Source organism: Rhinoraja longicauda, chromosome 9, assembly GCF_053455715.1.
Source record: "Rhinoraja longicauda isolate Sanriku21f chromosome 9, sRhiLon1.1, whole genome shotgun sequence".
In the NCBI taxonomy this organism is placed as follows: domain Eukaryota; kingdom Metazoa; phylum Chordata; class Chondrichthyes; order Rajiformes; family Arhynchobatidae; genus Rhinoraja; species Rhinoraja longicauda.
In genome coordinates, this window is record NC_135961.1 from 29,908,369 (window position 1) to 30,052,547 (window position 144,179).

At 44.1% G+C, this 144,179-nt stretch overlaps 1 protein-coding gene across 1 annotated transcript; it reads right to left on the reverse strand.

The window, feature by feature from the left end:
• Positions 1 to 37,992: 37,992 nt before the first annotated feature.
• Positions 37,993 to 86,263, reverse strand: LOC144596949 (potassium channel subfamily K member 12-like). Its single transcript, XM_078405848.1, has 3 exons — positions 85,924 to 86,263; positions 40,795 to 41,940; positions 37,993 to 38,115 (listed from the first exon to the last, which is right to left on the reverse strand). Exons 1-2 carry the CDS (start codon positions 86,261 to 86,263, stop codon positions 41,042 to 41,044), a joined length of 1,239 nt encoding a protein of 412 aa, XP_078261974.1. The 3' UTR covers positions 37,993 to 38,115; positions 40,795 to 41,041.
• Between the last annotated feature and the right edge of the window lie 57,916 nt (positions 86,264 to 144,179).

Below are 144,179 nucleotides of genomic sequence, written 5' to 3' on the forward strand. Positions count from 1 at the left end.
ACGGAGGGTTGCCGGGTTCGCGGAAGAGGTTTGGGCCCAACGGGTCCACCCCCGGCTAGTAGCTTTTAAATTTATCATGTCATTAAGTTAATCTTTGATAGTTGGTGAGCATCAAGGCACATCTTCAGGTTATGCTATCTTGAACAAGCTGTTGTCTCACTGCACATGTATTAAAATGTGGAGTTAGGAGATGACATGCCAGTGGAAGTATCAGCTTGGTTAGCTCTCTACATTCAGAAGTACACTGAGCAACGCTGAAGTCCAGCCTAATGATTAGTCAAGACAGCAGATGAGAGGAATTGACATGGAATGGAGTGTAAAACAGATTCTGATGAATTGAAGTTGGAAATGGTGCAGAAGAAATTTACCAGAATGTTACCTGGGCTTGCAGGCTTGAATTATAGGGAGAGTTTTGGTAGGGTGGAACTTTGTAATGTGGAGCGTAGGAAGCTAAGGGGTAACTTTATTGAGGTGTACAAGATCTTGAGGGGCATGGGTAAAGTGAGTGCTCTCAGTCTTTTTCCAGGGTAAAGTAGAGAGCATAGGCTGAGTGAGAAGCGAGATATTTCAAAGGAACCTCAGGAAACGTTTTCACTCATGGTAATCTATACCTGCCGCCTGACCTGCTGAATTACTCCAGCACTTTGTGTCTAGCTTTGGTGGAATTAACCGTTTGTTTTAAAATAAGGAACTAGGGCAATTGGTGAGACTAAGAGCTGATAAGTCGCAAGCATCTGACCCAGAAGTTTGACAGAGGTGATTACAGAGATGGTGAACTATTACACATTTGGAGAATGAAATTGGTGCACCCAAGTATCAGGGATCAGTTTAATCTTCTACATCTCAGATAGTCAAAGGAAGCACAATTACAAGTGTGGGTTTTGGCAAGGAGATTTAAATGACTCCTTGTAAAGTGTACACAGGACACAGATATAGTTCAGGCTAAGTGCAAAGTAATACATTTTTGATGAGAAACAACAAATAAGAATAAATAAATTCCTTTGCTTGGAGAATTGTTGATTTAAATCTATGATTGTGGAAGGAGGTTAAGAGACATTTCCTTATATGGAGGGTTGTTGGGAAATGAGATATCTTGCCAAAGGTAATGTTTTGGCTGGAGACCATTGTATCATATAAATATTAATATTAATAACTAAATCAGTTGAAGATACGTGCAAGCAGATTGGACTGTTTTGAGAATTCTGCAGTAAAATGTTGACAGAAATGTAATGGGCGAAATGCTTTCTGTACTTTAAAAAGAACAGAAAAATAAGTGCTGGAGAAGGCCATTTGGCCCTTTGAGCCAGCACTGCCATTCAATTGATCATGGCTGATAATCTAAAATCAGTACCCCGTTCGTGCTTTTTCCCCATATCCGTTGATTCCTTTAGCCCTAAGAGCTAAATCTAACTCTTGAAAACATCCAGTGAATTGGCTTCCACTGCCTTCTGTTCTTGCCACCAAAGTGGACAATCTCACATTTATCCACATTATACTGCATCTGCCCACTCACCTAACCTGTCCAAGTCACCCTGCAGCCTCATAGCATCCTCATCGCAGCTCACGCTGCCACCCAGCTTTGTGTCATCCGCAAACCTGGAGATGTCACATTTAATTCCCTCGTCTAAATCGTTAATATATATTGTAAATAACTGGGGTCCCAGCATCGAGCCTTGCGGCACCCCACTAGTCACTGCCTGCCATTCGAATTCCAACTCTTTGCTTTCTTGTCTGCCAACCAGTTCTCTATCCATGTCAAACCCTACCCCCGATACCATGTGCTCTAATTTTGCACACTAATCTCTTGTGTGGGACCTTGTCAAAATCTTTTTGAAAGACCAGATACACCACATCCACTGGCTCACCCTTATCCATTCTACTTGTTACATCCTCAAAAAATTTCAGAAGATTAGTCAAGCATGATTTCCCCTTCATGAATCCATGCTGACTTTGACCGATCCTATCACTGTGTAGGAGCCATTTATGCGAAAAATGAAAAGACACAATTAGTTACTGATCTGAATGCACAGCTGCAAGCAGCTAAATCCAGAATAGCAGAACTAGATCAAGTTAGTACCACAAAGTCTCAACAATGGAAGATTGAAGAATTGCGAAATAAATTTGTACGCCAATGTATATAATGCATGTTGTTTTGTTTTTTGATGAATATTAAGCTTTTATAGCTCCTTTGATATCTATTAGTAGTGCTTCATTACATACGCAGAACAATTAGGGGCCGGTATGTAGGAGCCATTTATGCTTAGTTCAATTACTGCCATTGTGTTATGGCTATATTTTAATATTTCTAGTTTATGTCTTTTTTGCATGCTTATGGGTGTGACTTAATACGTAACGGGGAGTGTCTAGGTGGGAGGAGGCTAGCGTGTCGACAGAGGATGTGGGTCAGTTTAGGCTTGGAGGATGGTGAGCATACAGTTCTTTACCACGCGCTCGTACCATACGCTTGTATCAGCTATATTTGTAAGAACCGCACGGTAATAACTGCAAGAATTCTGAGATATTGTTTGAAGAAGAAACAGTTGATAAAGTACGGAAAGTGATGAATTACTCATTGATTTGTGCTACTTTAATAAAACCAATTAATTACAAAAGGACGTTTGAAGATTCGTTTTGTCATATCAGGGTGCGACGTGTGCGTAAGCTATACCTACATTTCATCCCCGAGTAGTAATGGCTATCAAAGTGGAACTTTGAGATGGTATATAAACTGCCATTACACACTGTTTTCCAAATGCGCTGCTATAACATCTTTACAATCGGCTCAAGTATTTTCTCCACTACCGATGTAAAGCTAACTGGTCTATAATTCCCTGTTTTCTCTCTCCCTCCTTTCTTAAAAAGTGGGGTTAACATTGGCTACCATCCAGTCCACAGGAACTGATCCAGAGTAGAGAGAACATTGGAAAATGATCACCAATGCATCCACGATTTCTAGGGCCACCTCCTTGAGTACCATCAGGCCCTGGGGATTTATCTGCCTTCAGTTCCAACAGTTTACCTTCGACCATTTCCTGACTAATGTGGATTCCTTTCAGTTTCTCCCTCCCACTAGATCCTCGGTCCCATAGTATTTCTGTGAGATTGTGTTCCTTAATTGTTCTTTAATAAACAGAGGAGTTTCAATGTCAGGGATCTTTACCTAGACATCTAAAGGGTATGTGCTCAAAATATTAGAGGTTCAGCCTGCAGAGGTTAGGCTGAAAATATAGTAAGTTACTTATCAAGGCAGTGGGAGCACAGTTCTCAAAATCTGATTGCAGTACATCAAAGATATGCATATGTAAATGAGTGTGCATTAATATTGATCTCAGCATTAAAAGGAATAAACTGAGGAAAGATTAAACATTATGAACTTTAGCATGATAGCAAGAAGTATTATTGGATTAGATTAGGCAAAACCAGATTATTTCAATATGACTCAAAATATGTGAATTTAAATGAGCTAAAAGGAAGGAAGAGTATGCAGTCAAAGATTAGTGAAAATGAACATAGAAGTATAGTTTTTTTAGTCATATTAAAAGATTATCATATTAATAAAAGGCCAACTATTTAATTATGTGCAAAATTCTGAAAGAATTTAATACAATTATTGACTAAAGACAATTTCTGATGGTTAAATATGAGTTTTATGTGTAATTTGAAGGCATGTCCATGACTGTTAATGTGACTTCAAATAAAATATTGCTATTATGTTAGCAATCATTTAAATGACAATCAGATAATAAAAATAATTGAATACTTCATGATCACCAGTTTGTTATCAATAAAAGTACATTTTGGAATGTGGCATAAAATTGAGGAATCAAAATGATTGCAAACATCCTCTAACTAAACCTGTAAGAAGAAAGGTCAGCTGGCATTTTCATCGATTCCTTACCTCAGAACAGTAAAGCACGCTATGCTTTATGCTGCATTTGTTTTTGCTGAACACCAGAGGGCAACGGTGAATCCAAATACAATCACAAAGTATTTCCCCAATCGATTCCAACAGTTATGTGGTCACCTCCCACTGTGGCACTTGAAAGAATGTCTCTGACGTGTGGGAGCGTGAGGAACGGCAAAAAAAAACTTTCCTCTTCTGCACCTCAAACTTAGCACCGTACAGTGGATATAGAGTAATCTCAAGGTCTGAGCATTCAGAAATAATTTAGTACCAGACTGCACAATGTAAATGAATAAATAAATGAATGAATGATACTTTATTATCACATGTGACATGTTACAGTGAGATTCTTTGTTTGGCATACATGCATGCAAAGAGTAGCCACATATAGGGTGCCGACAAAGTTGCAAAGCATTCCGTTTAGTCCTAAATGGTCCCCCGACTGCCCCGACGTGGCAACTCCAACAGCCTGACCGCGGGAGAAGACGGCAGGGGAAGAAAAAAGACATTCTGGCCTTCCATCACAGTGAGGAGGTGACTGGAGGAGACTCACTGTGATGGATGTTTCTTCTGTTTGGTGTTGGTTTATGATTGTATGTGTTATTGCATTTTTATTGATTATTCTTATTGGTCTTATTGTTGAACTGCGGGTATTTTTTCATTTCACTGCACATTTATGTGTATGTGACAAATAAATTGACTATTGACTTTGTTCCAGATGGTCCCCCCACACTGGTTCTCCCTTTGTTCCCGATGGCCCCCAAGCTGGTCCCTCCTTTTTTCCAGACGGTCCACCCCCCGCTGGTTCCTCCTTTGTCCTCTTGCGGTGTGTCCGGCACCCACACATACCTGTCCGACCTCTGGTGCTCAAGTGGGCCTGTCCACGACCGCCAGCCATCAACATCAACTGCCGGCCGCTTCCTCGACTGCCACCGGGTTTCTCCTAACGGCTCCCTGGCGCCAATCCCGTCCGTGGGGACCTGCCGCCCGGCTTCACTGCCCTGCCGTTACAGATTCTCCCACTGGAAGAAACACCTTTGCCATTTTCACCCCGTCGAGGCATCATGGGCCACACAAAGGTGCAGCAGTTAGTGCTGCTGCCACGCAGCTCTGGTTTCCCCCTCACACTCCTAAACACATGCTGGCAAGTTACTGAAAGGTGTTGGTTGAATAATCACTGGCAAATAACAGTGTTTAGTCAAAAGAATAGGTTAGAGGAAAATAAATAGGTTCTGAGAATTGCCATTGACTTGATGGACTGAATGGCCTTCTTCAATGTATGAGGAACTTATACGATTCAATCAAGTCCCTTCTTACCCCCTCCACCTTTAGTGGACACAGGCATAACCTATCTGCCTTTCTTCAAAAGACAACCTATCCATTCAAGGTATTAGTCTAATTGGTAGGTACTTTCGTCTATTGGTATATCAAGTTATTTGCACCATTGTAAGCAGTTTTTTTTCAAAGGATATTGTAACGTGTTTCTTGTACTGTCTCATACCATTATCTCAATGGCCCAATGCGTAAGAGTTTTGATTGCTTTATCTGTTTCTACAGAGGTGTTGAAATGAATGCATTTCCATTCTTCTCACAACATATCACGACAATTTTCAGCATAGAATGTAATTGAAATTAATTTATCAATTTGCTAGCCTGGAGAGTTTGAAGGTCAGAAATTTGATAATAGTTATCTTTCCTGACAAAATTAATTCTCAAATTTTAGGTAACTACAAAGCCCTCCCCCTCTCCTTCCCCCTAACCACTCCCTCTCCTTTCTCTCCCCCCCCCCCCCCCTTCCCTGTGCCCCATCCGGACTCGCATCTATTTCTCCCCTCCCCCTTGACTTCCATCTACATTCCTTCCTCTAGCTGCATAATTTGCAACTCTTCAATCCTTTTGTCTCACACCACCTGTCTTTTCATCTCTGGCCTTTGTGCAAACATTTGCCTATCACAAATGCCCACCACTTGTATCTACTTATTACCTGCCAGGTTTTGACCTACCCCTCCTTTCTTCCAGTTCCCCCTCTCTCCCCCTCCCCTACTGTGTAATCAATCGGAAGAAGGTTCCTAGGCAACATCTTTGAGAGCATGAATAGGCAACATTTTGGGTCGGGTCCCTTCTTCAGACTGATTGTTACTGATTGTTATTCCAGTACTGTGTATTTTTTTGTAAACCAGCACCTGCAGTTTCTTGTGTCTGAAGGGTCTCGACCGAAGATCAGTCTGAAGAAGGGTCTCGACCCGAAACGTCACCCATTCCTTCTCTCCAGAGATGCTACCTGACCTGCTGAGTTACTCCAGCATTTTGTGTCTACCTGCAGTTTCTTGTATCCATATGGAAAGGCAGTTTTGCCCAACTCATTTTTCACGGATGAAATACACAAAGCTCATATATCGCGCACACTGACCACATGTACACACGAATACAAATACATGACCCGGCCCATACCTTTTCCTTGGTTCCCCCTGGCCTCACACATCAATGCTCTCCTATGTTTCAGTCTCCCTACCTCTGCTCCTTTCTCCAAATGCCTCCCTCAGGAAGTATTAAAAAATTTGAATGAGCTGGTCAGAGGAAAATTGCACCCGTTTGCAGAAAAGGGCCAAGATCCAGAGATCCTGGGATGAACAAACATAGAATAGTACAGCAAAGGAGCAGGCCATTCAGCCCATAAAATCCACGTCATACATGATGGCAAAACAAACTATTATCTGCCTGCACATGGTCCATGTCCCTTAATTCGCTGCATATCCATGTGCCTACCCAAAAGCCTCTTTAATGCCACAACTATTTGCCTCAACCATCACCCCTGGCAGCACTGAAGCAGAGGACAGTACAGAAAGTTGTTCAATGCTGGTTGGCAGACACGGATGACATCCTACATGACTGCTTTGGGTCAGTGGACTGGTCGATATTCAGGGATTCTGACTCTTAAATAGCACTCTCAAATATTATTTTGGGAAAAAAAGCCACATTATCTACCAGGATAGACATTTTTTCTTTAGGCAATTCTTTGTGACAGAGTTTCATAATATTTGGGTATTGTGAAATAGGACCTAGATATTCAATTGCACTAAGTAGCCCAGACAAGGTCAGACTTTGGGGATTGGGTAGATACAGTGCATTCAGAAAGTATTCAGACCCCTTTACTTTTTCCACATTTTGCTACGTTACAGCCTTATTTTAAAATGGATTAAATTCTTTTTTTTTAAATCAATAATCTACACACAATACTCCATAATAAAAAAGTGAAAAAAGGTGTTTAGAAATTTTTGCAAAGTAATTAAAAAGAAATAACTGAAATATCATATTTACATAAGTATTCTGACCCTTTACTCAGTACTTTGTTGAGGCACCTTTGGCAGCGATTACAGCCTCAAGTCTTCTTGGGTATGACGCTACAAGCTTGGCACACCTATATTTGGGTAATTTCCCCCAGTCTTCTCTGCAGATCCCCTCAAGCTCTGTCAGGTTGGATGGGGAGCGTCGATGCACAGCTATTTTCAGGACCCTCCAGAGATGTTCGATCGGGTTCAAGTCTGGGCTCTGGCTGGGCCACTCAAGGACATTCACAGACTTATCACGAAGCCACTCCTGCGTTGTCTTGGCTGTGTGCTTAGGGTCATTGTCCTGTTGGAAGGTGAACCTCCGCCCCAGTCTGTCCAGAATGCTCTGGAGCAGGTTTTCATCAACAGTTCAACAGTTCAACAGAGCTTTATTTGTCATTCGGTACCAAGGTACCGAACGAAACTACATAGCAGTCACACACAAAAAAGAACACAAGACACACGACCCCAACACAAACGTCCATCACAGTGACTCCAAACACCCCCTCACTGTGATGAAGGCAACAAAACTTCCACTCTCTTCACAACGCCCACGAACAGACAGCTCGTCCCCGACCGACCCGCACAGTCCCCGCAAGGGGATGGAAGTCCCCGCGGCCAAGCCGCACCGGGCGCTGAAACGTCTCGCGGCCGAACCGGGCGATGGAAGGCCCCGCGACCGAGCCGTGTGCAGCTAAGTCCCGCGGCCGAGCCGCACCGGGCAATGTTAGGCCCCGCGGCCGAGCCGCACCGGGCGATGTTAGGCCCCGCGGCCGAGCCGCACCGGGCGATGTTAAGTCCAGCGGCCGAGCCGCACCAGCGATGTTAGGCCCCGCGGCCGAGCCGCACCGGGCGATGGAAGGCCCCGCGGCCAAGCCGCACCGGGCACTGTTAAGTCCAGCGGCCGAGCTGCGCCGGGCGATGTTAAGTCCAGCGGCCGAGCCGCACCAGCGATGTTAGGCCCCGCGGCCGAGCCGCACCGGGCGATGGAAGGCCCCGCGGCCAAGCCGCACCGGGCACTGTTAAGTCCAGTGGCCGAGCCGCGCCGGGCGATGTTAAGTCCAGCGGCCGAGCCGCACCAGCGATGTTAGGCCCCGGGGCCAAGCCGCACCGGGCACTGTTAAGACCAGCGGCCGAGCCGCACCGGGCGATGGCAGGCCCCGCGGCCGAGCCGCACCCCGTGCCGTGAGGAAGAGACCTAAAAGAGAAAGGTTTCCCCCACCCACCCCCCTCACCCACACCACCACCCCCCCCCCCTCCACACATACACAACCAAAAAAAAAAAAAAACCATCCCAACACCGACACACAACCAAAAAAAAAGGAAAAAAGACGAACAGACTGCTAGCGAGCCGCAGCCGTTAGGCGCCGCCACTTCCGCCACACCACCATTGTTGGGGAAATTACGGATCTCTTTGTACTTTGCTCCGTTCATCTTTCCCTCGATCCTGACTAGTCTCCCAGTTCCTGCCGCTGAAAAACATCCCCACAGCATGATGCTGCGACCACCATGCTTCATCGTAGGTATGGTATTGGCCAGGTGATGAATGAATGAATGAATGAATGAATAAGTTTATTGGCCAAGTATGCATATACAAGGAATGTGCCTTGGTGCTCCGCTCACAAATGGCAACACAGACATACAGTTAACAATTAAGAATAAAGCATAACCACATCAAAACAATAAGGATACAACACTACGGTCTTTCTTCAGTTGCCGCAGGAAGTACATCCTCTGCTGGGCCTTTTTGACTGTGAAGTCGATGGTGGCCCCCTGGAGATGATGGTTCCAAGGAACCTAAATGACTCCACAGATGTGACTATGGTGTTGTTGATAGTGAGTGGGGGGAGGGGGATCTCTTCAAAAGTCTATAATTAGTTCCACTGTCTTGAGAGCATTGAGCTCCAGGTTGTTGCGATGGCACCAGAACACCAGCTGTGTCACTACACCTCTGTAGGCAAATTCCTCTCCATCCTGGATCAGTCCAATCAGGGTAGTGTCATCCACAAACTTGAGGAGCTTGACAGAGGAGTCTGTGGAGGTGCAGAGAGAGTAAAGGAGAGTGGAGAGTACGCAGCCTTGCGGAGCTCCTGATGAGACGTGATGCTTGGCATTCAGGCCAAAGAGTTCAATCTTGGTTTCATCAGACCAGAGAATCTTGTTTCTTTTGGCAAACTCCAAGCGGGCTGTCATGTGCCTTTTACTGAGGAGTGGCTTCCGTCTGGCCACTTTACCATAAAGGTCTGATTGGTGGAGTGCTGCAGATATAGTTGTCCTTCTGGAAGGTTCTCCCATCTTCACAGAGGAACTCTGGAGCTCTGTCAGTGACCATCGGATTCTTGGTCACTTCCCTGACCATAGGCCCTTCTCCCCCGATTGCTCAGTTTGGCCGGGCGGCCAGCTCTATGAAGAGTCCTGGTAGTTCCAAAGTTCTTCCTTTTAAGAATGACGGAGGCCACTGTGCTCTTCTGGACCTGCAATGCTGCATAAATTGGTTTATACCCTTCCCCAGATCTGTGTCTTGACACAATCCTGTCTCGGAGGTCTACGAACAATTCCTTCGTCTTCATGGCTTGGTTTTTGCTCTGCCACGCACTGTCAACTGTGGGACCTTATATAGACAGGTATATGCCTTTCCAAATCATGTCCAATCAATTTAATTTACCACTGGTGGACTCCAATCAAGTTGTAGAAACATCTCAAGAAAAATCAATGGAAACAGGATGACCATAAGCAAAGGGTCTGAATACTTATGTAAATGTAATATCTCAGTTGTTTCTTTTTAATTTGCAAAAATTTCTAAACACCTGTTTTCACTTTTTTATTATGGGGTATTGTGTGTAGATTGATGAATTTTTTTTTTTTTAATCAATTTTAAAATAAGGCTGTAAGGTAGCAAAATGTGGAAAAAGTGAAGGGGTCTGAATACTTTCTGAATGCACTGTATGTCACCATGCAGTGCCTCAGAACTGTAGCTCTGATACCTGCCTACAATTCTTCACAATAGTAGGTGTTAATCTCATCTGAGTTGTGGACGTTTGTCCCAGCCGGAATGGGATCCCATTCCTTTAAATTCACACGGTCGAGGAGTTGAGCCTATTAAATCTTTCACTTTTCACGGCACGGTGGCGCAGGGGTAGAGTTGCTGCCTTACAGCGAATGCAGCGCCGGAGACTCAGGTTTGATCCTGACTACGGGCTCCGTCTGTACGGAGTTTGTACGTTCTCCCCGTGACCTGCGTGGGTTTTCTCTGACATCTTCGGTTTCCTCCCACACTCCAAAGACGTGCAGGTATGTAGGTTGATTGGCTGGGCAAATGTAACAAAAATTGTCCCTAGTGGGTGTAGGATAGTGTTAATGTGCGGGGATCACTGGGCGGCGCGGACTCGGTGGGCCGAAGGGCCTGTTTCCGTGCTGTATCTCTGTATCTCTAAAAAAAATCTAAAATGAAGAAGTGAATTGGTAATAAAAGAACGCACATAATTTCATCCAGAGATGGAATTGGAATAAGAGTGCATAATCAATAATAATATAAAAGTTATATAGAAAACACTATTTCCCCCAAACACTTGTAATTATATGGGACTCTCATAAAACGAAATGGAGGTTGAGACAAAACTGACATTTTTAAAAAATGGTATTGATTAATTTTGTACAGTGTGGATCGAAGGTAGTTAGACAAAATTGAGCATTTAAGCAATCGTTGTCTAAGGAAACGTGATCACAGCCTGGAGCAGATGAATTGTCTACCATTGCAGCTAAAAGTGAGTTCAAATTCCTTCATCATTTCCACCAGATGCAACAGAATCCCACCACCAGTCACTTCTCCTCCTTCCCGACTTCCACAGGGACCATTTCCTTCATCGATCCCTGGCCCGTTGATCCTCCCCACCAGCCACCTCTCCCTGATCCCTGGCCCTTTCCCCTTCAACTGCAGGAGGTGCAACACTTGTTGTTACACCTCTTCCCTCACCACCATCCAGGGACCTAAACAGCCTTTGCAAGTGAGGCAAGATTCATGAGCAGATCTTTGTCTCCTGCCTCACACAGGGTATTGATCATTATCACACCATGATCATGTATGCATAATCACTCCATCCCTCACCCTCATATTGGCCAGCCTGATCGTCTGTCAGTGTTGCTTCTGTCGGCTTACAGATTGTGACTGGAATGCAACTACTGACATCGAGTACTACAGCAGTGTAGAACAGGAGGCCAAGGGTCCACTTCAGTACTGCCTTGAGTCGGTGGACTGGAACATGTTCAGGACCACTTCATCTTGCCAGAATGAGCGTCCCTCAGCCTTCACAGGTTTCATCAATAAATGCGTTGCCGACTGAGTTTCAACAAAGACACCAAGGCTGAAGGCCCAGAGAAGAGAGGCCGAATAAGGTGATGGCTGCAACAAGCCTTCATGGCCAGCTGCAGCTTGGACTATGTAATCTGTGGGGAGGATGACAATATGGAGAGAATACAAACTTTGACTAGATTAATACAGGATTAGTGTAAATGATTGGCTAATGGTCAGCGTGGACTCGGTGGGCCAAAGGGCCTGTCCCCATGTTGTATCTATCTGTGAAAATATAATTTGGGGGTTAGAATGCACAATTAGGACTGAGATAAGGAAAAACTTTTTCAGCCAGAATTGTGAATTCTCTGCCACAGAAGGCAGTGGACAGGATCTTTTCAAGAGAGAGTTAGATAGAGCTCTTAGAGCTAACGGAATCAAGGGATATGTGGAAAAGCAGGAACGGGAGACTGATTCTGGATGATCAGCCATGATCATATTGAATAGCGGTGCTGGTTCAAAGGGCCGAATAGCCTACTCCTGCACCTATTTTCTATGTTTCTATGTTTCTCAAAATATGTAGAATTTTTTTCATGCTATAGTGTAGGCTTCTTTTTATTAACCAAGCATCTCATTTACTTCAGTGCTTTGTCTCAATATGAAATACATGTTACAGATTATTATTTTGCAATGTTAAGCAATGGGTGGATAATAATTGGGATTATTGAAGCAGCAGTGAGATTGGAGAGGGAGTACAGTAATTAACTGAAATGAATAGAATTGCAATGTGTGAATAATATGCCTTGAAATCGTTTTCAAGATTGTGTCAAAACCCTACTAATCTATTTGTGGTTCAAGGTTTGATGAGCTGCCAACCTTTTCACTACATCCATTATCCAACAAGCATTACTTTTTAAATAAGATGTTAGCTCCCATGCATTAATGAATTCTACTCCAAACAACCCGTAAAACTGCAGAGCCCAAGAAAGGCTGTATAATTGTATTTTCCATCTTGCCAGCAGTAGTTGCAACTGCTTGCTTGCTTTGAACACCTTTAAATTATTATTTTTTCCTGATTGTGACAAATGTTATTCAAATTATCAGCCTTTTTTTTTTAGGTTTCATATTTCCCTCATTTTGGTATTAAAACTGTGTATCATGACTGACAGTCTTTGCAACTGCAGTGTGGTAGGTTAGAAAGAAGGAGAGGTCAGATGGAGATGGATTAGTGCAGTGCAGTCAGATCGGGTGATAGAACATAGAACAGTATAGCACAGGAAGGGTAGTACAGTGGCGCAATGGTAAAGTTGCTGCCTTACAGCGCCACAGACCTGGGTTCAATCCTGACTATGGGTGCTGTCTGTACGGAGTTTGTACATTTTCCCGTGACTGCGTGGTTTTTCTCCGGTTTCCTCCCACATTCCAATGACGTACAGGTTTGTAGGAAAATTGGCTTTGGTAAGAATTGTAAATTGTCCCGAGAGTGTAGGATGGTGCTGGTGGACAGGGATTGCTGGTCGGCACCGACCCATTGCTCTGTATCTCTCAACTAAACAAAACAGGCACTTTGGCTCACAATGTCTGTGCCGAACATGATACCAACATATTCTAATGTTATTTGCCTGCACGTAATGGGGCAGCACAGTGGCACAGCGGTAGAGTTGCTGCCTTATAGCGCCAGACACCCGGGTTCGATCCTGACTATGGATCCTGTCTGCATGGAGTTTGTACATTCTCCCTGTGATCACGTAGTTTTTCTCTGGGAGCTCCGGTTTCCTCCCACATTCCAAAGACGTACAGGTTTGTAGGTAAATTGGCTTTGGTAAAAATTGTAAATTGTCCCCATAAAAACAGCTTTTTTTCCACGAGTAGTAGTTCTACTCAATAACCAAAGTCTGTAGTCTCTTTTTTGCTCTGGTTTATTTTCACCCACATGTTTAGACCGTAATGTTGTATCCTTATTGTTTTGATGTGTTTATGCTTTATTCTTAATTGTTAACTGTATGTTTGTGTTGTCATTTGTGAGCGGAGCACCAAGGCACATTCCTTATACATGCACATACTTGGCCAATAAACTTATTCATTCATTCATGTGTAGGATGGTACTGGTGTATGGGGATTGCTGATCGGCATGGACTCTGTGGGCCGAAGGACCTGTTTCTACTCTGTATCTCTAAACTAAACTAATTTGCCCCTTTGGCTCACAATGTCTGTGCCGAACATAATACCAAGATATTCTAATGTTATCTGCCAAAGACGTACAGATTTAAAGGTTAATTGGCTCCAGTAAAAAGTGTAAAATTGTCCATAGAGTGAAGGATAATGTTAGTGTATGGGATGATCACTGGTTGGCACAGACTTGCTGGGCTGAAGGGCCTGTTGTTATGCTGTATCTCTAAAGTCTATATCCCCCAGATCGTTCCATATACCCACCGCCCTCTGCGTGAACCTTGAAGGTTCCTATTAAATCTATTGCCTCTGAACTTAGACCTATGCCATCTACTTCTTGGTTCTCCTGCTCTGGGTAAAAAGACTCTGTGCATCTACCCTATCTATTCCCGTCATGATTTCATACTCCTCCACAAGGTCACCCCACTGCCTCCTGTGACATGATTGACTGCGCACCATGTCTAGGGTATCAAGTGCGATGAACTGTCAGAGGTTCTTTGAGGCCTCGACCAGGGTTTCAGTGGTTCATAGTCTGGCCATTCCCCTAAAGTGGAGATTGATAGGTTCGTGATTAGCAACGACGTCAAAGGTTATGGGGAGCAGGCAAGGGAATGGGGTTGAGAGGGAAAGATAGATCAGCCTTGATTGGATGACAGAAGACACGATGGGCCAAACGGCTTAATACTGCTCCTATGTCTTCTGGTCTTATGGTCCAACAAGGCCTCTTTCTCTTCTAAGAAGTCATTTTTTCATTATTGTTGGAGTTTATAAATGTTCGTTGCAGGCATGGTTGAGTCTTGTATGCGTTACATGAGTATATAAGTTCATAAATTATAGGAGCAGAATTAGGTCATTCGGCCCATCAAGTCTACACCACCATTCAATCATGGCTGATCTATCTTTCTCTCTCAACCTCATTCTCCTGCCTTCTCCCCATAACCCCTGACACCCGTACTAATCAAGAATCTGTCAATCTCCACCTTAAAAATATGCATTGACTTGCTCTCCACAGCCATCTGTGGCAATGAATTCCACAGATTCACCACCCTCTGACTAAAGGGTGATGACATACTTGATGTGGTGATTGTAGGTGACACTCAGTGTCCTCTTAACTGGAGGAGCAGCACAGATAGGTGGCTGGAGTGACTACTGGGGGTCAGGAAGAAGGCAGAAGCCCTAGCAGCTGTAACTACAACTTACTCTGATCAACTTGCACAGTGCAGTAGCTCTCCTTGGCTGGAAAAGAAATAAAGCTTTTCAAAAGCAATGCCTTCTGCATTGTCACAAATGTAAAGTCTGTACAATGGCACAGAACTCGGTAATAATCCCTTTAATGATGTTGTCCCCACCCTCTTATTTTACAATTCTGGTCCTTTATTTAGTTAGAGATACAGCATTGAAACAGGCCCTTCGGTCCACCGAGTCCGCGCTGACCAACGATCATCTGCACACTAGTTCTATGTTATCCCATTTTCACATCTAACACTATAGGGGCAATTTACAGAATCCAAATAACCTACAAAGTTGCAAGTCTTTGGAATGTGGAAGGAAACCGAAGAAAACCCATGTGGTCACAGGGAGAACGTGCAAACTCTGTACAGTCAGCACCTGTTGTCAGGATCGATCCCGGGTCTCTGGCGTTTAAGGCAGCAACTCTACCGCCACGCCAATGTGCCAGCCTATTTGTTTACAATACATATGCTCCTATCTAGTTTTAAGCTGCAGAATTCCCTCTCCAAAACTCCGTCTTCCATCTTCCTCTCAGATGTTCTTAAAACCTTCTCTTTCACCAATCTTTTTGCGACCCTTCCTTTGGCTCAGCTGTATTTTTGTCATTGAGCAACACTGTATAATGCAAGTTACTAATTATTAGCTGTTTTCTTCCCTTTGAAATAACACTAACAGGAAACTCAAACTCGCACACTGTCTTGACTATATTAGTAGGTTTAAAATTACATGAAGCTTGCAAATCTCTTTTCAAACAAGAAATAGAGGTTGTTTTTTCCCCCCAGGTGTTTTTGTTAGATGTCCTCAGCATGTTTTTTTATGAAACGGGCTATTGGGGGTGGGGGGAGGAGGGGGAGAGTGGGGGTGGAGTGGGGGTGGGGGGAGGAGAGAGGAGGGGGTGGGGGAGGAGGGGGCAGTGGGGGTGGGGAGAACAGTGGGGGTGGGGGGGAAGGGGGACAGTGGGGGGCAGGAGAGAGTGGGGGTTGGGAGGAGGGGAGATTGGGGTGGGGGAGGGGGGGAGGTGGGGCTCAGGAGAGTGGGAGGGGGGAATAGGGGTGGGGAGGGGGGGATGGGGGTGGAGGCAGGGCTGGGGGAGTGGGTTTGGGGGCAGGGGAGGGACAAGTGTGGGTGGGATAGGGGGGATGGAGTAGGTCAGTGGGTGAAGGAGGGGGGGATAAGGGGGATTAAGTGGGGGGGGGGGGTTGAGGGTTCTACACCAATACAGGAGAGGCTTTGAGTCCAGAGCTCACTCAGTGACGACACCCTCTCCCTTTCCCTGTTCCCCGTCTACGAGGAATGGGCCCAACGGGTCCACTTGGTCTAGTATGTATATATATATATAAACATAGCACAAAAAGTAAGGAAATTTGTGTTTGGTAGATTATTTCTTTGTTGTAACAATGCTTCTTGGCAATAAATCTTATACCGTTGGAAAGCCTGTTTATTTCCCTTTTAAATGGTGCCACATTTGTAAGGAACATGCATTTGTGGGATGAGCAGCAGAGCTGAGTATATGGGTTGCGCCCATGAAAAATTTGCCAAATCTTCTCTGCCAATGCCAAACAGCTTATTCTGCTGTTGCTATTGACTCTTGTTTGGAGCTTCTGGTACCCCCAGGTGCTGACAAGAATGGGATGCCATCCCACAACAGTGTGTGACCAGGCTGGTGACCAGCATGAGGAGGAGGTGCCAGGCTGTTATGGCTGTGTATGGTTCTTCCACACGCTACTGTGGCTCCTGTTTATTAAATGAATAAATTGTTAAATTGCCAATATGTCTTGTTTCTTCAGACTTCAATCATCCAATCCACCAAACAACACCGAACAAGAGTCAATGGCAGAATAAGCTGTTTGGCATTGGCAGAGAAGATTTGGCAAATTTTTCATGGGCGCAACCCATATACTCAGCTCTGCTGCTCATCCCACAAATGCATGTTCCTTACAAATGTGGCACCATTTAAAAGGGAAATAAACAGGCTTTCCAACGGTATAAGATTTATTGCCAAGAAGCATTGTTACAACAAAGAAATAATCTACCAAACACAAATTTCCTTACTTTTTGTGCTATGTTTATATATATATATGTATAAGAGATATAAAAAGAGTTTTATTCTGAAATTGCTGGGAGGGAAAGAGCATCTCACGTTTGACTTTGACATTAAAAAACATCTAAATAACCACAAATATTTCCATTGGATGTTTTATCAGAATAAAGTAATTAAGACCAACAAGAGAGATTAACATTGGCATCCAATTACATTATCATCGCCAGGTACACCACCATTAACATCCTGGAGGTCACTATTGAATAGAAACTCAACTGGACCATCCACATAAATAACATACTTGTAACAAAAACTAGGAAGAAGGGTCTCGACCCGAAACGTCACCCATTCCTTCTCTCCTGAGATGCTGCCTGACCTGCTGAGTTACTCCAGCATTTTGTGTGTAACAAAAACTAGTTATACTACAACAAATAACTCACTTTCTGACCCACTAGGCCTTTCCACCATCTTCAAGGCATAAACCAGAAGTGTGATGGAATTCTTTCCACTTACCTGAATGAGTGCAGCTCTCACAACTCTGCAGAAGCATGATACCATCCATGATAAAGTCCCTGGTTTACCGGCACTCCATCAACTATCCTAAACAGTCACCCCCCCCCCCCCCACCATTAGTGCACAATGGCTGTACTGTGTAGTTCCAGTAAAAGCTATCTGGCCACAAAAGATTGCCAGCACCTTCTAAAGCCACGAGCTCTCACTCCAGGAAGTACATGGACAACAAACATTGGCACCTGCCTGTTCCCTACTAACACGCACACCATTCTGACATGGAAATATTATACTGGCTTCCCAGCCCCAGAACTCCATTCCCGATGGCATCGTGGAAGAACTTTCACCGTTTCTAGAAGGCACGACACAGTGGTGCAGTGGTAGAGCTGCTGCCTTACTGCACCAAAGACCCGGGTTCAATTCTGACCACGGGTGCTGCCTGTACGGAGTTTGTACGTTCTCCCTGTGACCATGTGGGTTTTCTCTGGGTGCTCCGATTTCCACCCACATTCCAAAGATGTACAGGTTTGTAAGTTAATTGGTTTCTGCAAAGTGTAAATTGTCCCTCGTGTGTAAGATAGTGCTTGTGTACAGGGTAATGGCTGGTTGGTGTGGAGTCGGTGGGCTGAATGGACTATTTCCACGCTGTGTCTCTAAAGTCTAAAGTAAAAAGGGCAGCTCACCTCTAGAACAATCAGAAATGGGCAATAAATGCTGGATGTTGCCAATTCTGCCCAGATCCACAAAGTGAAAGTTAAAAATACTTTCAAAAATAAAAGGCATTTGTTTCTGTTCAGCGGTATTGTTTCAGGCTTTTGTGGTAGTCATAAAATTGTAGTATTTTTGCTTATTTAAAATGTCTTCAGACAAATCAATGTTTATTCTTTATCAATAACAATAAATTGAAATTGTCATTGGACTGAAGTCTGAAGAAGGGCTTCTGCAATTGGATCCTTGACTTCCTCATCCATAGGCCACAGTCCAAATTGGCAGAAATACTTCCTCATCCATAGGCCACAGTCTGAATTGGCAGAAATACTTCTTCCTCATTAACAATCATTACGGGAGCACCTCAAGGCTGCGTGCTCAGCCCCCTGCTCTACTCACTCTATACTCATGACTGTGTAGCTGGACACAGTGCGAACTCCATCTTCAAGTTCGCCGACGACACCACCGTTGTTGGACGAATTACAATGATGATGAGTCAGAGCATAGAAGTGGGATCGACCGATTGACCAAATGGTGCCAGCACAACAACCTGGCTCTCAATATCAGTAAAACCAATGAATTGATTGTGGACTTTGGAAGAGGAAGGATGAGGACCCACAATCCTGTTTATATCAACGGGACAATGGTGGAGTCAAAAACTTCAAATTCCTGGGCGTGCATATTTCCGAAGTTCTTTCCTGGACCCAGCACACTGATGCAATTATAAATAAAGCACATCAACGTCTCTACTTCCTGAGAAGATTAATTAGATTCGGTATGTCAAAGAGGATTCTCTTGAACGTCTACAGGTGTACAGTAGAGAGCATATTGACTGGTTGCATCACGTCCTGGTTCGGCAACTTGAACGTCCAGGAGCGGAAAAGATTGCAAAAAGTTGTGAACACTGCCCAGTCCATCACCGACTCTGACCTCCCCACCATCGAAGGGATTTATTGGAGTCGCTGCCTCAAAAAGGCAGCCAGCATCATCTGAGACCCACACCATCCTGGCCACACACTCATTTCACCCCTGCCATCGGGAAGACGGTACAGGAGCCTGAAAACTGGAACGTCCAGGTTCAGGAACAGTTTCTTCCCTACAGCCATCAGGCTATTAAACACTACAACCTCAAATAAGCTCTGATCGACAATAGACTATTATAATTATTATTGCACTACTATTGTTTGTTTTTTGAGTATGTGTGTATATATATATATATATATATATATATATATATATATACTAGACCAAGTGGACCCGTTGGGTCCATTCCTCATAAAGGGGGGGGGGGGGGCAGGGAAGGGGAGAGGGTGCGAGTGAGTGAGCCCTGGACCCAAAGCCTCTCTTGTATTGGTGTAGCACCCTCAAGCCCCTCGCACAATCCCCATTATCCCCCCTCCTCCCACCACTGACCCACTCAATACCACCTTACCCCACCCCCCCTTCCCCCCACCCTCTATCCCCCACCCCCTATCCCCCCACCCGCACTCTCTCCTCCCCCCAACTCCCTCACCTCCACTCACCCCTCTTCCCCACCCCCACTCTCCCCTGCCTCCCACTGTCCCCCATCCCCCACCCCACTCTCTCTTCCCCCCACCACCACCCCCTCCCCCCACCCACCCCTGCCCCCCACCCCCAACTATCCCCCATTCCCCCACCCCTCTTCCTCACCACCCCCACTCTTCCCTCCTCCCAAGCCCCACTCTCCCCCCACCCACACTCGCACTCTCCCCCACACCCCCTTTCCCCACCACCCCCGCTTCCCCCCACCCCCATTCTCTCCTCCCCCACTCCCTCCCCCCAATCTGCCCTCTTCCCCACATCCACTCTTCCCTGCCCCCCACTGTCCCCTCTCCCCCAAACCACTCTCTCTTCCCCCACCCCCACTATCTCCTTCCCCCACCCCCACTATCTCCTTCCCCCACCCCCTCCCCTCCCCCCCCATTCTTCCCTCTTCCCCACCTCCACTCTCCCCTGCCCCCACTGTCCCCCCTCCCCCACCCCCACTCTCTCTTCCCCCACCGCTCCCCCCCCTCTGCCCTCCTCCACCTCCACTCTCCCCTGCCCCCCACTGCCCCCCCTCCCCCACAACCTCCCCCTCACACCTCCTCCCCCCACCCCCACTCTCCCCGACCCCATACCCCCCCACCCCCTCTCCCCCGACCTCCTCCCCGTCACCCCCACTCACCCCACACTCTCCCCACCCTCCACGCCCTCCACTCTCCCCCCACCCCCTCCACTCTCCCCCCACCCCCTCCATTCTCTCTCCACTCTCTCCTCCTCCATCCCCTCCTTCCCACTCTCTCCTCCCCCCACCCTCACTCCCCTCCTACCCCCACCCTCCCCTCCAGCCACTCGGCCCCCACGCCGACTCCATTCTGTGGACCCGTTGGCGAAAGCCACTTACCGAGCGTGCAGGGAGGAGGAGGGAGCTCCGGACTACTCAAGGCGAGCGGCCTGGCCGAGCTGGGACTTCTCGAGGCGGGCGGCGGCAGCGACCCGGGGACTACTCGAGGCGGACATCGCAGCGGCTAGGATTAGGCAGAGGTGGGAGGCGGGCAGCGCTGCCCACGCCGCCGAACTGGGACTACTCAAGGCGGTCATCGCGGCGGCGGGAGGTGCGCAAAAGATGGCGAGCGTGAGGAGCAGGAGGCGGGCAGGAGGAGAGCGGCCTCCATCTTCTGCAGTCGCCGGGGGGCCGTCGGTGGCAGCGGCCGCTGAAGGAGGAGGAGAAGCTGCACGCTGCGGCTTGCGTGCGGTAATGGTGCGGGGCGCTGGGCCCGGGCGATAGCAGGAACTCGAGGATGCCGTGGGTTGAAGGGACGGAAGGGAAAGATGAGTGGACCATCAGTCCATCCATCTCCCTCCTGCTCGGAGTGTCCCCCGGGTGTGGGAGAGTGAGGAGAGCGACGGGAGAGAGGAGAGAAGCGAGGGGGGAGAGGAGAGAAGCAAAGGGAGAGAGGAGAGAAGCGAGGAGAGGGGAGCCCCTGATTGCGGGCAGACGGCTCCGCTAACGGCGTCCATCTTGTTTGTGCGAGTGAGGAGAGAGGCCGTTCTATGGTGACGTCATACGCACAGCACTTTGAAAAATGTGTTTAGAAATGAAAGTTTTAAACTTTTAAATCTCTCTACCTTAAAAAATATACGACCAATTTGAATAAAACTTGTTATAAACAGTCGCCAGGAGAGTGGTGATTAAGGTGGCGCTAAAATTGTGGCGCTATAGTTTGCCGTTTTGGCTGCAGGTCCACATGTCCACAACCAAATTTCAATTTTCAAATTATGTGTGTGCTTGTGTGTATGTGTATTTGTACGCACTGAACTTTTTTTTCTCTCTCTCGATATCATATTGTTTACAGTGTACTATGTTTACATATTCTATTGCGCTGCAACAAGTAAGAATTTCATTGTTCTATCTGGAATATATATGACAATAAAACTTGACTCTCGACTCTTGACCCAAAACGTCACCCATTCCTTCTCCCCAGAGATGCCGCCTGTCCCGCTGAGTTACTCCAGTTTTTTGTGTCTATCTTCGATTTTAACGGGCATCTGCAGTTTCTTCCTACACATCAGCGTTAGCCATGATATACCTGGTGATCCTGAATGTAACAGGCCTGACAACTGCTGCATTCAGAACAGCGCAGTTGTGGAAAGGGATTCCACTTGTATAGGGCTGCTCATTGACTTTGGAAATGTCCTAACATCTGTTACAGACACTGATATGGCCTTTGCCGATATCAAGGATGGTAAACTACCTGTAAAGCACAATTTGGTCCCCATTTTGCACACTTTGCATCAGAGGCATTTAAGAAACTTTTCGATCAGTGCTTTGGTATGCACGAAATGGAGGGATATGGATTATGTGCAGGCAGATGAGTTGGTCCTGGCATCATGTTCTGCACAGGCATTCCTTAGAGTGCAGGAGGATGTGGGGTGATCTTATAGAGGTGTATAAGATCATGAAAGAAATAGATAGGTTAAAAGCACAGTATTTTACACGGAATAGGGGAATTGAGAACCAGAGGGCATATGTTTAAGGTGAGGGGGGGAGAGATTTAACAGGAACCTGAGGGACAACCCTTTTTACACATATGGGTGTATGGAATGAGCTGCCGGAGGAGGTAGTTGAGGCAGGTACTATCACAACCTTTAAGAAACATTTAGACAAGGTGGATAGGATAGGTTTAGTGATATGGGTCACACAAAGGCAGGTGGGACGTGAGGCAAGTTGGTCGGCATGGGAAAGTTGGGTGGAAGGGCCTGTTTTCTACTGGCTCTATCTTCCTGAGCTATTATATACCAGTGTGATTCATTGCTCACAGAACAATGTAGAAAACAGTGAGAGAACCACACTATTAAAGGGCATGATTCAATTAGGATGGATTGACTTCATGCTATTGCAGTGTGTCTTTCTGCTATTCCAATAACACAATTTTGCTTTTATTTTAAGTTGATTCTCGTTATTGGAATTTTTGCTGTGCTTGTTAGAGATAGATCTGTTCATGATAGCAATGAGATATCACTGACATGAACTGGGCTTTTCTTATAATCTACAGTAGGAAGACATTGTTTATTATTAACATCTGTCATCAGTTTAGACATCATATTGTGAGTTTATTTACCGACAAAATGCTGTAAATTGCATAGTCTTAGTAGTTATCATCATCAACCTTCTGCAACAGAATATGAATCTGAGCTCATCTCTCAATGCTCTCATAGAATGAGCTGTATAGCACAGGAACAGGCCCTTCAACCCACAATACCCATACCGAACATGATGCCAAGTTAAAGTAATCTCCTCTGCCTGCACATGATCCATATCCTTCCATTCTCTTCATATCCACGTGTCTATCCAAAAGCCTCTTAAACCCTACTATTGTATTTGCTTTCATCACCACCCTTGGCAGTGTGTTAAAGGCATCCACCAATCTCTCTGCAAAACACTTGCCTCACACATCTTCTTTACACTTTGCCCCCATCACCTTAAAGCTATGCATTCTAGTTTTTGACATTTCCGCCCTTGGAGAAAGGTTCTGACTGTTTGTTCTATTGATGCCTCTCGTAATCTTATACACTTCAATCAAGTCTCCCCTCAACCTCTGATGCTCTCAAATGTTTTTCCCCATTACTTCACTCACACAGACTCATACCTGAACCAAGCAATCCAAGATTTTAAAAAATGCTTCAATTTTTTATCAATACGTGCTACATTTTTCATTAGCCATTGTCATCAGCTCTACTTTTGAAGATGAAGTGACAAAAAGGTTGCATTTATTTAATTATACTGTGAAAGCACATCCTAAACAATAGAGGAGAAAATCACCAATGGACTAGCGTGATGCTGCAACGTAAGGGAATCACACTGGCTCATGAATATTGAGAGAAACAAGCTCCAAGTTACTGAAGACTGGAATCGAAGATTTTTTCACGAATTGAAAGATTAGAAATCTCTCCCAGTGTTGAGCAGAGAGTATGGTGCATGGGTGTAACCAATCAAAGTCACAAGGGCCATGGATTTGATCGTAGACCATGTTGAGTTAGCTGGTCTTGGCCGAGTTGGTGGGACAGTACAATTGATCTCAGCAGCCCTGACAACAGAACAATGTGAACAACAGAAGCACAGTCGCGGGAGAAGATTATCAGGCAGACAGTGACAAAGATTCAATAATATGAAGAGAAAAATTGGAATGATAAGGCTTACAGTAGATTCACTAGGATTTAGAAGAATAAGAATGGATCTCATGGAAACCTATAAAATTCTTTTAGGATTAAACGGACTAGATGCAGGAAGGAGTTTCCGATGGTGGGGAGCGCAAGACCAATGGTGGGGAGTTTCTGATGGTGGGGAGCCCAAGACCAATGGTGGGGAGTTTCCAATGGTGGGGAGCGCAAGACCAATGGTGGGGAGTTTCTGATGGTGGGGAGCCCAAGACCAATGGTGGGGAGTTTCTGATGGTGGGGAGCCCAAGACCAATGGTGGGGAGTTTCTGATGGTGGGGAGCCCAAGACCAAGAATCACAATCGAATGTTCAGGTTTGAGGTGAAGGATTTTTTTTTACCCAGAGTGAAGAACCTGTGGAATTTTCTACCACAGAGCGCAGTTAAAGTCAAATCAATTAATATCTTTAAGAAGGTGTTGGATATAATTAGATGTAAATCTTACGATTTAAATTATTAAAGGATAGGGCGGCACGGTAGCGCAGCGGTAGAGTTGCTGCTTTACAGCGAATGCAGCGCCGGAGACTCAGGTTCGATCCTGACTACGGGTGCTGCACTGTAAGGAGTTTGTACGTTCTCCCCGTGACCTGCGTGGGTTTTCTCCGAGATCTTCGGTTTCCTCCCACACTCCAAAGACGTACAGGTATGTAGGTTAATTGGCTGGGTAAATGTAAAAGTTGTCCCTAGTGGGTGTAGGATAGTGTTAATGTACGGGGATCGCTGGGCGGCACGGACTTGGAGGGCCGAAAAGGGCTGTTTCCGGCTGTATATATATGATATGATATGAAAAAGAAAGCTGGAACACGATACTGAATTTGAATGATTTGCCATGCTCGAATTGAATGGCAAACAAGCTCAAAAGACCCACACCTGATTTTAGTTTTCTTTGTTCTCAAGCTTCCTTGAAGAAATGAAACAACCCCACTGGTTCATATAGTCATACAGCACAGATGCAGGCCCTTCAGCCTAGTTTTCCCATGCTGACCGAGGTGCCCAATCTACACCAGTCCCACCTGTTTGGGTTTGGAACAAATCCCTCTAAACCTTTCCTATCCGTGTACCTGTCCAAATGTCTTTTACACATTACAGTTTCTGCCTCAACAATAGACAATAGACAATAGGTGCAGGAGTAGGCCATTCGGCCCTTCGAGCCAGCACCGCCATTCAATGTGATCATGGCTGATCATTCTCAATCAGTACCCCGTTCCTGCCTTCTCCCCATACCCCCTGACTCCGCTATCCTTAAGAGCTCTATCTAGCTCTCTCTTGAATGCATTCAGAGAATTGGCCTCCACTGCCTTCTGAGGCAGAGAATTCCACAGATTCACAACTCTCTGACTGAAAAAGGTTTTTCCTCATCCCTGTTCTAAATGGCCTACCCCTTATTCTTAAACTGTGGCCCCTGGTTCTGGACTCCCCCAACATTGGGAACATGTTTCCTGCCTCTAACGTGTCCAACCCCTTAATAATCATGTTTCGATAAGATCCCCTCTCATCCTTCTAAATTCCAGTGTATACAAGCCTAGTCGCTCCAGTCTTTCAATATATGACAGGCCTGCCATTCCGGGAATTAACCTAGTAAACCTACGCTGCACGCCCTCAATAACAAGAATATCCTTCCTCAAATTTGGAGACCAAAACTGCACACAGTACTCCAGGTGCGGTCACACTAGGGCCCTATACAACTGCAGAAGGACCTCTTTGTTCCTATACTCAACTCCTCTTGTTATGAAGGCCAACATTCCATTGGCTTACTGCACTGCCTGCTGTACCTGCATGCTTCCTTTCAGTGACTGATGCACTAGGACACCCAGATCTCGTTGTACGTCCCCGTTTCCTAACTTGACACCATTCAGATAATAATCTGCCTTCCTATTCTTACCACCAAAATGGATAACCTCACACTTATCCACATTAAACTGCATCTGCCATGCATCCGCCCACACACACAACCTGTCCAAGTCACCCTGCAACCTCATAGCATCTTCCTTACAGTTCACACTGCCACCCAGCTTTGTATCATCTGCAAATTTGCTAATGGTACTTTTAATCCCTTCAACCACCTCCTTTGGCAGCTCATTCCATACACCTGCCACCCTCTTGTGTGAAAAAACTGCCCCTCAGGTTCCTATTGAACCTTTCCCCTCTCACCTTAAACCTATGTCCTCTGATTCTCGATTCCCCTACTCTGGGTAATAGACACCTGAGAATATCTGGCCCATGTCCGCTCGAAATGGAGGCGCTTTTGAGACATGTTTTGAGAACCACGAGGCATTCATTGGGAGCACATGGTAACCCCCTGAAAGCAGCAGTAGGGCTTCACTGTGTCACACCCTACCCACTTGTATACCCCTTCCTCTGGTTCTTGCCCCATCAGTGGAAGTCCACAGTTCCAAAACACCCAGCCAGCAGCAGCAGGGCGAGCCGGCAGATACCAGGTCATCTGTTCGGAACTTCCTTCCTCTTAAGTAGCTTGCATCTGAGCCACCCCCAGCAGTCGGCACATAGATTAGCTTTTGAAAATTTCAAATTTAATTGTTTCCCATTTCAGACTGTTTTGATGTCCATTCAAACTTGTGGCGTGAACCGCTCATAGGTAAATACCTCTGAAAAACTGAGAGATCTGTTTGAGAAATCCTTTAGCATTCACCATCAAAACTCCAATTTGAACTTTATTGAATTATAAAAGTACAATCATTGGTATAAATGTGCAACTTGTAACAATAATTCATTTTGCATTCAGTGGTGCAGCAAGATGCAAGCACATTACCCCTTAGAAAATAGAACATACCACTCTCCCAGTCCACCCCAAGTCACTCGTAAATAGTACAACTGATGCAGCCTCCTGTAGTTTCATTTCTTGGAGAAAAACGCGCACATCGCTTGTTCCAATCCATTGCAATCAATGGAAATACATTTTGCAAATGCAAAAAAAATAGAAATGCGGGCATTAGCTGGGGCAGTTTGCTTCCGATAAGGCTTGAAATCTTTTGTCAACACAAAAGCTGAACCAGAGTACAGAGCTTGCCTTCTTTGGCAACAGTTAATATTCTTACTCTTCATCTCATCAGGTAGAGGGGAAGAAGAAAAGCATGTATAAAAAAATATACATTTCCTGGTTTGATTTTTTTTGTGAATTACAAACACACCGGATTGTCTGATGCAAAATGAGAAACACAGCAATCTCATCCTGCTCACTGAACAGATTCTAATTAGAAAGGAGTAAAGGCATTGACACAGTTTATATCTTCAGTTATAATGCCAAACATGCATCATTGTACAGATGGCAAAGTCTCCCTAAAATAAATAAGGCTGCAAACTTCAAAAGTAGCAAGGATCACATAGTTCTTTTATCTCTATAAAAAAATATCCAGGAGATATTTTCTCCTCTCCTTCACATTTACATGAGCGTCGACTTGAATTTGTGCCTCAGTGATGTGCCAATTGCATTCCAACACAGATGCATGCTTAATTAAAATTGATCAGACTGATGTGTACTAAATCCGTGCAATGGTTTAATTTCGGGTTCCATTTATATATTTGGAGCAGAGATTGTGAATAGGATTGTTGCATGTCGGTCAGCATATATCCTCTTTCAGACCAAGAATTGTGCGCTATCGCTTTTGTTCAAATACGGTCTACACAAGATGGAATTTAATTGGAACATACATTGAACGAGATTATGAAATAAAGCTGAAAATCAGGGACAGTGAGATTATTAAAAGTTAAGCATAGAAACAGCAAAACTGCAGAACTTGCAGTGTCAGATATCCCCATCCATGCAATTTGTTATCGGAGATCAATAGTTCATAAGTTATAGGAGGAGAATTAGGCCATTTGGCCCAATAGTTAGTGATGGGACATTTGGATACACAAAATAGATTGGGGGAAACATAAATAACATCAGAATAATTGCACCACGGGAGGACGGTTGACAATCTGGATCTAAGTGTAAAGGAGTTGTTTTAACAATGAGAAAAAATAGCTTCATTTTTTAAATCATTTAATTGTATAGTTACTGCAAAAGACAAACATTAATTTCTCCCTTGCTTTGTATTTACAGTGGTTGGTTCTACACTCCTGGGAGAAAAGGGTCCTTCCAACAAATGTGCAGAATTGGGTGAACATGCTCTCTTTCCACCCAGAATCCCTGTACAATTTCAGTTGGTGTGGATGTTCATTATCTATATACTAAAACTCTCGTTTGTTTGTTTGTTTGCTCCTGAACTACAGCCAAAACGGTACACGGTATCGCGACAATCTTAGGCCCACCTTACTCACCGTCGTCCCTTTGGTGCTAATGGAAGAAGGTTCATTGTAATACGGTGTTATATTTTTCAAGTTATTCACATTTTAAAGTTTAAATCTATCTCCTAGGGAGGGAGGAGGGAGGGAGGGTGGAGGGGGTGGAGGGAGGACAAGGAGGGAGGATAAGGGTGGTTGAGGGGGGTGGAATGGGAGGGAAAGGGGGGAGGGGAAGGGGGGGAGGGGGAGCAGGAGGGGTGGATGGGAGGAGGGGGGATGGGGAGGGGGGAGGAGAGGGTGCTGCACCAATGCAGGAGAATTTTGGGCCTAACGGGTCCACTTCGTCCAGTATCATTATATTATTATTCTCCAGTATAGTTGTTAATTATCATTGTATTAAGGTTCATTGATATTATCTTTCTTAATCCTTTATTATTGATAACATCACACATTGGGTATTCTGAACCATAGTCGTCAGAATTTGCTGACAACCCGTGATAAACATAAATGTATGAAAATGATCACCTGCTATTTAGTGCTGTGGATCACAAAACACATTATAACGATTTATCCTGATTAAACACATGTAAGTGTTGTTTTGTGGCAAAGGCACTGAACAGACACAACCTCTTTGGAGGACACTTCCCCCTTGTATCTTCAGTAAATGTGGGCCCGGGTGGAGGTTGGAAGCTTCTCTAGCTCACTAAAAACAACATTAAAGAGCACAACCCATGAAGGGAAACGTATCAAGAGATCTTGAAATTCATGCCAATATTGGAACCTAACAGAAATGGACTGGCAAAGACAAAAGGCAGAATAAGGAAAACAACTTTGACCTACGTTGTTTCCTGCCCACTGCTAACGTTTTACCTACTATTGCTAGGGACCCTATCATTTCATAGGTTTTAATCTTATGAAGTACCTTGTCAAATGGCTTTTGGAAGTCTGTGTACACCACATTGATTATATTTCCCTCTCTGTAATTTACTCAAAAACTCTATTAAATTAATTTATCTTTAACAAAATACATTCAAAATTTACTAAGGATCAATTCTCAGTCTGAGTGTTACTAAAGTTCAAGAATGCAAGCAAGAGACTTAAATACTCTAAATGACAACTTTGTATTATTCATCAAGGTCTTTTTTTTCCCTGATGTTCAACATCTGGCTTTAATTTTTTTTTAAAATAGATTGAACATCTCTGAAATGCCAGTCTCCTGCCAGACTCTGATCGATCGTGGAACAAAAGGGCCCTGAGGAAAAGGTGTAAATCACTATTTCCAGCTTTGGTCAGTTGCTAAATAAAGGATTTATTTCACAAAAGATGACAATAGAGCAATACCCGCATCAAACACTTTGAGAATTCACCTTGTAAGACACTCAGTGACTTCAAGGTCAAAAACTATTTCATACAATGTTCACAGTGGTGCAGCTGGTAGAGCTGCTGCCTCATAGCATCTCTATCATTCTCTATCAGGTTCAATCCTGACCTTGGGTGCTGTCTGTGTGGAGTTTGCACATTCTCCCTGTGGCCGTGTGGGTTTCCTCTGGACGCTCCTGATTCCTCCCACATCTCAAAGACTGCAGGTTTGCATTTTAATTGGCCTCTGCAAATTGTCTCTTGTGTGGAAGGGAGTGGAAGAAAAAGGGGGATAACATAGAACTAATGTGAACGGGTGACGAATGGTTGGCGTGGACTCCATGTGCCGAAGTCTACGTCAACCATGCTTTATCAAGCTTCATCTCTAAATTGAACCAAACTAACTAAACAATGTTAGTTATAAACCACTGAAGTGTCACTCTTCAGTGTGTTGATTACAATGAGGAATGTTGGTCAATGATTGCAGGACTGGGCAGCACTGGAGTTGTGAAACAAATGTCCTAGTTTATTACCAAGGATTATCATCAAATGCTTCAGTCTTTGGCCAAATGTATATGTGCTTTAATTTGTGGTGCATTATGCACAATAAGTAATGGGTGAATAAGATGAAACAAATTACCATTTATTCTGTAAAATTTAACTCTAACTGGAAAAATCCCTCAAATAAAGCTGGGTATAGAAGGTCAAATAGCATCTGTGGAGAATGAATCAAAGTTAACGTTTCAGGCAGAGGGGTTGGCAAGAGATTATTGATCAAACTATTAATGAATTGTGATGACGTCATGAACCTGATAGGCTAAGTCTGTTTTTCCCACCACAGCAACTGTCTATTCTATATCTCCATCCCTTTCTTGATTTGCTTCAGATTATTAGCTGCTGTCTTTTTTGCATTTATATTAGAGAACAAACCTTAAGTGACATCTGAATACCAGCTCAGTAAGATTATTTTTTTTACCAATGTGACTTGGTGACTGAAAGAGCTGTAGAAACATTGAGAAACTTTAATAATTGTGATTTGGGATTTGTATGCCTGACAAATCATTTCTCGCCAGTTGATAATTTTAACATTTGTACATGATGAGAAAAATATTAACATTTGAACTTGATTGGAAACAGAACAAGCTTAAATTATTCAGTAAACTCAAAAGCATCTGAAAGAGATAGATAATTTCTGATAGAGGTGTATGTACTTCCAAAAAGTCAACCATTAAAATAGGGAAAAAGAAATAAAAAATAATCATGCAAAGCACTCTTTAACCCTGAGTAGTGCTTGGATGCCACTTCCTTTGGCTACTTGGTGAAGGCTGGGGTTCAAAAGACAAGGAATGCTTACCTGGGTCGAGCCATTTTATTCTCCATTCTTCTCAACTCCCCCTAAATCCATTCACCTGCACTCTGGGCAGAGTTTACAGCAGTCTGAAAGTCTGAAGGAGGGACCCGACCCGAAACATCAACCATTCTTTTTCTCCAGAGATGCTGCCTGACCTCCAGCACTTTGTGTCTATCTAACCTACTGAAAAGGCATGTCTTTGGGATGTGAAAGGAAATCCAAGCAGATGAGAGAGTTAGAGGTTGTTGGCAGGGTGGTGAGGGGAAGCAGAAATGTAGTGAGTGGGGGTCTCGACCCAAAACGTTGCCCATTCCTTCTCTCCTGAGATGCTGCCTGATCTGCTGAGTTAATCCAGCATTTTGTGAATAAATACCTTCGATTTGTACCAGCATCTGCAGTTATTTTCTTACATCTTCAGGGGCAGTCAGAAGGTGGCAAATGGAGAGTGAGTTTAGTTACGTTTATTATTGTCACATGAAACGAGGCACAGTGAATAGCTTTTGTTTGCGTGTTGTCCAGTCAGAGAATAGGCTACATGATTACGATCAAACCATTCACTGTACACAGGTAATGGATAAAGGGACGACATTTAGTACAAGGTAAAGTCCGATTAAAGAGAGCAGCAAAGAAGTTTACATTTGTGAAATCTCTGGTTAAATTAAAATGTGTTTTTATGTAAGTCGCTAGCTCAAAACAGTCGGAAATCCAGCCCACTCCAAAAGGTTGTACATCGCTGCTCCAGAGAGTGTCGCTTGCATTTGGCAGACTGGATGGCTTCTTTCTCTGCTGTAATGTTTCTAAATATCTTCTAATGAAGGCAATTTGTGAGAATGATTTCCTTTGGGTGCAGCTTAACTGGATCTATAAAGTGTTGCAGGTACCGAGAGAGTCACAGTGTACTGATTAAAGTTCCCATTCAAAGTCTCTACAATTACAGGATTTCCACCCACGCATTCACTGAAACATCTCAAGTTTCAATTTTTTTGTGCCCTGATTCATATTGGGTTACAACTTTCGCTTCACTGGCATGACAAATAATTTGACCTTTGCATTCAGACACTCCTGGCACACCAAATAAATCGTGGCCTGAACTCACGTCAATGTGCTTAATGAAGTATAAAAACTGGCCCAGAAACTCATGGCACCAAGGAATTGGGCCCAAAACATAATCAGAACTTGTGGATAAGTTAATGCAGAATTTTTCAATCTCATAACTTAAAAAAATTATTGGAAACTTATTCAACTAAAGCTACATTTCTGAGCCCATACAGATATAATCTTACTAAAGAGCAGACACAAAGGCTTTTCAAACATGACATATCCTCAATAGGCAATGGTGGTATTAAATCCCTGCTTCACTCACAAGGGAGAATAATACCTTTAGTAATTTAAAGATTTATCAAACTGGCTATATTGCAAATCTTCCCATGCAATGGCAGGCAGACAATGAAACCCCTTCACTTTATATGCTTGTAGGGCAAGTGATATGTGATGGTAGAGGATAAGGATAAAATTATTCAGTACAGCCATATATGAATGCATGAAGGTGATCATTGGCAGTAGTGTAGAAAGTCAGTCTGTTTACCAGGGTAGGGTGTAGAAAACTTGGGGGCATAGGTTTAAGGTGAGAGAGGAAAGGTTTGAAGGGACCCAAGTGGCAAGTTTTTCACACTGGGGATGACGGAACAAGCTGCCAGAGAAAGTAGTAGAGGCAGTTACAATTATGGTAATATGAGCATATGATCAGTGTTTGACACCACAGGGTCTGTACTCGCCGGAGTTTAGAAGGATGAGGTAGGACCTCATTGAAACTTACCAAATAGTGAATGGCCTGGATAGAGAGGATGTTTCCACTAGTGGGAGAGTCTAGGACCAAAGGGCACAGCTTCAGAATAATTGGGTGTACCTTTAGAAAAAAGACAAGGAGGAATTTCTTTAGTCAGAGGGTGGTGAATCTGTGGAATTCATTGGCACAGACATCTGTGGAGACCAAGTCATGGGGTATTTTTAAGGCGGAGATGGTTAGATTCTTGATTAGTAACAGTGTCAGGGGTTATGGTGAGAAGGCAGGAGAGTTGAGTTGAGAGGGAAGATAGATCAGCCATGGCGGAGTAGACGATGGGTCAAATGACCTAATTCTGCTCCTATGACATGAACATTTAGAACATTTAGAACAGAAAGCAAAGAGTGGGGATAAATGGGTCCCTTTCGGAATGGCAGGCAGTGACCAGTGGGGTACCGCAAGGTTCGGTGCTGGGACCCCAGCTATTTACAATATACATTAATGACTTAGACGAAGGGATTAAAAGTACCATTAGCAAATTTGCAGATGATACTAAACTGGGGGGTAGTGTGAATTGTGAGGAAGATGCAATAAGGCTGCAGGGTGACTTGGACAGGTTGTGTGAGTGGGCGGATACATGGCAGATGCAGTTTAATGTAGATAAGTGTGAGGTTATTCACTTTGGAAGTAAGAATAGAAAGGTAGATTATTATCTGAATGGTGTCAAGTTAGGAGGAGGGGGAGTTCAACGAGATCTGGGTGTCCTAGTGCATCAGTCAATGAAAGGAAGCATGCAGGTACAGCAGGCAGTGAAGAAAGCCAATGGAATGTTGGCCTTCGTAACAAGAGGAGTTGAGTATAGGAGCAAAGAGGTCCTTCTACAGTTGTACCGGGCCCTGGTGAGACCGCACCTGGAGTACTGTGTGCAGTTTTGGTCTCCAAATTTGAGGAAGGATATTCTTGCTATGGAGGGCGTGCAGCGTAGGTTCACTAGGTTAATTCTCGGAATGGCGGGACTGTCGTATGTTGAAAGGCTGGAGCGATTGGGCTTGTATACACTGGAATTTAGAAGGATGAGGGGGGATCTTATTGAAACATATAAGATAATTAGGGGATTGGACACATTAGAGGCAGGAAACATGTTCCCAATGTTGGGGGAGTCCAGAACAAGGGGCCACAGTTTAAGAATAAGGGGTAGGCCATTTAGAATGGAGATGAGGAAGAACTTTTTCAGTCAGAGAGTGGTGAAGGTGTGGAATTCTCTGCCTCAGAAGGCAGTGGAGGCCAGTTCGTTGGATGCTTTCAAGAGAGAGCTGGATATAGCTCTTAAGGATAGCGGAGTGAGGGGGTATGGGGAGAAGGCAGGAATGGGGTACTGATTGAGAGTGATCAGCCATGATCGCATTGAATGGCGGTGCTGGCTCGAAGGGCTGAATGGCCTACTCCTGCACCTATTGTCTATTGTCTATTGTAATATTTACTGCAAAAGGCATTTGTACAGGAAAGGTTTAGAGGGATATGGGCCACTCAGGCAAATGAGACAAGCTCAGGTACAGTACAGTGGCGTCGCTGGTAGAACTGCTGCCTCACAGCGCCAGAGACCTCGGGTTCGATCCTGACCTCGGGGGTCGGAAGAAGGGCCCTGACCCGAAATGTTACCCATTCCTTTGCTATTTATTATCAGGCAACTGAATCATCTTACCACAAACAGAGAGCAGCCCTGAATTATTATCTACCTCATTGGTGACCCTCGGACTACCCTTGATCGGACTTTGCTGGCTTTACCTTGCACCAAACATTATTCCCTTATCATGTATACCGTTCAGTTGTCATTCCCTTATCTATACTCTGTGAATGGCTCGATTCTAATCGTATTGTTTTCCCGCTGACTGGTTATGCGTGCAACAAAAACTTTTCAATGTATCGCGAAGGTATTTACTCACAAAATGCTGGAGTAACTCAGCAGGTCAGGCAGCATCTCAGGAGAGAAGAATGGGTGACGTTTTGGGTCGAGACCCTTGTTCAGACTGATGTCAGGGTGGCGGGACAAAGGAAGGATATAGATGGAGACAGGAAGACAGTGGGAGATCTGGGAAGGGGAGGGGAAGAGAGGGACAGAGGAGCTATCTAAAGTTGGAGAAGTCAATGTTCATACCACTGGGCTGCAAGCTGCCCAGGCGAAATATGAGGTGCTGTTCCTCCAATTTCCGGTGGGCCTCACTATGGCACTGGAGGAGGCCCATGACAGAAAGGTCAGACTGGGAATGGGAGGGGGAGTTGAAGTGCTCAGCCACCGGGAGATGAGGTTGGTTAAGGCGGACTGAGCGAAGGTGTTGGGCATAACGATCGCCGAGCCTGCGTCTGGTTTCACCGATGTAAAGAAGTTGACATCTAGAGAAGCGGATGCAATAGATGAGGTTGGAGGAGGTGCAGGTGAACCTCTGTCTCACCTGGAAAGAATGTTTGGGTCCTTGGATGGAGTTGAGGGGGGAGGTAAAGGGACAGGTGTTGCATCTCCTGCGGTTGCAAGGGAAAGTGCCCGGGGATGAGGTGGTTTGGGTAGGAAGGGACAAGTAGACCAGGGAGTTACGGAGGGAACGGTCTCTGCGGAACGCAGAAAGGGGAGGGGATGGGAAGATATGGCCAGTGGTGGGGTCCCGTTGTAGGTGACGGAAATGTTGGCGGATGATTTGTTGGATATTCAATATCACACCAGGTTTCTGCACGATCTTGCAACAGTATTAACATTGCTTCTCTAACTATTGTAAAAGCACGACAAATCTGTATGGGGGAAGAGGCCTCAGAAAGCGTACAATCTGTTGTGAGGAGCACTTTTGCAGCAAAAGTCCTTTTTGATGAATTACAGCATTAATCACCACTTGGAACTTGCTTGAAATGGTTCCAAACCATGGATTCAGAGCAGCAGTAGGTTGTATCAGCAGTGAGAGTGGCCATGAGAAGCTTATTGCTGGCTTTAATGATGAAGGAAACATTAATTATTATTTTTGGAGTCACATAGAGTCATATGATTTTGACATTCAATGAAGGAATCTAAACAAAATGGTACAGGATGCTTGCCAAGATTGTCTCATGTTGAAGCTGTTATAAACACAAAAATGAAATTTACAGTCTACGAGCATTATAGTAATAACATTAGCAAGAATGAAGCCAATCGGCACGGACTTGAAAGAAGTGTTGAATGGCTGAACTGATTCAGACACATCTTGGTTGAAAGGTTTTTCCATCACAGAGGCTACACGTTGTCCACAAATCAGGGCTGTATTATGTGGCAAACACAAATGATTGCACATGTAAGAAACGTGGCCAACAAGCAAAGTGCTGATGAACGGGCTGGGTGAGTCAGGCAGCATCTGTGGAAGGAAATGTATGACATTTTGGGTCAGGACCCTTCCTCATACTTATTATGTGGGGTCTGAGTGTTTAGACCCAAAGATCTACAAGGCAGGATTGTGGAAGAACTCCATACCAAACATTTAGTTAAAGTTGAAACAAGGAACTGCAGATGATGGTTTACAAAAATGGACACAAAGTGCTGGAGTAACTTAGCGGGTCAGGCAGCAACTCTGGAGAACATGGACAGATGAAGTTTCAGGTCAGGACCCTTCTTCCAACAGGTTATAGTGAATTTGAAGGCAATGTCGAGGTTTTGCCTTTTAGCGAAGTATGGACAAGAATCTGGAAGAGCTAGTTAGTAGGTGTATGGGTTCTTCAGGTCTGTAGAGCACAACCATTGACAGTACTGCTCCATGCATGGACGTTGCCCAGAGAACATGTCAATGTGGATTATTGTGTAAATAGCAGGGAGAATTGTTGTGGTGCTGGTGTGGTACAGTGGCACAGCCTTACAGCTCCAGCAAACTGGGTTCAATCTTGACCACGTGTGTTGTCTGTATGATGTCTGCATGTTCTCACTGACTGCATGGGATCCCCCATGCTACGGTTTCCTCCCACATCCCAAAGACATGCGTGTTGGTATAAATGTCACTGAAAATTGCTCCCAGTGATAATTGAATGAAGGGAGATGATGAAAATGGTGGGTGTTAAGGGGGGCTGGGTGCCCAGAGAGGTGGCGCAGTCTCGATAACCAAAATGATCTCCTTGTACATCTTGTGGAAATATGTTATCCATCTTTCTCGGTTTATATTAATCCAAGGCAATCAAATTAAAAAGCAGGAGGGAAATGATTTCCTGCCATCTGTTTTACACTTTGCACAAAGTGAAGAAATATACTTTTTTCTCCTTTTGGCACAGCAAAAGAATCATAGACCACAAGATATATTCTTAGTGCAAAGTTTTATTCATAATTAAATTCACATTTAGGTTGAGTGCATGAAGTTTTGGAGGCACACAGTGAAGGACTCGAAATGATTTTTGTGAGGTGATTTGCATGGGCCCTTGCGATTCAAGAATATTTGCATATTTTTACTACTTATTCCAAGTTGCTCGCTGGCTGAGGTAAAGCAGTTGCTTCTGGCTGTCGACTAGTTGCCTATAATTAAGAGGATAGGGTGGCACCCGGAGTGGCACGGTGGTGGAGTTGCTGCCCCACAGTGCCAGAGACCCAGGTTTGATTCTGACTACGGATGCTGTCTGTATGGAATTTGTACATTCTCTCTATGACTGCGTGGTTTCCTCTGGGTGCTTCGGTTTCCCCTCCCACACTTTAAAGACATACAGGTTTGTAGGTTAATTAGCTTCCATAAATTGTCCCTAGTGTGTAGGATAGAGCTAGTGTATGGCGTGATCGCTGGCCAGCACGGACCTGTTGGGCTGATGGGCCTATTTCCACGCCTGTATCTCTAAAGTCGAAAGCAAAGTAAAGTAAGAGTACCTGCCAATTACACCTGAGACTAACTCTGATCCATATACAACAGCTCCACTTATCCTGTTTTCCAGTTGTTGGAGACCTAATGCTTTCTTAAATGACAACTGTAATCCATTGTCCAAGACAATGCACTGGCCTAGAAATGCCAGTCCCATCAGGTGAATGTTAAATTGTGTCTCCAGATCACGGGGGAGCATTTCCTTATGAGGCCCTCACATGTGAGGACAGAACATTGCATCTCCGCTATATGAAGAAGAACATGCAATGTCGTATCCTCATTGGTAAGTAGTGGAGGCAAAGTGCCCGTAATCCAGTTGTTAACTCAGGTGATGATGGTTCACATACAGTGTAATCAGATGATCAAAATGTTTTCTCTGCTCTGTGAAGATAGTAGATGAGATATTATTAGCACATAGGACGTCTCACATACTTCTCTTTCATTGATTCAACTGTGAATTACTTTAACCAAATGAGTCTACCACAGGAATATTTCATTACGTACCTGCCTTGCACCATCCGTAAGCTCCTCGTTCTATGCTCTACACCTTGTGCTAATTATATTTTACGTCATCCTCTTCCAAAGTGCATTCTCCTGGTGTATTCATTGCCCTGTTACTCAGGGCATGTTAGCCTTCAATTATAAAGAATAATTAAAATTAACTATTGCTTTAACAACAGAAATGCTGAAAATTCTGTCGGTCAGACAGAATCCATGGCAAGAAAAACAGTTCCCGCCGATTGATGATCTTTCATTGTCACCTGAAGTCATGTTGGCTTTCTCTCTATACTGCTGCTGCATGATCTGCTGAATTCAAGCATTTCAATTCATCCCATTATCATGTATTTGTACACTGTGGATGGCTCGACTGTAATCGTGTATCGTCTTTCCACTAACTGGATAGCACGCAACAAAAACTTTTCACTGTACCTCGCTTGGTACACGTGCCAATAAACGAAACTCAAACTCAAATTCATTTTTCAGATGTTCGACATCTGCATTATTTTGCTTTTGTAACAACAAATTTATTATTTCACTGTCTGGGGTGTGCTTTGTCTTCATTCAGCTCTTTGAAAGACATTCAATTCTATATTTGAATATTACACATGCTCCCCAACATACATAAGTGTTAGGTCCCACGGACTTTTGTGTAACTCAGACATCATGTAAGTCGGAAATGGAAGTGCTCCAGGCAACATCCCTGGAAAAAAATGGAGACGTTTCGGGTCAGATGCTTCTTCAGACTGATCAGTCTAAAGAATGCTCCCAACCTTTCAATTAGTCTGAAGAAGGGACCTGACTTGAAAAGTCACTTATCTATGTTCTCCAGGGCTGCTGCCTGATCCACAGAATTATGCCAGCACTGTGCGTCCTTCACTATTTCTATGTCCATGGCCTCAGTAACTCTGTGTTCTGTGCTGTGTTGGATCAATATACTATGTTTCTACCAATTCTTCTTTCTGTCCAACTGAGAAATTCAGCTTGATCCACCTCTATTCAACGTTAACACTCTTAACTGACATTTTGGTGCGTTTTTTAAATAGGCAGAACTGAACAAATCCCACTCACCGAAAGTGGTGAAACAAGGAATACACATTTTAAATTTAGCGTCTTCTTTAAATATCTGTGTAGGGATAAACCATTTAACGTGTCTGTCTAACAATCTTTATTCAAGTGTGAACAAAATGAAAGTGAAATGCTTGTGCAGCCCATCGAAAGGTGGAAAAGACACACAGGTTTATGCCTCAAACCATCTCTAGCAGCTCAAAGTTTGTGGGAGGGCAGGAAATCAAGATGTTGGAAGTGAGGATGGGCAGGTGGGGATGGACATAGTACTTTGGTAGACTTGAGGAACAGCATGAGCCATGATTCGATTGAAAGTCAGATCAGATTCAAAGGTACTCAAAGATGGCTGATTCATACCCCTGTCTTTTATGTCCTCAGCAACTGTCCCTTCTCTACATCGCACTGTTGTATGGAAGGCACACTCTCACTGGTCAGGCAGCTCACCTCTACTCTACATATTTGCATTTCAAAGTTACAATTTGGGGGCTAAAATGATGTAGGATTTCAATTGACATATTTATAAAACCTCCTGCTCAAAACAGGTGGAAGTGATGTCTGCACATTTATAAGAAATAAGTCTCGGGTATCTAAATGGGACCAAAGTTTCTTCCCTCCCAAACTTTCCTCAGACATGTTGCAAGTAAGCAACAAATTTAAATCACCCTACTTGTGGCTGCTCAGATCTTAGCAAGGTTGTCATTTGTTTTCTAAGTATTATTAGTGCCTTAATCATTTCCTTCTTTCTCCAGAATGATAATCACTTTGTATTAATTTACAGGGTGTGGACATCCATGGCTATGCCCAGCATTTATCGCCTAACCCTAACTTCCCCTAGTTTGAGATGCTTTCTTGGGCACCTGGTTCATGGTGTAAATGCAGACTGGCCAATTACTCATAGATCCCTTGTGATCTTTGTATCTGGATTGTATTTATTTCAGGTGACGGCACAGTGGCACAGCAGTACCATTGCTGCCTTACAGGGCCAGAGCCCCGGGTTCGATCCTGACTACTGCGTTGCCTGTACAGACTTTGCACATTTTCCCTGTCACCGCAGGGGTTTTCTCCGGGTGCTCTGGTTTCCTCCCACACTCCTAAGACATGCAGGTTTGTAGGTTAATTGACTTCAGTAAAATTGTAAATTGTCCCCAATGTGTAGGGTAGTGTTAACTGGTTGGCAGAAGGGCCTGTTTCCGTGTTGTATATTTAAAGTCTAAAGGTGTTTTAGTCCAAGATGCAGAAGAGACAACTATCAATATTTTGAGATGGATGTTGTTTTGTTCCAGAGGGAGGGATATGAATGGGGAATTACACAACTCTGTCACAGTGTAAAATCTGGTCAGAATCCAAATCGATTGTTTAATCTGTTCCATTTATCTTCCTTGTCTTGTTGGAACGTAGAACAATTTTTACTCTGCCTAATGCACTTAATACCTTTTGCCATTTGATTTCCTATTCACTAATATGGTTGAAATTTGAATGATATATAGTTCCCAATATTACCAGGGGATTGCATACCCTGCTTAAAGGCAGGTTTCAAATAAAACAAGTCCAACTCTTTTGTTGACCTCTATCTGAAAACCAGTGAGCAGAATCTAAACATTCAATGTGTGCTGCACCGTACTTTTAAGTACGAAGTAGTTTCCTCATCAGGCACATTTCTTAAATAACAAAAAAAAGTCAGATGCTAAAGATTTTGAGAGCCTTTGAACAAGCTGGTCCTATCTTGAACAAATTGGCAATTCTCACCTGTTGGAGGGAGACATTTAATCCTTCGAGGAAATACTGCAGGCAACAAAATGGCATGTGGGAAGAGATTATACCTCCTGCATTGGGAGAAAAAACTTTGACGTAGCTTCAGAGGATGGAGTGTATGTGGAGTGAGATGCAGTGACACTCTCACGGTGTCATGGAGCTGTGCTGTAGAAGAGTTGCCGTCGATGCATTTGCTGCATGAAATCAGACCGCCCTGATTGCTGGTGAGACCTTGTACTTATCACCTGCTCTCACTGGTCTCTGCTAACCTGTTATTCATGATGGCCAAAGCTCCCACCCCTCCTGAGAAGCCGTTCTGCCTTGTGTTGATGCACACTGTCCTGGGGTAACCGTTGGCAGTTTCCGACAGCTGCTTCTGCAGGATGGCGAGGGACACCTTGTTGGAGGCAGTCAGGTCCCTCATGGAGATCATCTCCCCAGAGAGCCTCCTTCCCTCGTTGTCACTGTCACACGGCCCGTCCTCCTCTGCCAGGACGTGGTCCCTGCGGATACGGGACTGCCCCGGCGTGATGGCGTTACGGCGCCCAGTGCGCATCTTCCCCCTCCGACATCTCGGGCAGCAACCACACTCCAGCTTCTTCAGCAACCAATTGAGGAACTGTTTGATCACGATGGAGATGACATTGAAGAGCGAGTAGATGCAGCACACCCCCAAGAGTATGAATACAAAATTACCAAATCTGTACAATCCCTGATTAGTGTAGGCCGCGTTCTGGCTGCTGACGAGATCCCCAAAGCCAATAGTACTGAAGGTGACAAAGCAGAAGTACAGTGAGTCGGTGTAGTTCCACCCTTCCACTGGCGTGTACATGGCGGAAGCACAGCAGGATATCACCACTGCGGCAATGCCCAGGATCAGCATGATGTAGTACACGGACGGCTTCCATCCCGCCAGGCTGGCCGCGTCCATGAGGGCAGACTGGCGGCCGATGATGGGAGGCAGCAGGCCCTTGTTCTGCTGCTGCCTCTGGTAACAAGCCTTCATGATGAAAGCCAGCAGCGTGATGGTGCGCTCGAGAAAGAGGTTGAAGAACAGAATAGTCCCTGCGCATCCGAGAAGGCCGTAAAATATCAGAAACACTTTCCCAGTCACTGTCGCTGGAGTTGTCATGCCAAAACCTAAAGGAAGAAAGAAAAAACAGGGCGGAATTTATGGTTTCCTCATACACACCTGCAATCCTTTAAACAAATACCAGGATTCATTTACCAGATATTCTTGCTAAGCAACACTACGAACCAAACAAATACAATGGCTATCTGAATGTCTGAACCTGAAATGTTACTTATTCCTTTTCTCCAGAGATGTTGCCTGACCTGCTGAATTGCTCCAGCATTTTGTGTCTATCTTCAGATCAATGTGTAAACCAACATTTGCAGTTCCTTCCTACACATAATGGCTATCTTAGAGTTGTACAAATATCTTATGGAGGTGTACAAAAATCTTATAGAGATGTACAAAAATATTCTAGAGATATACAAAATCATAGAAACACAGAACATAGAAAATAGGTGCAGGAGTGGGCCATTCGGCCCCTCGAGCCAGCACCGCCATTTAATGTGATCATGGCTGATCATCCACAATCAGTACCCCGTTCATGAGAGTAGATCGGGTAAACACACAGTCTTTTGCCCAGAGTAGGGGAATCGAGAAGGACATAGGACATTGGTTTAAGGTGAGGGGGGCAAGATTTAATGGGAACCTGAGAGGTAACTTCTTTACACAAAGGGTGGTGGGTGTATGGAATAAACTGCCTGAGGAGGTAGTTGAGGCAGGTACGATTGCATTTAAGAAACATTTAGACAGGTACATGGATAGGACAGGTTTAGAGGGATATCGGCCAAAAGCAGGCAGGTGGGACTAGTGTAAATGGGAATGTTTAATCGGCATGGGTTGGTTGGACCGAAGGGTCTGTTTTCATGCCGTATGACTATAATGGCATGCCCTGCATTTCTAATTATTGGTTGCACTTATTAATGGGCTCAATGCTAAATTAATATAATTCAAGACATGACAATGCTTGAATTAGTTTAAGTCCTTGACCTCTTCCATTGCCAGAGTGAGACCAAACACAAACTAGAGGAACATTAACTCCTCTGTCCCTGTCTCCTTCCTGCAATCTACACTGGTTCTTTTTTGTATCCCCTTGTTCCCACATTACCCTCAGCCCTCTAACACCCTGTTTCTTCCTCCCCTCCTACATATCCTTCCCCTTATGAGATCCCCTTCTTTCCCCTACTGCTCACGCTTCCTCTTCTTTAGAGATGCTGCCTGACCAGCAGAATTACTCCAGCAATTTGTGTCTATCTCCTTATTTTGCTGCAGGTTCCAGTATCTGCAATGCCTTGTATCTCTAGCCCTTTGGTTATGATGATTTGACGGTCCCTGACAGAAACAGATGTTATCAGCAACAAAATGATGGAGGAACTCAGCAAATGTAATTTCTCACGGAGGGTAGTGAATCTCAGGAATTCTCACCGTTGTCGATTTTATTGTCATATGCACACGTACCGTGAGGTACAGCCACAATCTTGCCTGCAGCAGCGTCACAGGCACATAGACTCACACACCACACAAGAGCATATATTATACATAAATTACACATAGATTCCACAAGACAGTAAAAGTAGACAAATAGAAAAAACAAGTCCATGGTTTCACACTAGGGCATCAGAGATGTCATCATTCTTCAGGAAACGGGGCTTCCCCTCTTCCATTATAGATGAGGCTCTCACTAGGGCCTCTTCTACATCCCGCAGCTCTGCTCTTGTCTCCCCTCCCACCTTCCACCCCACCAGCCAGCGTATCCAACAAATCATCCGCCAACATTTCCGTCACCTACAACGGGACCCCACCACTGGCCATATTTTCCCATCCCCTCCGCTTTCTGCGTTCCGCAGAGACCGTTCCCTCCGTAACTCCCTGGTCCACTCGTCCCTTCCTACCCAAACCACCCCATCCCCAGGCACTTTCCCCTGCAACCGCAGGAGATGCAACACCTGTCTCTTTACCTCCCGCCTCAACTCCATCCAAGGACCCAAACAGTCTTTCCAGGTGAGACAGAGGTTCACCTGCACCTCCGCCAACCTCATCTATTGCATCCACTGCTCCAGATGTCAACTTATTTACATCGGCGAAACCAAACACAGCCTCGGCAATCGCTTCGCTCAACACCTGCGCTCAGTCCGCGTTAACCAAACTGATCTCCCGGTGGCTGAACACTTCAACTCCCCCTCCCATTCTCAGTCTGACTTTTCTGTCATGGGCCTCCTCCAGTGCCATAGTGAGGCCCACCGGAAATTGGAGGAACAGCACCTCATATTACGCCTTGGCAGCTTGCAGCCCAGTGGTATGAACATTGACTTCTCCAACTTTAGATAGTTCCTCTGTCCCTCTCTTCCCCTCCCCCTTCCCAGATCTCCCTCTATCTTCCTGTCTCCACCTATATCCTTCCTTTGTCCTACCCCCCTGACATCAGTCTGAAGAAGGGTCTCGACCCGAAACGTCGCCCATTCCTTCTCTCTTGAGATGCTGCCTGACCTGCTGAGTTACTCCAGCGTTTTGTGAGTAAATACCTTCGATTTGTACCAGCATCTGCAGTTATTTTCTTATATTTAATAGTGGAATAGGCTTGAGGGTCCAAGCAATCTAGGCTCATCCCTATTTTCTTATGTTCTTATAAATAAACCCAATTTTAGATTTGGGAGAAATAACACGAATGTCATATTTCTGAGGTGTATTCACTTGTCAGTTGGATTACAAGCCATCCTCAGGTTATGAACACATCACTTATGGATACACCTACAAACAAACAAGCTCCCATAATATTATTAAATTCATAGGCCCAACTTACATACATGAGTTCATTACTACAAAAGGCATTACTAGTTTTTTTCCCATTTCAAGGTTCCGACCCAAAAAGTCACCTATTCCTTTTCTCCAGAGATGCTGCCTGACCCGCTGAATTACTCCAGCATTTTGTGTCTATCTTTGGTATAAACCAGCATCTGCAATTCTTTCCTACACTACTAGTTTTCTTTCTCTCTCCACTTTCAGTAATTGTTCTCTCTTACCAGTCTAATGTGCTTTTGATGCCATTCATTACAATACTGTGAAGATCTGGATGCCACATCGAGTGACTTTTGTGTACTTTCCCACATAGTCAAAATCAACATATGGATGTTTGCGGAAATTGAATTGTTTGTTACCTGGGAACGATCTGTAATATCTTGCAGTTCACTGAGATGAAACCATAACCCCCTCCCCCCTCTCCATAACCACATTGGAAACCAGTTCTACAAACAGGAAGAAGTCTCAAAGCTCAAGTCAATTTTCCTTGACTTCAAGGTGGACAGAGGATATCAGACGGAAGCTTTTTCGAATACTGACATTTGCATTACTTTGTCTCTTTGTACCATTAAACAGTATATGGTTCACGTTTCCTGATCATCCAGAACTGCTCTCATTTGTCGCCCATATATAGCATTGCTCCAGGATTAAGATACCATGGGAGCCCTGATAGACAGTTTCCCAAGTGTCATTTATCTACATGGTGATTGATCTTGCTTCATTTGAATAAATCAGAGGTCAGAAAAGGTCATGAAATCATGTAACACAATCAATGCATTATCAACAGCTATAAAAGTCAGTAGATTTATCATTACATCTTTAGGTTCTATAAGTGGAATTGCCGAACAATTTTCGATAAACCCTTTAAAGCAAAGAGCCTGGTGAATAGTGGTGCAACAGCGGGGCCTCTTTCAAAATTGGAAGCTGCAAGATATTTTAGAAACAAGATATTTTAGATTTCAGGAACTCCCCTGATGCAGCTCACTAATGTTGGGAGTGTGGAAAAGTGGTCAAAGATCCTCAGGAACTTTCCAACACAACTCTTTGATGTTAAGGATAATGGAAATAAAGATTCCTATATTCTCATGGACGAGTGTTTCCTGGGTTGAAATGTGACAGGGTTACAGTGTTATTGCCACCATTCTGGACTTTCACGTGGCTACTTATTTCTAGTAGTCCAGACCATCATTTAAACCAACCACCCTTCTATTGACTCCATCTACACTTCATGCTGTCTTGCCAAGGCCACCAGCACAGTCAATGATCAATTTTACTCTTCTCCCCTCCTCCTGTCAGGCAAGAAGTACAGAAGTTTGAAAACGCACACCTCCAGATTCAGGAACAGTTTCTTCCCAGCTGTTATCAGGTAACTGAACCATCCTCTCACCAACTAGAGAACAGTCCTGACCTCCCATATACCCCATTGGAGACATTTGAACTATCTTTAATCACACTTTACCGAGCACTAAACGTTATACATTTTTCCTGTATCCGTACACTTTGAACGGCTTGATTGTAATAGACACAAAATGCTGGAGTAACTCAGTGCATCAGGCAGCATCTCAGGAGAGAAGGAATGGGTGACGTTTCGGGTCGAGACCCTTCTTCAGACTGATGTCAGGGGAGGGGGCGGGACAAAGATAGGATGTAGACGGAGACAGGAAGACTAGTAGGAGAACTGGGAAAGGGGAGGGGATAGAGAGGGGAAGCAGGGACTACCTGAAGTTAGAGAAGTCAATGGTGGGGAAAATGCTGGAGTCAATTATAAAAGACGAAATTGCTGAGCATTTGGATAGCAGTAACGGGATCGTTCCGAGTCAGCATGGATTTACGAAGGGGAAATCATGCTTGACAAATCTACTGGAATTTTTTGAGGATGTAACTAGGAAAATTGACAAGGGAGAGTCAGTGGATGTGGTGTACCTCGACTTTCAGAAAGCCTTCGACAAGGTCCCACATAGGAGATTAGTGGGCAAAATTAGGGCACATGGTATTGGGGGTAGGGTACTGACATGGATAGAAAATTGGTTAACAGACAGAAAGCAAAGAGTGGGGATAAATGGGTCCCTTTCGGAATGGCAGGCAGTGACCAGTGGGGTACCGCAAGGTTCGGTGCTGGGACCCCAGCTATTTACGATATACATTAATGACTTAGACGAAGGGATTAAAAGTACCATTAGCAAATTTGCAGATGATACTAAGTTGGGGGGTAGTGTGAATTGTGAGGAAGATGCAATAAGGCTGCAGGGTGACCTGGACAGGTTGTGTGAGTGGGCGGATACATGGCAGATGCAGTTTAATGTAGATAAGTGTGAGGTTATTCACTTTGGAAGTAAGAATAGAAAGGCAGATTATTATCTGAATGGTGTCAAGTTAGGAGGAGGGGGAGTTCAACGAGATCTGGGTGTCCTAGTGCATCAGTCAATGAAAGGAAGCATGCAGGTTCAGCAGGCAGTGAAGAAAGCCAATGGAATGTTGGCCTTCGTAACAAGAGGAGTTGAGTATAGGAGCAAAGAGGTCCTTCTACAGTTGTACCGGGCCCTGGTGAGACCGCACCTGGAGTACTGTGTGCAGTTTTGGTCTCCAAATTTGAGGAAGGATATTCTTGCTATGGAGGGCGTGCAGCGTAGGTTCACTAGATTAATTCCCGGAATGGCGGGACTGTCGTATGTTGAAAGGCTGGAGCGATTGGGCTTGTATACACTGGAATTTAGAAGGATGAGGGGGGATCTTATTGAAACATATAAGATAATTAGGGGATTGGACACATTAGAGGCAGATAACATGTTCCCAATGTTGGGGGAGTCCAGAACAAGGGGCCACAGTTTGAGAATAAGGGGTAGGCCATTTAGAACGGAGATGAGGAAGAACTTTTTCAGTCAGAGGGTGGTGAAGGTGTGGAATTCTCTGCCTCAGAAGGCAGTGGAGGCCAGTTCGTTGGATGCTTTCAAGAGAGAGCTGGATAGAGCTCTTAAGGATAGCGGAGTGAGGGGGTATGGGGAGAAGGCAGGAACGGGGTACTGATTGATAGTGATCAGCCATGATCGCATTGAATGGCGGTGCTGGCTCGAAGGGCTGAATGGCCTACTCCTGCACCTATTGTCTATTGTCTATTGTCTATTGTCAAACCGCTGGGGTGTAAACTGCCTAAGCGAAATTGAGGTTCTGGTCCTCCAATTTGCGCTGGGCCTCACCCTGACAACGGAGGAGGCCCAGGACAGAAAGGTCAGATTGGGAATGGGAGGAGGAGTTGAAGCGCTGAGCCACCGGGAGATCAGGTTGGTTGAGACAGACTGAGCGGAGGTGTTCAGCGAAACGATCGCCGAGCCTGCGCCTGGTCTCGCCGATGTAGAGAAGTTGACATCTGGAACTGTGGATGCAATAGACGAGGTTGGAGGACGTGCAGGTGAACCACTGCCTCACCTGGAAAGACTGTTTGGGTCCTTGGATGGAGTCGAGGGGGGAAGGTAAAGGGACAGGTGTTGCATCTCCAGCGGTTGCTGGGGAAAGTACCTGGGGAGGGGGTGGTTTGGGTGGGAAGGGGCGAGTTGACCAGGGATTTCTGAGGGAACAATCTCTGCGGGAAGCAGAAAGGGGTGGAGATGGGAAGATGTGGCCAGTGGTGGGATCCCGTCGGAAGTGGCGGAAATGTTGAAGGATAATTTGTTGTGTGCGACGGCTGATGGGGTGGAAGGTGAGGACAAGGGGGACTCTATCCTTGTTTAGAATAGGGGGAGGGGGAGCAAGAGTGGAGCTGCAGGATATTGAGGAGACCCTAGTGAGAGCCTCATCTATAATGGAAGAGGGGAACCCCCATTTACTGAAGAATGAGGACATCTCCGATGCCCTAGTATGGAACACCTCATCCTGGGTGCAGATGCGGCGTAGCTGAAGGAATTGGGAGTAGGGGATAGAGTTTTTACAGGAGGCAGGGTGGGAAGAAGTGTCGTCAAGATAGCTATGGGAGTCAGTGGGTTTGTAGTTGATGTCGGTCACTAGTCTGTCTCCTGCGATGAAGATGGTGAGATCCACAAATGGTCGGGAGATGTTGGAGATGGTCCAAGTATATTTAAGAGCAGGATGGAAATTAGTGGTGAAATTGATGAAGTCAGTGAGTTCTGCATGGGTACAAGAGGTAGCATCAATGCAGTGGTCAATGTAGCGGAAGTAGAGTTCGGGGATAGGGCCAGTGTACGCCTGGAACAGGGATTGTTCGACGTACCCTACAAAGAGGCAGGCGTAGCTAGGGCCCATGTGAGTGCCCATAGCTACGCCTTGGATTTGGAAGAAATGGGAGGAGTCAAAGGAGAAGTTGTTGAGGGTAAGGACCTCAGTGCTTTAAGACCCTCTGGGTGGGGGATGGAGGTGTAGAATGACTGGACATCCATAGTAAAGGCTTGATTGTAATCATGTATAGTCTTTTTGCTGACTGGATAGCTTTTCATGGTACCTCAGTACATGTGACAATAATAAACTAAATTAGTATTCATTTATATAACATGTGGTCATTACTTACATTCATTGCAGAAGATCTGCTTTCATGATGCACTGGTAATGGTACTTGCACAGTAGCGTTTGGGTAAGAGAATCCTATGGCTGGTATTCCCAGGTGCCTGCTGGTCTATAAAGCTCATGGATTTGTACCATACTCATGAAGAAGCAAATTGATTCAGTGCATTTTGCAAATGTTGATTTCTGCAGCCAAGGACATTGCTGGTGGATTTTTACACTGGCTAGTGCAACGGCTTGCTCCTCATGTGGCCGGCTTTGTCCTGAATAGTGCCAATATTCTTAAATGTTGCTGCCACTATGAAAGTTTCAATGAAAAATAAACTGACCTGAATTTTATGGCTGGTTATCTATCATGCATTGTTCAAAGTAACTGACAGAAAGGGATCACTGCCTCTTCTGCCTCTCACGTTTCCATGTGATTTATTTTCTGTTTTACTTTTCCTGACTCTAAATGTCTTTGCTTCTCTCTGCTTCCACTTCTCACTGTTTTGCTTTAGTACTTTAGAGATACAGTGCAAAAACAGGCCCTAAGGCACACAGAGACCGTGTGGCACACAGAGACAGTTTAGGAGGGAGAGATAGATCAGCCATGATTGAATGGCGGAGTAGACTTGATGAGCTGAATGGTCTAATTCTACTCCTATCACTTATGACGTTATGACCAAATTCTCTGGTGAAGAGAATTATTTAGTTTCAAAAGTTAATTTCATTTGCTTGAAAACTGAAATAAAATAAAATGAAGAAAGGACTCTCTCCTCAACCGATCTTTACTCCATCTTTTATTTGAAAACATTAAAAAAATCTTATTGTACATAAAACATGTATTTATGTAGGACACTGTTTTCTTTTTCATTCAAATGGGAAAGAACTTTGCCTCTTACTGTCGAGGGAAAATATGATATAAGTTTTACCTCAGTGAATGTTTTAAGTAAGATTTTCCCTCTTATTTTTCAGAACTATTTGAATATAAAATACATTGCAGAAAGTGCCGAGGTAAAGAAACCATTCCATAAATGCAGCAAATTATGCAAACTGTACATACTCAGACTGCCTGAACCCTAGGCAGAGAGTAAATCTACCAATTGTCGTGCATTTACCTAGTCTTCCTTTTTGTGCAAATTTATTTTATCTAGGGTATAAAATGTTTATTGATGATTCAGGGATTTTGCCTGTGATGCAGTTGATGGTTTAAACAGGGTGGTAAAAATGCTAATTATTAGCCTTGTGATATATCAATATCAAAAAATGGATTCTATTAAAAGTTGCCGTGAAGCACAGTGAAAGTATAGTGGATGGTATTCTCTCCTCTGCCTCTACCAGCTTTCTAGAAGAATTGATCCTCTCTGCCTACTCTTTTCTGTATATTGCTGATGCTGCTTCCAGCATTGGAATTCTTCTTTTCCACAGATCTATTCAGTTCTGAAAAGGACAGCAAATTGCAAAGATAACAGCCTGAGGGACCTCCTCAGTGACGTAATGTTGAGAAGAAACCATGCATTAATAAGGTGACATGAGGAACTACAGATGCTGGTTTACAGATGCTGGAGTCTGAAGAAGGGTCCTGACTTAAAATGTCACCTACCCATGTTCTCCAGTGATGTTGCCTGACCCAGCTTTTTGTGTCTTTCCATGTATTAATAAGAAAAAAAGCAAGCTGATGAAAGCAGTACTTCTTGGCTGCTGGGATGACGCCACAGTTATTTAGCACCCACAAAAGGAATCAGAACTGTCAAAATTCCAGGCCATCGCCTCCTTAACTGCATTTGACTGTATTCAATGGGAGGTGGATTCTGGTTTCAGGTCTTCCTGTAGCACTGTGCAGAGTGGGCAACTGCTTCAATGGTGGATTCTACCAATGTCTCCATTGACCTTTGGTCATAAACATTTCCTAGAGCAGGTGGCACAGTGATGTAGCGATAGAGTTGTGTAGGAAAATAACTGCAGATGCTGGTACAAATCAAAGGTATCACAAAATGCTGGAGTAACTCAGTGGGTCAGGCAGCCTCTCTGGAGAGAACACATCAGTCTGAAGGTTTCAACCCGAATCGTCACCCATTCCTTCTCTCCAGAGATGCTGCCTGACCCGCTGAGTTACTCCAGCATTTTGTGATACCTAGCGATAGTTGCTGCCTTTCACAACCAGAGACCCGGCTTCACTCCTGACTAGGAGTGCTGTCGGTGCAGTGTTTGTACAATCTCCCTGTGACCACATAGGATGCGCTGGTTTCCTCCCACACTCCAAAAGCTTAATTGGCTTGGTAAAAATTGTAAATTGTCCCTAAAGTGTGGGATAATGCTAGTGTACGGGGTGATCACTGATTGGTATGGACCCGGTGGGTCAAAGGGCCTGTTTCCACACTGTATCTCTAAAGTGAGTAAACGGTAATTAGGTCACTTTAATTATTTTGCCTCCATGATCTGAATAAGAGACTGGCAATGAATCAGAAAAAAACAATCAGGCAACGATTTCTAGGCTGTAAGCTGGAGGCTGCATTGGTTAATTTGTTGACTATTTAATTTAATTTAGTTTAGAGATACAGCGCGGAAACAGGCGCTTCAGCCCACCGAGTCCGTGCCGACCAGTGATCCCCGCACATTAACACTATCCCACACACTAGGGACAATTTACATTTATACCAAGCCAATTAACCTACAACCCTGTACATCTTTGGAGTGTGGGAGGAAACCGAAGATCTCGGAGGAAAACCCATGGGATCACAGGGAGTACAAATTCCGTACAGACCGCACCCGTTGTCAGAACCAAACCCACATCTCTGGTGCTGTAAGGCAGTAACCCTACCGCTGTGCCACCTTGCTGCCCTTGCACAAGGCTTTTGAGAGGTCCACAGATTACAGCAATATCAGTTTCCTGGAATTATTATTTTTTTAGCCCAAGTGAAATAGTATAAGTTCAGTAGTCACAGGAATGATAGCAACAATGAGAATCCTGTTCAGTCTCATCCAGGATATCCGTGATATGGTACAAACATGCAAGGAAATTAAGACCTAGTGCAAATAAAGACATAAATCGTATTGCTGGTTAGAATCGGTGATGGATTATTAACTCCAAATTACATGAACCTTCCTAGGGAAAGCATCCCTGTCTGGCAACAACACTCTTGCCAAACTGGCAATACACAATCTACCTTTCTGCTACTATACGCATCGGCTGTGATTCATCTTTACCCCATTGTGGACATTGGACATTGTCAATGGAAATGATAGAAAATATGGAGAACCATATTCTGCACTTTGAATCTTCCCCTTTGCTCTATTTATTGTACTTGAGTTTGACTCAATTGCGTTTATGTATGGTATATCTGATCTGTTTGGATAGCATCCAAAACAAAGCTTTTCATTGTACCTCAGTGCACATAAGAAGAATAATTGAACCTTAACTTAAGCTTAATGAGATACTCTAAACGGTGACTAAATCCAACCAACACATTGTACGTCAATCAGATGGAAACGTGAGAGTAATCCGTGATCCTCCTAAATAGATGTCATTTCTGCTGCAACACGCCGATCATAAAGTGTGAGTTGAAGATGTGATGTCATCTACATAATTGTGGAGTCAAACTTGCATTGCACACTGATTAACATCACAATCTGCCCACCGGGCACACTTGCAGCTCGTGTGAGGGTCACACACACACACTCACTCACACTCACAGTCCCACTCACACACACTAGTCTTTCCCGATATGGTGGCCTGCGTGAATTGCAATACAAATGCTCATGTGATTTGCAAACTTTACATTGGACCTATATTGGGATAGTTGTGTTAAAACAATCGGTGATAGTATTTATTTGGGAGAATAATTCCTTAAAGAACTTTCCACAACAAGAATAATTCAGAAGAGAATCTGGAACATTTTCATCACTTTATCGCCAGGAGAAAAATGAATACTTCTGACTAGGCTAACTGGAAAAAAATCCACATTTTTGGTGGCGCAGCTGTGGAAAGACTGACGCAAGTGATGATATGGTTCAATGCCCAGAGCAAGGTTTAATCCCTAATTGTTAATCATGACTACTGAGGCAACAAAAAGTCATGGTCTTGGAGGATGTTCTGTTTCTGATCACTATTTGGTGATATTATTAGAAAAGTCTATAAATGGGAACCAAATATGTGAATATGGTCAATTTCAGTTGTCCATTTCCTGTCGTAAAGTAGCTTTCTAATCTTCTTGTTGTATTTTGCACAGTTGCCTGTGGGCATTGGGAGTTACGCGTGTGTGTGTGTGTGTGTGTGTGTGTGTGTGTGTGCGCGCGCGAACATGTGCATGTGTGTGTGCACGTGTGTGCGTGTGCATTTGTGTATGTCTGTGTGTGCTCGTGCGCGTGCGTGTATGTGCATGCGTGCATGTAGTGCCCTGGAAGTTTATCTCTACAAATGAAGAAAAGCACAATGTTAACATGAGAGAGAGTTAAAAAATTAGAATGTGGAAAAAAAACATTCAGCGCAATCCATTTGATAAATGATCTAAATTCTGTTTCAGGATTCAAACTGATTTCTTTTTTTTAATCCTTTGCCCTCTTTATACTCTTATCCCACAGTCAACTGAACTAGAAACTAAAATGAGACTTTCCAATTGACTTGTGAATGCCTTGGCTTCATCTGTATGTTCTGTTCTCAGTGTCAACCTGTGCCATAAATCAGAGAGACTAATCAAGTTTCAGTTATTCCTTCAGGCCATCTCAAAGCTCTTTCGATGCTTATCAATAAAATATATTCTCTGTATAATTTTCTAATGGAGAGCTACCATCATCATAACAATGCATTAAAGTCACCTTTTTAAAGTTATGTATTATTATCCGCTGGAAGGCACTTTAATTGTCACTTTACAATAACTGATGAATGGCTGTGAAGCCATGCTTCAACCAATTTGCACAGATATGAAGTTTTAATATCCTTGTTAATATGTGTTTTCATTATACTTTTTTATAATGTGATCTTTTCCAAATCTATTTTGTAGCTAAAAGCCGGGTGATAAATAAGCAATATGGAGACAATAATTGTTTAAGTTTGGGACCAATAAAAGCCAGCAAATATAGAGGTCAGTAGGAAGTAAAAGAATCAAGTCTCTTATCCCAGTGGCAACTGGGGTGCATTTGGCTGAATGGTGGAGGGAGGGAGATCAGCTCATGCTTACATTAAAAAGTGCAGCAGGTCCTGCCCTAACTTAGTTACTGACATATCAGCATTCCACCACTAGCATGCAAGTAGGAGCTTTCTTCATTTATCTGAAAGCTTTGCAGAGAATCAATGATGCCCTATTTTACCAGCTCGTGGTTTTAGGTTATTTATACATATAAGATAGTGACAATAAAGTGTACTTCTCAATTCCTTTCACTTTACACCTTCCAACCTGGTGCTATTCACCACACAAAACGCTTGTTAGCACTGTTATGCTCACACAGTCCATATCAGCATTCTTCACCCTCTTTCCCCTTTGGTTCATCTGGTACCCTCTGCCTTAGTTTATGTCTGCACGTTTCTCCCACCACTTTATGCTGCTCTGCTCCCTCTGCATCAGATGGAGCTAGGAGTTGGGTTGGGTGGTGACAGATTCTGAACTTTTTCATACCTCTAGCTTCTTTCTCCCCTGACTATCAGTCTGAAGAAGGGTCTCGACCCAAAATGTCACCTATTCCTTTTCTCAAGAGATGCTGCCTGACCCGTTGAGTAACTCCAGCATTTGGTGTCTATCTTGGGTAGAGACAGGCCAGGCTGGGCTCAGGAGCAAGCCTGCAGTAGGCACGGTCTGAGTGAGAGACAGGATCAAGGTGAGCAGCATGACTGGGATCTATGATGGGGGATGCATGTGAACCGGGGACAGTAAAGAGGGATGGACATGGAATAGGATCAGTGATGAGGGATGGACGAAGACTGGGACAAGGTGTGGATTGGAATCAGTAAATAGGGATAAGCATGGACTGGGGTCACTGATGAGGGATGGACTGGGATCAGTAAAGAGGGTAAGCACAGATTTGGGGTCAGTAAAAAGGAATGGGAATGACCAGTGTGGTGGGAATAGAACTGGTTTCACTCTGTGACTCTACATGCTGATATTCAAAAGAAAGAATAGACCTTTCATATACAATTTGGATAGAAATGAATAGCATTGGGGAATCAAAAACAAAAGAACATATGTTGATGGTGAGAGGGGCAAGATTTAATATGAACCTCAGGGGCAACTTTTTCACAGAGGGTGGTGGGTATATGGACATGCTGCCAGAGGAGGTATGTGAAGTAGGTACAAAAACAGAATTTAAAAGACATTTGGATAGGTACATGGATAGGAAGGTTTGAGGGGGATATGGCCCAAATGCAGGCAAATGGGGTTAGCTTAGATGGGGCATCATGGTCAGCATGGACAAGTTGGGCTGAAGGGGCTATTTCCATGCTGTGAAAGTGATAGTGTGGGCTCTGGATTGGGATTGTTTTTCTGGGGGAAGTTTGGCTAATGTAGCAATCTTTCTGGCCTTGCCTCCTTGGTCTTCTGCTGGAGGTTTCATTGTTTGATCAGTGGTATCGACATTTTGGGAAGAAGCCAATATTGGCATTAGCAGATTGACTCAGAGCTCCACAGACATGCATCACATGCACCTCCTCAGTCTACTTTCCTGCACTGGCATCTATCCAATAACAGCACAATTAGGACTTCTCACACCTCACTAGATATTTGCTGCAAAATAAAAGTGGAATCATATATCAACATGTGTTTAGATTTTCTGAACAGGGATTCAGAAAAAGGGTATAAAGCGGTAATAAACAAATAAACAAAGACAGACAGACAGACAGACACAGACACAGACACAGACACAGAGACAGACACAGACACAGACACAGACACAGAGACAGAGACAGAGACAGAGACAGAGACAGAGACAGAGACAGAGACAGAGACAGAGATAGATAGATAGATAGATAGATAGATAGATAGATAGATAGATAGATAGATAGATAGATAGATAGATAGATAGATAGATAGATAGATAGATAGATAGATAGATAGATAGATAGATAGATAGATAGATAGATAGATAGATAGATAGATAGATAGATAGATAGATAGATAGATAGATAGATAGATGGATAGATAGATAGATAGATAGATGCCAATTAGAAACATGATTTAGTGTTGGCCATTCATTTTTTTGGCTGAGCAGTCAAGGTTAATCATTGCTAAAATGTACAGCTACATTGAGCAGCAATATAAATTACGTAAAAATTTGAATATATGTAGAGTAGCTGGAAAATTACATCAGAGAAAGGTACTGCCAAAATTCTAAAAAAGGACATGTTATACTTTTAAAGATTTATTAAATTTTGTGGAAGTGTGGCCATTCAGCCCATCGAGTCTACTCCGCCATTCAACCATGGCTGATCTATTTTTCGCTATCGACCCCAATCCCCTGCCTGTACCCTTTGACACCCTTACCAATTAAGAATTTATGAATCTCTGCTTTATAACTACCCAATGTCTTGGCCTCCATAGCTGCCTGTGGCCGTGAATTCCACAGATTCACTACCATCTGGCTAAAGAAATTTCTCCTCATGTCTATTCTAAAGGTATGTCCTTTTATTGTAAGGCTGTGTCCATTACTGGAAACATGCTCTCCACATCCACTTTATCTGCGCCTTTCATTGTTTGGCAGGTTTCAATGAGATCCCCCCTCATCCCCAGTAAGTACAGGCCAAGAGCCACCAAAGGCTCCTTGTACGTACAGTATTAAGTTTTAAAAAATAATTGTATGTAATATATAATCATAAACTTGCATTTATAAGACATCTTTACTATTTAAAAAAAAATCTATTTGTGCTTCATAAAAAGGCTCAGGGAAATAAATGGTTAAAGGAGGAGAGATTAAGAATTAGTGGAAGTCCAGCTAAAGCAAAGTTCATCTGAGAAAACTTTGAAGAGATGGGAGAGAATGAAAAAGATGGAGGGAGAAAAAATTGTTCTGCAGAACCTGATTCATTTTGCAGATTCCATCCAAAGTGCTCATGCACGCATCTGACAGGAAATGCAGTTATCGTGATCATGGTGAAAGGATTTGCATGCATGCATTTTATTGCTGCCAGCTGTGTCAGGAGCATGGAGAGTACGATGTCAATCAATCAACAGTGCTGATTCAACACCAGCAGTTTTGAACATTATGCTTCAGCTCAACATCTCCAAACAGATCCACATCCTATTGAAAAAACAGGCAGATGAGCAGAGGGGTTGGGATGGCTCTGTTGGTAAGGAACTAAATCCTTAGCAAGAGATGACATCGGATTAGAAGATGTAGAATCCTTGTGGGTAAACAATTAAGAAATGCAAGGGTAAACAGTCCCTGATGTAGTGATGGTTAAAAGCAATAATACTAGAGGAACAAGATGGACCACTCCATTGAAATCACCTATACTGAAGTGTAGTATGCAAAGGAGCGTAGCGTCCGCCATTTTAGTAGGCAAAACCCACCGTTCGCTATGCCTCTCGCAGTGTAATCAGCGTTTTGGGGGAACAGTATGTGTGATGATACCATAAAAATGCAGAATATATCTCATCTATCAATTCACAGATTTTTGTTATTTTTCTTTTTAAATGTTTCTGCAAGTTTCTGCCTACTAAAATGGCGCCATGACGTACTACGGTTTTTAGGGTCGAGTGGTCTATCTTGTTCCTCTAGTATCTTTGGTTAAAAGCTTCAAGTTCCTAGGAGTAAATATCACCAGCAACTTGTCCTGGACCAGCCATGTTGAAGCAATAGCCAAGAAAGCACATCAACACCTCTACTTCCTTAGAAGGATTAGGAAGTTCGGCATGTCCCCGACAACTCTCATTGACTTCTACAGATGTTCCATAGAAAGCATTTTATTGGGATGCACCACAGCATGATCTGAGAATAACTCCATCCAAGACTGCAAGAAATTGCAGATAATTGTGGACGCAACCCAGACCATCACACAAACCAACCTCCCATTGATTCCATTTACACTTCATGCTGCCTTGGCAAGGCAACCAGTATAATCAAGGATGAGTTTCACCCTGGTAAATCTCTCTTCTCCCCTCTCCCATCGGGCAGGAGGTATAGAAGTGTGAAAACTCACACCTCAATATTCAGGGACAGTTTCTTCCCAGCAATCATCAGGCAACAGAACCATCCTATCTACATTGAATGAGCGGTCCAAAGCTACCATCTACCTCATTGGAGACACTCAGACTATTGCTATAAGGCAGCATCTCTACCATTGCGCCACTGTGCCACTGTGCCATCCCTGGGGATCTGAGAGGGAAGTGTGGTAGATATTTGAAATGAGCTGTCAGAAGTGGTAGAGGCAGGTACTATTACAATGCTTGTAAAACATTGGAACAGGTATACGGACAGGAAATATTTAGAAGGATATAGGCCAAATGCAGGCAAATGAGATTAGGTATCTTGGTCGGCATGGGCAAGTTGGGCTAAAGGGCCTATTAGGTACAGTCTATGAATTCCTGTGAGCAGAAATTATTCCTCATCTCCGCAATGAAGATATCTTTTCCCCAATGTATGACAATCGCTCTGCAGCTATTAGCTTCACGGATGATAGCATATCTTAAAATTCAATTTATGCCAATCCTTTATATGATCATATCAAGTTATATTGTTATTATTTATCAATAATATGTGGAATTTAATCCATCAATATATGGAATTTATTCGGGTTAAAACCTCCGCTAAGGTGGCAGAGAGAGACATTAGGATGGTTCACATGTTTGGAATTATAACACATAAACATATGAGCTTGTAATGATGAACTGATAACATAAACTGATGAACTTGTAAAAATCCTCTGAACCATCCCTCTGTGATAGTACATTGCAATGTACAATACACTCTCTGCCCAACCCAAAAGCAATAGTCTCTTGGGACTGGTGAGATACCCCAGGTTGCAAACTTGGGGTAAAGCAAATGGGAAATTCCTCTCAATCAAGGCAATCTAACTTAATGCCTCTGATTACTCTGAACCCCTCCCAAGTTGCCTTTGTTTTGACCAGCTGTCAATGAACAAAAAAATCACCATTTACTTCATGAACTGACAGTGATTTCCAGGGAGAAACTATTCTCTGGGTAAAGAACCATTTCGTTCCATTGAACCCAGCTAAGTCCTTGTATAAATTGACATTCTGATCCTCCGGAATTAACCTCATTAGAGCATATTATCAACTGGAACAAAATTTGAGAATATCCCATCATAATTTAATAAAAGACAGGTTAGATTGTCCTCCAATCAATGCTACTTTAAAATGAACAGCATTATAGTCTTATTGGCCATCTTGACAATTAGGATGCCTTTGAATTAGATTAGTAATCTCATCTTTCACATTTTCACAGCCTTTAAATTATGCACATAAGATTGATAGAGATCACAAATTTCTATGACTATGTCAGGGCACTGAAATTGAACACAATATTCCAGTCTGGTCTTGGCCCGAAACATCACCCTTTCCTTCTCTCCAGAGATGCTGCCTGTCCCGCTGAGTTACTCCAGCATTTTGAGTCTATGTTCGGTGTATAACCAGCATCTGCAGTTCCTTCCTACACAATATTCCATCCATATGAATAGGGATAATAAAGTATTAGGGGTCTTGACCTAAAACATCACCTATTCCCTTTCCCCATCACCTATTCCCTGCCTAATCCGCTGAGTTACTCCAGCATTTTGTGTCTATCATATAGTATTCCCCGCCTTATAAACACTGTGATTACACCTCAATGTTCTCTGCACTTTACTCTTGGCTCCATGCATTGCATATGGTCTTTAGAGAATCGCATGAAACTGTGATTCTCCTTCTCACCGAGCTTGGCAGTCACTCACTCAATACGTATTGCCCTACACATTTCCTAATTAAACACAAGCCTAATCTCTGCATGTCAGCCTTTTGCTGAAATCATTGAACATCTACAACCTTAATACTTCTGCTGACCATAGCATTATCTTCAAATCTGCAGAACCATCCTTAAAATATACATCACGATCTTTAGTTAGCTTTCCTCATATTTTTTCAATTAATAATAACTTTCTGCATTAGGTGCAGATCAAACTGCTCAGTCTGAAGGGTAAGGCAATTGGTTAACCACAGTTACTGGGTGTAGTATGGAGAAAATTCCCTTGCCACTTTTTGTCTTTCAATCATTTGAGGTGCGCTATGTATCATAACACTGGATGGTTGAGGTGAAGTGGGCGGCACAGTGGTGCAGCACTAGAGTTGCTGCCTTACAACCCCAGAGACCCAAGTTTGATCCTGACTATGGGTACTGTTTGCACAGAGTTTGTACGTTCTCCCTGTGACCATGTGGGTTTACTCCAGGTGCTCCAGTTTCCTCCTAGAAATTCCAAAGACGCGCAGATTTGTAGGTTCTGTAAATTGCCCCTGGTGTGACCCTAACCCTAACCAGTATACAGGTGATCGCTGGTCAGCGTGGACTCAGTAGGCCAAAGTGCCTGTTTCCACGCTGTATCTCTAAACTAAACTAAACTAAGAGGGTCTGGCCATAGATTAAAGAAGGTGTCAATTTAATTTTATGGTAGTACTGCTCACAACACACCCCATTTTGCAACTTATTTTAAATGGGGTCAGTGAAGGAAAACAGGAAAGGGATAGGACTTTTAAATTCAGATAATGGTGTGCTTGTGCATGTGTTTGGATGGAAGCAACCAGAGCAATGGAATTATTTAGAAACCAAGTTAATGATATACTATTAATGCTCTTTGAATCGAACCACTGCAGGGAGCTCTCTGTTGCTGTCAACTTTTGTTCAATCAATTTGTACTGAAGGAGATAATTAACTAAGTTGATCATGTATCTGAGAATGTTGTCAGGATATCCTTTGATCAGTGTGAAATAAGTTGCAATGACATTCCATTTTCCTTATATGGCTGTTAATCTATTGAGGAGGCATTGAAGGCATTTTCCATTCTATGAATGTATATTGTTCTCAAACTCTAAATAATTGAGAATGCTTTGATTCTGATGATCTCGTATATCTACCTTCTGAAATACCAAACGATTATTGTGACAAACTTCGTGCAGATGAGAACCAGCAAAAGACTTAAATCTATAACTCTGTGACTCTATTGGGCCAGATGCGGGCAGGTGGGACTAGAGTAGATGTGGCATCTTGGACGGCACGGACAGGTTGGACTGAACGGCCTGCTTCCATGCTGCATGACTCTATGACTAACACATAAATTACTCTACATTACATTATTGTCTCCAAGTCCCTCACCATCTATGTTGTGAGGATCACCACTGAGCAGAAAGTCAACCAGATCTGCCACACAAATTCTGTGGTCACAACAACATATCAGCGGCTGGGTATCCTGCAGGAGTAACTGAGCCCCTGACACCCCGAAACCTCTCTACCATCTAGAATGCACCAATTAAGTGTGCAATTGAATGAGCAATTAGCTTCAACAAATTGGGTGGCATAGTGGCGCAGTGGTAGAGTTATTGCACCAAAGACCCAGGTTCGATCCTAACAATGGGTGCTGCATGTATGGAGTTTGTACATTCTCCCTGTGACCACATGGGTTTTCTCTGGATGCTCCCATTTACTGCCACATTTCATCGATGTGCAGATTTGTAGGTTAATTGGTTTCTGTCAATTATCACTAGTGTGTAGGATAGAATTAGTGTAAGGGTAATCGCTGGTCGGCGTGGACTCGGTGGGCCAAAGGGGTTGCTTCCATGCCGTAAACTAAACTGAACTAATCTCTCAAGAAGCTCAGCACTACTCAGGACAAAGCAACTCACCTGCCTAGCACCCCACAATCATTCATTCCCTCCACTACTGTTGCACAGAGACTGCATTGTGTACCAATGATAAAAGGCACTACGGTTTCTCAGCCAGGCTACTACAACAGGACCTTCCATGACCGTGGCCGTGACCTTAACCACCAAGAAGTCAAGAGCAGCAGGTATGTAGAAATATCACCACCATCCAAACTACCCTGACTTAGAATTATATTTCAGTTTCAGCATCAGGGCCAGGGCTAAATTCTGGAAATTCCTCATAACATTGATACAGGAAAATGTTGGCATGGACAAGTCAGGCAGAAGGGCCTGTTTCCATGCAGGGAGACTCCATGACTAATTAATGAATTCAAATGCAGTCAGACTGAAGAAAGGTCCTGACTCAAATCGGAAGAAAGATTCTAAGGGGAGCAGGAGGCAACCGTGGCTGATAATGGAAGTTAGGGATGGAATAAAACTAAAAGAAAAGATGTATAACACAGCAAAGAGTAGCAGGAAGCCAGACGATTGGGAAACTTTCAAAGGACAACAGAAGGTAACAAAACGGGCAATACGGGCTGAAAAGATGAAGTACGAGGGGAAGCTGGCCAAGAATATAAAGAAGGACAGTAAAAGCTTCTTTAGATACGTTAAGAGAAAAAGATTAGCAAAGACAAATGTGGGTCCCTTGAAGGCAGACACGGGTGAAATTATTATGGGCAACAAGGAAATGGAAGAAGAGTTGAACAGGTACTTCGGATCTGTCTTCACTAAGAAAGACACAAACAATCAACCAGATGTACTAGAGGACAGAGGATCTAGGGGGATAGAGGAACTGAAAGAAATTTGTATTAGGCTAGAAATAGTATTGGTAGACTGATGGGACTGAAGGTTGATAAATCCCCAGGGCCTGGTAGTCTGCATCCCAGGGTACTCAGGGAGGTGGCTCTAGAAATAGTGGACGCATTGGTGATCATTTTCTGATGTTCAATAGATTCAAGATCAGTTCCTGTAGATTGGAGGATAGCTAATGTTATCCCACTTTTCAAGAAAGGAGTGAGAGAGAAAACGGGGAATTACAGACCAGTTAGCCTGACATCGGTGGTGGGGAAGATGCTGGAGTCAATTATTAAAGAGGAAATAACGGTGCATTTGGATAGCAGTAAAAGGATAAATCCAAGTCAGCATGGATTTATGAAAGGGAAATCATGCTTGATTAATCTTCTGGAATTTTTTGAGGAAGTGACAAGTAAAATGGATGAAGGGGAGCCAGTGGATGTAGTGTATCTAGACTTTCAGAAAGCCTTTGATAAGGTCCCACACGGGAGATTGGTGAGCAAAATTAGAGCACATGGTATTGGGGGTAGGGTGTTAACATGGATAGAGAATTGGTTGGCAGACAGGAAGCAAAGAATAGGAGTAAACAGGTCCTTTTCAGAATGGCAGGCAGTGGCAAGTGGAGTGCCGCAAGGCCCGGTGTTAGGGCCGCAACTATTTACCATATATATTAATGATCTGGATGATGGAATTAGAAATAACACTAGCAAGTTTGCAGAAGACACAAAGCTGGGTGGCAGTGTGAACTGCAAAGAGGATGTTAGGAGGTTGCAGAGTGACCTGGACAGGTTGAGTGAGTGGGCAGATGCATGGCAGATGCAGTATAATGTAGATAAATGTGAGGTTATCCACTTTGGCAGCAAAAACAAGGAGGCAGATTATTATCTCAATGGTGTCAGGTTAGGTAAGGGGAAGTGCAGCGAGACCTGGGTGTCCTTGTACACCAGTCACTGAAAGTTGGCGTGCAGGTACAGCAAGCAGTGAAGAAAGCTAATGGCATGTTGGCCTTCATAACGAGAGGATTTCAGTATAGGAGTAAAGAGGTTGTTCTGCAGTTGTATAGGGCCCTGGTAAGACCACATCTGGAGTATTGTGTACAGTTTTGGTCTCCTAATTTGAGGAAGGACATCCTTGTAATTGAGGCAGTGCAGCGTAGGTTCATGAGATTGATCCCTGGGCCGGGCTGTTTCTAAATGTCACCTATCCATGTTCTCCTGAGATTCTGCCTGACCTGTTGAGTTACCCCCGCACTTCGTGTCTTTTTTTGTAGACCAGCATCTGCAGTTCCCTGTTTCTCCAGTGGAGAACTGATGGACATTTTGTAGGAAGATTCCACAAGCAAGACTGCAAATCCAGACATTTACTTCTCGGCTAAAGTAGATTTAATAAAAATAGTGAAATAAATTGCTCACTTGGACATGTATGAAATAGAATTCCTAGCACAAACATTCTTCATTCTTAAAATCCTTTAATAGCACCAAAATGTCCAAAACCTCATACCAACCGTGAGTCAATGAAGAAGCATTATGAGGGCACACATTTAGAAATGCCACTTGACTTCCAAGATTGAATTTCAGTTTTGTGACGCATTTTCAATTGTCTTGTGCTGAAGTAATGGGTTTGAATCAACGTCAGGCCTCCTGTCTTTAATTGCACAGACACGTGGTATGGGGGTTGTATTGATTACCGTCTAGTAGCCCAGATGTCTAGACGAGCCATCCAGATTATGAAATCAAATGTCTGCTTGACAGCTGTATTAATCTGTATTAATCTTCATTATTAATCTTCAATTATAAATAATTGTTCCAGTAGAATGTCCGTCTGGCTCACTGTTGTCCATTAATATGCCCAATTATAAGGTTGTTCTTACCTGGTCAGCAGTAGAAATCATGAGGGTTTTCTCTGGGTGCTCCCATTTCATCCCACATTCCACAGATGTGCAGGTTTGTAGGCTAATGGACTTCTGTAAATTAGGTCACAAACTGTAACCCCATGGCTTGGCAGATCCCTAACTCTACCATCACTATCAATTGTCCCTAGATTATAGGACAAAAATAGTGCATGAGGTGAGGTGGGCCAAAGGGCCTGTTTTCATGCTGTATCTCTAAACTAAAGCTAAAGCTAAACTAAAATTATGAGGGACATTGATAGGGGGTTAGAGAGTCAGAAACATTTTCCTTTTGCAAAAGATGATTAAAATTAAACTTTTGAACAAGGGATGAGGTTTAGAGGAGATCTAATCAGGGATTTTTTTTACTTGCAGGGTAGTTGGAATCTGGAATGCATTATCTAAGAAGGTGTTGGAGGCAGGTACTCTCATCATGTTTAAGAAATATCCAGATGAGCATTATGTTGCCAAGGCTATGGTTCAGGTGGCAGTAAAAGGAGTTAGTATAGATGGGGACTTGAAGATGGGCATTGACGTGACGGCCTGAGGGAATCTGGTTCTGTTCTGCATGACTCTGTGATTAAATAGCATGGCTAATTTAGTACCTAACGAATTTACAGTTTAGAACGGAGATGAGGAAGAACTTTTTCAGTCAGAGGGTGGTGAAGGTGTGGAATTCTCTGCCTCAGAAGGCAGTGGAGGCCAGTTCGTTGGATGCTTTCAAGAGAGAGCTGGATAGAGCTCTTAAGGATAGCGGAGTGAGGGGGTATGGGGAGAAGGCAGGAACGGGGTACTGATTGATAGTGATCAGCCATGATCGCATTGAATGGCGGTGCTGGCTCGAAGGGCTGAATGGCCTACTCCTGCACCTATTGTCTATTGTCTATTGTCTATTGTTTAGTTTGGAGATACTGTGGAAACGGACCCTTCAGCGGACTGAGTGCGTGCCAACCAGCGACCACCCTGTACACTAGTTGTGTCTTACACACTAGGGAAATTTACAGAAGTCCATTAACCTACAAACCTGCACGTCTGTGGAATGTGGGATGAAACGGGAGCACCCAGAGAAAGCCCACATGGTCACAGGGAGAATGTACAAACTCTGTACAGACAACACCCGTAGTCAGGATTGAGCCATGGTTTCTGGCACTGTAAGGCAGCAATTCCACACTGTGTCACTGTGCCGTGCACTGTACCTCTCTATTTATGCCTTTACAGAAATGTGGAACTGAAAGTGCACTGCTAAAATGTAGCACTATCTGCACTGTCATGAGGATTTTTGGGCCAAAGGGCCTGGTTCCACACTGTCTCTAAACTAAGCTAAACTAAAAAAACACAATGCCTATCAATGCAAAATATTCATTTAGAATCACACCACACCCATGAATTCAGCTCGACACAGAGATTCTCTTTTTGTTTTTAATTGTTATCTTTCTTTTGTTATCTTCTTTGCCTTTATAAAACAGTTTAGGATTTTCAGTGATTTTTACCTTCTGGTATGGTTTCATTTTTCATTAATTCTCCATTTGTCTTCCTAATTTTCCTTTTCCCTTTTCAATCAGTATATAATTTCTCTTCAATGCCAAAGAATCACAGTGGAATTTGCAAATGTAACAAACTTACAAGTAAATTGCTTTAAGCTGCATTTATTTTTCTTCGGTAATAGCCATGAAAGGAAGTTAGTTGCCTAGACAATGTGATTTAAAAATATGTAACTTTTTGAATTCTCTAGGACACAGATACAACATTCAGTAATTTTTTTTTTCCTTCAAAATTACCCGCTGAATACTTCAGGATCAAACATTTAATCTTAATTTCATCATTGCGTCTTCTTTTCCCATTTGACATTCCTCATACAATGATATCGTCATCATCAAGAACAACTTCCGCTCATTTGGCTATTTTAATATTGCAGGTAAAAACTGACAGCAGTCCAAGGATTGAGATATCAGTGTGGATGTTTAAATGGTTCAGTAAAGTTTTAGTTTTCAGACTCCTATTCATCGACTATAGCTCTGCTTTCATTACGATTATCCCAACCAAGCTCACCTCCAAACCCATGGAACTTGGAGTCAGCGCTCTCCACTGCAACTGGATCCTTGTCTTCCTGACCAACAGACCACAATCAGTGAGAAAAGGAAACAGGTAATTCCCAATACTGGTGCCCCGCAAGGATGCATTCTCGGCCCCCCATTACACTTCTTATACACACCCGACTGTGCAGCCAAAGACCAATCCAAATCAATCTACGTTCACAGATGACACCACCTTAGTGGGCCGGATGTCAAATAATGGCATGACAGAGTACAGACCTTAAGAACCTTGTAACTTAGTGCCTAGACAACAAACTCTCCCTCAATGTTGGCAAGACAAAGGAGATTGTGAATGACTTCAGGAAATGAAGAAGCACACACATCCCAGTCCCACATTAATCTCTTATCCATGGTGGATGGGAAAGCATTGAATTCCTTGAGCAAAACATAATGTGCTGCAGAAACTTAGCAGGTCAGGCAACATTCGTGGAGGAAATGGGCAGACGATGTTTTGGGTCAGGACCTTTCTTCACTCTGTTTGTAGCAGAGGGGAGAAAGCTGAAAAAAGAGAAGTGAGGGCGGGACAAAGTCTGGCAAGTGATAGATGGGTACAGGTGAAGAGGGGGGAGTTGAATTACTTGAGTTTGGAAGTAAAATAGAACAAATAAGAATTGCGGCAATAATTGACCTGCTGAAAGAGGGAGATATTACAGAGATAGCAGTTTTACATGATTATCTAGGTGTGAAGCAACTCAGGATATTTTTCTATATCCTTCCAAGCTGGTTAAAGTCATTTAGTTTATGTTATCCCACTTTCTCATTCACTTCTTACACACCAGCGGCAATTTACAGAGACCAATTAACCTACAAACCCACACGCCTTTGGGATGTGGGAGTAAATTGGAGCACACGGAGAAAACTCATGCGGTTACAGGGAGAATGTGCAAACGTGAACCGGGGCTTCAGCGCTGAGAAACAGTAGCTCTACCAGCTGTCCAACAGTGCCATCCACTCAATTTTGAATGATAATGATGATGGTGATGATTTTGATATAGAAGACAAATGAGAAAAAAATGCTGTGGGGTTGAAATGCTGAAGTCTGGTTTAATTGTACATAGTGGATAATGAAAGAAATATAACGTAGATGAGAAGCAAAAGCAATGACTGACAACACGAGGTATTGGGAGTGCATGTGGAGAAGCAAGGCTGCCCTGGTCTGAATACGTTTGTACCTGTATTTTCAAATAATCTTGCCAAGAAACATCAAGGTCAGAACGTTACAGAACTACAGAGATAGAAAATGACGATTTTGCAGAGGATTCTAGGATAATGACTGTGCAGGTAAAATACGCCAGTGTGACTAAACCTAAAGAATCCTAGGAGCTATTTGATAGCTTGTTGAAACTTTTCCTACTTTAGTTCAATACCAGATCAGATTTTTCTGTTGAATTTTGCTCTGTCTGGCTTCTTTCTCTGGATGTACTTATATAAAATGAGGTTTTTGCTTGTATCTGTATCTGTACTTATCTCTAAGACCTTACAATCAATTATTAGTCAGATAACTACCCAATTCTTTTGTAAGCAGATTAATTAAAATCATAATAATTGGTAAGGATATAGTTAGAAAACCACCAGAGAGACAAGATCTCTATTAATAGTCTTTCAAGATTGTTAATTCTGCTTTTGCCTTCTGGTTCTGTGATCACTGCTGAAATCGAGTATTCTGATCATTCATTCTTCCATCTCTCTCATTCTTGTCTCCGGATGTCAAGTTCAATAATATTCCCCCACAATGGAACATCCATAATCATCTCTGTCAGTCCTGTCTGGATCTTAGTTGTTTTGAAGGGGGAAAGCATCTAGATAATAAATGCTCAAAATGGGAAAGCATTGTTTTTATAAATGGTTTGCATCTTTGCATTAATTTGGAAATTAATGCCCAGTAAGGTAGCATTGATAATCATCCTACAACAACCGACCATTCTGCTGAAGGAACTCAGACTTGAGACATTAACTCTGTTTCTCTTTCCATAGATGCTGCTTGTCCTGCTGAGTGTTTACTATTTTCTATTTTTACTGCAGAACCTAAACAGCAAAGTTAACTCATGGCAGGTATCACAAGCAAATTAAATGAATTTAATATATTTGGTTTCCTTATTTAAGGGGAAATTTTAAAGACATAAGTATTGAGTTATGATCAGTATTGAAAGACTATTATTTTGGTCGTCAGTTGCTTGCCTTCTCAGCAGATCCATCAATCTTTAATTATTTCTCCTGCCCATTTTATGTTGATCCAAATCTTGCTTGATGAAAACTGGGAAGATCGAGACTCATCACTAATGCACAAATTGAGGTTTATGGTGATCCACCACAATTTATTTCTCACAAATAGCACCTCATTCTCAATCTCTCCATTTTTCCACAAGACCCTTCAAATTCTATACATTAATTAATCATTAAACTCACTGTATGAAATAAATATGAGGTGATTAATTCTTAATGCAATGGCAAGGACCTCAAAATGGATTTATTTAAACTGTTACCTTACTGTAGTATTTTGTTATATTTTTGTGGGTACAAAAGTTATTTTGTTTCTTGCTTTATCTTCCTGCCTTTTATCTTCCCTCGTATCCATTTCTGCACTTTATTCCAATTTATACTAGTTCTCTGTCATTCCTCTGGGTTTTTTTCCTACGCTCTTAAATTTTACTGCTAATTTTCCATTAAATAAGATCTCAAATTCCCTATCGGGCGGGTGGACTCTTATAAGTACCTGGGTGTTTACCTTAACAATAAACTTGACTGGACCAAGAATATCAATGCACTGTACAAAAAGGGCCAGAGCAGACTTTACCTGCTGAGGAGACTCAGGTCCTTTGGAGTGCAGGGGCCACTCCTAAGGACCTACAACACTGTGGTGACATCAGCCATTTTCTATGGAGTGGTCTGCTGGAGCAGCAGCATCTCAGCGGCGGAAGGGAAGAGACTCGTCAAGCTGGTCAGGAAGGCCAGCTCTGTCCTGGGCTGCCCCCTCAACTCAGTACAGGTGGTGGGAGAGAGGATGATGGCAAAGATAACATCGCTGCTGGACAACAACTCCCACCCCATGCAGGATACTGTCACTGCACTGAGTAGCTCCTTCAGTGACAGATTCCTTCACCCCAAGTGAAGGAGAGATATCGGAGGTCCTTCCTTCCCACTGCTGTGAGACTGCACAACCAGCGCTACTCCCAGCAGACCTATGAACTGACCAGCCAACAGTAAAGGAAAAAGCACAGTAAATGACAAATATCCTTATCTTTATTTATAATGAATGTCTCTTGCTATCCACTTTGCTACTGTAACACTGCAAATTTCCCCGGTGTGGGACAAATAAAGGAATATATTATTATTACCAGAGTGATTTTCAGCAATTTGCAAACAAAGATATTTTGGTTTCATGATGCATGAAAAACCAATGAAGTTAAGCTGCCCCAAACTGTCCCCTAATCCCCTCCCACCACAAAATGTAGGCTCTTAATTTGCTTGAGCAGTCATCCCTTGAAAAATTAATGATGGCTTTGGAAGATCACTTTATCCTGTCTTTGCTTCTAGTTTCCAATTTTATCATTTTTAATATGATACTTTTCAATTGTTGTTGTCTGACATAATTTTATTTCCGGTGGCATTGGACTTTATTTATTTCAAGCTACTAAGGTAAATAGTTTTGTTTTACAAACTTTCCATTTAACTCCTTTGTGAAAGTCATAGAGTTGAACAGAACAGAAACAAGTTATTTGGCCCAACTTGTTCATACCTTCCTGATTTCGTCTCATTTTTCTTGATTTGGTCCGTTCTCACCTGCACCTATTGTCTATTGTCATCCAAACCTTTCTTTTTACCAACCTCTACCGTTTCCTCAGGCAGTTCATTCAATATAACCATGAACAATTTAACCCTTAGTTCCCCTTTAAATGTTTGCCCACTCATCTTCCCTTTAAATTTTTCCCCTCTCGCCATCAACCTATACCCTCTGGTCTTTGACTCCTGGGAAAAAGATTAACTTGTTCACCTTATCTTTTCCCCTCATGATTTTCTAAACTTCTGTAAGACCACTCCTTCAGTCTCCTTTGCTCTTGAAAAACTGCCCCAGTTTATCCAATTTCTTATTGCTCATGCCCTCTAGCCTTTGCAATATCTTCTTTGTAAATATTTTCTGAACCCTCTCTAGATTAATCACATCTTTCCTACAGTCTGGCGACCAGAACTATATTCCAGGTGCAGTCTCACCAATGACTGGTACAGCTGTAGTAACATGACATCCCAACTAATGCACTCAATGCCCCATCTGATGAAGTCAAGCAGCCTATATGCCTTTTCACCACCTTGTCTCTCTGTGATGCCACTTTCAGCAAACTATGTACTTGTACTCCTAGGGCTCTCTGTTCTACAACACTCTCCAATGTCCTGACACAATCGTAATCATATATAGTCTTTCTGCTGACTGGAGAGTATACAACAGAAAGTTTTTCACTGTACCTCGGTACACGTGACAATAAACTAAACTAAACTAATGTGTCTGTCCTGCCCTGGTTTAACTTCCCAAAATACATCACAAATATACCAAGTATTCAGATTATAGAAGACACACTATATAGGGCATGTGGTGCGTTCAGCAGAATTAATTTTGCTAAGTGGCATCTATGTTTGCCTATTGTGTTAGTCCGTGTATTTTCTTTTCATATTTCTTTCCAAGATTGGTGGCCATTTCCGGCAATGCTGGCATTCATCGGCCATCACCAGCTGCCCTCGACAAGGAGCTGGTGAATGAACGAGAACCATTGCAGCTTAATGTGAAGATTTTTTCAGTTTCACAATTCTAAATCAGTGACAATAAAGGGACATCAGTTTGTGCTAGCATAGCTGCTAAAGTTACCCTATTCCACTGGGGTGAGGCATGCTCCAGATATTTTTAATATGGTCTTCCGCTGCCGTTAATGGGCCAGGAATCAGGACGGCATTTCAAATCTATTCCAGTGGGTCAACTTTAAGGCGCGTGGCTCTTTTAGAATAAGCCGTCTTTCATACTTTCACGGTGTACATTTAGAAAGATGAGGAGGAATTTCTTTAGTCAGAGGGTGGTGAATCTGTGGAGTTCATTGCGAGAGATGGCTACGGAGGACGTCAATGGATATATTTAATTATTCATTAGTACGGGTGTCAGGGGTTGTGGGGAGAAGGCAGGAGAATAGAATTGAGAGGGAAAGATAGATCAGCCATGATTGAATAGCGGAGTGGACTTGATAGGCCAAATGGCCTAATTCTGCTCCTATGATTTATGAACATACTGTCCATGATGCAATATGAGAGGGAGGAGGGGGGAGATATTTTTGTTTTCTGCTGCGATACCCATTGATACATTGCTACTGGAAGTTTGCCCATGTTGTGCTCCAGATGCCATGGGGACTGTTCTTCATGACAATCTAATGAAAAATTTCTGTATATAGGACTCCCACTAACAATATCTGAGTACGAGTTGATTGGTCATTTTTCAGCTCCGTGAACAGTTCATATTATTTAATACCAGCAAGAGAGAGATTTAAGGAAATATTACCATGGCAACATCCACTGGCAATATCGCTAATAAACAGCAAGAAATCAAAACTTCATTCCGTATCTCTATGGCACCAGGCATTAATATTCGAATTTTCGTACTCCATGGGACATACTTAAACAACATTAAAAATCTGTATATGGTTTTGAATTCTCAAAGGTAAAAAATGAAAGGCTCAACTCCAGACCTGACATGAGAAGGGAAAAGGAGAAGTGCAAATACAGATTCATGAATTTTCTTTACGATCAGTCTGAAGAAGGGCCCCCACCCAAAGCACCACCTGTCCATGTTCTTCAGGCATGCTGCCTGACCCACTGAGTTACTCCAGCATTTTGTGCCTTTCCTTGGTAAACCACTATCTGCAGTTCCATGTTTCTGCCCTTTCTTTATCACAGCTTTCCATTCAAAAACAGTTGCACAGTGGATGTGCAGCCACAACCCCAGGAATACATTAAGTACATTGGGCCTGAACTCTCATAGAAACATAGAAAATAGGTGCAGGAGGAGGCCATTCGGCCCTTCGAGCCAGCACCGCCATTCATTGTGATCATGGCTGATCATCCACAATCAGTAACCTGTGCCCAACCTCTCCCCATATCCCTTGAACCACTAGCCCCCAGAGCTCTATCTAACTCTCTCTTAAATTCATCCAGTGATTTGGCCTCCACTGCCCTCTGTGGCAGAGAATTCCACAAATTCCTCCATTCTCTCTCCTTTTCTACATAGTGGGGTCACATTTGTCACCTTCCAATGTATTCCAAGTGGGACTTAATAGAAACCACTATTGAAGTTCTTTCATTTAGACATCAATATAAACATCAATAATAACGTCAAAATTGTGAAATCCCCACAGAATGCTATTCTGAATGCATCATCAGCAAGTTCAAAAGACTTGCCAATGCTTTCTCAGACGATCCAGAGGAAACATGGTGATTTAGCACTATTGTCCAAAATCTGAAATCAAATTTTAAAAGGCCACCGATTTATGACCTTTGATAAAAACTCCAGTAACGTTCCCAACAAATCTGTTAAATAGTGCAGGAAAATGGTGCAGAAAAGATTCACGGAATGTTGGCTGGATTGGAGGGATTGAAGGAGAGATTGGATAAATTGGGACTGTTTTCCCTGGGACGAACAAAGTTGAGGGGTTTATAAAATCTTGACATGCATAGATAGGATGGAGAGTCAGTGTATTTTTCCCAGAACAGGGGAGTACAAAGCTAGAGGCCATAGGTTTAAGATAAGTGGGGATCAATTGAAAAGATGTTGAGCAGTGATAAATATGATCCACTAAGGAGCAGTTAATGGGGAAAATCCTTACAAATAGGTTACATATTATTAGCCCAAGAACTTTAGACCGTGTCCCCATTTGTGACACTAAGAAGATTCTTGAACCATCGTGAAAAAACACTCCCACAGTTTCTCATTTTGCCTCTTAGATATTCGTGGTAATCAAATGCCAATATATTATCAGACAGCAGCCTCACTGTAGTTGAAAGATTTGTCAGTTGTTAATCTTAACGGTGAACTTTTACTGTTTCATATATTCTTTGCTTGTCTTACATTTCTACCAAGCAAATACAACATAAACAGCAGGATCCAGAGGGAAATGGAAGGATTACAGAATGATTAAGCATTTCGGCACTTCAGGCCTGCTCTATCACTTAATAAGATTCTGGTTGATCTGATTTGTGACCTCATTTCTATATTCATAAAGTCCCATGCTCATCAAGTAACAAGTTATCTCTGTCTTAAAAAAATATTCATACTTTCCTTCCTCCAACCATAGTGAAGGAGATCAAATACACACCATCCTCAAGAGAGAGAATATGTTCAAAGACATAGGAGCAGAATTAGGCCAATCGGCCCATCGAGTTTGCTCCATCATTCAATCATGGCTGATCTATCTTTCACTCTCAACCCCATTGTCCTGCCTTCTCCCTGTAACCTTTGACACCCTTACTAGTCAAAAACCTATCGATCTCTGCTTTAAAAATACCCAAAGGCAATCTCTTCAGCCATCTGTGGCAATGAATTCCACAGATTCACCACCCTCTGATGAAGGAAATTCCTCCTCATCTCCTTTCTAAAGGTACATTCTTTTATTCTGAGGCTGTGCCCTCTGGTCCTAGACTCTCCGACTGTTGGAAACATTTTCTCCATTTCCACTCTATCTAGGCCTCATCTCTGCACCTATCTAATATTGATCAGTCTGACTTAACTGATCAATTAACTGATCTATTAACAGATCAGTCAGAAGTAGGGTCTCGACCCGAAACTTCACCTATCCATGTTCTCCAGAGATGCTGCCTGACCTGTTGAATTACTCCAGCACATTGTGTCCCTAAGTTCTAGGTTCACCCACAATGGAAAACACTCTCCCCAGTTCCACCCTATTATGGCACTTCAGAATATTACACATTTCAATCAACTCCCATATAACTCCCATATATCCCGCCCCCCTGACATCAGTCTGAAGAAGGGTCTCGCTCGACCCGAAACGTCACCCATTCCTTCTCTCCCGAGATGCTGCCTGACCTGCTGAGTTACTCCAGCATTTTGTGAATAAATACCATATAACTCCAGCAGGTACATATCTAGCCTGTTCAATCAGAAGATAACCCACCCATTCCAGGTACAGCTTTTGGTTTAGTGAACCTACACTGAACTGCTTCCAGTGCATTAACCTCCTTCTGTAAATAAGCAGATCAATACTGTACACCAAACTCCATGTATTACTGTCCAATCTAATGGCACTTTCCTGGAATCTGATGAATTTTGGAAAACTAAAACTAACACAAAATTATCTCTCTATCCAATAGAACCCAGAGACTTGTCAACGCACAGATCCATTCGGTACCACTTCCTTGATGACTGCAATTTTCCTGAATTCTTCCCACTCTCGCAATTCTCAAGTTAAAATAATTTCTTAAATGTTATTAGCATCCTCTCTATTGAAAAATGGTGGAAAATACCAACTCGCTGTTTTCAATTACATGTTCACCACATAGGACCAATGCCCACTATGTTAATTGTTTTTAAAAATATCTGCCGAAACATCACCTATCTGTTTTTATACTTCTGGTTGGCTTTACAAAGGAATCCTTTGTTTCATTCCATTTTTTCCAATCCATCCAATCTTTGGACCTGCACCTACCTTTAATCTTTCAGTTTGATATTATCCTTAACGTTTTGAATTAATCACTAATTTTTCCTTCCTGTTGTTATGTATTTAATGTGCATATTCTGAAAGAACCCCTTAAATATTTGCCTGCACCTCGACTAACCAATCCCTTCCCCTAATTTGCTCATACATTTCAGCTATCACAGCTTTCATGTCATCGTAATTGCTGTTACTTTAGTTATTAGTCTTGGGCCCATCCTTTTCTCAATCAAATTTAAGATGAAATTCAATCGTAGATGATCACTGTGGGTGCCTTCATAATCAAATCTTTAATTAATCCCATCTCATTACATGATACCAGGTCGAGCATAGCTTGCTCTGTTATTATCCTAAAGGCTCTCCAATAACTCCTCTTCTACGCTATCTTTGCCCAACTGATCTTTGCAGAGTGCAAACAAAACAAGTAAGCATGGTGGTCGGAGTGGGGAGGGGTGAAGGGGCTCCTTTAGGGTGACATGGTGATGCAGTGGTAGAGTTGCTGCTTTACAGCCCCAGAAACCCGGGTTCAATTCTGACTACAGGTGCTGGCTGTATGGAGTTTGTACGTTCTCCCTGTTTTTATCCGGGTGCTCTGGTTTCCTCCCAGACTCCAAAGTCGTGCAGGTTTGTAGATTAATTGGCTTCTGTAAATTGTCCTCAGTGTGTAGGATAGTGCTAGTGTATGGGGTGATCGCTGGTCGGTGAGGACACAGTGTGTGAAAGGCCACACAGTATCTCTAAATCTAAAATCTAAAGTCTAAAGTAAAATCACAGGGATTTTGTTCCCTCCTCCCCAACATACTTCTAGCTAATGTTCAATAATGAGAACAAGCTTGAAGAGTTGAGAGCAAGGCAGCAGTTTCAGAAGGATATTATGGACTGCTGAGTTATTCATTTCACTTTTACACGGCTCACCCCCGACCCCCGACACTGCTTTACAGCTTGAGAGTTTCTCCATTCATTGTATTGACGGTACAGAATCCAATCTGGCAAGGGGAAAGGCGGTGGCATCTACTTTTTGCTTTGTGTTGCATTAATGTGATGGTCTTCGCTCAATTTTGATCCCCGTTTCTGAAATGACTAGTAGATAGAATATTACCCCTTTTATCCATTTTGGGAATTCATCACCTCTACCACCATGTCAGTTGTCTACATACCACCCTGATGTCAAGATAGTATTGTACAAATTATACTCTGCTGTCATTTCTCTTGAGATGGCAAACCCTGTTTCATCATTGCCGGTAACTTAAATCAAGTTAACTTTGTGAACATACTCTCCAAAGGAGGCACTGACACAGTGGTAGAGTTGCTGCCTTACAGCGCCAGAGACCCGGGTTCGATCCTGACTATGGGTGCTGTCTGTATGGAGTTGGTACATTTTCCCTGTGACCACGTGGGTTTTCTCTGGGTTCGGTTTTCTCCCACGCTCCAGAGATGTACAGGTTGGTGGGTTAAAAAAATTTTGGGGAAAAAAAATGTATCTCGTCCCTGGATTGTAGGATAGAGTAAGTATTTGCGGGGTATTTGCTGATCAGTGCGGATTTATTGGGTCGAAAGGCCTGTTTCACGCTGTATCGCTGAAGTCTAAAGTCTAAATACCATCAACATGTCTCCTGGCCCAAGCGGGGTGTTAACATTCTTGATCACCACTACACCACCATCAACAATGCCTATTGTTCCATCCTTTGGTATCATTTCAGCCAATCTGATCATCTGTCAAGGCTGTCCCTGCCAGCTTACAGGCAGATTGAAGTGTGAGACACCAATGAGAAGAATAATATTACAGTGTTCTAAGGAAGCTGAGGGTCTACTTCAGAAGTGCCTTTACTCAATGGATCAGAACATGTTCAAGACCATTTCATCCAGCCTGAATGAGTAGACCTCAGTTGCCACCAATTTCATCAAGAATTGGTCATAACATTTACTCCACTTGACACGAAATGCTGCTGCTCCTCAGGGTTGTGTGGTTAGCCCCTTGATCTACTCCCTGTACACTCATCTGTCGCCAAATACAACGGCAGCTGAATCTTCAAGTTGATCCATGACATCACTATCATTGGCCGGATCAAGAACAAAGAAGTCATGGAGTTCAGGAAAGAGATTGCAAACTTTGTGCCATGACATCAGAGCAACAACCTAGCCGTTAACGTCAGCAAGATGAAAAAAAAGTAGTTAACTAAGACTACAGAGCCTCCAGCCCCACACATGGTGTGCAGTACTCACACTGCCTTCATGCTGCTCACTCTGCTCCCATGTGGTGCCAGCTAATTGGGGAAATGGTGAGAGCCTGGGGGGGGGGAGGGGAGGGGGTGCAAAGGGAGCCTCCTGCCATTACCAGGTTCATAAGTACAGAAGTGATTCGGCCCATCGTCTACTCTGCCATTCAATCATGGCTGATCTATACCTAGGTGACCTAGGCACATAGACACAAAATGCTGCAGTAACTCAATCGGTCAGGCAGCATCTCGGGAGAGAATGAAGGGGTGACGTTTCGAGTCGAGACCCTTCTTCAGACTGATGTTAGGGGAAGGGGCTGGACAAAGGTAGGATGTAGTCAGAGACAGGAAGAATAGTGGGAGAACTGGGAAGGGGGAGGGGATAGAGGGGAGAAGCAGGGACTACCTGAAGTTAGATAAGTCAATGTTCATACCGCTGGGGTGTAAACTGCCCAAGCGAAATATGAGATGCTATTCCTCCAATTTGTGCTGGGCCTCATTCTGACAATGGAGGAGGCCCAGGACGAAAAGTTCAGATTAGGAATGACCTAGGCACATGTTGCCAAGGTGGCACAGGTGCATCTGCACCCAACACCCTAGGACCTCACATTGTGCCCAATGCAATACTCTTGTTTTACTGCTCACTCTCCCCTTGCGGCAGCCTTTCCACTGCCCAGCACTGTGCTGTGCGCTGCCTGCCAGCCACCACCACAAACGCATGCGCTCAGTCCACTGTAACTGAAATTATTACATTGAGGTCTGTAATTGTAACGGTTTACAGTACTTCAGATTGCACTACAATCTTTGCACCATTCTGCTGCTTTGCACTTGTCATAGCATTTATTGTTGTATTTTTCAATATTGTATGTAAAGTATTTACTTTATGCGCTTCATGAGAACAAGGAATATCATTGCACCTTGACGTATTAGGCATCTAATCTGAATCTGAATTGAGACCTGGGGCAGATCAGCCATGATCATATTGAATGGCAGATCAGGCTGTGAGCTCAGGTGACATAATTCTGTTCTTATTTTCTTCTGTTAATGTTCTTCCATTTATTCGTTTCCAGCTCCACCCAAACGACTTCAAATGTCCGATTTCCTGAACGTAGTCATCTCTCTATATTGCACTGTCCGTCATTAATTCACAGAGCCATTCCTCCACTTTTTCCTTGCTCCTTGGGCTATATTGGTGTTTGCTGAGATTGCTGAGCTATATTGCCCTGAGATATTCATTGATGTTGCAATCTATCATCTATTTTATTTTACGTGCTACTGACATTCAGATACAAAACCTTTACCGTTGTCTTTCAGTTATTATAATCTCTAGCCTTATCTTCTAATTAATTCTCACTATCCCTTTCTATTATAGATTGATTGATTGATTGATTGAAAAATACAGTATGAAAACAGGCCCTTCGGCCCACAAGGGTCTGCGCCCTCCATTGATCACCCATTCACACTACTTCCATGTTATAACATATAACATATAACATATAACAACTACAGCATGGAAACAGGCCTGTCCGGCCCTACCAGTCCTCGCCGACCATTCTCCCTGACCTCATCTACCTGCACTCAGACCATAACCCTCTAATCCCCTCCTATCCATATACCTATCCAATTTACTCTTAAATAATAAAATCGAGCCAGCCTCCACCACTTCCACCAGAAGCCCATTCCATACAGCCACCACCCTCTGAGTAAAGAAGTTCCCCCTCATGTTACCCCTAAACCTTTGTCCCTCAATTCTGAAGCTATGTCCCCTTGTTGGAATCTTCCCCACTCTTCCCCACTCTCAAAGGGAAAAGCCTACCCACGTCAACTCTGTCCGTCCCTCTATCTGACTTATGCCTTTAGTCACTACATACTAGGGGCAATTTACAGAGGCCAATTAACCTACAAATCTCTTTGGGATGTGAAAGGAAACTATAGCACTCAGAGGAGACTCACAGGGAGATTGTGCAAATCTACACAGAAGGCACCTGAGGTAAGGATCAAAACCAGTTCTTCGGCACTGTAAGGCAACAGCTCAATCAGCTGCTACAATAGATAAACGATAATAGTATAATAGGTAATAATAGGCAATATCTTAACGGTATTGTCAAGATTTCTTACATTCATACCTTTCTCTCTACTTTGTCTCTACACGCTCGCCGTGCCCCAATGATTTGGTTTATAATCCTTTTTCCCTTCTAGAGCTGGTCCCAGCTTAGTTTGAGTATAGAAGACCCCAAGGTCCAGCTTTCACTTTCCCCTGCTACTCGTGCTAGTACTCCACAAACGAGCCCACTTCCACACACAATACCTAAGCAACAAATCTGAATGAAACACTTGGTGGCATTCCATTCACTTTATTATTTTCCATGGACTGCAGATATGAGCCGTGAGCGAGTGTGCTGTTGCCCACATAAGTACTCACATCCATCTGTACGGTTCACCGCACATGCAGAAACATTCTGCATATATTCACAAAATGCTGGAGTAACTCAGCAGGTCAGGCAGCATCTCGGGAGAGAAGGAATGGATGACGTTTCGGGTCGAGACCCGACCCGAAACGTCACCCATTCCTTCTCTCCCGAGATGCTGCCTGACCTGCTGAGTTACTCCAGCATTTTGTGAATAAATCGATTTGTACCAGCATCTGCAGTTATTTTCTTATGAAACATTCTGCATGCCGTACTCCAAGTTTAAAAAGAGAGCCAAAGGGACGCTAGCAGTCAGTCAGTAAAGGTCGAGAGAGCAGGAGCAAGGACGACCGTTGGCTGAAAGAAAGTTAGTGTTAATTGAAGGTAAAAAGTCCGTTTAAAAAGAGCGCCAAAGGAATGCTAGCAGGCAATCAGTGAAGCGCATACCTCCAAGCTCGTCAGGGAAGCAGGATAGCAGTACGTGGATTGGCTGATCAATTAAATTAGAAGTTTGGTAAATTGGCCAATTAGACACAAGGGGTGCAGCTCTGTCGAGGGAAGTGCCCTGTGAGAAAGGTGTGAGTGGCTGTGAGTCTTAGAGAAAAGTGTGAGTCTTTGGCTGCGAGTCTTCGGTGAGGAGGTCACGCTTGATTTTGAGCCTGATTTGTTTTTAGACAATGAAGTAATGGCAGATAAGTTGGTGCAGTGTGTTTCCTGCCGGATGTGGGGAGGTAGGGACACTGCTGGTGCTTCTGGGAGCTACACCTGCAAGAACTGTGTCCAGGTGCAGCTCCTGAATGGACGTGTGGTGGAGTTGGAAAAGCAGCTGGATGACCTCAGGACCATCCGGGAATGCGTGAGTTTCCTGGACAGGACCTATTGTGAGGCTGTCACGCCAAGGGTCCAGGTCGAGCGAAGGTGGGAGAACGTTTCAAGGGGGAGTGAACGTGGACTACAGGAGATCCCGGTGGCTGTGCCTATTGCAAACAGGTACACCCTCTTGGGAGCGGTTGGGGCAGAAGACCCTTCCAGTCCGAGTGGCGGACAAGCTGGCGGCTCTAATCCAGGCAAGGAGACTCGACCGGGGAGACCGAAGTCAGGAAGAGCCATAGTAGTGGGTGACTCCATTGTCCGAAGTACGGACAGTAGATTCTGTGGCGGCAGGCGGGACTTGAGGATGGTCTGTTACCTCCCTGGTACCAGGGTTCAAGACATCACGGACTGGCTTCAGAACATCCTAGCGAGGGAAGGCGATCAACCAGAAGTAGTTGTGCACGTGGCACGAATTACGTTGGGAGGAAGAGGAAGGAGATACTGCAACGTGAGTTTAGAGTTAGGAAGAAGACTGAGAAGTAGGACATCGAGGGTGGTTATCTCTGGACTGCTACCTATACCTCGTGCTGGTGAGGGCAGAACAGAGAGATCGGGGATATGAATGTATGGCTGAGGGGCTGGTGCAGGGAGCAGGGATTTAGATTTCGAGACCACTGGGATCTCTTCTGGTGTAGGGGTGACCTGTATAAAAGAGACAGGTTACACCTTAACAGCAAGGGGACCAACATTCTGGCAGGCAGGTTTGCTAGTGCTACACGTGTGGCTTTAAACTAAGTAGTGGGGGGGAGGGGTTGACAAATTGGGAATATGAAGATGGAGTTAAAGTGGAAACGAATACAGGAGAAATTGCAAAGGACTCTCAAATAAATGGGAAGGGAAGTTCTAGATGGGATAAGAGAGTAAGGTCAGGGCCAAATGTGACTGGTGTGAGAGGGGAGGTGAATACCAAAGTTAAAGTGTTGTATTTAAATGCGCGAAGTATAAAAAATAAAGTGGATGAGCTTGAGGCTCAGTTAGTCATGGGCAAGTATGATGTTGTGGGAATCACAGAGACATGGCGACAAGAGGACCAGGGCTGGGAACTGAATATTCATGGGGAACACAACGTATAGAAAAGACAAACAGGTGGGCAGAGGGGGTGGGGTCGCTCTGTTGGTAAAGAATGATATTCACTCCCTTGTAGGGGGTGACATAGAATTAGGAGATGTAGAATCAGTATGGATAGAAGTGAGGAATTGTAAGGGTAAAAAGATGCTAATGGGAGTTATCTATAGGCCCCCAAACAGTAACCTCGACATAGGATGCAAGTTAAATCAAGAGCTAAAATTGGCATGTTGCAAATGTAATGCTATGGTGGTTATGGGAGATTTCAACATGCAGGTAGACTGGGAAAATCAGGTTGGTAATGGACCCCAGGAAAGAGAGTTTGTGGAATGTCTCTGAGATGGATTCTTAGAACAGCTTGTACTGGAGTATACCAGGGAGAAGGCAATTCTGGATTTAGTGTTGGTAATGAACCTGATCTGATAAGGGAACTCGAGGTAAAAGAGCCATTAGGAGGCAGTGATCACAATATGCTAGGTTTTACTCTACAAATTGAGAGGGAGAAGGGAAAATCGGAAGTGTCAGTATTACAGTATAGCATAGGGGATTACAGAGGCATGAGGCAGGAGCTGGCCAGATTGGACTGGAAGGAGGCCCTAGCAGGGAAGACAGTGGAACAGCAATGGCAGGTATTCCTGGGAATAATGCAGAAGTTGCAGGATCAATTTATCCCAGTGAGGAGGAAAGAATATAAGGGGAGTAAGAGACACCCGTGGCTGACAAGGGAAGTCAAGGACAGCATAAAAATAACAGAGAAGAAGTATAACATAGCAAAGAAGAGTGGGAAGCCAGAGGATTGGGACTCTTTTAAAGAGCAACAGAAGATAACTAAAAAGGCAATACAGGGAGAAAAGATGAGGTACGAGGGTAAGCTAGCCAATATTATAAAGGAGGATAATAAAAGCTTTTTTAGGTATGTGAAGAGGAAAAAAATAGTCAAGGGAAATGTGGGTCCCTTGAAGACAGAAGCTGGGGAATTTATTATGGGGAACAAGGAAATAGCAGACGAGTTGAACCGGTACTTTGGATCTGTCTTCACTAAGGAAGATACAAACAATCTCCCAAATGTTCTAGTGGCCAGAGATCCTAGGGTGACGGAGGAACTGAAGGAAATCCACATTAGGCAGGAAATGGTGTTGGGTAGACTGATGGGACTGAAGGCTGATAAATCCCCAGGGCCTGATGGTCTGCATCCAAGGGTACTTAAGGAGGTGGCTCTAGAAATTGTGGATGCATTGGTAATCATTTTCCAATGTTCTATAGATTCAGGATCAGTTCCTGTGGATTGGAGGGTAGCTAATGTTATCCCACTTTTTAAGAAAGGAGGGAGAGAGAAAACGGGAAATTGTAGACCAGTTAGTCTGACATCAGTGGTGGGGAAGATGCTGGAGTCGATTATAAAAGACGAAATTGCGGAGCATTTGGATAGCAGTAACGGGATCGCTCCGAGCCAGCATGGATTTACGAAGGGGAAATCATCCTTGACTAATCTTCTGGAATTTTTTGAGGATGTAACTAGGAAAATTGACAGGGGAGAGCCGGTGGATGTGGTGTACCTTGACTTTCAGAAAGCCTTTGACAAGGTCCCACATAGGAGATTAGTGGGCAAAATTAGAGCACATGGTATTGGGGGGTAGGGTACTGACATGGATAGAAAATTGGTTGACAGACAGAAAGCAAAGAGTGGGGATAAATGGGTCCCTTTCAGAATGGCAGGCAGTGACTAGTGGGGTACCGCAAGGTTCAGTGCTGGGACTGCAGCTATTTACAATATACATTAATGACTTGGATGAAGGGATTAAAAGTACCATTAGCAAATTTGCAGATGATACAAAGCTGGGTGGCAGTGTGAACTGTGAGGAAGATGCAGGTTGCAGGGTGACTTGGACAAGTTATGTGAGTGGGCGGATGCATGGCAGATGCAGTTTAATGTGGATAAGTGTGAGGTTATCCACTTTGGTGGTAAGAATAGGAAGGCAGATTATTATCTGAATGGTGTCAAGTTAGGAAAAGAGGACGTACAACGAGATCTGGGTGTCCTAGTGCGTCAGTCACTGAAAGGAAGCATGCAGGTACAGCAGGCAGTGAAGAAAGCCAATGGAACGTTGGCCTTCATAACAAGAGGAGTTAAGTATAGGAGCAAAGAGGTCCTTCTGCAGTTGTACAGGGCCCTAGTGAGACCGCACCTGGAGTACTGTGTGCAGTTTTGGTCTCCAAATTTGAGGAAGGATATTCTTGCTATTGAGGGCGTGCAGCGTAGGTTTACTGGGTTAATTCCCGGAATGGCGGGACTGTCATATGTTTAAAGACTGGAGCGACTAGGCTTGTATACACTGGAATTTAGAAGGATGAGAGAGGATCTTATTGAAACATATAAGATTATTAAGGGGTTGGACACGTTAGAGGCAGGAAACATGTTCCCAATGTTGGGGGAGTCCAGAACCAGGGGCCACAGTTTAAGAATAAGGGGTAGGCCATTTAAAACGGAGATGAGGAAAAACGCTTTCAGTCAGAGAGTTGTGAATCTGTGGAATTCTCTACCTCAGAAGGCAGTGGAGGCCAATTCTCTGAATGCATTCAAGAGAGAGCTAGATAGAGCTCTTAAAGATAGCGGAGTCAGGGGATATGGGGAGAAGGCAGGAACGGGGTACTGATTGAGAATGATCAGCCATGATCACATTGAATGGTGGTGCTGGCTCGAAGGGCCGAATGGCCTACTCCTGCACCTATTGTTTATTGTCTATTGTCTATAAAAATAGATTCAAAAGCACTGACGTACGCAAAGATGAGGTCCACCAACGTACACTAAACAGAGTCCATAAACTGCTTGAACTGAGTTACAGAGGATATAAGGCACAGAAACGGGCCATTCGGCCCAACCAGTCTCTGCTGACATGTGATTGGAGCAGAATAGGCCATTTGGCCCATCAAATCTACTTCGCCATTCAATCTACCTCTCCCTCCTAACCCCCATTCTCCTGTCTTCTCCCCATAACCCCTGACACGCGCACTCATCAAGACTTTATCTATCTCTGCCTTAAAAATGTCCATTGACTTGGCCTCCACAGCCCTCTGTGGCAAAGAATTCCACAGATACATCACATCTGAGCCAAACAGGAATCACCTCCCGCCCTTCATCTAAATCAGTTAGAAACTCACTCTTAACCCTTGCAATCACTTTAAAGAAGGGTCCCGACCCGAAATGTCGCCGATCCATGTTCTCCGGAGATGCTGCCTGACCCGCAGTTACTCCAGCATGTTGTGTTTTTTCGCAGTTAGAAACTCCTTCATCTCCACCACTGATATATGGTTTTGACAGCTTCTCCTTCAGTGAATGTGTTCCACTCCCTCCCCTGCTCCGCATTCTCACCGCTCTTCCAGCAAGGAGTTGCCATTGAATTCCCTTTTGGATTTCTCGACGAGGCTGCTGACGATCCCTATTAATATTCTTTCTCACAAATGGGGGGGGGGGGGGGGGGGGGGGGGAATCTGCATCCATTCAATCAAAACCTCTTTAAAGTCTCCGAAAACTCCCCGACTCAGCCTTCCTTCTGTCAAGAGGCGCCAGAGGTTGTCCACTCAAGCGTTTAAATGCCACTAAATATTCCTCCTCTGCAAGTTGACGTTAAAAAAAAAATCACACACGGTTCAATTTACACTGGAAAGTTCACACCCGACACTTTCCTGGCTGGGACTCGCGATCAGGATTTAACCCATTGAAGGCCCGCGGTGAGACTGGAGAGACTGATTGGTGCACTCAGTCTCGGCTCAGTCTCGGCTCAGTCTCAGACCCAGACAATGTCCCTCACCCCCCCCCCCCCCCCCGACCCCCACCCCGACCCCGACCCCCACCCCGACCACTCACCCTCTCTCGGGGCTGGGGAGGGAGTTCCTTACCGATGGTGGACACCACGGTGCCCACGAAGTAAAAGGCTCCGGTGAAGTCCCACCTGGGTCTCAGGCTGTCGGAGTGGATGCCCGCCGCCACGGCCGCCTCGTAGTCCCGCAGGAAGGCGCTCAGCTCCCCGCCGGCGACGTCGAACTTGTCGGCGAAGTTTTGCATGGTGCGGTTCCACCTGCTCCGTGCCTCCAGCTCGGCCGGCCGCTCGATGGCCGAGAAGACGGCGGCGCCGCACAGCAGGTAAGCCACGATCAGCAGGGCGAGCAGCACGAAGCGCCCGTTGTCCTCGTTGAGTCGCAGCAGAGCGCAGCCCCGGGCGCCGGCGATCCCCATCATCTGGCGATCCGCTGCCCCAGCGCTCTCCCGCTGCCAGCGGAGCAGCCGGCGCCCCGACACTCATCCACCAAACTTTCCGGGGGGTCCCTGCTCCCAGCTCCCAGCCGACCCCCTCCCCTCCCTCCCTCCCTCCCCCCGCGGCTGCACAAGGCTAGGTGGGAGATTGGAAGAATTGCAGCCGCAACATTCCCCAATGATTTTCTCTCAGCTCCCAGTCCCTGTGAGTGAGTGAGATGCCTGGTACCTGCATTGGCGAATCCCACATCAAGGGAGATAGATAGATCTTGGATTAGCAAATGCCTTCCAAAGATCACCGTCTGAGTCAGGTTGGTTTACGCATCTCTTAATCCTCTCCTTCCCCCCCCCCCCCTATCTCTCTTCCCCCCTCTCTGCTTGCAGACAGTTCTCACAAATGCGGAAACACAGCGTTGAGAGCTTGTTTTAACGAGGTGTCATGTTTCCAGTATCAAAGTAAGGCTGGTCCGAAGGCAAGAGGCTGGGACACGTTGTAGGGATGCGGAGGGCTGCCTCTCTCTCTCCGTGAGGCCATTCCTGATTCCTACGACGACTTCCTTTGGGAATGCGGTTAACCTGAGGGAGAGAGAGAGAGAGAGTGAGAGAGTGAAAGGGAGAGAGAGAGAGAGAGAGAGAGAGAAATAAGGGAAAGCGACAGGCGACACTGTCCGAAACGCCAACACCAAGCTTGACTTAAGCACCATGGACGGGGCTCCTGTTCGGAGCTTCAGTCTTTGGCCTTTCAGTACCAATCTCTCTCACACTCACATACAAACACCCCCCCCCCTCCTCCCCTCCCATCCACTCCATAGTGCCACCGCACTTGCCTTGCCCCCCCCCCAGGCGCTCTCACGCCCGGCACTGCGTATCTCCGGGCTTGCTGAGAACTCTCGCAACCTCTCTCTCTCCGCAGCCTGCCACGCATTGGGCATGTGTGTGGACGAGTTTACTTCAGTGCCGTTCCTGGTCTTCAGGGCGTTTTCTGTTCTCAACGTGTAATGAAAAGACAAAACTCCTCTGCGACGCGATTGCTGAGAAAGAGCTCACGGCGACTATCTGATCAACACTTTTTCTCGGGATGAGTGTAAAGGCAGGAAAGTCACGCTAAACCCACGGTCACTTTCCGCATTGTATGTCGATTCGTGCCAGTGTGATTTATTTTGAATGCCCCGCAGAGCTCTCCCGTCCACTCGCTTTGTATTAGTACCACACCAGGGGAGAAAGATGCCACATTTTCTTCCCCCCTCTATTTCAATGATAAAAAGCCTGGGCTATTTGCCTTTCAAACACTGATTAAATATTAACTCGGAGAGATGGCGTTTGTCCGGGAGATTATTTTCTTTTAGTCACTCGGTAACAGCGGGAATCAGTCTGAGGATTGACAACCACATTATATTTATCCCAAAAATAAAACCAGCCAAGAGACCAATAATGAAACCCGACTCCAGTCCTGCATTATTTGCGGTGTTGAATATTCATAGTTCAACGTTAAGCGCACATTTTAACATTAAATTCAAGAGGGCAGGGAGGGTATTTTCATCAGCTTTTGGTCCTGCAGGTGCCGGCGACCTTTCAGGGGCAGCGGGATGTTTTAAGCCCTCGGTAATTACAGAACGGAGTCGGTAGCTTCGAATCAAACCCTCAATTAATCGCACAAGATCCACCGTGTAACCGCGTCCACTCGTTAGAGGGGGTTTCCTGGTCTTACAACAGCCGAGGCCGAGAAGGTGACGAGGGACACACTGATACCACATTCAGACGAATTTGAAATATTACCGCCTTCTAACCAGTCGAACGAATAGCTCAGTCTTTTTTGGGGAGAAAGGAATTGCTGCTGATTTTAGTGGAAGCTACAAGTCATTGCAGATGCTGGTTTACAAAAAAAGCCACCGTGCTGAAGTAAGTCAGCGAGCCAGGCAGCATCTCTGGAGAACATGGATAGGCACAGTTTCGGGTCGGGACCCTTCTTCAGGCTATTTGATTTCTTGTGGAATGATTTTCCAGATATTGCTCTACTCACTCGCCGTAACTCGCTGTTCAAGTTGCAACCATACTGATTGAAACTCTTGATAGCAAATTAAAAATATAAAAGGACACAAAGTGCCGGAGTAACTCAGCAGGTCAGGCAGCATCTCTGGAGAACATTGAGAGGTGACATTACGGATCAAGACCCTTATTCGTGGTCTTTGTTTCTACACATTTAAAACATACGCGCATTTTAACACAAAACAATCGTATCTGACACACTGTTTCCGCAGAGTTACCAGATTCGACATCTTCATTTATCTTCACGAGCTGCGCCCCTTGCTATGATTTTTGTTTAATTGATCATTCCAGTAAATGTATACAACCTGCTCATCCTTCTCTACCCCTCCTCCCGCCCCATTCCCGCTCCGCACCCACTCCAAGGCAAAGTGGAAGAATTCTCCCAGCGGTTTATGCTCTGGTTTATTCGAGCAGCGACGGCTCAGAGTTTTGCACGGATTAGGTATAAGGTTTCAGAAACGCTCACAGCCATGTCTGGAGCTGAGAGAGCACGTAAAGGCGTGTCAGAAATGAATGGTTCACCTGAGACCGATTCCCAAATCTGGTCCAGAGGGCAGCGTTGAAGTCAATGCCAGGAAAACCACAGCTCGGCGTGAGCGATCTTTACTTACCGTGCACTGCTCAAAACTCAATTAAATTACTTCGAAGCTGACTAGTATTGAAACTTCGGATCAGGCAGGAGCGATAAACAGATATGACGCTACAGTATTTCGACCAAAGAACGCCAACTTGACGAACGTTTTTTGTTTTGTTCCGTTGGTTATGTTTCGGGTCGAGACCCTTCTTCAGACTCGCTGAAGAAAGGTCACTCGGAAGAAGGGTCCCGGCCCGAAGTGTCGCCGGTCATTCATTCCCTCCACAGACGCGGCCCGTCTGTGCATCTTCCTGCAACACTTTTATGTTTTACCCAATATTCCAGCATCTGCACGCAGTTTCTCGAGTCTCCCGTAAATATTCTGTGTTTGTCTTGAAGTGATATGTTAGCATGCAATGGAAATAAAAATCCCAAGGCAAAATTCTGTGCATGCAAAATACACGGGCGGCACAGTGGTAGAGTGACTGCCTTATAGCGTTAGAGAACAGGTTCGATCCTGACTACAGGTGCTGTCTGTACGGAGTTTGTATGTTCTCCCTGTGACCGCGTGGGTTCCCTCCAGATGCCCCGGTTAACCCCCACATTCCAAAGACGTGCAGGTTTGTAGGTTAATTGGCTTCGGTAAAAAAATGTCCCTAGTGTATGTAGGACAGTGCTAGTATAAGGGGTGATCGCTGGTCGGTGCAGACTGGGTGGGCCGAAGAGCTTGTTTCAGTGCTGCATCTCTAAGGTAAAGTCTAAGAGTAAAATACTCTGAAATAAATGGAGAAAACGCGGGCATGCTCAGCGGGTCAGGCAGCGCCCGAGGAGGGAGAGACTGATCTTTCATCAGAAATGGGAAGCGAGAGAGGGGGCAAGTTTTGTTACAGATTAGAGAGGGGAGGCAGCAGAACAAAAGAGATCACTGGAGGCTGAATGACACAACACTACTCAAGGGGACAAATCTATGTCTGGTAGAGGTGGATGAAATCTAAAATACTGCAAAAGGAGAGGGGGCAAATGAAAGCTAGACAATGACAAGCATCAGACTAGAATGGATGACTGTCAGAAACAACTTTATTTATTGGCACAAGGATCTGCAGATCTTGGAATCTTGAGCAAAGGCACAAAGTGCTGGAGTAACTCAGCAGGTCATGCAGCTGTCACGGTCTGTCCTGTTAACTCACCTGCCAGCCACGCCCACCACATTAAGCCAACTCCCCTCACCTGTTCACTCACCTGCTCCAGATCACCAATCAAGCTAGCATATAAACCCTTCCTGCACACACACTCTTCGCCAGATTGTTCTTAGCCCTGATGCAAGACTCTCCAGCATTCTCTCTCGGACTGATTTCCCGTTGCCGACCCTGCCTGCTCCCGACCTTCATGCTCTTCGTCGCCCTGGTGAACGCCTCAGTCTTCTGTCCTCGACCACGAGCAGGTAGAAATAAAGCTCTTTCTAAAAACGATTTCCTTGATTCCGTGTGCTGCATTTGGGTTTACCTGCGGTCCGTTACAGCAGCATCTATGGCGTGAATGGATGGGTGACGTTTCAAGTTGTGACCCTTCTTCTGACTGAGTGTAATTGGGGCGGAGAAAACTGGAAAAGAGATGTTGGGATGGGGCAAAGCCTGTCAAGTCCAAGGTGGTTATGGGGAAGGGAGGGCGGTTGATAGGCAAATTACACTGGAAGCTGCTATAAGAATTGGAAATGAATGTTGGTGGAAATGGTAGAATGCACCAAGATGTCACTGAGAGAATAACCCTTCAGATAAGGGCTATTCAGACGCAGAAAGGGAAGGAGAAGGCAGTTGGATAGGTTGGAAATTGCACAGAATGATCCATTGAATATGGAGGCTGGGTGGAGGACAGGGGTGGTGCAGATCAAGGTAACCCAACTCTCACTCACATGGAAGAGAGGAGTGAGAGCAGAAGGGCTGGACATGTGGCAGAAGGGATTGGGAGATCTGGCAATCACTGTGGAGGAGAAACCACAGCAGAAGTGAAAATACATTTTGGAAAGAATGGTATGGAGAAGATAGAAAGAGAACCATAGAAAAATAGCAGCAGAAGTAGTCATTTGAGGCTTGCGAACCTGCTGTGACTGTTAATGGATTGGCTGTTCTCTATTTGAATAACTTATTCCCATTTTCTCCCTCTGATGCAAGTGCGATCCTTTCCAAGGTAAGGATATCGAAATTGCACATAATCCTCCAGGTGTGTTCTCACTAAGACCGAGTATTATTGTGGAAAGACATAATTGCTACTATACACAAATCATATTGCAATGAAGACCAACGGATCATTTGCCTTTGTATCTGCTTTCTGCACCTACCCACATGTTTGCATTCAGAAACTGATGTAGATAAAAACCCAGATTCATTTATGCAACATTTCCCAATCTATCATTGTTTCAATAAAAGTTTGCCTTTCCTAACAAATGGATGATTTCATGTTCATGTTATTCTGCACCTGCCATATTCACCAATTCACATAATTTGTCTAAATTATCGTGATGCCTCTTTGTATCCATTTGATAACGGACAATTGAACCCAGTTTCATGTATTCAACAAATTTAGACATAATACCTTGCTTCCTCATCCAAATCATTGATATAGGTTGTAAATATATAGGGCATAAGTACAGGTCACCACCAGTCATTGTCTATTAACTTGAAAAATGCCCACTTATTTCTAGTTTGTTTCCTTTCTCTCAATCCATGCAATATATTACTCCGTGAATGTGCTTTAATTGTGCACAGATAAGGCTGAATATCCAGATAAGCCACCAGATATGCACCACAAACAGTTTCAGGCAACCTTTTTATTTTCTCTTTCTCCACAGGTATTGCTGAGATATTTCAAGTTGATCTGTTATTTATTTTCTCTTCTGACATTTAAAGTAACCTTTTAATCTGCACCCTATCACAGATGTTCCTTCTGCTATCTCCACCCCTCCTCTCTCTGCAACTCAAAACATGGTTGTTTTCTCACTTTTCCAGTTCTGATGAAGAGTCATTGACCTGAAATGTCAATTCTGTTTTCTGTCAAGAATGCTGCCTGACCTGCTGAGTTCCCCTGATGTTTTCAATTCTCGTTTCCCACAGCTACGTTCTGCTTTGCAGGTGTTGAGTGAGGTTAAATGAGAAATAGGTACAGCAGGCAGTGAAGAAAGCCAATGGAATGTTGGCCTTCATAACAAGAGGAGTTGAGTATAGGAGCAAAGAGGTCCTTCTGCTGTTGTACAGGGCCCTAGTGAGACTGCACCTGGAGTATTGTGTGCAGTTTTGGTCTCCAAATTTGAGGAAGGATATTCTTGCTATTGAAGACGTGGGTTCACTAGGTTAATTCCCGGAATGGCGGGACTGTCATATGTTGAAAGACTGGAGCGACTAGGCTTGTATACACTGGAATTTAGAAGGATGAGAGGGGATCTTATCGAAATGTATAAGATTATTAAGGGGTTGGACACGTTAGAGGCAGGAAACATGTTCCCAATGTTGGGGGAGTCCAGAACCAGGGGCCACAGTTTAAGAATAAGGGGTAGGCCATTTAGAATGGAGATGAGGAAAAACGTTTTCAGTTAGAGAGTTGTAAATCTGTGGAATTCTCTGCCTCAATGGAGGCCAATTCTCTGAATGCTTTCAAGAGACAGTTAGATAGAGCTCTTAAGGATAGCGGAGTCAGGGGGTATGGGGAGAAGGCAGGAACGGGGTACTGATTGAGAATGATCAGCCATGATCACTTTGAATGGTGGTGCTGGCTTGAAGGGCCGAATGGCCTACTCCTGCACCTATTGTTTATTGTCTATTGTCTAAATTGAGGATATGTTCAGCCAGACATAGGGAGATGGTTGTGGAGAGAGATTAGGTGGCCTCTGTTCAAAGGAAGTAGTGAAGGCTGCTTTAGCCGTGCTGATGTTGGGTGAAGATGTAAAGAACATGGACATTAATGTGTATTTTGTCCTGTCAAGCATAATGATCTCCATGTTCAATACTGACTGATAGATACTTGCTATTATGCATTGGGTCTGATGAATAATACACAGCAACAGATATAAAATGAATGGTACTGTCAGTTTGGGACCAAAATGAAACGCATTCTGCCAGGAGTTGGAAAAAATGCAACACAGTACATGTTTGGTCTGGCCTCACACAAACATAGAATGACATTGTGCACACACAGCACGCTACAGTGAAGCAGTGACATGGCACTGAGAAAAGTCACCCTGTAGACTCAGGATGGGATTACACAGGCTCATGATAAAATGGTGAGAATATACTGCAGCACTCCCAATAGCCAGGCTCACACTGACACAGATAAATCAATGGAGGGGGGGGGGGGTTGAAAATAATGAAATCATGAACTTCAACCCCATTCAAGATATACTTGAAACCTGTCAGTTCTGTGATCTATAGCTTTTGTATAATACATCCTACTAAATCCTAGGAGTTACAAGGAACTGGAGATTTTTGTTTATATTTTTTAAAAGGCATAAAGTGCTGAGGTAACTCTGCAGGTCAGGCAGAGTCTGAAGAAGAGTCCCGACCCGAAACATCACCTACCCATGTTCTCTAAAGATGATAAACATAAAGTGCTGGAGTAACTCACCGGGGGGCAGGCAGCATCTCTGGAGAAAAAGGATGGGTGACATTTTGGGTCGGGACCCTTCATACTCATCTCTAGAGATACCTAACCATGCCTGACTTGATGAGTTACTCCAGCAGGATGTAGTTTTTCTACTAAATCCTGGGATCTGTTTTCCTGCACTGTTGTGGAATAATAGTTCTATCCCGGCCTTCCATTTCCAAACTTTTGACGGGAACCTGGTTTACTTGTGAGGCTACTGTGACATTTTGTTTTCTTTTGCCTTAATTACCCACTTCTTGTAAGATTTTCTTTAGGTGTTAAAAATAGCTGAATCCTACCATACATTATGGTTCCACACACAGTGAGATTTTAACACATACATCTAATTAAGCTAAAAGTCATATGGAGTTTCTTTGTAGTTTTGCTATTTCACAGAATAAATCTTTGTAGTACACACAGGTTGCATGTTTGTTGACAGTTGTATGCACAGCAATTTGAAACTTTTAAATTCTGGGGTCAAGCAGATGTAAAAGTGTTAACAATCTGCAAAAGCTTCAGGTTTGGTGATGCACATTTCACAGGGTTGCCAACCAATCTTTCAGTAATGTTCAATCCAAATGTCACAAAGTTGCACAACACAGACCAGGTTTAATAGCAGTAGACCAGACAGCATCTGTGGAAAGAGAAAGGGTTAATGGTTCAAGTCTGAGGCCCGTCATTAAAACTATTGATGGATCTCAAATGAAACATTTACCCTGTTTCTCCTTTCACAGCTGCTGCCTGACATGCTGTGCATTTCTAGCATTTTTAGTATTTTTTTCAATTTTAGATTTCCAACATTTGTATTTTTTTAATTTACCACTGAAAGATTATTGCTCTGCAGTTTAAATTCAATTGTGCTTCTACATCAGTTTTTCAGCTTGCAAATCCATCACATTTTATTGCCCAAGCATGTGAGTCCGTCCTTCCTCAATGCTGCTATATTGTTGCATTGGTGCTTCCCTTGGTGGCCAGGGATGATGTGCAAACACCTGGTGTTTTTCCAGTTGAGGGAGTCTGAGCTACTTTGGTTGTCTTTAAAAATCTCCTGGAACTGATTTGATGATGTCACCATGGGATGGATCCTGAAGCTTTTCACTGTACCTCGGTACACGTGACATTATGCCAGTGACTCTCTGTGCCCTGCTGTGGCAGGGACCTTTGTGAAGACTCTTCATCCTTCTCATATTTTATAATTACTTGATGTGGTAGGATGGTACATTGCCCTGTGCATATCGATTCCCACTTAAGTCATGCCCTTACAGCCGAACACTCTCTCAATATTTAGTTTTTAGTTTAGAGATACAGTACTGAAACAGGCCCTTCGGCCCACCGGGTCCATGTCGACCAGTGATCCCCGCACATTAACGCTATCCTACACACTAGAGGCAATTTTTACATTTAGCCTATTTACCTACATACCTGTACATCTTTGGAGTGTGGGAGGAAACCGAAGATCTCGGAGAAAACCCACAAGGTCACGGGGAGAACGTACAAACTCTGTACAGACAGCACCCATAGTCGGGATCGAACCCAGGTCACAGGTGCTGCAAGAGTTGTAAGGCAGCAACTCTACCACTGCGCCACCGTGCCGCCCCTAGCAATCTAGCAATATCTAGCAATCAGTGCAAGAAACGAGCCGTTCAGGTCGAGATCCTTCTCCCCAAATTAATGCCATTCTACTGCCCCTTTCCCTTCCCTTTCCCCTACCCTTCCCCTACCGTTCCCTACACTACCTACACACCCCGGTTTTCCCTCACCTTCATGCCAGCTGTTTGCAATTCTCTGCTGTGACCGACATGCAGAAAGTTATTTACGGCTGCGAACCACTTCTCATAACCCCTAACAACAATGATGAACCTTCTTTGTTTAGCTCGTGTTTTAATGTAGCATTCGATGTGAAAAACACTTTGAACAGTTTTGTTTATGGGTAATTTTTTTTCAATTCTTGCATTCTTTTTGAGGGGAGGGGGGGAGTCCTCGGAGTGAACGCATTTGCTTCTGATTGCAGCACCCATTCAGCACACTAAACAAGGTTTCTAGGCCAAGTGACTGCTAATGGAACTATTATATACCACAACACAGACTATCCAAGTGTAGAACCACCAGCAAGCACTTATACTGTTGAAAGATTCTGGTATTTAGATATTAACCAAATGCTCTCATGAACCTTCCATCACAACGTTAAATGCGGGCTCAATTGAAAGTGTCATTCAGAAACATCTCAAACTACCCAGTTTGTTCAGGTAAAAGATTAATTGGCTTAAATACCGACTTGCCTATTAAATTACCAACCAAAATTCCAATGGTCTCAAATGAATGCTTAAAATGTCACAAATGGTTCTAATGAGGAAGAGAAGTTGTTTTGAGCCCATCAGCATTAATTGGAATGCAAAACAATTACATTTTTACTTTTTTCAAAACTACGATTCATACAGAAAACTGAATAGTCAAAGCAATTAACTGATTTATTCATCCCATTTTCAGCTACTCCTCAGACATAATATGATATAAAATATTGGAATTCTAAAGGCTATAATTTCATACAACTGTAGCTTACACACTGTTGGCCTTTGCTTTTGTGCAAATCTTGGCTGTGGAGGGCAAGTCAATGGATATGTTGAAGGCAGAAATAGATAAATTCTTGATTAGAACGGGTGTCAAGGGTTATGGGGGGGAAGGCATGAAAATGGGATTAAAAGGCAGAGATCAGCCATGATTGAATGGCAGAGTGGACTCGATGCGCCGAATGGCCTAATTCTACTCATAACTTGTGAACGTGAACTTCCAGAATTTGAGTTGGAAATTTGAACTGACCTGGGTGTTGGGGATTTCTATCTTCTGTTACATAGCAGCTCCTGTGAGAAGGAATAATTTGACAATTGTTTTACTCTCTGTTCAAAGTATAAAGCGAAATAGAACATTTACAAATAACAATTCTGAAATGGATGCTGAAAAGATTTTTTTAAATTCTGAATGTGTCAGGGCGGCACAGTGACGCAGTGGTAGAGTTGCTGCCTTACAGCGCCAGGGACCACGGGTGCTGACTGTATGGAGTTTGTACGTTTTCTCTGCGACCCCCATGGGTTTTCTCCGGGTGCTTGGGTTTCATTCCTCATTCCAAGGACTTACCGGTTTGTAGGTTAATTGGCTTTGGTAAATTGTGGTGTCCCTTATGTGCAGGATGGTGCTAGTGTACGGGGTGTTTGCTGGTCGGCGTAGACTCAGTGGACCAAAGGGCCTGTTTCCACGCTGTACACTAATGTCTAAAGTGTTGAGCTACACATTCTGAGCCAACTTTGTTTCATCAGTTTTAAAATGTGTAGCGCTCAGAAAAAAAACTTCTGCTAGGTCTAGACGGAAATGTTTATCAGCAGCTTTGATACTTGTTTCAAAGACCATGGTTAGATGTGCTCCTGCCCCTGCTCCTGCCGATAGGTCTTTGAAGAACTGATGGTGAGGAAGAAACTTTCAAACCACATTTAAAGGGGAGGAACAATATGTATGGTTCACAGGAACTGCAGATGCTGGTTTACAAAACAAAAGACACAAAGTGGTGGAGTAACTCAGCAGGTCAGGCAGCAAGTGTGGAGAACATAAATACTGTAAGTGATGTTTTGCGTCAGGACCCTGTATGGCTAGATATTACTAACGAGGCACTCCAAAAAAACATTCTCACTGTTCTTATTCTACCTGAGACCTACTCAGCAGTGCTGAACCCCCTTCCCAAGTGGTTCAACAGCAGAAACTGAGCATAATCATGACACTGTGCCAAGAAGTTCTGTGACTCCTGTTATTATTGCACACTGCAACACAACTTAGACTTTGGACAGGCACATGGATGTGGAGGATTTTGGATTTTGGAGTAGCAGGTAACCGTGGCTGAGAAGGGATGTTAGGGATGGAATAAAACTAAAAAAAAAGATGTATAACACAGCAAAGAGTAGCGGTAAGCCAGAGGATTGGGAAACTTTCATAGAACAACAGAACGTACCAATACGGGCTGAAAAGATGAAGTACGAGGGGAAGCTGGCCAAGAATATAAAGGACAGTAAAAGATTCTTTAGATATGTTAAGAGAAAAAGAGTAGCAAAGTCAAATGTGGGTCCCTTGAAGGCAGACACGGATGAAATTATTATGGGTAACAAGGAAATGGAAGAAGAGTTGAACAGGTACTTCGGATCTGTCTTCACTAAGGAAGACACAAACAATCTCCCAGATGTACTAGAGGACAGAGAATCTAGGGGGGTAGAGGAACTGAAAAAAAATTGCAATAGGTGAGAAATAGTATTGGGTAGACTGATGGGGCTGAAGGTTGATAAATCCCCAGGACCTGATGGTCTGCATCCCAGGGTACTCGGGGAGCTGGCTCTAGAAATAGTGGACTCACTGGTGATAATTTTCCAATGTTCAATAGATTCAGGATCAGTTCCTGTGGATTGTAGGATAGCTAATGTTATCCCACTTTTCAAGAAAGGAGCGAGAGAGAAAACAGGGAATTACAGACCAGTTAGCCTGACATCCGTGGTGGGGAAGATGCTGGTGTCAATTATTAAAGAGGTAACAACAGTGCATTTGGATAGCAGTAAAAGGATAAGTCCAAGCCAGCATGGATTTATGAAAGGGAAATCATGTTTGACTCATCTTCTGGAATTTTGTGAGGATGTCACAAGTAAAATGGATGAAGGGGAGCCAGTGGATATAGTGTCTCTGGACTTTCAGAAAGCCTTTGATAAGGTCCCACACGGGAGATTGGTGAGCAAAATTAGAGCACATGGTTTTGGGGGTAGGGTGTTGACATGGATAGAGAATTGGTTGGCAGACTGGAAGCAAAGAGTAGGAGCAAATGGGTCCTTTTCAGAATGGCAGGCAGTGGAGAGTGGAGTGCCGCAAGGCTCGGTGTTGGGGCCGCAACTGTTTACTATATATATTAACGATTTGGATGAAGGAATTAGAAGTAACACTAGCAAGTTTGCGGATGACACAAAGCTGGGAGGCAGTGTGAACTGCGAAGAGGATGTTAGGAGGTTGCAGGGTGACCTGGACAGGTTGAGTGAGTGGGCAGATGTGTGGCAGGTGCAGTATAATATAGATAAATCTGAGGTTATCCACTTTGGCGGCAAAAACAAGGTGGCAGATTATTATCTCAATGGTGTCAGGTTAGGTAAGGGGGGAGTGCAGCGAGACCTGGGTGTCCTTGTACACCAGTCACTGAACGTTGGCGTGCAGGTACAGCAGGCAGTGAAGAAAGCTAATGGCATGTTGGCCTTCATAACGAGAGGATTTCAGTATAGGAGTAAAGAGGTTCTTCTGCCGTTGTATAGGGCCCTGGTAAGACCATATCTGGAGTATTGTGTACACTTTTGGTCTCCTAATTTGAGGAAGGACATCCTTGTAATTGAGGCAGTGCAGCGTAGGTTCACGAGATTGATCCCTGGGATGACGGGACTGTCATATGAGGAAAGATTGAAAAGACTAGGCTTGTATTCACTGGAGTTTAGAAGGATGAGAGGGGACCTTATAGGGATATAAAGTTATAAAAGGACTGGACAAGCTAGATGCAGGAAAAATGTTCCCAATGTTGGGGGAGTCCAGAACCAGGGGCCATTGTCTTAGAATAAAGGGGAGGCCGTTTAAAACTGAGGTGAGAAGGCACTTTTTCACCTAGAGAGTTGTGAATTTGTGGAATTATCTGCCACAGAGGGCAGTGGAGGCCAAATCACTGGATGGATTTAAGAGAGTGTTAGATAGAGCTCTTGAGGCTAGTGGAATCAAGGGATATGGGGAGCAGGCAGGCATGGGTTACTGATTGTGGATGATCAGCCATGATCATAATGAATGGCGGTGCTGGCTTGAAGGGCCAAATGGCCTCCTCCTGCACCTATTTTCTATGTTTCTATCTGTCAACCTGTGTTTTAAAAATACCCAATGACTTAGCCGCCACAGATTCACCATCCTCTGCCTAAAGAAATTCCAACATCTTCAGTTCCTTGTGTCTACTCCGACTATATCTACCCTGCAAAAGGTAAATAATGCTCCAGGCATACAATGTCCACCAATTACTTCCCATATCAAATGGCAAAAAACTGCAGATGCTGGAACAGAGTCACCAAAAATACTCAGTAGGTCAACTAGTATCTGTGAAGAGATAAATGATGCTAACATTTATATGATATCTCATCAATAACCAGACTTGAACCTGTCTACAATTACTTACAGGGAGAGGTTGAGCAGGCAAGGACTTTATTCCTTGGAGCGCAGGAGGATGAGGGGTGATCTTATAGAGGTGTACAAGATCATGAGAGGAATTGATCGGGTAAACGCGCAGAGTCATTTGCCTAGAGTAGGAGAATCGAGAACCAGAGGACATAGGTTTAAGGTGAGGGGTAAAAGATTTAATAGGAACCGGAGGGGTAATATTTTTACACAAAGGGTGGTGGGTGTATGGAATGAGCTGCAGGTGGTAATTGAGGCAGATATTCTCATAATGTTTAAAAGACATTTGGACAGGTATGTGGATTGGATAGGCTTAGAAGGTTATGAGCCATGCGTGGGCAGGTGGAACTGGTGTAGATGAGACATGTTGGTCAGCTTGGGCCAGATGGGTCAAAGGGCCTGTTTCCTTGCTGTATGACTCTATGACTAAGTACAAGATTTGGCCCTACTGTCCAGATGTGCGTTACTGCATATTTTTAAGGCATTTCACATAGGAGCATCGTTGGTGAGGTTAGACGTTTCTAATGGGGATTTGTTTTCTCTCTGGTAATTAAAGAAATAAATAATCAGTAATTAACAATCATATTGTTATGTGGTAATTAATGCAAGATCTAAGTTTAAATTTATACCCAGGCAGAAAGTGTATTTTAAAATAATTTAAAATTATGGGCAGAATTTTGAACTTTGGACAGGTAGAATGGGAATGAAATTCAAGTGAGATACGGCTGGTCACTACAATGTCCAGATAGGCCAAGCATCAGAAGACCTTGGTCGTCCAACAATGGTGATCATTGGAAAATTTATAAGCAAAACTAATAAAAAGAAAATACACAAGTTTCCATTTTGTTTTGGATTCTATATGCAGAGTTGGTTGGAGATCTGAAAGGCAGAGAGAATTCATAATGTTCTTCATCCTCTGAGACCTGGGATAACAATCCTGCTCAAAGAAATGAGATAAAGGTCTCTGTACTTTGCTGAGTAAAATGTTTCTCAATATTATGGATTTTTGCCGTCCAATTCTTGCACATCAAAAATATTTCTGCAGTTTGGTACTAACCTGATAATTGCGTTCATACATTTCTTACTTAAAAACAAATCTTTGAGGCTGCCTGGTGATGGGGTGAATCATGCTCCCTGGCAGAGAGAGGTGGAGCATTGGAATAATTTGCTGCACAAAGAACTAACGCAGGAAAATGGATAGCAGGAATTTACTCAATTACCTGTTAAAATGAGAATGCCCCTTTATCTAGCCTGATCTGTTGATAAGGGAGCAACATGACAAGGTATATAAAACTTAGGATATAATGTATACCGGTAAATTTCATAACAAAATACCAATGTGATTCACCTCAATAGTTGTGTTACATGCAGTAAATTGGTAATGACCAACAGAAAACTGATTTATTAAGGAATCATGATGTGCCATATGCCACATGTACATTTTAAGACAAGTTGATGATAAATGACCAAAAAGGCAATTCATAAATAAGAAGGTTAATTATGTATCCCTAAAGTAAATTATGAGAGGTTATACACTGTTAAGGGCACGAGGTGTGTTGCACAGTTTTCTATTAATTTACATTGGCACGGACAGGCCTTCACTACGTTTTTGAGAAGGTGGTGGAGAGGCACTTTGTTTGAACTTCTGCAGACATTCTGGTACTCCCACAGTGCTGTTGGAATTTTGACCCAGCAACAATGAAGGCCTGGTGATTTTTTTCCAAGTCAGGATGGTGCACGGCTTGAAAGGAATTGTACAGAACTGCTGTTCCTACATATCTGCTAATATTGTTCCTTGGTGGTAGAGGTCGCATGTACGGGACTTGCTGTCGGAGTAGCCCGGGCTGGTACCTGCAGTACATTTTGTAGACAGTTTTGTAAACAATGTAGCCATTCTGTGCTGGTGGTTCTTCAATTGTTTATCAAGTGGGCTTCTTCACCCTGAATGATGTCAAGCTTCTTGAGAATTTTTGGAGCTCCACTCATCAAGGCAAATGGAGAGTATTCCAAATCCCTCCTGATTTTAAATGGTGGAAAGGCCTTGGAGTGGAAGGAGGTGGGTCTACACCTCTAGTTAGATAGAGCTCTAGGCGCTAGTGGAATCAAGGGATATGGGGAGAAGGCAGGCACGGGTTATTGATTGGGGACGATCAGCCATGATCACAATGAATGGCGGTGCTGGCTCGAAGGGCCGAATGGCCTCCTCCTGCATCTATTTTCTATGTTTCTATGTTCCTACATGTTCATTTTATGGAATCAATTAACATAAATATATTCAATGTTCATGTTCAACTTTTGTAGTTGTGATAAATAATGACTATTTTTGACATGTTTAGAATGTTTGACAATGTTAAAACTGATTAAGCTGGCAGACGGGGCTTACTGAAGTCTTGCAGTTTCGTGCCAGTTCTGGCCAGCATGGCAGCTCCAGCTGATCAGTGTTCAACTAAAGAGATATATGCCTCCTCTAAAGCAGCTATCATTTTATTTTGGTGAATGTCTTACACTGAAAACTTAACTAAGTGCATGATGCCTCTGCTGATTGCCTTACGATCACTCCCACAAGCACTTGACATATTTGGTGGATGGATTTTTTCCCCAAAAATGTACACTCGTAAAAACTACAATAATATATAAACTAATACGTTCATGTCAACATTTTCAGCACAAGATGTGCTATTCCAGCTATTCAGCATTAACATGGCATCATTTTTCATTTATATTCATCCCGAGCAAATGTTACAGAAAAGTGGAGGCTATTCAAGGCAACTTGGAATAGAAGATGGAATAAGTCCATATAGCAACACATACCGTGATAGGAGTAGAAACTTGTGAAGTTTATTCCAGTTCAACAGACTGACGGCGAGAGGGATGAATCAGGATGGTTTCAGTGTTGCAGAAATGTTCCCAGCACTGCCAATGGTGAGAAAGCGCTCTCATCTTGAGAGATAAACTTAACCCTGTGAAGGCAAGTAGCTAGTGGACTATATGAGCAATGCAAAACAGCATTATGAAAAATCATCAAAGAATGCGTGTTTCTTGAAAGAAACTTCCAAGGCAAAACTGTATTGCTAATTAGACTAGAGGATACAAGGAAGATTGCTTCAAAAACTAACCTGATGAAATTTATCATGCAGCATAGAGCTTGAATACTCTACTTAATTAGCATGTCAACAACGTAGAATGTGCATGCTGTGTGCAAAAGCAAGGAAATCTTAAGGAATGGGAGAAAAAAGCTGCAATCTTATGTTAAAATAAAGTCCCCCAAAGACACAAGTGGTGGAACTGTGTGAAGAACACAACTATGTCTTCTGCTTTTGGTAAAATAGATAACAAATTCAGACAGTACAGTTTACTTTTCTTAAGAAGTGCCATGGACGAGAATTGTCTGTTCATAAAATGGACAGCTGGAACAATTCACGAGGATCGTGAATAAAGCTTTTGATGACAGTAAGTTCTGTGTTTAAGATTTGGATGATAAGCAATGTATTGCAATGACTAAGGAAATTGGCTGTGATTTGAAATAGACTGGGTAGACTGAATAAATGCAATTATGTTTCACTTGTACAACTAAAGATGTTAGACCTGCAAAGATGGAATTTCTTAAATGTGAATTCTTAGCTTTGTTAGATGGATGCAAAGGAATAGAAATATTTGCCCATAGACTAATGGATTGGAGTTACAAATTTCTGCTGCAGATATGAATGAATGAATGAATGAATGAATGAATAAGTTTATTGGCTAAGTATGCATATACAAAGAATGTGCCTTGGTGCTCTGCTCACAAATGACAACACAAACATACAGTTAACAATTAAGAATAAAGCATAACCACATCAAAACAATAAGGATACAACATTATGGTCTAAACATGTGGGTGAAAATAAACCATGGCAAAAAAGAGACTACAGACTTTGGTTATTGAGTGGAACTATCACGTAGAAAAAAGCCGTTTTTATGTCTGGCTGTGGCTGCTTTGACACAGCTTTGTCACTGCTATCTCCCACAGCTTTGATTGTTTACTGAAGAATATAACCATACACTGTTAAGAATGAAAGAATCATCTGAAACTGAAGAATTTTCCAAATGGCAGGTTCCCAGTGCTTCTATAAAAGGTCCACAAACTCCAAAGCAAGACACACTACATAAAATGAAACACAAAGCACTGGAGTAACTCAGCGGGTCAGGCAGCATCTGCAGAGGACCCGAGAAGGGTCCCGACCCTAAATGTTGCCTGCCCATTCCCTCTGCAGATGTTACTTGGCTCGCTGAGTTACTCTAGCATTTTGTGCCTTGCTCAAGATTCCAGCATCTATAGTTCCTGTAATGTTGGCTATGAGACAAACTCTGCTCATTCAAGAAACTAGTGTAGCTGTCAGAGCCATTAAAGGACTATGTGCTTTTATTGTACCTGTTGTGACTCTGTGTTTGTTGCAGGAAAACAGTCACTTTTTTTCCTTGGGAGAATGATGCAAAGAGATATATGACCCCATTTAGCAAATGCTGTTGCAGTGATCAATGAGGTCACATGAATGTGTTTGTTTATTTACATTGTTCCAGAGAGTTTGGGGGCTTCTTTGTGAAAGTGGGACTTTTCTCTTCGGTTTAAAATAGTTATTTAATTTTACTTTAAGTAAATTTTTGTTTTTCCTCTGTACCATATTTAAACTATGCTTATAATGAAAAATGAACTTGCACTGGGGATCTGTGGAACAAGTGGATCAGGAAGAGAAGCATTTGCAATTCACGGTGTCTGTGAATTTCTGGGCCAGATAAGACTTCTGGCATGGGGATGTAGCCAGATTATACATAACTGTTAAAGGATGAGAATATAAATTTAACAGTAGATCTCAACAATAATTAAAACATGCACACAGAATAAAGAAGCAGCTTTGTTGTAAATTGTTTGGAATAGATACACCAATCAGCCAAAACATTATGACCACTGACAGGCGAAGTCAATAACATTGATTATCTTGTTACAATTGCACCTGTCAAGGATTGAGGTATATTATGCAGCAAATGAACAATCAGTTCTTGAAGTTGATGCGTTAGATGTAGGAGATATGGGCAGGAGTAAAGACCTGAGCAACTTTGACAAGAGCCAAATTATTATGGACAGACGCCTGGGTCAGAGCATCTCTGAAATGGCAAGGTTTGTGGGGTGCTCCCGATCAGCAGTGGTGAGTACCTACCGACAGTGGTCGGAGGAGGGACAACCACAAACCGGCAACAGGGTGTTGGGCGCCCAAGGCTCATCGATGCGCGAGGGCAACAAAGGCTATCCCGTCTGGTCTGAACCAACAGAAGGTCTACTGTGGCACTTCACAGAAACTTTTAATGGTGGTCACGGGAGGAAGGTGTCACAATACACAGTGCATCGCACCCTGCTGCGTATGGGGCTGCACACGGAGGACCAACAGCATATTAGGCAGGTGGCCATAATGTTTTGGCTCATCAGGTCATAATGTTTTGGTTGAAGCTGCAGAAAGGCCTTGTGCTATCAGGCAAGAATGAAATGCTCGGAGAAGGAGAAAGAGGTGCAGCGCACAGGCCTTGAACCTGGTAAGATGCAGGAGGAGCCCAGCCAGGACTCACCCCACAGAGCCCAGTCCCTCCACACACCAGTCTCCCAACCCCTGCAGAGTAGTTATTAAGGGGGCTGATCCGTGGGCGGTTGCTGTTGGGACGCAAGTCGGGGCCTGATTAACCCCGGCCGGGTCGCCTGGGCGAGGTTGTCTGATGTTGTGAGACCCGAAACACCCCATGACCCCAGGTCACATCACCGATGATGCGTCCCAGCGCATCCAGAAGATGTACCTTTCACACTGTAATATATTAATTTATTACAACCCCAACTTATTCTCATAAGCCCATTTCAGTGCTCACCCAAAAAAATATTAGCCAGCTTTTTCTTCTTTTCCTTGGTCTCTGTGTTTAGATTGTGGCTGGCTAAAGATGAATATTGATTGGTTTACAGAGCTCGGATCAAGCAACTGGTACATTCAAGGCATTGAGGCATAAAAGCACTCAACAAGGTCCCACACGGTAGGCTGCTCTGGAAGGTTAGATCACATGGGATCCAAGGAGAGATAGCTGAATGGATAGAAAATTGGCTTCCTGGAAGGAAGCAGAGGGTGATGGTGGAAGGTTGCTTCTCAGACTGGAGGCCTGTGACTAGCAGTGTGCCACAGTGTTTGGCACTGGGCCCATTACTGTTTATCTATTTCAATGATTTGGATGAGAACATACAGGGCAAGATTAGCATGTTGGCAATGATACAAAAGTGGATGGTTTTGCAGATAGTGAGGATGGTTGTGAAAAATTGCAGCTGGATCGATTGGCCAGGTGGGCTGAGGAATGGTTGATGGAATTTAATGCAGAGAAATATGAGGTGTTGCATTTTTGGAAGTCTAACATGGGCAGGACCTACACAGTGAATGGTGGGGCTCTGGGAGGTGTTGTAGAGCAGAGGGATCTAGGAGTGCAAATGCATGGTTCCTTGAAGGTGGAGTCGCAGGTCGATAGGGTGGTCAAAAAGGCATTTGGCACATTTGCCTTCATCATACTCAATACTCATACTGAACAATTCATATTCAATACTCTGACTGATGAAAGCCAATGTGCCGAAAGCCTTCTTAACCACCCTTTCTACTTGTGACTCTACTTTCAAGAAATCATGTACCTGCACTCCTAGATCCCTCTGCTCTACAACATTCCCCAGAGCCCTGCCATTCACCATGTGTGTGTATCAACAAATGACAACATCTTCAAGTAATGGGAATGATGATGAGTGGTAATATTTTATCAATATGGTTCAATTAAAAACAAATCCTTCAGAATGCAAGAAGTTATGGCCACAACCCTCCATGAAAGCATCTACATGAAGCGCTGCCTAATGAAGGCGACATCTCTCATCAAGGATCCCTGTGATCTACTGCTCACTGCTATCATCAGGCAGGTGGTAAGGAAGTCTGAAATGTCGTACAAATCAGGTCCAGGGACAGGTACAACTATCAGTACAACTATCGGTACAACTATGGGTGGCACGGTGGCGCAGTGGTAGATTTGCTGCCTTACAGCGCTAGGACCTGGGTTCGATCCTGACTAAGGGTGCTGTCTGTACAGAGTTTGTACGTTCTCCCTGCGACTGCGTGGGTTTCCTCCGGGTGCTCATGTTTCCTCCCACACTCCAAAGACCTACAGGTGTGTAGGTTAATTGGCTACAGTAAAGGTTGTAAATTATTCCTAGTGTGCAGGACAGTGCTAGTGTACGGAGATCGCTGGTCAGCGTGGACCAGGTGGACCGAAGGGCCTATTTCCGTGCTGTATTTCTAAACTAAAATAAATTATCAGGTTCTTGAACTGACTTGCACAAGCTTAATCCTACCTTGGCGAAGCAACAACTCATCTCTTGCAGCACCATTGACTTGTTTTTCTCATTGTGTATTTGTACACTCATGTCTTGTTTTTTACATTCTTTTAAAAAAAATGTTTCTTTGTAGAATTTATGTATAATTTATATATTTGCTGTCTGAGTCTGTGTGCCTGTGATGCCGCTACAAGCAAGATGAACCTTGTGGTTCCTGACTGCAATCATCTGATTGCATTTACTGTACATTTTATGAATAAAATAAATATTTGAAAAAATATATATTTTTACATTGGAGGTTCCTCTCTCCCTGGTCAATGTAAAACCTAAAGTTGGTATTTCAAGTACGTTGAAGAAAGGCAGTCTGCGAGAAGCACAAGTGGCCCTCATGTGGATAGAGGCAGTGCCCTGGCTGAAAACATAAACCAGTGCAGCACAGGAACAGGCTTTTTGGCCCACAATATCTGTGCTGAATATGATGCCAAATCAAATCCGTTTGGCTGCACATGATAAATATTCCTCCATATCCATTTCCTGCATATTTACATGCCTATCTAAATGCATCTATTAGAGTCATAGAGGTCATAGTGTGGAAACAGGCCTTTTGGCCCACCTTGCCCACGCTGAGCAACATGTGCCATCAACACTAGTCCCTCCTGCCTGCATTTGGCCCATATCCCCCAAAACCTGTACCATCCATGTACCTGTCTAAATGTGTCTTAAACGTTGTGATAGACTTCATCTACATTTCTTGGGCAGCTCCTTCCATGCACCCACCACCCTTTGTGTAAAAAAAAAAAAAGTTACCCCTCGGGTTCCTATTAAATCTTTCCCCCTCACTTTAAACCTATGTCCTCTGGTTCTCTGGTTCTCGATTCCCCTGCTCTGAGCAAGGGACTGTGTCTACCTAATCTATTCCTCTCATGATTTTGTTCAGCAAAATGTCTTGTATCTGCTTCCACCACCATCCCTGTCAATGCGTACCTGGCACCAAACACTAATAAATCTTGCTCTGCACATCGCTGCTAAATCTCTTTCCCCTACTCCCAATCATAAAGTTTTGCCCTCTAGTATATAAAATTCACACATTGGGAAACTGATTCCACTGTCCACCCCTCTCATAATTTATTAACTTCGATCAAGTGATGGAAATAATTTTAGAAAAGCACTTTAACATAAACCATCTTCACAATGGTTGGTGAAGATCATGAGTAGAATCTGAAGAGCAGAGGAGGGATACTGGGAACTTTTCCTCTTGGATTATAGTATATGATTGGAAAATGGCATAGATTGTTATCTAATTGCCTTTGGAAGAGAGATAACTACCAGAAAAGGTCTGCAAATGCTGGAGAATGTGAGTGGATACGATCCTACTATGTTGGACTATCTTATAGAGTCATACAGTGTGGAAACAGGCCTTCTGGCCCAACTTGTCCACACTGACCAACATGTCCCATCTACACTAGCCCCACTTGCATGCATTTGGCCCATATCCCACAATACCTGTCTTATCCATGTAAATGTCTAATCGCTTCTAAAATGTTGCGATAGTCCCTGCCACAACAACCTCCTCCGGCAGCTCATTCCATAAACCCACCACCCTTTGTGTATAAAAGTTACCCCTCAGCTTCCTATAAAATCTTTCCCCCTTCACAATAAACCTATGCCCTCTGGTTCTTGATTCCCCAACTCTGGGCAAGAGACTCTGTGGATCTACCCGATCTATTCCTCTCATGACTTTATACACCTCTATAAGATCACCCCTCATCCTCCTGCCCTCCATGTTCTTCACTATTCATTACACCACCAACATTTATGTCATTCATAACCTTATAAATCATACTTCCTATATTACCAAACTTTGTTAGTGTATACTACAAACTATGAAGGTCCTTGCACCAATCCCTGTGAACATCCAATCAAAAAATCATCTTTCCACCACTATCTCTGCCTCATATCACCAAGCCAATATAGTATCCAATTTGTCAGCTCGCCTTGGACCCTCTGTGCCTTAACCTTCAGAACCAGCTTACCATCAGTACCTTGTCAATAGACTTACTAAAGTCCACATAAACATCGTGCACCACGAGATGGAGATGGAGCCTTGTGGAGTTTTAGTCAACAATGCCTAGAAATAGGAGAGAGTGGCACATTTCCGCAGAAATATGATAAAGACTTAATTTCCGCATAAAATATGATGAGGACTATTTCCAACAGAAGCACAGCCCATTGTAAATTTAGCCATCGGGACAATTCACTCTAGTGAACCCAACACTCTTCTCATGTCTTTTATGCACAGGTGAATTTATTATGGGAAACAAGGAAATGGCAGACGAGTTGAGCAAGTACTTTGGTGGTCAGTGGTGGGGAAGATGCTGGAGTCAATTATAAAAGAAGAAATTGTGGAACACTTGGATAGCAGTAACAGGATCGTTCCGAGTCAGCATGGATTTACGAAGGGGAAATCATGCTTGACTAATCTTCTGGAATTTTTTGAGGATGTAACTAGGAAAATGGACAATTGCAGTCCTGCACCCTGTGTATCCGAGGTACAAACGAGCCTTTATCCCCAACACAAAGATCACTCACTTCCATTTTGATAATATCATCCATTTTTACTTTTGTAATCTTCTCTAGTGATACAAAAGTTAAATATTGCAAGTCTCGCTCATTCCCTGCAACCACATGGTCCAAGATTTCCTTCTCAAATCACATTGCAGAGCCACCTTCCTCTCCTATTTTTAGGGACCTCTAAGTCTCAATTCTTCGACTTGTAGTTTTGTCTTTTAATCCCATATTAGACTCTGGATTCGATTTTGTCAAGTGAATGAAAGATATGCAAAAAAGTAACGATGATCAAGAAAATGGTCTATTGTTAGCTGTGGACAAGGTGAAAATGAGACAATGAAACTCACCAGGGTGACAGTGAAACTAGTACACCAACTAGGGTGGGGGAGGGATGGAGAGAAAGAGGTTGCAAGAGTTACTTGAAGTTAGAGAAATTAATAATCATATCACTGAGTTGTAAGCTGCCCAAGCAAAATATGAGGTGCTGTTCTTCCAATTTGCATTTGGCCTCACTGTGACAATGGAGGAGGCCCAGGACAGAAAGGTCAGTGTGGGAATGAGAAAAGGAGTTAGTGTTTGGCAACCGGGTGATCACGTAGCCCAGGCACCTGAGCGGAGGTTTTCAGCTAATCGATCGGCCAGTCTACGAGACCAAACACAATTGTTGTTTCTCTTTGTCTTCCAAAAAGAACATTAGTAAAGGAAGACTTACATGGACAAATATTATGCATGTTCAATAAGAATAAAATGGGAGTGTTGAAATACTTTGTACAAAGGCTCCTGGACAACATAAGAACAACAAAATCAAAGAGCAACAACGTATCTAAACAGAGAGATGCTGCCTGACTCACACAGCTACAGCATTTTGTGTCCTCTTTTGTAAACCAGCATCTATAGTCCTTGTTTCTAAAGTTTTCCACATGTTCTTGAGTAATTTTTCACTTTCATCTTCTTGGTCCCTGATGACAGATGGCGGTTTGAGGAGTCAATCAGGAAAGTGATACTTATATGGAGCAAGAAGCTCTGTATGTTCTGCCAATGAAACATCACCTACCTCGTTACATTTAACAAGGTAGCAAGAGAATTGAATGAAAACGGCACAGCACTTTGAATTATGTTATTTTTTCATATAGATAGATTGATCTTTTCATCAGTCACCTGTGCAAAAGGAACATTATATTTTAGAAAATGACACAAAATGTAATGGAATAGAATTAAGGAAACAGTATGTTCAACCTGAATTGATTGTTTGGGGGAAAAAAGTACAGGTACAATGCAGAGTAGGATAGCCTGCTCGTCTCTATTTCTGACACTTCATCTCTTGCCCAGAGTAGGTGAATTGAGGAAGTAGTTTTAAGGTGAAGGAGAAAAGATTGAATAGGAATCTGAGGGGTAACTTTTTCACACAAAGGGTAGTGGATGTATGGAACAAGCTGCCAGAGGAGGTAGTTGAGGCAGGGACTATCCCAACATTTAAGAAGCAGTTAGACAGGCACATGAATAGAACAGGTTTGGAGGGATATGGACCAAATGCTGGCAGATGGGACAAGTTTAGCTGGGACATGTTGGGCAAGTTGTGGGCAAGTTGGGCCGAAGGGCCTGTTTCCACACTGTATCACTCAATGACTCTATGACTTCACCATATCCACAACTCTCTGAGATCTGAGCCTTTCCAATTCTGAACTCTTGTCCACCCAGTTTTATTCCATCCACCACCATCGGCCAAGTCTTTATCTACCCAGACGTAGAATTGTCTTTACTCCCTTAAGATACAACATAGAACAGTACAGCACAAGAACAAGCCCTTCAGCCTACAATGTCTGTGCCGAACATGATGCTAAGATGATCCTTAAGAACAAATTGTTTAACTAAGCTTTAGCCTGGTCGGTGCGGACTCAGTGGGCCAAAGAGCCTGTTTCCACGCTGTATCTCTAAAGTCTAAAGTCTCACTGCCTACCTGCTGGACTACAAAGGTGCCTGGCCGATGGTCCTGAAGATAATTGAATACCCACATCAATGCCTTCTGAATTCCTACATCAGCACATGGAACACACTCAAATGCATCTGATCTCTCACTCTGTCCTTAGACTTGTGACTGGGCCCAGGGGCATTCTATAACTTAAGAAAGCTGAGGGGCATATCCAAATGCCTAGCCTTAAGCCAGCATGACACATCTAGCATAGACCAATCATTTGAATACAGTTGCTGACCTTTATTAAAATAGTGAATTTAATTTTCCTTATTTACATTCAAACATTCTGAAATTTTAAAATATTTTTAAAATCCATATAACTTGGTTTTGAATGTCTCTGACTCTCAGTCATAGAACTGAAACCTTGAGTTATTTGGGAGCCACTTGGCTGTGAATAGTTGTCATCTGCAATGCCACATCTCATGTGGTTTTCGTGTCAGATGTTGTTTGATAATCCTACGAAGTACTTTTGAGTTATATTGCTATTTTGAATGCAATATAAATCCAAGTTGATGTTAATGCATTCATTTTTAAGTCGGTCCTTCATCAAAAGTATTCCTAGTTGTAAAGGCTTGCGGAAAATGATGTATCAAGTGGGATTTTAACTATGCCGGCTTCTGATTCTAGTAGTACTTGAAATGGCAGCCAAGCTATTCCAGTGGCATCTGGAGAGCATTCTTGCCACCTCTTTCCTCCTCTTTATCTTTTCTCCAATTTCGAGATGCTATCTTTTTTATATTTTGACATCCATTTTTTGTTTTTATATGATAATGCTTGTGTAAGATGCATTGAGATATTTTATAACACTAGAATTGTAATGTAAATGAAAAATGGTACTGTAGCGACCATAGAGAATGGTCCAGGTCGTCGAACCCTCGGATTGGCCAGCGAGGTCACGTGGGAACGCGACCATAGGGATTGGTCCAGAGAGCGACATCGCTGATTGGCCAGCGATGTCAGGTGCGCGTTTGGTGCCCGATTTAGTCAGTTCGGCGAAGTCTTCAAGGAAGACAGTAAGTTTGTATTGGTTGTCCTTTACCTTGTTGTTTAACTCTGTATTCGAATATTGCGGCTGCAATAAACTCCTCTTACAACCAACAAGTTTCGGACTCGCCATATTGGTGACCCCGACGTGATCTGGACGATCACCGACTGAGCAGGAACCCGACGCCTCGTTGACGATGACCGAGCAGGGCACACCGGAGTCAAGCGCGGCAGGCGTTCATCTTCCGTTGTTTTGGACGCATGCACCGCAAGCTTGGTTTATCCACGCCGAGGCTCAATTTCATATAAAGAAGGTGTCGGACGAATCCACGAAGTACTTCTACCTCGTCAGCGCTCTATCGCCGGACACAACCAAGCGCGTGATGCGGTTCATCGTGAATCCACCTGCGGAAAACAAGTACGAGGCCATGAAGAAAGTATTACTGCGAACCTTCGGGTTTAATAAGCATGGTGGTGCGGCAAAACTTCTGCACCTACCGGATCTCGGAGACCAACTGCCTTCCGTCCTCATGGCCGAAATGATGATGCTAGCTGGTGAGCATACGGATTGCCCTATGTTCGAACAGGCATTCCGCGAGAAACTTCCCGAGGATGTCCGACTGCTGCTCACGGATTGTTCTTTTAAGGACCCCGAAGCATATGCAGCGAAAGCGGACGCGCTCATAGCGGCAAAAAACAAGGCAAGTGGTTCGATCAACAAAGTCTCGACATCAGTGACCACGCCACAGCGACGGCAAGATGGCGCCACGTCTCCCGCCAATTCTCCGAAAGCCCGCCAAAAAGATCCGCACAAGCGCGGCTGGTGCTATTATCACCTACGATGGGGTAACGAATCCCGCAACTGTCGTTTGCCTTGTACCTTCGCGGGAAATGCCTCGGCCGATCGTACATAGGGGCAGTTACGATTGGCCAGAACCGGCGCCTCTATGTCCATGATCGATTCACGGACACAGAATTTTTGGTAGACACAGGAGCCATCGTCAGCATAGTGCCGCCGACCGACCTCGAAACCAGATCGGGTAAGACAGGTCCCACCCTCATCGCGGTTAATGGCAGCCCAATTCGCACTTTCGGTACACGGAAGATGTCCCTTGTGTTAGGCCTCCGCACGTACGAATGGCCATTCATCATAGCCGACGTCAAACAAGCGATCCTGGGCGCAGATTTTCTCTGGGCTTTTTCACTGGTTCCTGATGTCCGCGGTAACGACCTCCGACCCTCTGCCGAAGATGAGCACGTCGCTCCGACAATCGCCTCCTCGCCCAGCCCTACTGTCCAGGCCGTCGTCGCGGCCCCCGACTCGTATGCTGCGATTCTGGCAGAGTTTCCAGAGCTGCTCGTCCAACGTTTTGACACACCTTCGGCTAAGCACGGTGTGGTCCATCACATCCGCACCGAAGGCCCTCCCGTTTTCGCTCGGGCCAGGAGACTACCGCCAGACAAACTGGTGGTGGCAAGGGCGGAGTTCAGGAAGATGGAGGAAATGGGAATTGTCCGTCAGTCTGACAGCCCGTGGGCCTCGCCGTTACACATGGTCTCCAAGGCATCTGGGGGGTGGAGACCATGTGGCGATTATCGGCGTCTCAATGCTGTCACCACGGCTGATCGCTACCCCATACCGCATCTACAGGATTTTTCATCTGGGCTGGAAGGAGCGGTGGTGTTTTCCAAAATCGATTTGGTGCGAGGATACCATCAGATTCCGGTGCGACCGGAGGACATACAGAAAACTGCAACTATTACTCCGTTCGGGTTGTTTGAATGGTTGCGTATGCCTTTCGGTTTAAAGAACGCGGCACAGGCTTTCCAGCGACTGATGGACCGCGTGGGCCGGGGTTTACCCTTTTTGTTTATTTATTTAGACGACATCCTGGTCGCCAGCCCCTCAGTGCAGGAACACCAGGCCCATTTGCGGACCGTGTTCCAGCGGCTCCAAGACCACGGGCTCATTATCCAACCCTCCAAATGTCAATTCGGCCTTCCTGCTCTTGATTTTCTAGGGCACAGAATTACCCCTGCCGGCGCCTCCCCTTTGCCCGAGAAGGCGGAGGCTATCCGGGCATTTCCCAGGCCCACCACAGTAAAAGGGCTGCAGGAGTTCGTAGGCATGGTTAATTTCTACCATAGGTTCGTTCCGGCAGCGGCGCGAGTCATGCGCCCGCTTTTCCAATGCCTTGCAGGGAATCCGGTAGAGTTGTTGTGGTCCCCGACCGCAGAGTCGGCTTTTACAGCAGCTAAGGCAGCCTTGGCAGACGCCACCATGTTGGTCCATCCGAGCCCCTCCGCCCCCACGGCCCTGACGGTTGACGCCTCTGACGTGGCGGTGGGCGGGGTTCTGGAGCAGCAGGTCGGTGGCCGTTGGCAGCCTTTAGCGTTTTTCAGCCGGCAACTAAATTCGGCCGAGCTGAAATATAGCGCATTTGACCGAGAGCTTCTGGCTCTCTATTTAGCTGTTCGGCACTTCAGGTACTTCCTCGAGGGCCGCCCATTTGTGGCATTTACGGACCACAAGCCATTAACATTTGCTTTTTTGAAATTGTCTGACCCATGGTCGGCCCGCCAGCAGCGGCACCTGACTGCTATCTCCGAATTTACCACCGATGTCCGTCATGTCGCGGGTAAGCTTAATGCCGTTGCTGACGCCCTGTCTAGACCTGCTTTTCCCCCTATTTCGGCGGTGGACTGCGAAGTGGATCCCCAGGAGCTTGCGGAGGCACAGCTCCTAGCGGATACCGTTTCGGCTTACCGGTCCACCACTTCGGGATTGAAGTTGGCCCAGGTAGCTTGTGGGTCGGAGGGCACGAAAGTCTGGTGCGATGTTTCTCTTCCCCGTTCCAGGCCGGTAGTACCGCCCTCCCTTCAGCGCCGGGTTTTCGATGCCATTCATGGGCTGGCGCACCCGTCCATCCGCTCCACCTCTGCCTTGGTAGCAGCGAGGTTTGTCTGGCATGGCCTGCGGAAACAGGTAGCGGGGTGGGCACGTTCCTGCGTGCCCTGTCAGACCGCTAAAGTCCAGCGCCACGTCCAGCCCCCCGTACAGGATTTCGAGGTCCCGGCTGTTCGTTTTTTCCACATCCACGTGGATTTGGTCGGGCCTTTGCCTACCTCCCGGGGCTACACCCACCTCCTCACGGTGGTGGATCGGTTCACCCGGTGGCCAGAGGCTTTCCCATTGTTTGATATTTCGTCAGCGTCTTGTGCTAGGACTTTGGCCCTTCATTGGGTAGCTCGTTTCGGGGTCCCGGCAGTTATTACCACTGACAGAGGGCCACAGTTCACTTCGTCCCTCTGGGCCGCGTTGGCAGAACTGTATGGGTCCAAGTTACAACCCACGACTGCATATCACCCCCAGGCAAATGGACTCGTAGAAAGGTTCCACCGCCAACTTAAGGCGTCCCTCAGTGCAAGGCTTGAAGGCCCGGACTGGGTAGACCAACTCCCTTGGGTTCTTTTGGGCATCCGGACTGCTCCTAAGCCAGATCTCGGTGCGTCGTCCGCAGAGCTAGTATATGGCTCGACACTTCGAGTACCCGGAGATCTGTTTCCGGGCCCTTCAGACCTGCTGCCTACAGTCCCATCAGTGTTAGCATCTCTTCGGGAACGGGTGGGCTCCCTGGCTCCAGTTCCGACTTCACGTCATGGGTGTCCCATGGTACATGAACCGTCTTCCCTGAAGGACTGTGAGTTTGTTTTTCTGCGTAAAGATGCCCATCGCGCCCCGTTGCAGAGGGTCTATCAAGGGCCGTTCCGGGTTTTACGTAAGGGAACGGCTACCTTCACCTTAGACATGTGCGGCAAGAGGGAGCTCGTCTCGGTGTCCCGGCTCAAACCTGCCCATTTGGACCCGGATCAACCAGTCCTGGTCGGTCAAACCCCTAGGAGAGGCCGACCTCCGTTAGTTCCGCTCAGTACGGGACCCCCCGTTCCGACAGTTCCTCCAGGACCCCCCGTTCCGGCAGTCCCTCCAGGACCCCCCGTTCCGGTAGTTCCTCCAGAACCTCTCGTTCCGGCTGTTCCGCCAAGTCCGGAACCCCCGGCTCCTGTGGTTCAGGCTGTCCCTCTCCGTACTCGTTATGGTCGCGAAATCCGGCTCCCTGCTAGGTTCCGCACCTCGGGTTCTGGGGGGGGGTCATGTAGCGACCATAGAGAATGGTCCAGGTCGTCGAACCCTCGGATTGGCCAGCGAGGTCACGTGGGAACGCGACCATAGGGATTGGTCCAGAGAGCGACATCGCTGATTGGCCAGCGATGTCAGGTGCGCGTTTGGCGCCCGATTTAGTCAGTTCGGCGAAGTCTTCAAGGAAGACAGTAAGTTTGTATTGGTTGTCCTTTACCTTGTTGTTTAACTCTGTATTCGAATATTGCGGCTGCAATAAACTCCTCTTACAATCAACAAGTTTCGGACTCTCCATAGTACTGTCATTATCTTAGCAGCTAGCACCTAAATAGATCTTGGGATAAACAGAATACAAAGGCTCCTATGTGTAGCAGATGTTTCTAACAACGATTGATTCATTAAAAATGTACATGCAGTATTAAGATCCAACCCTAACTTTCTGCAACACAACTATTGGGTAAGTAATGTGCAGACCAGCCAGTTCTTAAAGGTAAAGGGGAGTCCAAGGTAAAACTGTATTTAAACATATTAAATGAAGGAACAGTGTTAACCAAACACTGATGCCCAGAGATTCACAGTTCATGCCATGCCTCTTAATCCTCTGAACTGGTGGTTTTAAAATAAGTAATGGCATGCATGGTTAATGTTACAGTTTTATTAGTGACATTTGACCCGACATAGGAGTATGTCTAAGGAGTAACAAAAGGCAGAAAAACTTGATTCGCAGAGTCTTTATATTTTACAAATCTGTTACAGTAATGGCTACTGAAATTATCAGATAAGATGCAAATACCGTGAAGGTAGAATGGTGAATAAATGACCCCACAAGCTTTAATATGATTAGTGGCAGCTGAGCCAGCTTTTAATAAGCTTCTCTCCATGACCATTGGAAGAGCCTTATTTGGATTGGAACAGGTATGATAAGCAACTCAGCAGTATTGCTTCCTTCATGATGGCTGAATTGCAAAGTAAGTAAAAATGTTGAAACACAACATATTTGGCCAAATGAAACAGCCAGTGACAAAGAAAAGATATTCATATCGAGGCCCATTTCAGCTCAGTTAATCGGTAATCCATTGCGTTTATTTATGCAGCACTTTTTATGTTTGTAATGCAACCACTGGTTTTAAAACTACTACATTTTTGGTAATTCAACTGATGAATAATAATTAATTTAGAAACAGCATGGGGTATCTCTGAAGATTCTTTTGTATAGGCTTTCACTGATGGGCATGCTTTTGCTTCCTGTTTCCTCTCTTCTCACTCCCAACTAACTCCCAGTGTCCATAATAGAGCCTTCAGTAATTGGGAGCTGCTAGTGGTGTCACTGCTGTGTAGAATGAGTATCTCAGAAGCTAAGTGCAAGAGAAAACAAAGTGATCTTTGGAAGGTACTGGACCATGTTTGAGTCACTTTCAGTCTGGCTTCCTGGTGTAAACATACCATTTCTTTTAGGTAGTAAAGTAAGCAATAAGAGTATAATAGTCCTAATTCTACTGAGATTGTTCTACATCTGTCGGAGTGCGAAGCTCCAATTTATGCCAGTATGTGGGGAAGATGTCTGTTGCACAAGGTGATTTTGTGGAAGTCTGATTCTAGGAAAATGTGATTAAAGGATTGGTGATGTGTCCAATTTAGCATTTTCAGTGCTTTTACCTGACTGTGTTCTATGTAAAGTTAAAATTACACTACAGGATATCCAGAAACCATGCTCTTAAGTAATCCGTTTTCTTGGATATAGAGATCAGAATGGCTTGGAATCAAGAGATCAGCAAAATGATACTTGTTGAAAGCATCTTAAAATGCAAAGTAAATCAGAAATGCACAGGAGGACTAAAACATATAGTTTATCCTTTGTTCTCACTCCCACGTGGGAGATTGCAACCTTCACGTGGTCCACCCTGCTTCGACTATTGCAATCAACCCGACGTGGACAATCTAATAGATGTAGTGTTTTGGTGTCACTTTTGACAATGCCACTAGTGACCCATAACCCAAACGGCCCTGCTCAGGGCCAAAACACCCACAGCATCGGGAAATCTCTACGCATCTACCAGCTAAATGTGGAAGGAATGTCCAGGGCAAAGAATGAATACATCTCAGGATCTGCTAAGGACCTTAATGCTGATGTCCTCCTTCTACAAGAGACGCACATCGCTGATACCTCATGTGCTTCCATGCTCCGTATCTATGGCTTCAAGCATGTTGTTGCTGTTTGCCACGAAAAATACGGCATTGCTACTTACTTGAGTTATGACCTACATGATTTCTGTGTTCTTGAGGAATCTTGCTCCAGTGACATCTTCATTGCTACTGTGACGATTGGGGATATCACAGTCACAAATGTATATAAACCCCCTAGAATCACGTGGCCTGCCTCCATGCCACCCACTTTCCACCACCCAGAAGTCCATGCAGGGGACTTTAACAGCCACCACTCATCCTGGGGCTACTCAACCAACGATGAGAATGGGGAATTATTGGATACGTGGGCATCCAACAATGACCGCTACCTCCTCCGTGATGCCAAGCAACTAGGCACATTCTACTCAAGCAGATGGAGGAGAGACTACAACGCAGACCTCTGCTTCACATCGAAAACTGACGTTGGCCACCCCCTCCATGCGTAAGATCCTTTCGCACTTCCCTCACAGCCAACACAGACCTGCTCTGATCCACATCGGTGGATAGATCCCTGCGATCTCATCCAAGCCTCTCCCACACTGGAACTTCAGCAATGCAGATTGGAAAGGTTTCACACAAGAAGTGGAGGAAAAGATCATAAGTCTTGAACCTGTCCCCAAGAACTACAAATCCTTCTGTACGATCCTGAAGGCTGCAGCAAAGAAGTACGTCCCTAGAGGCTTCCGCAAAAACTTCACTCCTTGCTGGCTCCCTGAATCAGAAGAACTCTGGAAGCAGTATGAGGCCACAGGTGTCCCAGATACTGGCACAGAACTGCTGGATTCCCTAGATGCAGCAAGACGACAGCGCTGGCAAGAGACTGTAGATGACTTGAACCACGCACTCCAGCTGGAAGGCATGGACTCTCCTTCACCATCTTGGTTCAGCTGCCCCTGCCCGGTACAACCCCCCCCCCAAGGTGTCAGCAAATGCTGTAGCTTCTCACCTGCTGGCAAACCCGAAGGTCGCCACTTCCAAAGAAGCATGGCAAGAAGTGAGACGGAGCTTGACAAAGACCATCACTTCTTCATCATCCTCAAGCCGCCTTTCTAATCCATACACTCCAGCTGATGTAGACAAAGGCCAGGCCTCTACTAAAGCTGGGAAAGCAGCAGGAGTTGATGGGATTTACCCAGAATTTCTGAAGAACCTTGACCCCCAAGGACGCAACTGGCTGGCTGCTTTTTTCACCCATGTACTGGAGAGAGTCTAAGGTCATCGCCATCCTCAAACTTGGGAAATCTGCTGATGATCCAGCTAGTTACCGACCCATCTCCCTCTTGTGTACATCCTACAAGCTGTTTGAGCACCTCCTGCTTGCTAGGATTTCTCCATTGGTAGAACCTGTTCTGCCCAGAGAGCAAGCTGGCTTTAGACCTGGTAGAAGCTGTGCAGATCAAGTCGCTGCCCTCACTACCAATATAGAGGCTGGCTTCCAATGTGCCCTGAAAACTGGTGTTGCTCTCATCGATCTGTCATCAGCTTATGACACCGTGTGGAGACATGGTCTGTTACTGAAAACTTCCAGAATCTTGAAGTGCCAAACCACCCTGCGTGCCCTCTCATCCATCCTCAGCAACCGTAGATTCAGGGTCTCGCTTGGGGACCAGACCAGCTCTGTCAGGACCCTGAATGATGGCCTCCCGCAGGGCTCTGCCCTAGCTCCCCTACTCTTCAACATCTATTTCATATTTCATATTTTCATATTTCAGATACAGCGCGGAAACAGGCCTTTTCGGCCCACCAAGTCCGCACCGCCCAGTGATCCCCGCACACTAACACTATCCTACACACACTAGGGACAATTTTTACATTTACCCAATCAATTAACCTACATACCTGTACATCTTTGGAGTGTGGGAGGAAACCGAAGATCTCGGAGAAAACCCACGCAGGTCACGGGGAGAACGTACAAACTCCTTACAGTACAGCACCCGTAGTCAGGATCGAACCTGAGTCTCCGGCGCTGCATTAGCTGTAAAGCAGCAACTCTACCGCTGCGCTACTGTGAGTGACATGCCAGCTACCTCTTCCAGGAAGTTTGCATATGCAGATGACCTTGCCCTTGCCTACCAGGGAGCTGCCCTTGAGAATATCAGCAGAGTGCTAGCCCAAGACTTGAAGGGGATGGAGGAATACTGCACCTTCTGGCGACTTCGCCCTAACCCATCTAAGACAACTGTCACTGGCTTTCACCTCAGCAATTGGCTCGCCAATGCAAAGCTCCGAGTGTCCTTTTGTGGTAAACCGGTGAAGAATGAGGAATTCCCCAAGTACCTCGGAGTCACCCTGGACCGCAACCTCACCTATCGTGAACACCTGAAGAGGGTGGCTGATAAACTGAAAGCAAGGGTCAACATCATCAGGAAACTTGCAGGCAACAGCTGGGGATCCAATGCACACATCCTCCGTACCACAAGCTTAGCCCTAGTCTACTCGATAGCTGAGTTTTGCTCAACAGCTTGGGCTAATAGTTGCCACACCAAATGAGTTGAAACTGTCCTTAACTCTGCAATGCAGGTCATCACAGGGACGCTTAAGTCAACACCTTTGCAGTGGCTCCCTGTCCTCTCTCACATCGCCCCTCCCAGCATACGCAGAAGGGAGAGGATGTTGAAAGATTGGTGCACCATCGAGGGTAACCCTGACCTTCCAATCCATGCTGACTTGAACAATCTGCCCAACATGCGCCTGAAGTCCTGCAAACCCTTCTGGTCTTCAGCCAAATCCCTGGAAGACTTTGACCCCAAGACTGAGTGGCGCAGAGCCTGGAAAGATGCCAACATCAACAACAGAGAGGTCATCACCGACCCCACAGTGAAACCACCGGGATTTGACCTCCATCGCAAGCAATGGCTAACCCTGAACAGGATCCGCACCCTCCATGCAAGAACAGCCCATCACCTGCACAAGTGGGGGATGACAGACAGCCCTGCTTGCGACTGCGGATATCCAGACCAGACCATCCCACACATCGTGAATGACTGCTCACTGAGGCTTTTCCCTGGTGGCATCAAGGCCATCCACCCAGCAACTGATGCTGCCCTGGCCTGGATGTCTACCCTTGACCTACAACTTTAGGCTGTGCCCGCCATACGCAAGAAGAAGACTCCTTAATCAGATCTGTTTGCAAAGTGGCTTGAAAACTAAAAGCAGACTTCTTTGGGTGGAAAGGTAGAATTGGTTTTAAATTGTCCTTGATTTCAAAATGACTCCGTTTTTCTCCAAGCAGAACAACTAAACTCCAAATAAGAATTAGACCTATTATGTACTGTCTTGTCATAGATTTGAAAGCTTTAAATGAGTTGCAGCAGACTGAATCTGCATGGACAGTGGCCATCATTTTTATAGCACAACAGATATCACATTATTAAACTTCATTAAGCAGATAGTCAATTTGAAATATTACTGTATAATGTAGTGAATATGTATCCTTAGCTCAGAGCTTGCTGCTGGGAGAACACTTTAGGGAAAAGACCCTTAATGGTAGCCCACATCAAGGAATTAATTGTAATGGAAACGCAGGTCAGAATATTAGCATTGCATCACTCTATAGAAATGCCTGTAGAATCTCAACTATAAGGTGTAAATCTGTAAGAACAAACAGGGGTTACTTGACAAAAGATTCACTCCTTATTTCTTCAAAGCTGTTCCATCATCTATAATTCACAAAACGAGAGTGCAGTGGAATATACTCTGCTTGTCTGGGTGACTGAAGCACCAACAACTCAAGTACATGACATCCCGAATGTTTGTTGATTTCATCATTTCTGCATTCCGGCTGCAGAATGCAGACCACTACAAAATGCATTGTAGCAACTTGTCAAAGATTTCACAGACAGCATCTCCCCAACCTGTGACTAGAATTGCTGAGAAGGACTAGGACAGCATAAATGTCCAAATGCTGAAACTCTCGCTAGTAAAGCTTTCTCCAGTTGCGCCGGTTTCCTCCCACGTTCCAAAGGTGTTTGTAGGTTAATTGGCGTCTATAAATTCCCCCCGTGGTGTAGGACATAGAACTAATGTGCATGGGTGATCGATGGTCGGCGTGAACTTGGTGGAGCAAAGGGCCTGTTTCCTTGCTGTATTTCTAAGCTCTAAGCTAAGCTTTACAGATTTGAGAAATGTTGTACTATTATTGTACTATTTAGAACGGAGATGAGGAAAAACCTTTTCAGTCAGAGAGTTGTAAATCTGTGGAATTCTCTGCCTTAGAAGGCAGTGGAGGCCAATTCTCTGGATGCTTTCAAGAGAGAGCTAGATAGAGCTCTTAAAGATAGTGGAGTCAGGGGGTATGGGGATAAGGCAGGAATGGGGTACTGATTGTGAATGATCAGCCATGATCACATTGAATGGCGGTGCTGGCTCGAAGGGCCAAATGGCCTACTCCTGCACCTATTGTCTATTGTCTATAGCCAAAGATATTTCAGCGCATATTTTTAAACCAAAACAGGTGGATTATTCTGTTTACTTGAGTGAGTTTGTTGGGCGAACAGTCATTGAAAGGCGATTTAAAACTTGATATGAAACTCAACCCTTTTATATCATCAAAATCTATGATATGATCAATTGGATTTTCTGCGTCTTTGCTGCTTGTTCTTTTTCTCCTTGTACACAAATACATGTGCTGGGCAGACAGATCAAATTGACCAATTGCCATGCTCAGGGTGTGAGTTTTATGATACAAACCCAATAGAACTTTATTTAAATTTCCCCGGTGTGGGACGAATAAATTTATGTAAATTTCCCCGGTGTGGGACGAATAAAGGAATATATTATCCTAGGTCTGGTAAGTCTAGAAATTGGTTTTCCAACAGTCATAAAACACAACAAGATACATGAAACATGAAATTAAAGTGACGAGTGGAAAGTCCAGGATTTGGGATGTGTAAAGGTTGGGGAGGTGGGGGGGGGGGGGGGGCAAGGGGAAGGGGAGTCAGTCTACCCCATGACAGAAACACAGAAACATAGAAAATAGGTGCAGGAGTAGGCCATTCGGCCCTTCGAGCCTGCACCGCCCATTCAATATGATCATGGTTGATCATCCAACTCAGTATCCTGTACCTGCCTTCTCTCCATACCCCCTGATCCCTTTAGCCACAAGACCCACATCTAACTCCCTCTTAAATATAGCCAATGAACTGGCCTCAACTACCTTCTGAGGCAGACAATTCCACAGATTCACCACTCTCTGTGTGAAAAAAAAGTTCTCATCTCGGTCCTAAAAGACTTCCCCCTTATCCTTAAACTGTGACCCCTTGTTCTGGACTTCCCCAACATCGGGAAAACAATCTTCCTGCAACTAGCCTGTCCAACCCCTTAAGAATTTTGTAAGTTTCTATAAGATCCCCCCTCAATCTTCTAAATTCCAGCGAGTACAAGCCGAGTCTATCCAGTCTTTCTTCATATGAAAGTCCTGCCATCCCAGGAATCAATCTGGTGAACCTTCTCTGTACTCCCTCTATGGCAAGAATGTCTTTCCTCAGATTAGGAGACCAAAACTGTACGCAATATTCCAGGTGTGGTCTCACCAATGCCCTGTACAACTGCAGCAGAACCTCCCTGCTCCTATACTCAAATCCCCTCACTATGAATGCCAACATACCATTCACTTTCTTCACTGCCTGCTGCACCTGCATGCCTACTTTCAATGACTGGTGTACCACGACACCCAGGTCTCGTTGCATCTCCCCTTTTCCTAATCGACCACTATTCAGATAATAGTCTGCTTTCCTGTTCTTGCCACCAAAGTGGATAACCTCACATTTATCCACATTATACTGCATCTGCCATGTATTTTCCCACTCACCTAACCTATCCAAGTCACCTTGCAGCCTCCTAGCATCCTCCTCACAGCTAACACTGCCCCCCAGCTTTGTGTCACCCGCAAACTTGGAGATGTTGCATTCAATTCCCTCGTCCAAATCATTAATATATATTGTAAATAGCTGGGGTCCCAGCACTGAGCCTGGCGGTACCCCACTAGTCACTGCCTGCCATTCTGAAAAGGACCCGTTTATTCCTACTCTTTGCTTCCTGTCTGCCAGCCAGTTCTCTATCCACATCAATACTGAACCCACAATACCATGTGCTTTAAGTTTGCATACTAATCTCTTATGTGGGACCTTGTCGAAAGCCTTCTGGAAGTCCAGATATAACACATCCACTGGTTCTCCCATAAACACTCTACTAGTTACATCCTCAAAAAGTTCTATAAGTTCCGTCAGACATGATTTACCTTTCATAAATCCATGCTGACTTTGTCCAATAATTTCACCACTTTCCAAATGTGCTGCTATCCCATCTTTAATAACTGACTCTAGCATTTTCCCCACTACCGATGTTAGACTAACTGGTCTGTAATTCCCTGTTTTCTCTCTCCCTCCCTTTTTGAAAAGTGGGGTTACATTAGCTACCCTCCAATCCTCAGGAACTACTCCAGAATCTAAAGAGTTTTGAAAAATTATCACTAATGCATCCACTATTTCTGGGGCTACCTCCTTAAGCACTCTGGGATGCAGCCCATCTGGCCTTGGGGATTTATCGGCCTTTAATCCATTCAAGTTACCTAACACCACTTCCCGACTAACCTGGATTTCACTCAGTTCCTCCATCTCATTTGACCCCCGGTCCCCTGACAGAGGGGGGAGGAATTGTACGGTTTTATAGCCACAGGGAGAAAGGATCTCCTGTGGCGTTCTGTGCTGCATCTTGGTGGAACCAGTCTGTTGCTGAAGGTGCTCCTTAGGTTGACCAGTGTGTCATGGAGGGGGTGAGCTGTATTGTCCAGGATGCTCCGCAGTTTGGGGAGCATCCTCCCCCCCCCCAAGACCACCACCAGTGAATCCAACACTGGCCTGGATGGATCCAAGCCTGGATAATTTATGTGTTCTTTTGTCACAGTAAACATGCATTTAAGTAAAAGAAAATAATTCTTCAATGGTATTGCTCAGCACCAGTTGGTTTGATGTCAGTTTTGTTTCTGAAGGTTTCTGCCAAGGCTCTGGCAACTCGTCCTTGGGGGAACTTGCAAAGTCACATCCAAAGAGGCAGTTAGAGCAAACTGGAAACCTACTAGAAAAGCGAAAGAGAGGAATTGGGCTAATAGAAAGGAAATAAGGGAGAATATTAAAAAGAGTGGAATAGAGCTTAATTTTGTGCGTTAGGGTAAAATGAGTGATAATTTAATTTTAATTTCGAGATACAGCTCACCCCTCCTGCTCCCCTTTTCGTACAGACCATCCACCCGCTCCACTCTCGGCCCTGAAACAGGATTTTGACCCAAAATAATTTCCTTTGCCCCTCCAGATGCTGCTGCCTTCCTCCAGTCGATTACTGCAAACAGAAAATTCCCTGTGTTTCATGTCATGCCTAAAGTTGTTACAGCACACAGTGGACACATAGGTGGGTGCTCCAAATGGGTAGAAAATGATGAGGTTTTCACAGTGGAGCAGCTCAAGTCTCTCCATTCCAAAGATTTACAGTTTTGTAAGTTAATTGGCTCGGTATGTGTAAATTGTCCCTGGTGTGCATAGGATAGTGTTAATGTGCGGGGATCGCTGGTCGATGTGGACCCGGTGGGCCGAAGAGCCTGTTTCCATGCTGCATCTCTAAACTAAACTAAACTAGACAAAACCTCAGTGAGACCCAGCATAAATGTGAGGCTGTGCAGCCAAATTAGTGCAAAAATCAAAATCAAGAATAATTGCCACAGCAATGTCACACTTGTAATTGCACCACCCATGTCGAGGAGCGTACTTCCAAGCTTTCATATCTAAGCTAATCTTAGCAACTGATTTTATTTCCTCGCTTGCATATAACATAGAGCAATAAAGCACAGGAACAGGTGCCTCAGCTCACAATGTCCATGCCGAACCTAATGCCAAGTTAAACTAATCTCCTCTGCCTGCATGTGGTCCATATCTCTCCATTCTCTGCATACCCACGTGATTATCTAAAAACCTCTGAAATGCCACTATTGTATTTGTCTCCACTACCACCACACCTGGCAGTGCATTCCAAGCACCCATCACTCTTGGTGCAAAAAACAAATTGTCCTCTACATCCCCTTTACATGTTGCCCCTCTCACCTTAAAACTATGCCCTCTATTCTTTGACATTTCCACCCTAAGGAGAGAGGTTCTGGCTGTCTACCCCATCCATGCCTCTCATAATTTTATACAGTTCTATTAAGTTTCCTTGCAACCTCTGAATATGGGTGTCTGGTTGTTCCATGTTTCCTTGCAGTGGGGGTTTTGTGTCCAGTGGGGGATTTGTGTCCAGTGGGGGTTTGAGTCCCCAGTTTGTTCCCACACATTTACTGTCCAGATGTATTCTCCCTCAGTGTTGGTCTCCCAATGACCGCGCACTCCTCTATCCTTCCCCCTTCCACATCCAGAAACTGACTCCATATTCATAAGTAGTTTGTCTAAATTTGAAGGTGAATAAACTGAAGGACACAGTAATACACGTGTGAAACCTGTCAGCACTTCATCTTTTTGGAAGGAATAATTTCTGCCATCACTGTCTCTTTTTTTTCCTACAGTTATTTAAGTTGCATAACAGCAATTCTATTAAAGAGCAGACAGTCTGGTGATGTTGGTGTGAGCAATTCCTAATTGTGGAGTACTGTGCCTTGGTAGAAGGAAAGGAATTATTGTACATTGCACTGAAATCGTTAAGCCTTGCTATTTAGTCTGCCACTCAACATTTCCATAAAAAAGAAAAAATCTGCTTCAATCTGACTTTGAAATCATACCCAAAGCTAGCTGTAACAGTGCTCTTTCCTGTAATAATAGTATGTAATTTCTATTAATTAATACTAAATTAATACAATTGTCGACTAAAGGGCCTGTCCCACGATTTTAAGGCGACTGCCGGCAACTAGGCTGTCGCCAACAGTTCGCCGGGGTGTCGTGGGCATGATCGTGAGGAGTCTTCCAAAAATCGTAGTGGATCTCGGCGCGTCGCTGAGAAATAATCCGGTTTGAAATTTCTCGGCGACAGCTGGCTTGTCGGCAGGTATCGTTGCTTATTGCGGGCGCTGTCGCATGCTGTCCTCAGGTCTGATAGGTTCTCTTAGATGCATTTAGAAGCACATAATATTAAAATAAGTAGTCAATAGACAATAGACAATAGACAATAGGTGCAGGAATAGGCCATTCAGCCCTTCGAGCCAGCACCGCCATTCAATGCGATCATGGCTGATCACTCTCAATCAGTACCCCGTTCCTGCCTTCTCCCCATACCCCCTCACTCCGCTATCCTTAAGAGCTCTACCAGCTCTCTCTTGAAAGCATCCAACGAACTGGCCTCCACTGCCTTCTGAGGCAGAGAATTCCACACCTTCACCACTCTCTGACTGAAAAAGTTCTTCCTCATCTCCGTTCTAAATGGCCTACCCCTTATTCTTAAACTGTGGCCCCTTGTTCTGGACTTCCCCAACATTGGGAACATGTTTCCTGCCTCTAATGTGTCCAATCCCTTAATTATCTTATATGTTTCATAAAATGCTTGTGATTAACCAATTTATTTACCGTCAGGACATTTGACAGGTAGATTGAAGGCGATAGTTTGACGGTCAGGTAAGCTTGGGAATTTTTGCGATGTTTATGGCCATCAGCCATTACATTTAAAGTGGGTTCTAAGCTACCCAAGTGGAATATGATGTACTTTTCCTCCAATTTGCATGTGGCCTCACTCTGGCAGTGGAAGAGGCCCAGGACAGAAATGTCAGTGTGGGAATGGGAAGAGGAGTTAAAATGGTTAAGAACCAAGGGATACCGTTGTCTTGGGAATACCAGATGCTCTGTCTCACCTGGAAAGACTGCTGGGGTCCCTGGATGTATGTGAGGGAAGAGGTATAGGGATAGGTGTTACATCTTCTGCAGTTGCTGGGGAAAGTACCTGGGGAGGGGGTAGTTTGGGTGGGAAGGAATGAGTGAATGAAGGAGGTATCACAAAATGCTGGAGTAACTCAGCAGGTCAGGCAGCATCTTGGAGAGAAGGAATGGGTGATGTTTCGGGTCGAGACCCTTCTTCAGACTGATCTGAATGAAGGAGTTGTGGAGGGAACGGTCTCTGCGGAAGACGTGGCAATGGGAAGATGTGACTGGTGGCGGATCACGTTGGAGATGGAGTAAATGTCGTGAGAATGATGTGTTGGACCCGGAGGCTGGTAGGGTGATTGGTGAGGACCAGTGGAACACTATCCTTGTTCCATCTGTGGGGAATGGGAGCGTGAACATAACTATTGGACATAGAGGAGATACAGGCGAGGGATCCATCTATGACAGCAGATGTCCTCAAATAGAAGGTCTCAACTAAGGAGCAGATGCAGCGGAGATGGAGAGTAGAGGATAGTGTCTTTGCAAGAGGTAGGTTAGGAGGAGACGCGGGTGAGGGATCCAAACAATGCTCTTTTAGAAATGTTAAAGGGATTTGGTAAATTTTAACACTGAAACACTAAAACAGAAAAAGCAGCATGTAACAGTGTAAACATTTCTGAAACCTAGCATTTCCCTAAACACAGCCAATTCCAGTCTGGGATAAAATGGGAAGGTGCTTGGTTATTTCAGTGTTACCATGAGGCAGCTAAAGGGAGATAACAGCTGCCAGAACTAAGAGGTAAATTGTCTTTTCATTTATCTGCTCTGTCATAAGCTGATGTAATGATGTAATGTGTAAGGAGAATTACTATGCCACTTGCTGTAGCATTCTGTATGCTTCTCACTTTAAGTCTGCACCATTGGCTAGCAGCAGTGTAACAAGGGGAACTAAATGACTAAGTCACTCCTTGTCAGTGCGGAGCCTCTCCATAATAAGTCCGTGAGGTGAAACAGAAACCCATAACCCCAGGCTAATGCTTCTGAGAAACTGTGAAATTTTGTGATTGACGTGAGGTTTGACACTAACAATGTCAACATTGGCAAGACTTGTTTCTGGTGAGAAGGCTGAGAGTGGATCATTAAATGGAAAGCATGTTCGTCTGACAGGGATCATTTCAGAAGAAATGTGTGAGCAAAGAGCTTTACAGTGAGAAATCCACTGCTCTCCATGACAGAGCCCCTCAAAAATGGCTCGCAAAATGTGTTTTCGACCGCCCCAACCCAAACAAGGCCAGTTAACCTTATAAATGAAGATAAACACAAAGTGCTGGTTAGACACAAAGTGCTGGAGTAATGCAACGGGTCAAGCAGCATTCTGGAGAAAAAAGGACGGGTGCCATTTTGGGTCAGGACCCTTCCTCAGTCTGAAGAAGTCGTCCTGACCTGAAACGTCACCCATCCTTTTTTCTCCAGAGATGCTGCCTGACCCGCTGCATTACTCCAGCACTTTGTGTCGAACTTCGGCATATACCAGCATCTGCAGTTCCTATCTACCCCTCATCTTATGTGCAGAAGCTCTAACACTGCTCCACCACCAACACAACTGATCAGTTTCAGAAGGACTTGGACTCTTACTATCAGAGGGATCTGTAAATCAGAACACATTTAGCAATGTGGGATTTCAATGCAGGTTGTGTAACAGGAATAGCTACCTGGCCCTTCACTGCCCACCACATCACTCGATATGATCATGGCTAATCTGCTCTAGGGTTCAACTCCTCTTCACTGCCAGTTCTACACAGTCTCCAATTAACCCTCATCTTTCTACACTCCAAAAGAATCAGGTCTAACCTTTTTAGCCATTTGTGATAGGACAACTCTTTCATCTCAGGAATTAGCTTAGTTCATCTAGTTTGGACTGCTTCCAATGCCAATACTGCTAAAGGGACTAAAACTACCCCCAGTACTCCAAGTGTTAGCTCACCAATTGCATGTACAGTGGTGACAATAGTTCTTTAATTGTAAACTTATTTATCACATGCTGCCTTAATAAACTATAGATCATGCATGGTAACTTTTTAAATTAGTGCACAAGAACATCTAGATGTTCACAACTGGAAGATCTGTAAGCAGTTCAACAATTGCAGGAGAAACACCGTGACCAATGAAGATCATTATATGTGGCTTCACCGAGACATTAGATTGTGTGAGCAGAGATGAAGAAACTTGGCTGCTCAGCATGATCAGAGACCCACACCACCTTGAAATGAAAGTGTAGTGAAATGAGTGTGTGGCCAGGGTGGTGTGGGTCTCTGATGATACTGGCTGCCTTTTTGAGGCAGCGACTTGTGTACATCCCTTCGATGGTGGGGAGGTCGGTACCTGTGATGGACTGGGCAGTGTTCATCACTTTTTGCAATCTCCTTCATTCCTGGGCATTTGAGTTGCCCAACTAGGCCATGATGCAACCAGACAATATGCTCTCTAACGTACACCCGTAAAAATCCAAGAGAGTACTCACTGACATACCAAATCTCCTCAATCTCCTTAGGAAGTAGAGGCGCTGATGATTGCATCAATGTTCTTAGTCCAGGACAGAACTACTTCTTCTGTCGTATGACAGATCTTGAGAGATGGGCAAACCAAAGCATTTGAAGTTATTGACTCTCTCCATCACCGTCCCATCGTGAAGACAGATTTGTGGATCCTCGTCCTTCCTCTTCCAAAATCAACAATCAGTTCCTTGCTTTTACTGACGTTGAGTAAAAGGTTGTTGTGCTCGCACCATTTGGTCTTTCGATCGATTATAAATCAGCATTTGCAGTTCCTTCCATCTGCAACCTTTGCTGTTTGCTAATGTGACCATGAAAACTAATCTAAAGGGACAAACCTATCTCCTGCCAGTTCAGCAAACTCCACAACCATGGAATCAAAAAACTTGTATCAGAGTTAATCAAATGATTAAGAATCTTGGGGACAACTTTGAATACATGAATTTCACAAAATGAAAACAAACACCTTTAATTGTACAATATTAAAAAGAAATCTGAAGCTAAAGCACACAAAGCTAAGATTTGTTTTGTCCTGTTGTCGAGGATAAAAAGTTATTTCAAGATATCTTTTTATGATTCAAAGATCTCACTATTTTTAGTTATTAATGGTACAGTTTCTCACTGACCTTTTGACCGATAATTTATTTGCCTTGATCATAATATTGGTTTTCTGTATTTAATTTGTTCCACACAATTCCAGCAACAACTATATCTGCCAGCCAATGTATGATGCATGTCCCCCAGTGTGAAATGTGCTGAAGCCTTATAGTCTTGCCTCTCCTTCCCATGGCCCACCTGCAATCCACTAATGAAACAAATCTCACTCTTGTTTAAGCACTACATGAGCTCAATCTTCATAATGATTATCACACAGTTCCTAAGGAACTTTCATGATGTTAAAACAATATCAACTGGTAAAAATTTCATATCACACAGAAAGAGACACAAAGTGCTGGACTAACCCAATGGGTCAGGCAGCATCACGGAGAACGTGGAAAGGTGATGTTTTGCGTCGGGACCCTTCTTCAGACAGATTGGTGGGGTGGGGTGGGGTGGGGGGGGGGGGAGAAAGCTAGAAGGCAGAAAGGGTAGGACAACATTTGGCAAGTAATAGGTGGATACAGGTGAGGGTGTTTTGGATAGGTAGATGGTTGGACAAGGGCCAGAGATGAAAAGACCACAAGGTGTGAGACAAAAGGATCGAAGAGTTGTGAATTGCGAAGGTAGAGGAAGGAATGTAGGTAGAGGGGAGGTAGAGGTGCAAGTCTAGCTGGGGCAAAGTGGAGGGGATGGGGGTGGTAGTTTATAATGACCTAAGATTGGAGAATTCGATGTTCATACAATTGGGTTTGCAAGCTACCCAAGCAGAATGAGAGGTCTTTTTTTCCTTCAGTTTGCGTGTGGCCTTACTCTGGTAATGGAGAAGTCCCAGAACAGAAAGGTCAGTATGGGAATGGGAAGGGAGGTTAAGATGGTTAGCAACCAGGAGATCGTATCTGTGTTTGTGTAACTGTGTTTGAGGCATGCAGAGGCCAGCAGTTGGTGTTAGTGCACCAGCAAACAAGGTTCAATCCTGCCTTCTGGTGGCACGTCACAAAGTTATGTAGCACAGAAACAAACCTGGTACAACTCATCCCTGCTGACAGAAATGCCCCATCTAAGCTTGTCCCATTTGCCTGCGTTTGGCCCATTTCCCCCTAAACCTTGAGGAAAGGAATAGGTGACGTTTCGGGTCGAGACTGAAGAAGGGTCTCCACCTGAAACATCGCCTATTTCTTTTCTCAAGAGATGCTCTCTGACCCATTGAGTTACTCCTGCTTTTCCTGTCTATCTTTGGTTTAAATCAGCATCTGCAGTTCCTTCCTGCACATTCGCTCTAAACCTTTCCAATCTATGTACTTACCCAGGGGATACCCCTCAAACAGGGGAAGGAATATCACCCCTGGGGTCACAAGACTGGCAACGGGGCTTGGTTTAAGGACCGTTGTGAACACAGCAGAACATGACACTAATGAATGTATAGACGCTGAGAATCAGAAGAGTTTGTGCACTGTACATGTGTTGTATATATTTTGTATACATTTATTATTCTAAATAAAGTTTATTTTTGGAATTTAAAAAGTGTCTTTTAAATGCTGTTATAGTACCTGCCTCAAATACCTCTTCTGGCAGTTTGTTCCATATACCTACCACCCTCTGTGTGAAAAGGTAGCCCTTCGACATCAAATTAAATTTTTCCTCTCTCATCCTAAACCTGTTTCCTCTGGTTCGTGATTCCCCTATCCTTGGTAAAAAAAACTACTGTTAATCTCCAACAGGAAAAGCCACTGTGTTATTTCAACTGCTCTAGAACCCATTGTAATGTCAAAACTTTTAGAAGTTTTTTGGCATTCTTGTCAGTGAATCAATTGGAATTCCATGTGTGGATTCTGTGACTCTACTCACACCAGATTAGACTTTGCACAGCGTCCTTTGCATTGTAAATGTTACAGCTGAATTAACTTTACATTTTCAATTGTGTCTCATTAGACTTTGGAGATACAGCTTGGAAACAAGCTCTTCAGCGCACACTGCTCCGACCAGCAACACTAACCCACACACTAGGGACAAGTTTATAAATTACCGAAACGAATTAACCTACAAACCTGCACATCTTTGGAATGTGGGGCGAAACTGAAGCACCTAGAGAAAAACCACGCAGTCACAGGGAAAACGTACAAACTCCAAACAGACAGCACCCATAGTCAGGATTGAACCCAGGTCTCTGGCAGGCAGCGTCTCTACCATTGTGCCACTGTGCTGCCATTGTTATATTTTTAATATTTTTAAATTTCTGATATTTTATTTTCTGATAATTCAAAATACATTAAAAAAAATGTAAATTGTTTTACTCTAATAATTTTTGAATGCAAGGAACGTTTGGAAAAATTCCAGAAAGCCTGACATCTTTGACAAATGTAAAGCTGGGAGTGTGACTTTGTCAAAGGTTTTGTTAGCAGTTTTACGACAGGGGGTTGTTCCGGTCTAACCACTTGATTCAATTACTTCAGAAAAGGCCCTGAAGCCCTTCAAGGTGTTACCGCTCAGATCCAGGATGCTGTCAGCCATCTCGGTCGGTCGGCTTTACTCTGCAAGTGGAGAGCAGTGGGGTGTTGATGTGGTGCGTGTGGATGGCAGACCCCAGGCTGACGTGTAACATGGAGAGCAGACTGGAATCCCTAGAGTTATCTTTCAATAATTGGTTGTGACTCTTCAACTTCCTTTTGATGCCTAAACAGATAGAAATGTTTTGCTGCACAAAGAGTCTGCAGTAACATTACCTGAACCGTAATGCACAGTGCAGTTAATCTCTCAGACAGAACAGAGTCTTGCTTAGTTAGAGTGTGTCAGTCTCATATCCTCCTCTCCCCTCAGCTGCTCACTGTCATACACAGTTGAATATTGTGCATTATTGCCAGTATCTCCAGTTCGGAGCTTGTCTTTCCTAACTGCAAGCTCTTTGTGCACACCTGTCACAATGGGATTTCTTCAGTGTAATCATTATGCTTTGAATGTGTAATTATAGCACAATACTTGTGTAAAATATCTTCACAACTCACATTCACGTTGTCCACATAACCTCGCACACCTCTTTTTGTGTGGAGCAACAATAAATGATTGGCAGGAATGATTGCATTTACCAATCTAGTATCCATCGACACATTCTACCATTGGTTTCCATTATCAATGGCAGAAACACCAGGTTGGTTATCACAATCAATCCAGAGTATTTATTCACAAAATGCTGGAGTAACTCAGCAGGGCAGGCAGCATCTCAGGAGAGAAGGAATGGGTGACGTTTTGGGTCGAGACCCTTCTTCAGACTGATGTCTGGGGGGTGGGACAAAGGAAGTACATTGGTGCAGACAGGAAGACAGTGGGAGATCTGGGAAGAGGAGGGGAAGCGAGGGACAGAGGAACTATCTAAAGTTGGAGAAGTCAATGTTCATACCACAATCAATCCAGAATTCTGTGCAACCCATGCACTGTCATTGTGCAACATCTGTTTCCTTGCATTCAGGTCAAGTGGATGATTGTCCACTGTCTATTGCTTTGCTAATTCCATTAGTTTAGTCTTTTAGTTTAATTTAGAGATATAGCGTGGCAACAGGTACTCTGGCCCACCGAGACTGCCCCGTCCAGTGATCCCTGCACACGAACACTATCCACATAATAGGGACAATTTTTTACTATTTTACCAACGCCAATTAATCTACTAACCTGTATGTCTTTGGAGAGTGGGAGGAAACCGGAGCACCCAGATAAAACCTACGCAGGTCATGGGGAGAACGTAAACCTCCGTACAGACAGCATCTGTAGTCAATATCGAACCCGGGTCTCTGGCTTAAGGCAGCAACTCTACTGGTGTGCCACCGTGCCTCCCCTAATTTCTTTGAGTCTGTTTGACTAAAGTGAAAGACTTATGGTTATTTACCTGCTAGTACTAATCACTTTAGAAATACATTTTAAAACTGACATATCAATTCATGACTCCTGTTTGTATCATGGAGTTTAAGATCTCATTGGGCAGAAATAGTGTAATAATTTGAACCTGTCCTGATGTTCATTTTCATCCCTTTGATAGAGAATGCATAGTCTTGTAGCTGTATTTATCAGCTAGCCACTGGGAAAATTAGAAAGAGATCTTTTATAATATTCATACTCTCTGGTTAAACATAGAAAAATAGGTGCAGGAGGAGGCCATTTGGCCCTTCGAGCCAGCACCGCCATTCATTGTGATCATTTTGTACAATTCACCCTTACCCCAAAACAGATCCCAGTGGTCTAAGAATCTAAACCCCTGCCCCCTGCACCAGGTCCTCAGCCACACATTCAGATCCACTATCTCCCTGTTCCTGCCCTCACCAGCACAAGGAGCTGGAAGCAAACCGGAGAAAACCACCCTGGAGATCCTGCTTTTCAGCCTTCTTCTGAACTCTCTAAAGTCACGCTGCAGAATATCTTTCCTCTTCTTCCCAATGTCGTTTATGCCTACATGCACTACCACTTCCGGCTTATCACCTTCACCCTTGAGGATGCTCTGCACTCGATCCGTGACATTCTGAATCCTGGTTCCAGGGAGGCAACACACCATCCTTGAATCCTGCATGTTGCCGCAGAAACTCCTGTCTGTTCCTCTCCCGATGGAGTCCCCTACTACCATGGCTCTGCCTGAAGTCGGTCTCTTCAGCTTTGCCTCAGTGCCACGTTTTGCCTCACAGACTTGTCCGCCGCTCAGACTGGCAGTGTCTTCTGTCCCGACAGCTTCCAAGAAGATGAACTTGTTTTCAAATGGTACAACCCCCGGGGTCTCTTGTATTCCAAGCTTCCTTCCCTTCCTCACCATCAACCACCTTCTCTCTTCCGGTACCTTTGGTGTAACAATCTTGCTGAAGGTCTTGCACAGGAACGTCTCATTTTTTCGGATGATCCTGAGGTCATCCAGTTGGCTCTCCATTTCCCCAGCACGGCCCTTCAGAACCTGGACACACTTATCACATTTGTAGCAGCCAGAGGCATCCTGACCTCCCACATCCTGCAAACATCACACTGAATCAGCTGACCTGTCATTTCCTTATAGCGTCTCACCCACTCCAACTTTTGGCATGGTCTCCTCCCTCAGCCTCCTCGCCGAAGACTCGCACGCCATAGACACACACGTTTCTCGACAAGGTACTTCCCTCGACAAGACCGCTCCCCGACAGACCGCTCCCCTGCTCAGCTAATCTCCGCACTCATATCATATCATATCATATATATACAGCCGGAAACAGGCCTTTTCGGCCCTCCAAGTCCGTGCCGCCCAGCGATCCCCGCACATTAACACTATCCTACACCCACTAGGGACAATTTTTTTTTTTTTTACATTTACCCAGCCAATTAACCTACACACCTATACGTCTTTGGAGTGTGGGAGGAAACCGAAGATCTCGGAGAAAACCCACACAGATCACGGGGAGAACGTACAAACTCCTTACAGTGCGGCACCCGTAGTCAGGATCGAACCTGAGTCTCCGGCGCTGCATTCGCTGTAAAGCAGCAACTCTACCGCTGCGCTACCGTGCCGCTCCTTCAGCTGCCGCTCCTCTGACGAACTTGAAGATGTCCAATCATTCTCGCTCACTGTACGTATCAATGAGATCGTCCGCAAATCTGAAAGAGTCAGTGAGTCATTCAGAAACCCAAAAACAATGCAAAAGGATGGAGCACAATTTGGCAACATGATTTCAAGTTTTTGCAGTAAATTTTGCACCTGTTCACATTTTATTATCTCATATTATGAAGCATTACAAAAATTGTTATTGGAGGCTATAATTAGTCCTTCACTAGAACTATGCAAAAGTGGCAGAATAAAATATCAGATTTTTTTTAAATGGTACAACTGTGTATTTTTCCTGAATGAGCCATGATAGTTCATAGAGCTGTTGTGGATTGCTGTTGGGGCCTGACTTTGAATGCCCAATACAATTCCCCACACTCTGAAGAAGAGTCTCGACCTGAAATGTCACCCATCCCTTCTCTCCAGAGGTGCTGCCTGTCCTGCTGAGCTACTCCAGCATTCTGTGTCAACCTCCCCATACTCTTTCCTAGGATTCATGGACAATTTTCATAACCTGACCTAGCACTCTTATGAATTTTACATAGGTGTCTGGCAGCATTTCTTTTTGAGTACAAACCTGAGAATGCCTTCAGCTAAGATTCACTCTGAGTGCTGATTATCAAATTCATTTACAGGAATGTATAAGCACACTGAGACTAGCAAGGAGACAGAAGGGCAGAACAATGGCACACTTAGTCGAGTTGCTGCCTCACAATTCCAGCGAATGGATTCAATCCTGAACTTTACTGCCTGTGTGCAGTTTGCACATTTCCCCTGTGACTTCACGCTTTTCCTCTGGGTGTCAGGTTTCCTCCTAAATCCCAAAGGTGTGTGCGTTGGGAGGTTAATTAGAGTCATACGGCACGGAAACAGATCCTTCGCCACAACTTACCCATGCCGACTAAGATGCCACATCTACACTAGTCCCACCTGCCCTAGTTTGGCCCATATCCCTCTGAACTTTTCCTACCCATGTACCTGTCTAAATGTTTCTTAAATGTAATTAGCCCCCGTCTATTATCCGTAGCGTGTCGGTGATGTTGAGATGCTGCCTGACCCGCTGAGTTACTCCAGCTTTTTGTATCTATCTTTGGTGTAAACCAGCATCTGCTATTCCTTCCTACACATTAGTGTAACAGGGCGTGAGTTGTTGGTTGGGTTACATTGGGCCGTTAGGTATGTGTCCATGTTGTACCAGTCTATCATTCAAAGAGTAAAGAGTGAATCAGTCCACATGTGTTCAGGTATCTTCTGTGAAAGGTGTCTATCTCACAACCTCATAAGTCAACTAATGAATCTGGTAATGTCGGCTTTCTGATGTGATGTATTCCAATACCATTGTCAGGAATTATAACTGAAACAGAACAAATGTATTACGAAAATTAGCTGTCCATATTTCTTATCAATCATCTCCAGATGGTACATTGTCAATTAAAGCATTAAAATAAGGTACAGTTTGGAGAATAAGGAATTGCTGCCGCACAGACAGATGTCTTTTGGCTTCATGCCTGTGCTAGTTCTTTGAAATAGCAATCCAATTAGTACACACCATCACTTCACAGAGCATTGTCATATTTTTCTTTCCAATTATTTATCCGTTTCATTTTGAAAAATGCTATTAAATTTGCTTTCACCACAACTTCAACAACATGATCTGTGCAGACAAAATGACCTGATACAGTAGCACATTATAGTCACACTGACAGTCTAATATTCTTCTGGAGAACTCTCTTGTGAATACAATAATTCCAAGCCTCCAGAGAGGTTCTTGCACTCTGATGATCCTCTGACATTAAATTCTTCTTGTAATCCAGCGAGGAAGTATCGTTTATAAATGCAACCACTGAGAAAACAGCCTTCTGAACCTACACGAACCTACTGCTTGTTTAGATTGCTTTATTTCAAAAGGGAGGAACAACTGCAGAGGAGAGAGAAAGAGTCATACTTTTTAATTTACTAACCTGGCTTAAATGTATTTGATTATCAAATTAATTGTATTTCATTGTTTTATTGTCTTTTCTTATATTTGATCTGTTACAATAGCATTTTCATTTTCACACAGAATGTGGTGGGTATATGGAACAAGATGCTAGAGGAGTTGGTTGAGGCAAGTAATATAACAAAATTTAAAAGGCCTTTGGACAGGTACATGGATAGGAAAGGATAAGACGGATATGGGTCAAACGCGGGCAGATGGGACTAAAGTAGATGGGGAATGGGCAAGTTGACTCGTGTAGATGGGACTTGGTTGGCATGGGCAAGTTGAGCTGAAGGGCCTGTTTCTGTGCTGTAAGACTCTATGACACTACGACAACCTGGTATTGTTTACATCTATCTGTAATCTGTCTAAGTATCTGTTCCTGTACTCCCGCTTGCTATCGGGAGAACTATAGTATAATTCTATTAGAATAATAGCTTTTTAAACATTTTTGAATTATATTCATAATGCTTCAATGGATGAACCAACCAGCATATCCTCCCAGATTGCCCCTGTGACATTGTCCCTGATTAGCAGAGCAATGCCCCCACCTCGTTCATCTTCCTGACCATCATATCTGAATCATCAAAACTCCAGAGACCTGGGTGATTATGGGTGCTATCTGTACAGAGTTTGTACATTCTCCCTCTGACCACGTGGGTTTTCTCCGGGAGCTCAGTTTCCTCCCACATTCCAAAGCCGTGCAGGTTGGTAGGTTAATTGGCTTCTATAAATTCTGCCTAGTGTCTAGGACAGGACTATTGTACAGGTGATCATGATCGGCGAGGACTCGGTGGGCCGAAGGACCTGTTTGCACGCCGTATCTCTAAACTAAACTAAATTATAGTCAGTGCTCACAATGCTTCAGTAAGCAATGGCCATGTTCTGTGCATCATGAAATGTTACTGGTGGTTCTTCTATTGATTACCTTTAATTTTTGCCTTCTGGGTAGCAACCCATCTGCACCATTGGCACCGTTTCTAACGTGGTACAGGTTTAAAGGACCGATTTCCCAGTGTAAACTTTGGGAAGGTGGCACTCTACCATTCAACTCCATGAAACAAAACTCTTTCTGATTTTAATTTAGTTTAGGGATACAACATGACCCTTCGGCCCACCGAGTCCACGCCAACCATCGGCCTATTCACAATATATCACATCTTATCGAAACGTATAAAATTATTAAGGGATTGGACACGTTAGAGGCAGGGAACATGTTCCCAATGTTGGGGGAGTCCAGAACCAGGGGCCACAGTTTAAGAATAAGGGGTAGGCCATTTAGAACAGAGATGAGGAAAAACTTTTTTAGTCAGAGAGTTGTGAATCTGTGGAATTCTCTGCCTCAGAGGGCAGTGGAGGCCAATTCTCTGAATACATTCAAGAGAGAGCTAGATAGAGCTCTTAAGGATAGCGGAGTCAGGGGGTATGGGGAGAAGGCAGGAATGGGGTACTGATTGAGAATGATCAGCTATGATCACATTGAATGGCGGTGCTGGCTCGAAGGGCCAAATGGCCTTCTCCTGCACCTATTTTCTATTGTCTATAATATAGTTCCATGTTATCCCACTTTTGCATCCATTCCACACACTCCAGGGGCAATTTACAGAGGGCCAATTAATCTACAAACCCACATGTCTTTAGGTTGTGGGAGGAAACTAGAGCACCCGGAGGAAACCCATAGGGAGAACATATAAAAATTCCATGCAACAGCACCTGAAGTCAGGATTGAACTTTAGTCTCTGGTGCTGCGAGATAACATCTCCACCAGCTGAGTCACTGTGCCACCCTTGAGATCCTCACTATTGTTTAGAATTCATAAACTAGAGATCATGCCAAGTCTTGTTACCATTATTACTCTGCATGCTGACCTATGTTGGCTCCTGATTTAGTTCAGTTTGAAAATTCTCGTTTTCACTTCTGAATCCATCACTTGTCAGTAAACTCCTGTCCTTCACTCATTGCCTCCCCTTCCTGCCTCCTTCACGTTTCTGATTCTACCATCTTCATTTGCCTCAGCCCAACCTCTGGAATTCTCTCTAAACCTCACTGCTTCTCTATTCCTCTTTGAAGAAGATACTTCTTTAAAACTACATAATTGACCAACCATTTCATCACCTTTCCTAACACTGCCTGATATTTTGTTGTTCAGTTGTTGGCACTCCGTGAAATGCCTTTGGGCACCAGACATCAGGAGGTACTTGTTGCCAATGAGAGGGATCTGAGTAAATAAGCAAAGGCTTTATGAAGGCAATTATTCACTCAATAGCATTCAGAACAACAGGTGTGGGCAGGCAATTCAGCCTATTTGAAATTCATTTGAACTAATAGTTGATAATTTACTACTGATTTGTTCAAAATTCTATTTTCTAAATAATCCAAATTTAATTGAGGGTTTGTAATGACAGTGGCAAGGAAATTCTATTGTGTAGCGCACTGTTCCTGTAGTTATTGGGTAGGAATTTTATAAAAACACAATTATTGAATGGGATTGGATGCTCAGTTTGCTGATTCAGTCTGAAGAAGGGTCTCGACCCGAAACGTTACCCATTCCTTCTCTCCTGAGATGCTGCCTGACCTGCTGAGTTACTCCAGCATTTTGTGAATAAATACCTTGCTGATTTATGAATTTAGTTAAAGTCCTCTATGTGCGAGTGTAGAAGTTGATAAAATTGCATAGCAATATTAAGTAGTTTGTAATATTGTTGGCATATGCACAAAATAGAATAGTACACACAGGCCTGTGTCTGGCATGGTCTTTGCATACTGAAGGTTTAAGGCCTGCTTTGCCATTATCTGATGAATATGTCCTTGCCTGCACAGCTGCCAGACACCGAGCATTCATTTTCTTTCAGATGGGTACTTTCTTTACATTTTCTTTGTTCTCATCTCAGTTACAGTCATACAGCGTGGAAATAGGCTCTTCAGCCCAACTAGTCCATGCCAGCCAACATGCGCCATGTATATTAGTCCCACCTGCCCACACTTGACCCATGACGCTCTAAACCTATCCTATCCATGTACCTGTCCAAATGTCTCTTAAACGTAAAGTTAGTACCTGCCTCAATGACCTTCTCTGGCAGCTCGTTCCATATACCCATCACCCTTTGTATGAAAAAAAAGTTACCCCCTTAGGTTGCTATTAAATCTTTTCTCCCTCACCTTAAACCCATGTCCTCTGGTTCTCGATCCCCCTACACTAGGCAAAAGACTGTGTATTTACCTGATCTATTCCGCTCATGGACTTGTACACCTCTATAAGATCACCCCTCATGTTCCTGTGCTCAAAGGAATAAAGTCCTAAAAGTCCTGCTCAACCACTCCCTATAGCTCAGGCAGCTAAGAGTTGGCCTTGGCATCATGTTCAGCACAGACATTGTGGAATGAAGGTCCTGTTCTTGTCCTGTACTGATCTGTTCATTACACAGGACCAACTCCATAATGGCGTTAAGGGTAGATTCTGTGATATGCTGTTCTAAGAATGAACTGTGGAACATCCTCACAAAATTCCTCTTCCACACTACTCTCACCAGTTTGATTACTTCAATCAACATCAATTCAGAATAATAACCGCCCATGATAATTGAAGTTCCCTTCTTACATTCCTTTGATATCTCCCCATCTGTATCACCACTGATCATTGCAATGATACCTTCCTTGATTGACAATACTGCATTTTCATTCAACCGAGAATCTAAATTTTTCTAAGCAGACTTCTGTAAATCACCTCATCAAATGCCATCTGCAAATTTACAGTACGTCTGATTTTAATTGTGATATAGCTTTTGGTGGATGTTTTAATCATTGCCCAGGTTACTTTAACTCTTCCATGGGTGTTGGGTGTGGCCGTAGGAGGGATGTTCCTGTCATCAGGAGGGTAAGGGGATGAGATGGTGGCAAGGCTGGCAAAAATGTAGATACAAGGAAATGTAGATGTGTAGAGCACAAAGTGCAGGTCAGGCAGCATCTCGAGATCTCCAGGGATCCAGGTCAGGCAGCATCTCGAGATCCCCAGGGATCCAGGTCAGGCAGCATCTCGAGATCCCCATGGATCCAGATCAAGCAGCATCTCGAGATCTCCAGGGATCCAGGTCAGGCAGCATTTATGTCAGCAGCTTGTGAACTTGTGTAACTTAGCTATAGTATTTGATTTATCCATCTTGGGACAAAAGTTCTGTCTACCCTGTCTATGCCTCTCATAATTTTATATACTTCTATCAGGTCTTCCCACAACCTCCGACGTTTTAGAGAAAACAATATAAATCTGTCCAACTTCTCCCTGTACCTAATACCTGACGATTCGAATCTGAAGAGGGGCCCATGCCCTCCAGAGTTGCTGCATGACCTGCTGAGTTACTCCAGCACTTTGTGTTCTATCCAGGCCTGCCAAAAGTTTTCCATTTGGACTCAGCAGCAATTCCAATATTCTTTGTTCCACAAGGAAGATAAAAATCAGCTTTAAAAAATGTTTTCTCAGGACATTTTTGACAGTCGCTTTGTCTCCATTTTACCTGGAATATGGTGCCCTTCTCGTTTAAACCTTGGGAACGGGTCTCTGAAATGAGTCTGGATCTCACAAGCTGCTGACTTTGATGGCTACCATTGATGCAAGCCTGAATCGATGAAACAATTTCTGATTCTTGCTGCTCTCCGACTCTACGAGGCTGTGTTCTGACCTTCCCCACCTGCTCCTCCTCTCTCCCAGCTTGCTTCCCCCCCCCACCC

What these genes read in the sequence shown, in the direction of transcription:
- LOC144596949 (XM_078405848.1), bottom strand. Translation starts at nt 86,263, where the DNA reads ATGATGGGGATCGCCGGCGCCCGGGGCTGCGCTCTGCTGCGACTCAAC. An exon ending in CACCGTGGTGTCCACCATCG is followed by an intron (nt 41,941 to 85,923) that starts GTAAGGAACTCC and finishes TTCTTCCTTTAG; the next exon opens with GTTTTGGCATGACAACTCCA.